This window comes from Brachyistius frenatus, unplaced genomic scaffold, assembly GCF_029030835.1.
Source record: "Brachyistius frenatus isolate BFR_SWC_R1_liver_20210118 unplaced genomic scaffold, ASM2903083v1 Contig_14, whole genome shotgun sequence".
Lineage (NCBI taxonomy): Eukaryota > Metazoa > Chordata > Actinopteri > Embiotocidae > Brachyistius > Brachyistius frenatus.
The window spans coordinates 107,712-250,554 of record NW_027210613.1 but is presented as its reverse complement, the minus strand read 5'-3'; the positions used below and the strand labels follow the sequence as shown (position 1 = coordinate 250,554).

Sequence of the window (142,843 nt, the reverse complement as noted above, 5' to 3'; positions counted from 1 at the left end):
GTGTTCTGGTGGTGCGTCTGAAAATCATTCCATAATTATGATATTATGCCTGAAAAATCACTATATATGGGGGAGTCTGGTTTCATTGGCAGATCTGGGGGGCAGTGAGGCTTCTGCTGTAGTTGTATGGGCATCCACTCCTTGCTCGTCCAAAAATGATCATTTCTGGCTCCTAAACGGTAGATGATGGGGTGATATCACAGATGGTTGACACTTGCCTCAGTCCAACATGACAGGACCAAGAAGTAGTGCTGCCCAGAGGGTGTATTATAACCTCCTGTAATTCACGTTTAACGTACTGCCCCCCATTACACCATCTAACAACATGTAGCCAATGATTAGAACCTGTTGGCAGGTGACCATTATCACCACAGTCCACTCCTGGAAAGAAACCACATGTGGCAACAAAGAAAAGAAGTGATAGCAATAAATGCAAAACCAGAGTTAACACTGGGACGGTTTTGGGTGGTTAAGGGAATAACATTTGATGCTGAACTCGCAATGCTTCTTCTGGAGTGGCAGTAACAAAGTTAAAAAATACACTTTAATTCATTGTATTTTCAGTATGTATTTGTAAGTTTTATTTATTATTCAAGATTTATTTGATATTTGCCAATTTTATCTCATTGAGCTGCTTTTATTTTGTGTGGATTCTACTTCCTGTTTTCTGGGCAATGTGCCACCACTGCGCATCACCTTTTGTTTACATCCTGGGTTTCCGTAGCTCCCTCGCTCACGTGTTTCCGCATTGCCGAGGTGAGTTGGATGAGAACTACAACTGGTGCTAATGTATTATTTTGAGTGTTAGTCGATTTATTTGAATTGTAAATCTTGGCGCATACGTTTCTCCACTAATAGAATCATCCAACTGAGCCTTTTTGGTGTTTTTCGTCCTTTTATATACGTTTTTGGAATTTTTTTTTTTTTTTTTTTATCCGAATCCGACTTGACACGCCCATTTTGAATGTGCAGCCCGTCTTACGTCACGACGTAACGTGAAGAGCTCCAAGTCTATTGCACATTTTTCTCAGTGCAAATCTTGTTTTGTTTTTTTGTACATTTAGGGCACTGCTGCGCAGGACAAACCAGGGGACAAAAGCTATATGTGTGTTTTTTTCTCCACTGAAGGTATGTTGGTTTTTATTTAGATGGTTGTTAGTCGTTCTTTTGTTGTTTGACAAAACTTCCATGCACCCTGGCTGTATATTTCCTTGGAGCATGTTGTGAGGAATGTTTTGAAATGTCCACATCATGTGATGTACATTTTGTGATGCCTTTACACACCGTTTAGGGCACTTATGTCCCGGATCAAACCCAGGAATTTACAAGAAGTTATATGTGTTTGTTTTTTTGTTTTTTTCTTCTGCAGGAACTAATAAACTGCATAAATCAGTCCGATGCCTCATCGTTGACGAAGACCCACGAACATGTTAAGTAAACAGCTGTTAATGCTCATGATGGCTAAGTCATGATAGCTTACAAAGGTAGGTAATTGTACAACAGTATTAACAGTGTCTACATGCTCAATGAGCTTGTCATTTAGCTCTAGCGTATTGACCTTATTTGGACCATTTGAAGTAAATATTTAGCGCAGCTAATGACAACACAAACAATAATATAAACAAAATCCTTGTTTCTAGGGCTAAGAAGACTTTTATCAGATCCAGGTCAAGAGGACTATTGTACCAAATGTCAAACAGTCAGTGTCATCCTTTGATATTTCTTTTAATATAACTCGGATCAGTCAGTCATGTCTGGGAGATTACGTCTCTCCGACTTGGTCTTTGTGAAACATTTACATGCGACAGGTTGAAGGTCTAGAAATTATTTGTAGGCACCATATACCATCCGTGAACTGATTATTCTCACTTTTGCCTAAATAAAAACATTATAAGTTATAAAAAGCGACTTGCTGCTGCAGCAGATTTCCTCCTCAGTAGCCACGCAATACAGTATGTAGGACAAAGCTGTCCGTGATCACAGTGGACCATTGCATTACATCTTATCATTTCCTCTGGAGCTGAAACTCAAACTGAGACTCATCAATAATGCACCTATGATCTCCCATTCAGAAGATCTCAATGGCAGATCAAGCTACTGTAGTATCTCCTCTCCGTTCTCCGCCTCGACTTCTCCCATGTACTTTCTTTAATGTCCATACATGTAAATTCACATCGCTGCTCGGCCACAATCTCCACACTAATGGCTTCAAATGTCCACGACCCTCATTTGGGGGTTTAGTTTTCAGCATAGATTTTCCCATTAGTCCAGTGCCTAAGATTCACTCTGTCTTTTTATTAAAAACCCACACAAATGGATGTCCCCATAATGAGTTTTTTTTTTCTTCTGTTGGCAATAAAATGTCAAGCTTTGTCTCTGGACAAAATGATATTCTTGACTATATTGGGTGAGAGATGCTCCTCTGTTCAGCTCTCTTACTCTCTAACTGAATTATTAAATACTCAGAATCTGGTTAAGTAGTGTACATTTTCCTAAAGGTCAGAAAGTTCATTAACTATGGGTTGCCATTGATTGTATCCTTGTGTATTTCCCTTCATGGTTTAGGTTTTCCACGCTGCGTATTGAGTGTGTACGAGTGCTGCAACCATTCTGTTACTATGAATATAAATTGTAAAATTAATTTTACTCCATTTAATATGATTTAAATACAGGTCAAATGAATTGTAAATATGCTTTTTAAAAAAAAAAAAAAAAATATATATATATATATAAAACATGTCACTTACACTCTGATGTCGGATGTTATTTCACAAAAATAAAGGTATCATCTTTCCCCGAGTCAGTTTAAACCAGGTTCCTGAGTCCAGTGCACTTTTGCAGGCTGCAGAACATTTCAATGTAAAGGCCACATGCTTTTTTTCCCCTCCTTGCTATATCTTTGAACAGAAAAATCCATAGCGACTATGACAGCCGCAGTATCTGTTTCACAACAGTCCGCTCATGTCAATCAGCATGATGCCGATAAAGATCTGTATTTTGATTGAACGTGTGCAAAACTACTCATACTTTACACACGCCACTTTGATGTCGACCCATTTGAAATCATATCAGATGCAGCGCGACCAAAGAACACCCCAATCAGCCGAGATGATTTCATAAAGAGGGCTCTTGGGTTTCAGCGTCATAAATAACTCATGGTAATCCCATATTTCTCTGACTTCTCTCATTTGAGCTGGAGATGGAAAGAGGGCAGTTGTGACAAACATTGTTAGCATGGCTGCCAAGCCATTCTGACCTGGCTCTATATGTCTTGGCTGCTCTGGTTTCGCTGCACAAGTAACTATGAGGTGATGTCCCAAGTGGCTCACATCTTTCCCCTTTTAAACCCATTAAATAAAACAAGTTCAGTTTTAAGGACAATTTAAATATAATTCTGCAAATTTATTTGACCTTTTTAAGTAGGTGAGGTAACATTTGATCCAGCAGGGAAAGCATGAACGTTGTACAATCTCTTTCATGCTGTCAGTACTGTTGGTGTTTTTGGCTGCCCGTTTTACGATGATCATAATGATAATAATGTGTGAGGGCGTGTGCATGTGAGCGTACACGTGCGAAAGATTTTTGAAATGGCTTGATTCATAAGTCATGGGCACCCCCGCTGAGACCTCTTCCTACACGTGCAATTTTCCAACGCAAAGCCACTCGCCAAGCAATAATTATGCTGAAGTTTTCAATTACACTCCTTCCATTTCATTAACAAAAAATGTTTGGCTATTGTATAATTAGATATATGAGCTTACCACCTACATTTAACATGGCCACTACACAGCAGCTTGATGGAAAACAGAGAGGGATTTTAGCATGTGTGCATTTACGGGGGTTCAGTAGTCTGCTATAAAGTAGGATCAGCGAGACTTTGTGCAGCAGTCTTCCCCTTCTTTTTTCCATCGTTTGATGGGGTCCTCTAATCTGCAAGACATACACAGACCTATAATTGAGTATCATGAAATGTTTGATGAAGTATGGGAGGTTTTGTTAACATGCAGCGCACACATGTACACTTACACATGTTATCAGTTGCCGGTGCCTATAATTAACATGCTAGAGAGTGTTACAGGATCAGACACACGCGTGCTGGTGAGAGATTATTAGTTACCGTAGCGACTGACTTTGAATTAAGATAGAAAAAAAAAAAAATCCAATATCATCCCGAATGCAAGTTTATTTTCCATTAAAGTATTCCGTGGACTGTTTTCCATTCAGGAACTTTAACTCCCCTCTCTGCCTTTGCAAAGTGCGACCCGTTGATGATATTATATAAAAAATTAAACTGTCCATCATCGTGGTTATCTCGCCATCTTAAGTGGCTGTACCCTGTTACCACACAGGCTTGAGTTTCAGGGCAATGCAATCCAATACAAGCCACAGAAACTCTCCTCAGTCCTGTCATTTTGTCTGTTCCCTTTCACATCCATCGCAACAGGTTTCCACCGAAGGCCAAGATTGTTCTCAGTCAGGAGGTATGTGTTGCTGCTCTACCTACATTAGCAGAAAACCGCAGCGCTTATTGTGAATGAATGTAACTTCTAATCTTGAACTGGATGTCTGGAGCAGGTATGTCAAAGGCTCGCCAGGGCATTATGGGCAGTTCAAACAGAATTGAGTATTTTACCAGTAAGATATAGTTCATTTGAGATGTGGCTGACCTCGTTGCTTGACACCAGTGCAGTGCTGATGGACAGTGACGCCTCTAGGTGTGTCTGTGATATCAAAAAGCTGCCTGAGACCATGCTGGAGACAAAAAAAAAAGAAAGAAAAGGAGGAGGGAAGAGCGATCTGATGACGCAGAGATAAAGTCAGCAGGGGACAGAGTTTTAATGAGGCTTGCCTCTCATTGGAGAGAAGGCTGAATGCTGTGTTTAGCTGAGGCTGTAAAGTGATCCCAGTCTGATATTCCCCGGCCCTGTGACAGAATTATTAAAAGCTCATCCTCTTAATGCAGCATCCACAGTGTCACCTTTCACAGGTCCTCAGAGACACTTGTCCAACAGGACTACGTTGAGTTTTTTTGTTTTTTTTCCACAGGTAAATTGGCATAGAAGAGACGAGCACCCAATCCAGTGTTAGCGACGGAGGCCGGCGACGGTAAATTGAACACTCGCGCCACAACTTGGAACACGACTTGCTCTCAGCCAAACTTAATGCTCTTTTCTATCTGTCAAAGTTAGACTTCAGTATTATGTATATGAGCCCTAATTCCCCGTCATTAGTGATACTAATTGCATCACAGTGGTCATCAGTTGCAAAAATGATCTCAGAGTGGTGTCCATTTTTAAGGCAATTTTGATACTAAATGGATTTTGCCTCTTTGTGCATAGGAGCAAGCCCCCTCAAGCCTGTACTAATTACATCCATAATCAAATGCGTTCTGTGCCTCCTTGTTAATGACATTGATCTTTAAGAATATCCAAGCCTATATTCTGTGAGATTATTGGATAAAGTGCAGGGCGAAGTCTGCGTGACCCCGGGAGGAAGCCGTCGTTGCAGACATAAGTGGGTATTAAATGGATATAATTGACAGTGACCCTTCCTGGCACTCTGCACTGCCGAAGCCCCTGGTCCACGGATCATACAGCAGAGGGGGATGAATTAGCACGGGTTAGGAATGGGAAAATTAAAATTAAGAAACAGGAGATGGATCACTGTTGAGCCTGTGGGTTTATCAGCTGATGTGAGTAGCGGTCAGACAAAATCCATCATTTAGAAACTTCTGTTCTTAATTTCACACCAAAAGTTTCCTCTGCTACTTCTACATGTTTAAAATGAATGCTCTTTCTCTTCCTTTATATTTGCATCAGCAACTACATCCGCATCCTTGGTGGGCATTGACTATGTTTGCTTATTGACCATTCAAAGGTCGCGACCTCACAGCCCTAATCCATTGTGATGATGTAGACAGATGATTTGGAGTGAGATGAATCTGCCCTCACAACATACATTATAATTTGAGTTTCCCGCTCCACAATACAAAAATACTCATCGAGCTTTCTAATTGTAGAGCCGAGCATTTCAGTTTCTATGACACTGGCCTCTCTTTACAAGTCTGTCTGGCAACCGCTCCGCCCCTGCACAGGTGGGTCCCATTGTGGCGTGTGTGTTTGGTTTTGTGCCGTACTGTTGGCATGATGAGGGTAATTGGAGTGTTGGTCTGGTGAATCAGTGCCAGCCTGGGTGGGCAGATTGCATATGATGATCATGTTCTGACCAGATGGCTCGCTGGCACAAGGGCTGAGACGAGCAGGATGTGCATATGTATGTTCATTTCTGTGTGTGTGTGCGTGCGTGCGTGCGTGCGTGTGCAAGGGAGCGTTAAGTGGGTGGAAATTGCAATTTATTGTGACTTGCCATTTAGATATGTGTTGGAACTTTGCATATGTACATGTGGGTACAATAATATACAAAAGCAGCTGGTTGGAAGAGATTTGTCCTTTAGTACCGTGTACGGTCGTGTAAAGACAATACAATTTTAATTTTGTCCCGAGTCTCAACACAATTCAGGATCAGTCGTGTACAGAAGGAAAACATGTGTTTGACTTGAAAATAAACTTTTGCAAACTTTTTTTTATTTTATTTTATTTTTTTTTACCTTTTACGGCTTGGTAATTTTCTATATTTTATGATTTATCGGCATATTAATGGCAGTTCAGGGGTCATTATCCTGGAGGTTTGTAAATAGCTTTTGTTGCTTTGTTATAACTTGTAAATGTATACTTTCTAATTCATATCCGTGAAGATCAGATACCCGCGATCACTTCCCATCAAAGTCTTTAAACACTCAGCCTTAGTGAGATATACTTACTATATAACTTGTATCTATACATGTTACTTTTGGTGAACAGTTGTCACTTAATTTGAGTCTTTTGGCAAATTGTTTTGTCACATTTTAGTAAATACATTTTTGTTTGTTTTGGTATAGTGTGTCAACAAAAATGTAAGTCATGTTAGTCTCGTGGAGTTTTAGTTTCATCCTTGTCATACATTTTTAATTTTTATGTCATCTAAACAGGCTACAGCTGTTATCAACTTTGTTGTCTACAGTTGTCATGGTTACAGGTGTCAAAAAGAGGCTGTTTAATTAGGCACACACATACGGTGTCCAGTAATACAACAGGCTGACAGACTTCTCATTTTCAAGGATTCATTTTATTCAGTTTTAGTCTCCGTCTTATTGTGAAAAACAAGTCATCAGTAAATGTTTTTCATCACAGTTATCATGGACCAAATGAACCCTTCTCTGGTAACACATTATTGGCAGCTGTTTTGATATTTTCCAGTTAATTGTTTGAGGCCTCCTTGTACGACTACAGGCATTTTACTCTTTGTCAACATGTATGAGTAAAACAAATTGAGCCAAGAAGATTATTATAATGTCATTTACACAATTTGGGACATCGATTATGCTGGAACATACCTACTCGTGCATGTTCTGTTCACTCATCGAGTAAAGTTACCGAAGCTACGAATGTTTCGTGAATCCATGTTGGAAAATGGAAAACTCACATGAACAAAACTCGCCAAAAATATGTTCATGATAAAAATAGGAAAATTCTTGCATTACCTATCGGGAGCTTTTGATCTGGGTAAAACAGTGGAAATGATGAAAAGATGCCTAAAATCCAGAAACACATGGCAGCACAGTGCAATTCTTTTCTTGCACATGTTCGGTATAATTTAGATTTCTCCCCTCTGCATCAAAACAGTGGACCACTAGCAGACCACATTGCGGTGGCCAGTCTCATGTTCTTGTCTAAAATCCAAGCCACTTGGAAATGTATTACTTTGGAAGATGACAAATGGCTCCAGCAAAGTTTTGCACATGCGGCCGGATAAAGTTTATCTTTAGGGCATGTGCAGCTGCCAACAGTGCTTCCAGAAAACTTTAATCTTTTCTCTCAGAGGCTCACTTCCTATTTCTGCACAGGGGACTTGATGGGAGGCAGACCGGGGGTGTTTTGACACCCGTCTGAGGAAACGATCGCAGTGAGTGGGCCTGCCGCTGCTGCTGCTGTAGCAGTACAGCCTGTCTACTGTGGTTCCCGCTGGCTGTTTCTCTGTAACTTAGCACCCCGGCTACTTAATTAGAGCTTTAAGTTAAGGGAAAAGAACACAGACGGAGAAGAGCGCTTTTCTCTCAGTCGGTCAGCCACAGAAAGGTGCTTTTATTGAGAATAATCCATCAGTGTGATCTGATGAGGTGATGATAAATGATTAACCCGAGGGGTAAATGATAAGCAGCTTATTAAATGCTCCTGATATGTGATCCACGTGCAGCTCAGATATTACAGAAGGTTGAGTCGCTCAGCCTCTCACATCCGTGGGGGCAAACATCATTAGAGTGATGCTGTACCGCTGCACACCAAACAAATAAATTAAAAAAGCACGGAGCAAAGCAAACTGGCAACAGTAAACACTATTGATGTGGCCGGCAGATTTCATTACAACACTCTGCTGTTTCAACTAATGACTAACTTCTTCAGCAAAATCTAACATTGTGAGAGCAGCAGAGGGAGCGAGAAAGGAGGGAGGGAGCTTTACTGGCGTTGCTGTCAGTAGGGGGCTCAGGCCAAGTGGGAAAACGTCAGCACTGTCAATGGGAAGGAGGGCTTGATGTTGCAATGATAGGCCTCTGTAATGGGCACTTTGAAAGAACAATCAGTGCCTTCTGTGAATCATATAGCCCGGCATGTAATTCATGTTTGCGTCTGTGAATTTGTGCCAGCGCATGAGAACAAAAACTATTTGTAGTCTGTAGAAACTGAGCTAAAGGTTACGCAGGTCCTTTTATGAGTCGCAGCATCGTTGTTTGTAGTCTGACTCATGGTAGATCGGGACCTTTTGTGACACTGTTGGTTCATTTTTTTGGCTTCTTTATAGAGTCTCTATTTTTATGCAAAGAATTTCCTGTTATGTGATTTTGTTGTTTTACTGTCAGATATGTTTTTGCAGGCCCACTCTGGGAAGTATCAGTTTCCAAAGCTGTTTATGTGTATTTACAGTATCATAATGTCATATTGGGAACATTTGGAGCCCGTTATGGTGGATGTTAAATTCAAGCACCACCTGTATGTCACTGCTCATGCATCAAATGCTTGCTTGGAAAGGTCTCTTACTGATGACATCATAGGTCAGCGGCAAAGCAGAATTGTAATCAGCAGGATGGAAGCCAGAGTAGATTTAACATCTTCTGAACAAGCGCTGGTCTGTACGGTGATTTTTGGCGTTGCGGCTGAACCGCGTTAGTACGACATTTATCACATGATGCACATTGACCCATAAAGCATTTTTAACATCGAATCACTGGAAAAAGGGGCAATTTTAAAACGGTAAATAGATTTTTCTGAAACCCCACAAAACCACTCTTTTTATGGTCAGAATTTGATCCAATAACATTTGGACAGTCTGGAAGAACCGAATGGTTCATTCACTGAATCCCATTTGTAAGAGTGGGGAATTTACTGGCCGATGGGAATCTTCCTCAAGCCTATGCTCTCCTTTTTTTTTTTTTAGGCCTAAATTTGCAGAGTCATGTGGAACATCCGGGTCTCTCATGGCGTAAGCTTGAAAAAGCCTTTTTGGTGTAAGCGCCACTGAGCAGGTTTTGTATTAATGAACGAGGTGCCATCTTATCATTTTGTTTCCAGTCCTTCTTTATACACCCACACATCCAAACTATGCAGCATGTTCGTATTTTCCTTTTGCCTGACGAGTGAACATTCAGTCATTCATTCTTGTAAAACCCACGTTTTCCGTCAAAATGGTTAAGTAGTAAACGGTTGCAGTTGTTTGCTAAAGGTAATGGAAAACAGTAGCTATACAGCTAAATTCAAGGATAAATGTTTTACATGCCCAGTCTGCCACTCCAAGTAGTAATTGTCATTTTACTACATACAGCCTTGAACCAACTGACCTGAACAATATCTTATTTGCATGAAAACATTGCTTTATTTAAGTAAAGTGACATCAGTTTAAAACAGTCTGCTTTTTTTTAACATGACATGTGGTATCCATGATGAGGTGCGATTAATCTGGCAGGGTAGTATGAAAACTGAGGCATACAATGTAAATGAAAGCAATTAATGATGCAATATCTGACAACAAATAAACAAAAGATGGAGGACCGCAATTAATAAATAGACGCTGTCTTTCTCTCCTGTCTCCGGTGTTTTTGGCCCCAAAGAACGAGTAAGATAGATCTCCGTTGCTTAAACCCCTGCTCCTCCTACAGGATTAAAAATTCATAAGATATATTGAATTGGTGTGGAAATCCCAAAATATATTCAATTTGATCAAGTGGGGATTAAAAGTGTCATTGTGCTTGTCAATAAGGGTTGGTGGCGACGGGGCAGTATCACATTGACTCCTGTGTATTAATACTCAGTGTCCTATTGGGCCATCAGCTGATTGTTTGGAATGTAAATGATGCTGCTGATGGCTCCAGTGACTGATGGCTTAAATTCCAATTAATCAATTGCTTCATCAGTTTCCCTAATTCAGATCAAATATCTCCTGAGTGCACACTCTTCTTTCAGTGGTATTAGAAGAAATAAATGCTCTGGAAGTAATTTTCATCAATCTCGTGTACATGCCAATATCCCTCACAAGCCCCGTCCAGGTTGAGGACTTAATGTCTTAAGTGTGTGTGTGTGTGTGTGTGTGTGTGTGTGTGTGTGTGTGTGTGTGTGTGTGTGTGTGTGTGTGTGTGTGTGTGTGTGTGTGTGTGTGTGTGTGTGTGTGTGTGTGTGTGTGTGTGAGAGAGAGTGAGTGTGTTGGAGAGGGATTTGCATATTCGGAAGGACTGTAAGGAATTAAAACAGGGATGTGTGTTTGTGTGAGCTTATTTACTTCATTCTATTTAACTTTATAGTGTGTTGCTGCCAAACCTGAGGACTAGACTAAACTTAAATAGATGCAATGTTTTTATTTTGTCAGCTGCATTTATTCTCCACTCATGCTGCCTACCATTCCAGCACTCCATACAGTTCTGACAAGTCATAAGATCCCACCTGTAAGGAAATCAACCAGCCGCACCAAATGAACCTGATGTCAGCTGACCTTTTGTGCGGTGGGCCTATACATATCGCTGCATCTCAAAACCCAAGCTGCCTCGGAAGGCCTCGCTGTACGATAAGCATGTCAATTAAATCAACTATTCATAAGTAGGCTGTAATAGGATATTGACTGACAGATTTAATAATTCAGTTTTGCTGAGGCTTAACCGGTATTAGTTTGTAGCTAATGGTCGCCTTTGTAAAAAATTCATTGAAGACAATGCTGGAGTGAGAAGATACACGTAATTATGCCTACTTCATTTACTTTAGCCCCCCCTCGCAGTTTGAAAGCAACTTCTAAAGAGTCCTTTACTGTTTAAGCATGCAGCAGCAAAGGTACTGTAATTTGATTTATGAATTTGATCCCACCCACCCCCTAATTTAATTCATCAATGTTTCAGAAGGAGCAATTATGCTTTGTGCTACAGCTCTTCAAAGCTCCATTATCCGGCCTGAATATCTTTGTCAGAGGGTGTGTAATGGTATTGCTAAATATTCCATAATGGCTAGACGGGGCCTTGTCCCTCACACCCATTATTAGTGTGTCCTTTTCCTCAAATTGAACTACGTTTTTTTGAATAATAGCTTTTGACAATAGCAGATAACAAGGACACAGCTAAAGTTTAAAAGGCTGAGCGCAGCAAAGCTCCAATCACAAACTTAGACGTGTATTTTTATGTTCTGATCTTTTGTTTCATGTTGTGAACAAATATGCCATTTACCAAACTAAAAGCCTCTGTTGATGTGTCCTCTGCCTGCTGGTGTATGGACTCGAGTGGGTGTGCATCCATTTCACATAGAGTTTTAATTTGAACATAGAGGAATAATGGCAACCAAAGTGTTTTTAATCTAATTAAAAATACATTCCTGCACATCAGTTCTTCGGGGCTAAATTAGAATATTTTTGCGGAGAATGGCTCCATTTATTCAGTCACTCATTTCCATTTATTTGTCTTAATTTCTTTTATTTGTCTCTTTGCTTCTCTGTTGTGACAAAACGGGGCTTAATGATGAGGAAAGATATTGTTCTGTTCTCACTACATAGTGTGAATTATCTGGGCACGAGCGGGTGGCCGACAAGAAGCAGCCATCAGACCTCCACCCAGCCCTCCCCCGCCCCAACCACCTCCACCACCCCTCGACAAATGCTCAGCGGTCGTGAACTACATTGATCTGGGGTATAATTCTCTATGAAAGTGATGGATGAGGGCAGCCATTGACAGAAAGGGTAAAGACCACTTTGAGATGTCCCCTGTGAATAAGTATGATGGAAAATAGATTGTTGAAGAAGATTTATGTTTGTTCTCCACTGTCACCAGAGAGAGCTACCCCCCCCCCACCCCCACCCTCCGTACCCAGCTTCGCTTTGACCAATCAAACATGTCATTGTGGTCAGATTAAACTCACTGGCTCTGTTCAGCTGCCAACTCACTGACAATTAGCTCATTCTCAAGACGCAGAAAGACGGAGGCAGGATTCTGTTTCACACGGGCCTGCCTTTTCTTTTATTACAGTTATGACAGGTGACGCAGTGGGATATCACGCTGAAGTTAAACTGCTTGTGGTCTCCATGTAGGAAAAAAAAAAAAAAACATTCAGAAGACACAAATTTGTAAATAAATTTTGCTCTGTCAATTTGCTTAAAATATCCTCAGATATCATCTTGCTTGAACAAGCAGAATTAAGGGACAGTATGAACATTACTGGGAGGGAGGCTAAACCTTATCTTCCACATTTAAGAAGGCCCCTCCCAAACTGCAGGACCCTTCAATCACTGTCTTAACCAGGAGTGGGAATTAAAGTCCGTTTACTTTAGTATCGCATTTTTTTTCCGCATTTTTGTTTTTTAATCAATATTTATTTTCACTGAGCTAGTGCAACAGAAGCTAGCAGCTAACTGTTATCCCAGGAACTCGCTGGTTAGCCTGTTGTTATCAGCGTGTGAACAAAGTGACATGGAGAGCTGTTAGTTTATTCAAATGGATGCATTTATTATAACAGTACTTTATTTAGATATTTCTTTATGTTGAACTGCTTTACTTGTGGAATTGGGAGCACTTAAAAATGGCAATATATATCAAATTGGCACCAAAATAGATGGCATTGGATTGAGGGACAAGCATATCGCACCAGCCCTACTTACAACTGCATATAATAATCCCAGTATTACTATAATAATATAACATTCACTCGCGGAACTAAAAAGAAAATAAGTAACAACTGGCTTCAAGAATTATTCTCACCATTTTCACAGGGTGCACAACCAACATACATGTTAGATGTGAGATTCCTGGTTTCCAAATTTACGGTATGACAAACACATGATGCATCATATTTACCAAATATTCAAGCTACACTGTTGGAAGGAAGACTAACTGAACAAGCTCTTTTTATACGTATCAGGAATTTGGGGGCAAGTACAACATGTAAAGAAAAAAAACTTTATTGGTCACAGTTTTGTTAAATGTGGAAGAACAGCAAATAAGGTGTAGTCATGTACTGGAAACTTAAACTGTTAACAGTCACATAAAACCTATTTATTATGTTACTAATGTGATATTTTGTGTACTATTAATCGCAGAGAGAGAATGTATAAATATAGCACAAGAAAAAGACCACTCCTTCACAAATCATTTTTATAAAGTCCCTAATGCTATTCTGATGTATAAGAGTAGTATTTATTTCAGATGTATTTGTTGCATATTTGTCTTACTTGTTTTCTATCGTACCCGGCCTGGGACCCAGTGCATCATTCTACACAAGTAAAAACTAACAAATGAAATTCGTACCATTTCCATTTGTATTTTCATACCAATTTCTAAACAGGTCAGGCTTCTTCAGTTTGTGTCCCCCTGCACATACTGCATTTCAGTGAGCTGAAAGGCATTCACCAGCTGAGCTTAGTGAATGTGTGTACAGTATGTCTAGCTCCTGTCCTGGCTCCTCTGTGGTGTAGTATTGTTCGGCTGCCAGCAGTGTAATCAGATAATACCACTGAGAGGTCAAAAGCACTGCAAGCTTTAGCTTCAGATTTCTGTCACCTTTTACAAAAACAACCAAAAGAGTCATTTCAAATAGTATCTGTGTCCCACTACAGGTACAAATCAGTGAACTTTGAAAACTGTTTTGTAACTTAGAAAAAAAGTTTTTCATTGCACGTTAAATACACAGTAACTTTTATGGTAATCTTGGAAGAAGAACACGGAAGAGCATGGCTGAGGGAAGCAAAGTCTTTTCATCAGCTGGTTGCTTCACCACTTTGGCCCAGTTTAACATATCACAACAACTGGATGAGTTGGATGGATGGTTGTCAGGAAATGAAGCTGACTGAATTCTGTGATCTCCCGCTTTCCTCGAGCACCACCAAGTTAAAGTTTTCACCACATCCTCTAAAAAACGTACGCAATGGTGCCGCTGACTTTTTTGGTATTACTAATATATGTTTGTCATTTTGAAATGTCTAAAAAAACTCAACTTTGGTGCATACATTCACATCTTTCCCAGGAAGAACTGTAATAACGTAGCTCTATGACCAAATACTTATGAACCTTAAGGCAGTCCCATCAACCTCATCTGTCCTTTTTTGTTTTTTTTGGTCATTTGTAATTACTGCTATACTACCGCACCAAATTGAGATGGTGAACAGGATAAACATTACCTGCTAAACGTGAGTTTTAGCATTTATCTCAAAGCTCCACTGTGTCAACATTAAGGCAGTTAAGTTTGCATCTTTGTTCCTATCAACCTTATGTCCAGAATAAAACTTTATTTTTCTCACCTCAAAAGAGCTTTTTCAAAATGGCCTTAGTCCACAGGGTTTATCTCAATATACAGCAAATCATGCAATGAATGTCATCCAAAAACAAATACAGAGTCAATACATATGGTGTCACTGTCAATTCCAGTTGTAATAAGAACAACACACTCACAGAGTTGTTTGTTGTAATGTACGTAACACTTGTTGTACATGTACTACACAGTGCCTAGATGGGAAATAAAGTATCCACTTGTATCAGATCTTGAACACCATGCATTATAAATAAAAGCATCAATGTGATATACACGGTTCATAACTGTAACTCATAACCTGTGTTGTAACTATGATCAAAAGCCTTGATATTGATATTATTTTGAGGAACCAGATGCACAAAGGCATTTATAATCAAAATGTAGCCGGGGGGTCGGAGGGAAGTCTAGCACAAGCATGATGTCCATGTTTAACCTTTTGGTGTCATGATCAGCGTCTTGTGTGGGCTCTGCCTGTAGCCCCTTCCCATGATGTTCTGCTGGTAGGGGTCCTCTCTTTGTGTAGCCTTTATTTACATGATCTGCTTATGAAAACATCACCTTTGGCTTCCCCAGGGGTTGAAAAAGGATAAAACTAGTATCAATTAGGCCGAGAAAAAAAGTCCCCCCCACAAACGATACATCCACAACTTGAGACCTCAGTGGGTCCCGCTTTCATCGGGTTGCCAGAGGGTAAGGAGGTCTCTGCTTTGTTTATGTTTGATTTGGCAGCCGTCGCCAAGCATCATTTGTTGTCAGCAGAATAAGGGGACAATAAAGAGCTTACCTTCCCCCCTTTTTTTAATTTTTCTCTTATACTCGTTTATGCAGTGAGTTTTCCTTCCTTTAGCACAGAATGAGAACTACAGCAATACCTTGAAAGATAACACATCAAATATATTGACAGAAAATTGACCCTGTCAAACACACACAACCAATTTCCATAATGCTTGACCTGTAATTACTGATGAGGTCAGAGAGAATGTTAAAAGGGCTGTGTATTTGGATGACCTAGCGCAGTCATTAAGTGTATTGCAAATTATAGTGTGAATAAGAATTTGTCTTTGATTTCTTCCTCAAATCATAATATTTGATCCGTTTAATAAGTGCCATAGTCACTTTGTCATAAATGTGGTGACAAGAGCCACTTAACATATTGCTTCTAAAATGTCTTAATGGCTGTGTCAAACTGACTCGTGCTGTTTTCCAACTTGTCATTGTTTAATCATTTCAATCCACGTGTGTTTTTGAATATTTATTTTTAGCAGTACACCATGTCTTTCGGGACAGAACGTCAACTTTGTATATCGCTGTATTTCTAACTCTTCAAGGAGCTATTTGAGATGTACAGTTTACATCATGTTAGGGCTGCGATAATGATTACTATTCATTTGAAGAACAAAATCAGTATGAACTGATGATTTTGAGTGCCAAGATTGTAAAAAAAAAAAAACAATATATTACTTATTGCGACTTATATCACCATATGAAGCTGTAATGCTGAGTGGGTTGGCAAACAATTGCAGAGACTAATAACTTTAGCTCCAATACTCCCTGTTCTTTTACCGCGGCTTTTGTTCTCCACCAGTTGCTGGCCTTGTCTATCATTTGGTACTGGGCAGTTATTGTAAAGTGGATTTATCAGGGTTAGTGTTAACCGTATTTGTTTTGTGCCATGCTACAGCTGCAAACCGGGTTGATGTTTTGTGATACTAATCTGCAACAGTAAAGTTGAGTGTTTTAAAACCAAAACAATGATCCAAAAGACACTAAAAATGATCTGTATTCACTCCTACAGGACAACTGTTTCACATTACACAAAGTACATCAATCCTTTGTTAAAATAAAGAAAAACACTGTTGATGATAAAAAAAAAATTTAAAAAAAAAGTGTAGCAACTCTTAAGCTGAATTCATTTTGAAGACACCTGCGAAAACCTGCCAGACCTTTTGAAGGGTGTAAAGCATGGTCTATGTTGAATTATAGTAAAGAAGGCACGCTGTTCACATACCATGCAGTAGGAATCTGACTTAAAGTTGTAATACACAGCATATATATACATATAAAGTTCAAGGCGTTGGGTTTTAAACAAATCTTTAGAATTAGATTTAGAACTAGAAGAAACATGTCGGCATGTAGTTCATCAGAGTGAATCACATCATCGTGATGGAGAACATCAGAAAAATAGCGATACACTTGTGGTGACCTGTCACCTGTTTGATTTCATGCTGCTAAGAGATGCGCAGGACAGTGAGGATGTCCTGGTGGTGAAACGAGTTGTCACACACACCCGTCAACTTATGCAAAGGTGTAACCTAAGCCTCCATAAGACAGCAGCACTGAAAAAAAGAACGAGTACCCTTATTCCAAAGGACTTCGCGAAGAGATGACACCGCCAAGATCTGTGCCGCAGAGTTTGTTGTCTTCCACAAGCACTTAATGTGATCAGAGAATTAAAATTTCAGCGAGTCATTTAATGATAGCCCCGGCCAAAGGGCCTGCGATGCCAAGCTAGAGTTTCCTGCGTTTCTGCACTCATATCTCTGGCATCCCGAGTCCTCTCATTTTGTTTCATGCTGAGTACATTACAGCCCTCCTGAATACCTCATCCGCTGCCTGTCCCTGTTTAACGTGATCAGATAGATTTATTATGGGCCATGAGGTCATTGGGGTTTTCTGTAATTGGAGCCCGGCTGAATTGTATTAACAGGTCCACAACACTGTAAAACAGACGCATTTTCATTTACTTACTTTTATTGAGACCCGGTTCATTTTATTTGTAATGAAACGTGTGCTGTGTTTGAGCGCAAATTGTAACGACATTTAAATAAGAAGCACAAATGTTGCCCTTGAACTGACAGGTTGGGGTTCATATCTCTTTTTATGTCTTTTTATTAATAGAGATGGGGAGAGCGCTCGGGGAATCTTGTAAATATGTAAATATAGACATTACAGGGACACATTTTTTTGAGGATATTTTAACAGCTTAAGGCCACGGATTAGCTGGCATCTCTCTTTTTTTTGTTCTTTGAAAATGTATCTGCTGTTCAAGTGAGCAAGGGGGCTTCTCAGTTACACTTGAATGAATGGAGCATATCAAAGTAGCAACACTTTGATGAGCTTTTTATGTATTTCCAGGGATTAGTGTTGAGAGTCTTGTAATGCTCATAACTAACAAAAAAATGGGATAATTTAGCAGTTTCACGCTCATTTATTTTTTTCCCCCTGCTTTGTAATCCTCTGCAGTCGGTCCGTGTGCTTTGGAAGTTGGCCAGTATGTTCGTATGAGATATCAATGTCAGCGGCACGTTTGGCATGCATGTCTGCATTTGTGTGTCAGAATTTCTCCACGTGTGTGTGTGTTTGTAAATTTGTGTCAGTGTGTATGGGCTGTAGATGCTTTGTCTCGTTAATGAGAGGCGTTCAGGGCCTCCACGGGGGCCTGTGGAAGATAATCTTCTCCTGTTTTGCTATGAAAGCTCTTCTGCACGTAACCGAAGAAACTCACTCAAATGGCGGAGGGCTCGGTTGAATAATTCAGCATTTACAATCAATTTTGGCCCCCACCTCATCTCGACACCTCCCTGGACCACAGGGCCTGCAGGCTCACCATGGGAATGTTGACAATTCCCCGTACAATGCATTCTCTGGCCCTGTGGCAACATGAGAGGCTGTGGGAGCATGGATATTAGTGTGAGTTTGCAACTTAGTATGTTGAATTATTAATTCCCTCAAATGCCGTTTTATTGCAGAGTGAGAACATGTCATTATTTCTTCCTCTCCAGGCTTCAACGAAATTTGAGGACTGGACATACAGTGCAGCAATGTTGTCAGGTGTAACTGGTAAAGCTATAGTGTAGATGCATGAGGGAATTTTTTTTTACTTTCAAGCCAATCTCTGCCAAATACATCTCTTTGTATTTCACAGGAAATTCCGTTTTTAAATCTGGTATCTGGTGAGACATTCTGGATGGATGAATGGAAACTGGGTGTGCTCCGAGCACAGCAGAGACTTCTGCCAGTTTAGCCTTATGCTAACTGGAATGGGGATCAAATATTTCCATTACGTGTCTCTTAGACTTTCTAAAAACAAATGGATCCAATTCTAATAGTGAAGTAAGTCATTTTGCAGGTTTTTTTGAAGCATTTTATTTAATTTATCAAGCAATTATTCACCATTTTACAGCTGTAAGAGTAGGAGGGGAGCAAGCTACAAAGGAGTCTACGACTTAAGCACATGTCAACAGGTAATTATTGTCACTGAAGACAAAAATTCCACACTGCAGGGGAAATGTTTTGACCGAAAGAAACATATAAAACTCGATATTTGCCTCATTGTTAATGAGCCTGTAAAGTTGGCTGTCATATAGTTCACTTATTTAGCTGACTTTGTCATTGGAGGGAAATGTGCAATTGTGGAAACTAACTATATTAACTCAAGTAACACACACACACACACACACACACACACACACACACACACACACACACACACACACACACACACACACACACACACACACACACACACACACACACACACACACACACACACACACACACACACACACACACACACACATGGAAGACGTACCAGTACATAAGTTGAATATTTACCTAACTTGATACTATTTTATGCACCTGCCTCACATTTCAGCGTTACATCCTGTACTTTTTACCACCACATATATTTTCCAACTATGCTACTAGTTACGTTTCGTTGTGTTGAACTCTGTATATTTTTCCAGCTTTTCTCTTAACTTTCCCTTTTTCTTATAGAGAGGTAAGTACATTACTTTGTGGGGTCATGAGCAAAGAAGGTTGAGAATATTGCTACATGTACTGAAACATACTGACTCTGTGGCTTCCTTTGTTGCCAAAAAAGGCCTAAAATTTTAGAATAGTCAATTATATAGTTTTACATATAGATATAGATACACTTATTCAACAGCCCATGTCCACTGCGTGCCGAGAGTGTATCGGTCTGGTAGGTGTCAGCTTTCCAGAGGTATGATTCGGCTGTGACGGGGGAGGTGCTGATGGCGGAGGTGGTGCAGCAGCTATATTCTCCTGTACAATAAGCTGCAGTATAATAGTCCTGTGGATTACTTCAATTGCAGGTGATAACAGACAGGCAGCGGAGCGGACAGGCCGATACAGGACACCCACTCCTGTGTGGGAAGCCGTATGAATTATTTCTTGTGTGCCTGCCGGACTGCCTATGGGGGCTGGGGGGCTGGTGATGGGTGGAGGGTGTCTGTGTGTGTGAGAGGGGTGGGGATGCAGTGCTATGACTCAGTTTGACTTTACAGGTACTTCAGAGACGGTGGAGGACAAAGCATAGCTAAGATCCCTTTAATGAGTCATATTGGTGACTTTACACTTCACAATGAATTATTAGATTTTTTTTTTTAATCAGGCAGTTTTATTAGTTTTTAAATCTGTTCTCTTTAATTATTTCTGATTTTTAAAAAAAAAGTTTTTATCTGAATTATTCCCATATTTTCATCTCCCGGTTTGATGTGGAGCCTGGCCACATCCACCACGTCACCAGCTGTCAATTGCCTGCTGGGAAGTGTTGTGTGTGTACGTGTGAGTGTCAGTCACAGATACCTTATCAAGCAGGAGGCCGCAGCGCCGCTCAGTGCAACGCAGTATGCAGGATTCTTTGTCAATGGTCGAATCATGGAGGAAGGTGATACCTGGTTTAAGCATGATTAAATTGACACCCCATAGAGTGTCTCAGATACGTTTTTGTGCTCTTGATACTGTGGCGGCAGCTTATTCAACGCTGTCTCGCGTTCAGTCTCACCTGTCATGCTGACATCATTGCATTGCAATTACAGTGAGTGAGAGGGAGAATGCATTAGAGCGGTGCTGTGGGAAGAGGATCGAGGCAATGTTATCTCTGTGTCTCAGCTTATTGCTGTCTCTCACCTCCTGCCCTTGAAGGAACATTAACATAAATAACACTCTTTATTTTCTTTTTTCCCCCCAACATTTTAATAATACTAATTATTTATTTTTCGTGTATTTTGCTCCTTGTTCCCTTAAAATCAAATCATAAATATGCCTGTTAATTATGATTTAAATACAAATAAAGACTGTCACATAATGAATGTACTCTAGTAGATGTATCTGATAGCTTTAGTGACTACTAACTTTGCAATTCATGTTATTATATAATAACCTAATACATTTGTACAGCGAGTTTAATCATATATTTATAAATATTCATATAGCTAATTGCACATCAACAGTAATTATTGCATAACCTATATCAGTATTTTTCCATCTATAAATTAATTGAAAACAAGATAATCACGATATAAAATAACTTATTTGATTTGTAAATATTTAACCATTTATAACCCATTTATGACATATATTACAGAAAATGACAGAAAAAGACAAACCGATCAAAAACAACAACAACAAAAAGAGCCAGTGATTAGGTTTGGGCAAGGATAAAGAACTATTAAACAATTGTAAAAAAATGTTTTGTTTTTTTTTTTTTTTTGGTATTAACTAATTACGCTTCACAATTCACACACGTGACTTCCGTTGTCCTCGTGCAGTTGCCACACATTGGTTTGCGGCATTTGCAGCAGGAGGTGTGTGTTTTTGTTTTGGGAGCAGCTTCTCCACACCTGGCACTGCCTCCGTTTTGGTGTCTGCTGTTTTCCTGTGGACCGTGTGCCAATAACTTGCATGCTGCCGTTTTCCCCTCCATGAACTCCTCTCAGGTCCTCTGCCAGTTGCTGCAGGAACTTTCTTCGGGCCATCTTGCTGTTGGTGCACTTCCGCATGGTTCCAACCGGGTCGGTCTTCTTGGTCTGTAAGGGGGTGGCCAGTCCCTTCCACCATGTCCCATCCTTTCCACAGCTGCCACCGGCTGAGATGGCCTTGAGGGAGGGCTGAAAATTTAAGTCGGCCCAACAGCAGGTGATTCGGGAAGGCCTATAATTATAATGATACAAACATGAATAATAATATCCTAATACTAATAACCATAGGACCCAATGCGTAGTAATTTGCCAGAACACAGCACAGTACAGGACAGCGGAGCTCACACAGGGAATCCCCTGTGAGCAAAAGTACATCTGGATCCACAGGCTTTTCTTTTCTCTTGAAACGGGCTCAGAATCACTCTCTGAAGAGGAACCATTTCCATCCACCCAGGAAAGTTCACTGTTAATATCCACCTCCGATAGATCCCCTGCATCAGAACCTTCGCTGTCCAGGTTCTGCAGCATCTCCAAAGCCACGGCAGCGGTCATGTTCCTCTTTCGTCTTCGGTTTGTTTCAGACATTTTATTCCTAATTGTATTTTCTGATTGTTTCCATTTAAAAAAAAACAAAAAAACATTCGTAGTTATTCTCAAGATAGCATACACTAAACAAATACCCAAGCACTTATTAGCAGTTATTACACATATCAATTTCAAAACGGTCAAAATGGCAGCTGTGGCTCATCTAGCAGAAAAGGAGATTCAATCTCTAGTGTATATACTTGGTAATATTATAGACTGTGTGAAGTAAAGTTCTAGAAAAGTGCACAAGATGCACAACTGCTACAACTGCTTTTTCCGCTACTTCATATCATACATTGAATCCTAGACAATGACCCAAATCAAGTCTACTTGTATTCATTTTTATGCTTTTTATCTATTTCTTGTGCTTTTTATCTGTTTCTTTTGCATTTTCTCTAACTTATTTTCTATATTTTTAAATGTTCCTTTATATCTGGTTTTATGTGAAACACTGCATGTAATTCTCTTACTATGAAGCACTTTGAGCTGCATTTCTTGTATGAAAGGTGCTATACAAACAAAGTTTGTTGTTATTATTATTATTATTATTATTATTATTATCATCATCTAGTGTTAAGTTATAGATCAGAATATTTCCAGTGGGGACACAAATATCTTATTCTACCTAAAAATCAATCACAGTTTTTAAGTGATTTCATCAACTATACACCTATTGTAGGCAAGGCGACCTTCCAATAAGTATTTGTCTTCATAGTCATCTGTGGACCTCCAGAAGACTAAAAGAGTTACTTCCTGAACATCTGCTCCCAAGATCAGAGCTCTCTGAGACTATTTTGGTGTTTGCAGTTGCTCAGAGGTTTGGAGTTCATGCTCCGTGGCATATTTATTATTTACACAATTCAGATACAGACAGTATTTATTTTCACTTTGCTCTTTTAATGTCCCACATTTCCATCTAGGCACACAGCTTGATGCCACTGGCTTGTTGGGGACTTTTCAAGGAACACCTGTAAAAGTTAGTTTAATGCAGATTATTACACATTTTGTAAAACAGTTGGGATAAGGGAGGGAGTTTTAGAACCAGATTAACAGTTTAGTATTAGTGTGTGTGTGTGTGTGGTGAGAGAGAGCGAGAGCAGTAGAGAGAGAAGAGTAGTCACAAAGAGGAGCTTTGTTTGTGGCCGTCTCTCTTGGCCACACGCAGGGCTTAGCAAGAGAGCATTTCCTGTACTGATTCATTCTCCTCTCCGTCACTTGTAAGTCACATCTCTGTTAACAAAAGAAATCAAATACGTCTGTGGCTGCATGCTCCCAGTATTTTTCACTGACATTCTCATGTTGCCAGATTAGTGTGGTATCCTTTTAAATCTCACCAGTTACTGTATTAATCACCACCAAAATCTTCCTGCACGTTTACTGAAAACTAGTCCAGTCATCAGGTAGTTAAACAAATGTCTCAAACTTTACAAACCACTCTTAGCCAATTGGAACAACAGTGACCGACATCTTGGCTGCATATACTGTATGTAGCATGGCTGACCAAACTGTTTCCTCTTAATCAGAGAGCTGAAGCGGTTTATGACGGCAGCCAAGAAGCAGGACGGGCAACGGTTTGGCATCAGGGCCAGTCTCACTTCGGGACCACACACCCCAATTTACATACATTTGAAGCACTTGACCGGGTTAGTCAAATCGGTAGTCACCAGCCCAGGCTTCAACAACAATATCAGGTTCTGCATATTCATTTATGTTCAGACCCTGGCTTGTAAAAGTCTTGTAAAACGATCCTGTTTTAAAATCTAGATTTTATATTTTCTTACATAGTATTCATCTCTACATAAAGCTGTTACCACACGTAACTTTTTCATCTTAAAAATACTGGTTTTGGAAGTTTGGGTACGGACTGAAGGAACGTGTGGTCGGCTTTTTTTTTTTTCACTTTTTACGGGAATTGGAAGGTGTTGGTACGTTGAATGTGGTAAGTGGGGGTGCCAACAGCAGCCCCAAAGCATCTTTTTGCCCCAGGGCCCCCTAGAAGCTTGTTTTACCAATGATGAGTGCTGCACTTTTAGAAAAATGTTGTTAAAATAATTCTGTGACATTCTCAGAAAGGCTGATCCTGAGACCCAGTCGTAGCTTATTTAATATAAAGTGGTAGTGAGTAAAGAAAGTATCAAAATACTCTATATAGACTATATCTCAGCAACGTCTTTGCCCTCCTTGGATCTTTAAAAATATAATTTTGACAAAGTTTGATGGGCTCTTCGGGGAAAGATCTTTTATTTTCATGAAACTAGACAGCTCTTTATGTGTTTGACAGAGTATATTACTACTTACAAATCCCCTGCTTGATGCAGTATTGGTGACTATGTTATAATGAGTGACTGCCAAGCAGTTTGATGGACACTGTGGGCAGAATATCCCAGCCCTGAAGCTCATTTCGAGGACATGTAAAAATGTGCTCATTTGCCGAGGCTGGAAGAGCAATAAAACATGCGGGCTGTTCCTTTCACCAGAGCCTGAGCTTGGCTCTGCTTCTGTGTTTGGGCCCAGCAGGCAGTGTGTCACAGCGACATCTCCGTGTGTGGCCTCCTTGTTTTGTCATCATTTCTTATGTGTTTAGGAATTGTCCGCTGCAATCTGACCGCAGCATGTCATCCAGCGAGTTGAATGCGGAGAAAGTACACTCGTGTCCTGGGTGCCGCCCCCACCCTGCTACTTTTGGCTGTAAACATATATAAACGCGCAAATACGAAGATGCACGTGTATGTAAACACACACAAATACACATATGCACTCTGGGTTACCGCTTCCTCGACTGATTCATGAATGCTATAAAGATATAATTGCTTTGGTTACATATGGAGGATCAGAAGTGCCACATGCAGAGAGTCGCCGTCTGCGTGCCACTGCTGCTGCCCTCTGTCGTCCTCAAGCAGTTGAGGGGAACACCTGAGCTGTTTTCCATATGATGCCAGCATCGGCGAGAGGTGGGGGGGTAGAAGAGAGCACCAGGACATGGGCGGCTGTCTTGCTAATGGGACACTTAGACGTCTGGGCTTATGTCATTCAGTCCCAGCGCGCTGCATCCAATCGCCCCCCTATCGCAGGGATCCAGCTCCGTGACGATCGATCTGCGGCTAGCCTCCTCCACCCCGGCGGTCGTGGCTCAGGCAACCGGAGCCGTCAGGGTCCTGAGGCGTCCCTCTCACCGTCTACCTCCCCCAACCCCGACACACATGCACACATACACACACGAACACACAGTACTGTCCCACTGCCCCTGCAACTCCTGGCCTGACCTTGATCTGCCTCTGGAGAACCCAGCCGGAGCACTTTGTAGTTGCATTCTGAATACACAGACAGAAGCATAACAACTCTCAAGAAAGCAGAGCGAGAAGAGGGACACATTAATGCCAAAGTCAGGCTGATACCTGGATTCACTCAGAAACGTGCAGGGTGGTGTATACTGCAACTAGTCATGTTATGTCACTACAGTAAAAGGTGGTCGGAGCCCTGACTGATGACCCTAACCCTCATCAAAGCATATAGAAAAGAAATGGAAAACTTAATGTACGACTCAGGTCGAAGATGACTTCAAGCGGCAAGAAAATGTAAAATTACTGGATTTATGGAATGTTTCTGTTCAGAAAAACACAAGGAGGAGGGTATCTCTGCGTCTTGAAATTTAATGCAACAACGAATATGTCTATAAAAAGGTAAAGGGACAGTAGGGAGGGAAGAGTAGGGGGAGTAGGGTAAGACGTGGGGAGTAGGGTAAGACGTGAGCAGTAGGAAGTCCATCTTCAACTTGACCAACTGCCTCAGCTGCTTCAAGTTCTCTGGTTCCAGAAGCTCTTCGGCTTCGGCTAACAGTCTCCTCAGCGTCCAGCTTCTGGGCCTTCTTCTCCCAACTCTTGGAGAGTTTTGAAGGCACCTCATTAGAAAGCTCCTTCTTTATGTTTTCCTCTTTCTGTTGGCGCTCCCTCCGGAAACTCTTTACTTTCTCAGCCAGCTTGTTTTCTGTTTCTTTGAGTTTCTCCTCAACAGCTTTACATGCCACTATGCTTTGTTTAACCTTCCTGCTGTACTCGGGTCTTTTGTTGCATCAAAATGGCTTTGAAAACGGGTCACGAAAGACCCGAGCGCAGCAGGAAGGTTAAAGGTCAGCCTCCACCTCCTTCAGCTGGACCAAGGTGTCACCATGCGCGTTCGTGCGTCTTTTGTCTTTTTTCAGTTTCCCTGCTGATCATTTTGTCTTTTTCTCTGAGGAGCTCCTCAAGCTGTCTTACTCTCGCCTGCCACCTCTTTTTAATATTCTCACACCTGCTGGACTCTGTTGATTCAGCAGCAGCAGCTCTCATCCTCTTCATTTCCAGTTTCTGAGCGTGCAGGCTCCGGTGAAGAGAGGTGATCTCTTCAAACCTCTTCGCCTTCAAAACAGAGATATGGTGGTGAAGAGAGATGATCTTCTCTCCTCTGATCTCAATCTCCTTGTTTGCCTTCTTGAGGTCAGCCTTTAGCTTTGTGTTCTGCTGTCCAGTGACAGACAGCTGTGTCTGCATAGCTTTATGTTCTTAGAAAAGCTGCAGTCTGTCTTTGTTCCAAAAAGCTTGAAGCTTTTCTTCTATGTCTTTCATCTTTGCCTCCATCTGGCTCCTCATGTCTTCCATCCATGAGAGCAAGAGACTCACGATCCTTTGCACTACCGACACAGCAACCCCATAAAACTCAGATTAACCCATTTGCATCATAATGTTAGAGTGGATACAACCAAAAATAAGACGGGATCTGCTGCTATCACAATTTCATTTCCAAGAATGGATATTAAAAAGAAAAAAAAATCCCCCCAAAGATGTAGGCTACATACAGTGCATACAAGTTCGTGGCTGCAGGCGCCATTGATTCCCAACCCAGGATCATGCCAAAGCATGAAACGGAACGTAACTTCGGTTTAGGCACAGAGTTAGATTTACAAAAATATATTTGTTTAGGTTAAAGTAACTAATTTGAAGTAGGTAACTTTACATACATCCTGTAAACTACTTGGGAGACACAGTTACAGGCATTGCGTTTTAGAGACAGGTAGAAGACACATCCTTATTATAAAGTGCTGAAGGTGATTAAATCATCCATCTGTGGCCAGTCATCTTTCCTGACTCATACCTCCTTGTGTTGCACGGATCTCTTGGCCCTTTTGTTAACAATGTGCTGTGAGGAGGGTGGGGGCCTATAAGCTTATGAGTGGCCCTTTACCTCTTCCCATCATTGTCATCTAATATTGATGCTGTGTCTTCTTCGCTAAGCTCCAGTAATGAGAGGGCTGATTTGAGATCAGGACGCTGATAGAGATGATAATCTACATATGGTCTCTCATGAAAATGGAAAAGGGCCCTCTTGAAATAATCCAGCATGTCTGGCTGAATAAAACCTTTGGCATAAACGGTCATGAGGCAGATATCTCAAATGTGACGGGAAAAGCGAGGCGGCTCCTCAATACGACACAGACGCAGGAGTGGAAAATACGGACATAAAAGAAATTAAATTCTCATGAATTAAAAACTAGAGCATCAGAGCAGACTAATTTCACTATTATTTGGAATACTTACCAGTAACAAAATAGATCTGTCTAAATATTTATCATACGAAATTTGAACCCTGTTATGTTTCCGCTTCACTGTCTCTTTCCCTTTTCTCTCCCTTGCGCACACAAACACAGACAGCACTCACAAAACACACTTTAAAACACAGGATGTGAATCTTCTGATGCTCCACAAACCGAAGTTTGTTTTTGTCTACGCGCAATACCGAAAGAAACCCATATTCAAGAGAAACGTTTGCAGTCACGCCATGGCTATGACAACGTTGTTTAGAAGAATCAAAACAGGCAGAGAAAGCGTACTGCGTGGCGGGAGGCGGCTTCTTTGCAGTTTGCTTGTATTCTAATATCTCCTTTATGCAAAGCTTTACTGACACACTGTGTGTGGTCCACTTGGGTCCGGTCTGCCGAGCGGATGGCCACGGTGGCCGCGTTGTTGTCTTTTTGACTTCATTTTTCAACAGTGGCCAGTGTTGCTTATAATACAACCAGATTATGAAAACATGTTGGAGTCGCGACATGCACTGACAAATTCAAACATCAACAAGGAGATATGACAAGAAGGGGCACCCGAAGCACTCTGCCAATGCTCATGTAAACACTGTTAGTAAATGCATCGAAGGTTATTGTGACATTATTTGTCTATATTTCATCATTCTATTTTCAGGTTTGTTCTATAAACAGCTGCAATTCCAGGGAGTGAACGAAGGTGGGAGTTTTCCAGGTTATTCTAGTCTCTTCATGTTCCTGCAAAGGACATCAGTAGCTGCAGACAGCTTTATCAATTGAACAACTGAGTTTGGCGTAGGGCGTTTTCACACCAGAAAGTCCAGATCAAAGTTGGAGCAAAGATTCATGCTTTCCACATTGCAACTGTGCACTAAAAAAACTTTGAATAACATACTCTATGGGCTGCGTCTCCCTATATTTAGCATTGATTGGTTTGTAGACAGCGTGTATCTGACGTCAGCGTGTTGTCAAATTGGCCAGTTGCATTTTCTGTTCGAATTTTGAAAAATGGGTGAACCGATTCATTTCATTGCCACGACATAATGATTATCATGGCATTACTACCAGCACTTTTTTTTTCCTCGCAGAAAATGCGTTTTAAGTTTTGACCTTTTTATGTGTTGACTTTTGATTTCTTTGTTGGACCAGATTACAGTTTATTATCTCCGTCTCTAGCCATGTGCTACCACAGCTCCGTTTTACTTCTCAGGTTCTTTTTCTTCTGTTATTGTTTAATGGGTGACAACAGCCTGCCTTAACTTAACGTTCAAACCACCACTGTTTTCAAACTGCAAACTCACTGAATAATGGTTCAGATCGCTCCGAACTGACACCCGTTCTTTTGGTTGGACAACATTTTGTGTCCTTCGGTCTGGGCCGTGGTCTGAGGGAGCACCGTTTACACCTGATATTTTGGTTCAGACCAAACAAGGTAGATGGGATCTAACCCCCTTACTAATCGAATAAATTTACTCTTTAACGAAGTGAATTACTGTTCTCCATTTCAGGATGTATCATAGTGTCTTGATTTTGAATGATACATTTCTAAATAAAAGTGATCAAGTTCATTTATATCCACCTGTTGAGTCCTCCATCACAGCTAATGTGGTCTCTCTGCACACACTTTGAATACTTTGCAATCCCGATGTCTTCACTCCGCACACAAACAGCTGGAGCATCCCTCTGATGGAACAATTTGGGCCTCTGCCCTGCCCATGACCACCTCTCTGGAGAAATATCACACTGTTGCGGGTGCTAATCATGTTGAGCGGTTTAGTCTTTCATAAACAAAGTGTAAAAATTAGGCCACACTAACAATCCAGTAATTCAGTAGCGGTCAGCGGACGTTGCTGCTATTCCATTTCAGGGTGGATTATGAATGCGTGGTGCAAAGCCGTTGCCCTCTTAATGATGGCCCTGTGATATTACAGCTGCTCACAATTAGCCAGGACTCCCCCCGGCCGTCAGAGCTCCCCTGCGTAAATAAACGGTGGGACCGGGGAGGCTGAGCACAGTAAGCGCTGAAACAACACGGCTGATTTGGACATCTGGTGCGGTAATAGAAATGTCTCTTCCACACTTTGACGTAATGAATAGGGATCAGAGTCCTGGTTTAAAGGCGACGTGTACAGATGATGGAAACGCAGCGTGCTTCATACATCACTGTTTATTCCCATGCAGAGCTTGTAGAGGGGAGGGCTAATCCAGGTCAGAGAGGGGGACAGACAGAGATGTAAAAAGCTGTTTGGCTTCATTAAACAGCTGAATGTATGTCTGTTACAGGAGTTGGACAACATAGCAGAAACATCATCCAACAAGGGAGTACATTTTAGGCAAAACCACAGCAAAAAAGGAAATAATGGGCAAATTTCTTACCCATATGAGGACTCTGAAATATAGTTTCTAAGGATGAAAATAAATGCTCCCGTAAAAACAATCGCAAAAACAGCGACATATTTCACACATTATTCCGAATAATTTCCTGTTCAAGCTTTTTCCTGTTTTCCCAAACAGCACATCCTTAGTTTATGACAGTCTTAAGTTTGATCTAAATCATCCTCTCAGACCTGACAGCAAAGCTCTTGGAAAGCTGCAGAGGACATTACGACACTGGTACTACTCATGACAAGTAAACCGATCTCCATGTGTAGAGTCAGTGGAGTGCCTCTTTAAGCAACTAACATGGTTACAAAGACGCCAGAATGTTGGTCACTTGGTGTGCACTGGTCTGAACAGAAGCAAAATCCTCTAAGTTCTCAGTTTACAGTTTCTATCTCTGAGTGTTCAGCATGGAAGTGGATTTGTAATGTAATGTACTGGTCTTCATCAGGTCTGATGAGTGCTCCTCTGCATCATAATGGCTGTATAATGACAGAGGAGTGTAAGTCCATTCTACAGGACCAAGAGCACCCTAGGGTGCAACCAGTGCTCCCTCATGATGTACCCATTTGCCTAGATGATTATGCCCTCAGTGTACTGCGGCCTACACTGCAATATAATTCAGTTGTGGTAGTTATACTGATGTTTGCCTCTGTGCTGCTTTAAGTTTGAATCAAAATATTCAATGTGATTTTTCAAAATTCGTATTTTCTAGTACATGAGTGTATTTATTCATATGCATTGCAAGTTAAAAAAATACAACAACAAAAAAAAACATGTCCAGTGGTTATAAGGGTATAAATAGGTTATGTGTAAGGAGTGTATGGTAAGTAAATATTTACAGCTGTTTAATGTCTGTGGTTCCTAATGGGTCACCAACGCCTGTAAAACATCCGTCAGTCCACAATACGAGTGTCAATGTCATAGTTTGCCTTGTCTAGGTATGAAAAGTACATACATGTATGACCGGCCTGTTCTCATTCCCAAGGGGACAAATGCTACCCTTTTTTTTCGGTGCTCTTCAGCGTTGGTCCTGTGACAATCTGTGTCGGAGGAAGAAGTCCTGTGATGAAGTGCATAGAGCGAGAAAGGTCTTGTAGTGAGGAGGTCAGGGTGGTTGGACAGCTCAAATGCAGGACTGTCACCTTGGAGACCAGTGTTCAAATCCATGAGAAAGTGAAAAGTCCATGTGGATTTCTTTGACCCAAACCATTTCCCCAACACTAACAGAATAGTTTGGTGTCCGAACCAACCCAAATTGCGACATTTAAAGCTGGCACCAGACTACACAAATTCAGCCTGATTTTGACACAATTTACTCATTGCTGACACATTTCCAGTGTCGTGCCCCAACATGAATGTCGGGAGCAACAAACAGACCTTTTAGTGTGACATAAATTAGGAACAGCGATGTGGCATAGAATACTACGTGACAACCTGATGAAAAGTCTAGCATGTCTGAATTTTTTTGTTTTTACCTGCCTAGTTCCCAACACGTGTTGCTTCATGACGATCAATAGGATGACAGATTGTATCACTCATAGTGCCTTTTTAGCCATTTTCGACAACTTTTTGACCATCCTCTATGACGACACAGGAACTCACGCATCAATGTAAATGATGATTGGTCCGGGTTATTCTTGTAGTGTTGCCAGTCAACCGACAAAGACACGGCGAGAATTTATGGCACTTTGATTGCCTAAACTGCCATAGTTACCATCATGAAAGACAAATATATTGTGTGGTCTAATCCCGGCATAACCCAAACTATGATCTCTAAGGCACTTTAATTTTCAGGTGAGGCCGTATCCTCTAAAGGACTAATGGGTGTATTAAATGATTTGGCGTGATACCAGGTGACTTTTGTACTATGATTTCTCTCAGAAACCTTAATAAAATTACTATCAAATGTTGAAAAAAAATATCATCCATTTTACTCACTAGATAGATTGCCAAGATCATACAACCTTTATTTTTTACTTGTGTCTTGCATTTTTCTCATGAGTTTTCTCAGATTACGCTGACCCACACCCGGGTCAGTGGAGCCAGAGCTGTTAGCCAAAGCCTCTCTCCTTCAGTCTGGTGATCAGTAATCAATCTGCTTTGATACATAGTTTTGTAACCTTGACTTTCAAGATAAAGTTGCACCTATCCATTGGAAAAGGTCAGGAGCAGATGTTAATTAACCAAGAGGGAAATGAACTAATGGGGGTTTTCGAGTGGCATTTAACGAGACACCTAATCCCACGGAAAGAACAGTCACAGTATCACATTTTTAATTCGGTGTACAGTTCCAATGCACGCTGATGGCAGACATACAGGTGTTAGACATTTATAGTCACACGTATTATGCAGATTATTATTATTGTATTTACTCTGTAGTGTATACCCACGGATTGCATGGGATAGAACATAATTCTCAGCTTGTTCCCACCTGTGAGACGACAGTGGATTATATGTTGATCATTAGTGCCTCCTGCTGTGCCTCCTGACCAGTTTGACTGACTGACAGAAAGTGAAGGTGTGAGAAATGGTTTGGTTGGTAAAACCTGTTGACACTGAGTAATGCTCAGCCAGTGTCCTGTTTTGTGTTATTTCTCTTTTAAACGGACCCCCCTAAAAAGTAGAATATAACATATAAACCTGCATTTTGTGTAATATTCAATCATTAATCTTGACTGTTTGACACACCAAAGCTTGAGTTTGTCTTATAAAGTGATGATTCCTTCATGATCTTTACCTCTGTAAATCGTCCTCTGGGTTGTATGCGTCCCAGCTCAAAGATACAAAATGCTTCAGTTCATATTTATGGAAAATTAGAGGGAACCTGGTTGGTAGAGGAAGTCCTGGAGAGCAAACACACAAACTCCACACAGAAATCCATCCTGTTATCTTTGACTTCAAGACAATATGAGCAGCTGTTAATGTTCCTTACACTGACTTCCACCCTCCCACTGACTTCAAGCAGCGATTGCTACTTTGTGTGGTTTTGATCACATGTCTGCCTGAGTGGCCATGACTGTCGTTGTATAATGCTTTTGCAGGTATGTTTGTATATGTGCGCATTTACCCCTAGAAAAAAGTTTACACACCGTGTGCACAGGCTTTGAGAGCTAACGTGGCATGCAGGGCCCATGTCCTCAACAGGAAGCTGGCACTTTTACAACAGCAAACGCTCCCTGTGCATTGAGTGCGATGTGCATCATGCTGATCCGAGCACCACCTGTAGGTTTGAATTCTTTTGACTCCTCGCAGCTTCAAAAGGAGGCTCCTGTTTCATAGCTTTATCCTGCCACACGGGGACCATGCTCCCACTCACACTGTGTCCCTAATGTGTCCTTACTTTCTCCTTTCTCCACCTTTATCTCGGTCTTTTCTCCCCTCCTCCTTGTTCCCTCCCTTCCCCCTGTGGCTCTACATGCGTGACCCTTGTATCGCCATCTGGTCCACATTCGGGACTGCCACTGTCATCTGCTGATAATTACTGTCACCTGCACATTGCGCAGTGCGATAAACACTTGGCGTCACCAGCGGCGAGCTGCAGCACCGCAACGCTTGTTTAGGTTGCCTCGGAGCTGGTGGGAGAGAGAGCTGGCAAGAAAAAGACACCCAGGTGACACGCATGGGCTTAATTGCAGTATGATGTGCCTTTTTGCAAAACTCCAACATCACCATTTGATAAAGAGTGTACCTGTATAGGATCCAGGCCAACCATATCTAACAAGACTCCTTACTTCCTGTTTGTCATCATCACCACAACTCTCAGGTCAAAGCACAGAGGGTTTCCCAAACGCATGTTTATTCATCTAAATCACTGACCTTTGCATGCACAGGAAATCCATCTGTGCTGATATACAGTATCTCAGTGATAAATACTTCCCTTCAAATATTTATAATAGAATCAGGAAACCACAAGAACATAATAGTTTAAATTAGACCCATCAAATGCAAGAGGCTTGGAAGAGAACATTTTCATTTTTGAAGTTCAGGATAGTCTTTTCACACGCTGCGGTGGGTAAACAAGAAAAAAAGGAAAACCCCTCGGGAGTCAAGGGTTGCAATCATAATGATTTAATGATGGGCTTATCCTCGCTGCAGTACAGTGTAAATCCTCCCAGCCAGAGAATATAACTTTGTCCCCTCTAGTGGTTTATCTTCTGGGGCTTCAGTCACTTAGTCTGCCGGTGACACTGACAATGATTTGACCCTTGCATGGAAGTCGAACCCTCGACCGCTAAAAACACAGTTTGGAAACAAAACAAGTATGTTCTGTGTTTGAACTAAAAGTGCAGACTCCCTGTTAATTAAAACAAAATCTGAGTTTAAATACATTGTTTAAATTGTCATTTTGTCAATGTTGTAGTTTTGCTAAGGAAAGGTATTTTATTGTTTGACAGGTCTCCAGTTTTGAATTACAATTCATTTTAAGTGCCTATTGTGTGCTCTATCTGTGAGATTGTACACAATTCATTACACCATTTTGCAGTGTCATATAGATGCCATAAAGATTGGAACGCTTTCTTTTAGCTGAAATGAAAACTCATGGGAGTTTGTGGACTTTTTGCAGGGCTGTTGGAGTATAGACCATCTGTTTTCAGAAGAATTTCAACATTCATGTTTTTTCTTAAAGTCAAATTGAAATTTAGATTTTTATTTTTTTCCCCCACCTTTTCTGCATGATGTTGTAAATATTGCATTCTTTCTAATTTTAAGATGGAATTGTTTTTGGTCATTTTTAAAAACGTTGCCTGAGCTTCAGGGTGGGTTTTGTCTCGGCTGCAGTTGATTTGCATCTGAGGGTTGATGTTGCTAGGGTGTTTTGAACGCTTTACAGCATTGAACTTTTGTTCTATTAAGGTCATATTTTACTCGGAAATAATTTTGATCAGGTAAAAGATACCCCAAATTCCATGATTGTAGCTTCTCAAATGTGACAATTTACTGCTTTTTATAACAATTACTTTACAATTTTGAGGTTTAGGCAGTTGGTTCAACAGAAAAAGCATTGGGATGATGTCAGTTTGGTCTCTGGACAACTGTCTGAATTTTTACAAACCAAACCATTAATTGAGAAAATAATCAGCAGATTGATCCATTTGGAAAACACATATTTAGAAATTAGCTTCACTGACTATGGCAGTAAAAGGCACCAACAATATTGATCTAAAAATAAAATATATTGCTAGTCCATCAGTTCCTGCCTTTAAAATGGTTTCTGATTCTGATTACTTTTTGTATTTTGAGTACATTTGCCTGGTCATGTATACACATTTGTATTGTAAATGCAGGAATTGTACGTGCAGATCTGTATTTTTACTCTGTGGTGTTCATACTTTTACTTGAGTAAAGGGGCCATGACTTTTTGTTCGTGTTGCTTCAATCAGCAGGTCCCACACACTCAATGCTGTGTGTATACTTGTGTATTTTGTTGTTGTTGTGTTTTTTTATTTTATTTTTTTATTATGGGACAAAAAGGAGCTTGCTAGCATTAGCTGTCTCTTTTTCATAGATCCAGTTGCGGTGACTGCAAATAACCAGACGATGAAATTTCACTGTAACAGGTAGTCCATCTAATGACTCTTTGCATTACCCTGTGTCAAGAAACCTGTGTGTATAATTACCCATATGTTGTAATGTTTCATCATATTTCTTGGACCTTATATCTGTTAGAGCACTGGGCACATATCAACCAGCCCACTGTCATACATGTATGCCCTTTCCTTGACAATTGACTAGCAGGGACAAAATGTCCCTGATTGGAGTTCCTAAACTGTCCCCAGTGGCCTGAGAGCAGCTGATAATTGTGAGCGGGATAGATGTGTATATCAAATAGTTTACAAAATGAAGCCAGCTGTGTTTCCCTTGCATACTGTGGCTTCCTGACACGCACCATTAAACCTTATTAGCTACTTCCTTTAACTGAGATCCTCCTCACCCCATCTTCCACCCCTCATATTAACGTTTTTCTGTTCCTCCAACTGGAAATTATTTGCTTTATTGTAGAGTGTCAACCTCTAGCTGTAGTTTTCTGACACAACATAATTGGCACTTTAGAATATAATCATGGACGAGAGCTGTGTGATTGTGGTCTTTTATGCGCAGATTTCAGCAGATTGCTGATCACTTCGTTCTCCCGTCGCCCCCTCGGTTTCGCTGTATATGCGACTCATCCCTGATTCCTCCGTCAGTCTGGGAACCGTCTCCCAGAGGTCCTCTCTTCATCGCGCCGCTCACAAGCCATTAGCTTTGAAATGACTCATAAAGAATCAATTGAAAATGAGCACAATAGGACGTGAATATCGGAGGGGACGCTGTATGGCTCGTGAACAGATGTCGGCATACACGCAGCATGTCGGACACATTATTGCTTCATGCTAACATTACCGGTGCAGCCAAATGGGAGAGATAAGTGCAGTGATGTTTAGATATGACAATAATTTCTTGGAATGCAAGAGGAGGAAAAAACAAGCTGAAATGACTCCAAATTCATGTACAGGTTGGCGGTTGAGCTCTGCTGGTGGGAGCATGCGGTCTTCAGTCATAAATCAGGCCATGCAGAAAAGTGGATGACATAATATTTGCTGGGGGTTACCATATGAAACTCAGCAGTGGAGATGATGTATTGCTGGAGGTTGAGAATGTTGATGTAACCCAAAGTTGTTGAAGTAATTACTTCTTGTACCTGGGTGGTCCCAATGAGAATAGAGCGCATGTGTGTGTATATGTGTGTGTGTGTGTGTGTGTGTGTGTGTGTGTGTGTGTGTGTGTGTGTGTGTGTGTGTGTGTGTGTGTGTGTGTGTGTGTGTGTGTGTGTGTGTGTGTGTGTGTGTGTGTGTGTGTGTGTGTTGGTGGGTGAAGGGTTGGTGTCGGCCTTTTGAAATTGATAGCTTCCTACATGGACAGATATAGCAACGGCAAAAATGGAGCAGTTGATAATATAAAATTAGAGCAGTTAACCCCTGCAGCGCTGGCTGGATTGATGGAAGGCTCTTACAATGGGGCCCTTATACAGAGCAGGAAGTTGCTCTGATAATTGTGAGGATCTGGGGTGAAAAGTGACAACACACCAACTGATTAAATTTATACTTTTTCAAGTGCAATTAAGTGCAATGTCTGGTGGACTGAAGAGCCATATTTCAGCCTTTATTTAGTCCTTCCAGGAAATTGTGACCTTATGATCGTATTAATTAATGCTGATTTAAGCAATCTCCTCAATATTTGTGGGAGCTTGCAACATGGCAAATTCCTCCAATTTCACCACAATAAAAGTTCTAAATAGTGTCAGGTGAAGGTATTACGGCACAAAACAAGTCTCTGAACAAAACTACGCACTAAAATATATTTTTTATAGGCAGCAAGACTCTCCGACCTCTCATCTCATCATCAAAACAAACTACATGTCCAGTTGACCGGAAACAACAGAAAAACCATTGAAGGGATTTATTTATCATCAGAATTAGGCTACCAATCGTTGTACCTTTTTTTTTTTTTTTTTTTTTTTTTTTTTATAGAGAAGAGTTTTATAGACCCTCAGTTGGAGGAGATTGGATTGTATTATGTGTTGAAGTAATATTATTCAAAAAGCATTCAAAGTATTTATTTTTACACAAGATGTAGCCGATATATTCCATACTAGTCTAGACTAGATGGTCTGTTTTGTAAAGGTATGTCACTTTCATGAGTCAGATATTGTTATTATAAGTGATTACATGTGACTCTCTTTATTGAGTACGAGTTAAAAAAAAAAAAGACACGCAATTTAACGTGCAGCCTGCCAATATTGAGGCTCAGAGACAGATATTTCTTCTCTCTTTGTCTTAGAGGAGCACCACATGTCCTTGAAGCGTTGCAAAGTGTGATTTGTAAATGAGATAGTCGAGTATTACGGACCCTTGGTATTTCTCTTGGCGCCCTGCGATCAATTAAAGGACGACAATAATAAATGTATACATTTAGAGGGATTTCGCTGTGGTGACAAATGATTTTACCCTTGAGCTATTGACATTGTCTGGGAATAAGCTGTCTCTGTCCCTGTTGTGTATTCTATCTGAGGGTCCCTTCCTCTGCTCGGGGAGTCTGAGGACATGGCAGACACATATTCATCATTAACATGTGAGCCTGGATGCACACAGGCACACACACACACACACACACACACACACACACACACACACACACACACACACACACACACACACACACACACACACACACACACACACACACACACACACACACACACACACACACACACACATATATTTTGCATGCAAGCATCCTCTGCTTAACGGGTATAAAGTCTCAGCCTCATCGTAGCCTCACAGGTCAAAAGAAAACTTCGATTTAATCATTGTTCGAACTTCTAATGGGATTTGGAAAGAAATATTTGTGCGGTTCTGTTGCTCACTGATACCATCTTGAGATCGAGGTAATTGGATCCGCTGTAGTCAAATGAATGATGGTTGTGAGCTCTCTTATTAAGTGGGATGAGAAAATTGAAGACTCAATGTGGTTACATGTTCTTTGTTGTGTAGGTGACATTTTCTTTCCTCATTAAATTCACAACTCCCTTTCCAAATGTTTGTTCCATTCCTCTTTCTCCATGGCGAGCAGATTAACTCTTGAGTGCTCCATCTCACCCGCTTCTCCCACTTCTTTTTTTTTTATCTGACATAAAAATTGGAAAATATATCTTCTAATCCCCTTTTGATTTTATTCATGGCTTTGATATGTTACCTAGTTCATATGATTGATTGGTTGAGGGGGTGATGGAATCGTAGTAATAGAAGTCATTAAGATGGTGGGGATCTAATATTACCAATCTGCTAGCCCCTGAAAGATCCATCAATGGGTGAGATATTTTCTCTCGGAGAGTGGGGGTGACACATTTAACATATTTCAATAACGTAATTTTCATGTGGGGCAGGTCAGGCTGCGAGTACAAAGGGCAATAGTGTTGGAGTGTGTGAGTTGAATCGGGGCGTATGCTAAGCAAATCAATAAAACATTAAAGGCAGCATGCAGAGAGCAGCCCATTTGGTACCTGTCTGCCAAGGGCAATGGTTTAGCCACTCAGAAAAGAGAGAAGGATTGGAGTTGCTGGGCTTGAGGAATGCTCTGGCAATAACATAATTGGAAGGTAGTTGCCTTATGACTGCAAATTGGGTTTTTGCGCTTCATCAATAGGCATTTTGACAAGCAGCGTCCATCACGGCGCGTCTCACTCTCGCCACGCCGAGCAGAGAAAGAAGTGTCTCAATAATTACATTAAATCTCTCCCTCTCACCCACCCCCAGCAACCTTCCTTATTGTTGAACAAGAAAAGCAATATGGTATAATTAGGTTTGATTGGGATGGTGGTGGTGGTAGAAGGGGAGAGGGGGAGGGTGGGGGTGGGGGTGGGGGGGTTGGATACGTTTCCGGTGAGATTTGTAGATGAGTGAAGTTACCATGGCAACGTGCATCTGTATCCACCAGTGCGTAAAGCATAAAGCAAGGCACGTGGGCACGTAAGACAACACATAACATCTGTTAACTGAGAGCATACCAGGCGTATTGATACTGACCCGCTGTGACAGATGAACTAATGGTGCCTAAATGCAGATGTCTACCAGTTATAGATAACCGCTTGGAAGGAGTACGTACAGTGCTTCACCGAAGAGTTCCTTGGTAAAAATGAGGCACCACATAGGTTGGCATTTGTTGAGTTTAACCATCTCCAAGGCAGGCTGATGAGCTAAATACTGGCTGGTATTTTAGGTTTATAAAACGTTCTTTTAGATTATTTTTTGTTTTGTTTTGCAATATTTGTAAACTTAAAAGTGATCGGATGTGGGCTTGAAACACCGTGAGGGTTCTCAGTATATTGATCATGTAATAAATTATAACGGTTGTGTTTTCCATCAATGAAGTATAACAAAAAACGAAATATGCAATTCAATTTTAAGTATTTTAATTGCACTTGTCCGTAAATGCGTTAAGAAGTCCTTTACTGAGTGTTTCGTCTTGCCTGTAGTCTTCCTGGAAGAGATTGTAGAGCACAAACAACCTCCACCAAGAAGGCGGTCCTCATACAGTGCATGTGTGTTTCCTGATGACCCCCTGCACGGTGTCATGTCAAAGTGTGTAAATACAATAGTCCACCAGAGAATACCATATCAGCGTCACATTTTGCAGCGCCCAGGCATGAAAAGTACACACACGGGTTGAAGAGGGAGGTCATGTGACTGTGTGATGATGTCAGATTAGGGAGGGGGTCAGCGATGGTTAGATGGAAAGCAAAAGTCAACGTGGAATTATTTTAAGTAACATAAGTAAGTTACGTGCAGAACGTAATGTATTTAGCTTTCATAATCTACATTAATTTAGGTGATGTACGTAACATTTCTTACGTAGAATTACTTATTTTCTTTTCCTCACCCTAACCGAGTAGTTATGGTGGCTAAACCTCACCAAATTGCGACTATGTCACATTTAACGAAAAAAAACATGATCTTTTCCTAAACCTAACCACATTTTATTTTTTATTTTTTTTTTTTTGGTGCCTAAATCTAAGGCACCACATTTTTCATGCCTGGGTGAGGCAAACCGAGACACTGACAATGTATTGTCTAGTGGACTGACTGGTGTATTACCCACTTTGGCATGATATTGGGTTGCTGAGGGATAAAAATATCAGTATTTTCTGTTTTTAAAATGTATTGCTATGAACACACAGTGATAATCGATGGCCTCTCTGATGAGCTTATAACTAAAATTGACTCCGCTGCTCTCTCATTTGGATTTTTACAGTTGAACAATAAGGAAACATTGCTTGGATTTTAGTAAATCAAACAGACACTGTAAAAGCGAAGGGAACACTTTTTAAAAAATGTACTACCATGTAAAGCTGTAATGTAAAGTCTGGTTTCCGCTGTCTGTGTCGGCTCAACGCTACACCACTCTGCTTTCGGTACAAGGAACTGTTTTGTTTACCATTGAAGATAGTAGTACCCCTTCAATGCGCTGTCATTATTATGGCAAATACATATGCGGAGGATCTTTTAAGGCGTAAAAGTTTCCAATCACAAGTTAAAAATTCCTTTTAATCATCATTTCTTCCTGAGGTGGTGAAGCATTAAGACAGAGATAGTAGGATCAGGAAATACTAAAATACATCTTCAGGTCATACTGTCAGGATTACAACAAGGACTGTGTAACAAATCAACCATACACAAAGAAATCAAAATTGTACAGTACGGACCAGAATACACTGCAGTTTTTAATATACATTCTGTAGCAGTGGCTAGAAAAAAACAAAAACCTGTTGCTCCACTGTTATCATCATTATTGCTCTCTGCCCCCACATGTGAAGCCCACCAACGCATTAACACAGCAGGGTGAGGACGAGTGGGATCATCAAAGTAAATTATAATACAGCAAGATGTAACCGACCCCTGCACTGCACATCACAAATAGATGATGCAGTGTGGCAGGATGGACTTTTTTTTTTTATAACCTCCTTCGGTAGATTTCACTACTGAATCCTTTAAAAAATAATCCCGTTAAAGAGCCAATATCTGGACAGCATGTGCTCGGCTCACACAGAAGCATTAAAGAATAGAAATGACCTCTCAAGTATTTCACAAGCTTCAGCTGCTGTGTGAGGTGGAGGACAGAGAACTGTATTAGCCAGCGTTTCAACTTTACTGGCCACAGGGTGGTTTAATGTAGAAGGTGCAGGACTAATACGAGGATAGATGGAGCTCTGAAAACATGGATTTCTTGTTAATGGATTTGTCACTTAATAATTGTGGAGAGGGGGGAAAAAAAGCTCAGGTTTAATTCAGATGTATCCACATATTGTCTGGAGTGCTGCGAACCCTATCGTCTTTGTGTCTGCTTCCTATAAACACAGATCTGGACAAATAAAACAACAGGAAGTGTATGACAGACCAGCTCTGTTTGGTGTACGGTTTGATGTGTCATCACATTCGGTTTATGGATGTTTCTGCCCTTGTTTTTGTTTTGAAATTGTGTAAACTTAGTTTTTGCCAGAGATGTACACAGATAAGTGGATGTTTGGATTGCTGCTTGTTTAGTCATCCCAGCATCTGTTATTGCAGTCATAATGACAGGCAATAACTGCAAATATCATTTTCATGAAGGGGGCTACACAGACAGGAATATTTGAGATGGTAGCGTGCGATGTTGGACGGTGACGTTAGTTGACATTGGACCTAAAAGTGGGATCATTTGCTCTTAAATGCTTAAAACGCTCTAAAAATAAATGTAACTAAATAACACATACAACTCTCTCCTCTTCATCATGCACCATCCCTGCTCAGGTTTCATAAAATCTAGCTCGGTTGCCATGTTTGATTCTCCTGTGCGGGAATTGCCAGAAAAAAAAAAAACAATTATCCTGCTATTTTGGAGGCATATTTCTTTAAAATTGGATAGTCCGGGGATCTGTAATAAACCTAAGTGCTGGAATGAAGAAAAAGCTCCTTTTAAAGGCGTCCACCTTGGGGAGCGTGCCACTGGAAATCCTCTGGCTCTTTTTAATACATCAAAGCCGCAAATTAATCCTGAATACAACACATGTACAGGCAGGTAAATGAAGACAAAGCCACAGTGGACCGAGGCTACATGCCTCTTATTACAGGCCCTTGATAAACTCCACCTCAAGCCTTACAAATGGCTTATCGGGAGGTGTGGGATAAACTTATTCTTAATAACCCTGTCAATTTAGAGGGGACGTGTAAGCAAGAGAAAAATGGAGGTAAGAGCACAAAGACAGTGTCTACACAAACTGATGGTGGAGTTGTACTGTAACTTCCCAAACTAAGTAACATATACATTTTATATGCAGAACAAAATTGCCTAAAAGGTGGATTACACTAAATTTGTCATAGTTTAAGTGGTTGAAACAGGAAAAGGGGAAGAGGGCACTTCCAGGACCATAAATGTAACTGGTTTCAATCATTTTCCGCTAAATAATACGAATAAACTGTGATAAATCCTCATTATTCGTGACTAAACTCTGACTCACTGCTGGGACACAGAAAGGAGAAACATAAAGTGTTGTGGAAGATTATGGTTTGTGGCAATGACTCAGGAGCGGCTGACGCGAAGCTCCAGGACGTCAGAATTGTCAAACGGCTCCTAATTGCAGTTATTATTCAGTTTTAATTGTTGCATGATGAGCATCAGTGGTTAGTTCTCTAATTAGGGATGAGCAACCCACATTTTAAGTTACAACAAACAAAGAAAGGACTTCAGATTTATTGTCTTATTGACAACTCTGTACCGTATAAAAGATGCATGTAAATTAATTTACATTTTAGAAAAAGAAAATGCATGACTGCAGTGACGTGTATAAACAGCTGCAGCTTCAAGAAACAATGTTTAAGCAACCACAATTTTAGAATACTAGTATGTTTCATCCGACATACAATGTGACATAATTCACATAATTACACAGTGAAATTGTCTTTGAGGTCATAGAGGTCATCAAGCTTCCACAATGCAATGGCAGCTGGAGATTTTAAGAAGCTCCTCTTGTTCAAGGTTTTGTTTTATTTCTTCCACTGCTGAACAATTTGTCACCAGGCTAATCCAATGCAGCAGCTTCACTCTGTCTCTCTTTCTGCTTCCACCATATATATACTAGTAAGACATGAAAACTTAATCCAACTCAAACCTAAAGATTTGTGCAAAAAAAAAACATCCTGTACCCGACCAGTTGTCTGAACGCACCCGTAGCCATTATTGACAACTTCTTGACGTTCCTCCCCGACAACACAGGAACTCACTCATTAATGTGAACAACGATTGGTCCAGGTTATGCATGTCGTGTGGCCAGTCTCTACACAAAGACATGGCAAGGATTTATGGCACTGTGATTGCCTACTGTGAGATAGTTATCATCGCAAAAGACAGTTATATCGTGTAGTCCCAAACCATTATATTTTGCTAAACCTAACAACGTGGTTTTCGGTGCCTAAACCTTTGTACAAGACTCCAATAGACACGTTGTGTGTATCTCAGAGATGCCCACGGTCTGTGAAAACATGGCGATATTTGATGTTCTGGGAGGAGAAGAGGTTGGCTTAACATTCAAAGGTCCAACTATTATCCTTCTCTGCCACTAGGGGATGAAATCTAGGAAATTTGTCTCAATACTCACCCGCCTTTGGGCACAATTCAGAAGTTTTTGCCAAGCGGCAACCAGCAGCGAAGTCACCCACTGGTTTGTGAACGGCCATAAAGAAGGCTCAAGTTCGGAAATTGGCCGGTGCCACCTTGCTAGTTCAGAATCATTTGGAGTCTGTATTGACCATATTTGGGCGAGTGGGGAATCAGTGGTGAAATTATATTGACAGAAATTTATGAGACTAGTTGAATGGAAGTTATGGAGCCGGAGGCTTATTGGAGTCGGCACTTGGTGGTATTGCAGCTTAAGGCACTTTCACATCTACCTCATTTTTCAGACCCAGAAACTACTTCCACTTTTATATAGTCTATGGTTTTTGCCATAAGCAGATTTGTGCAAAAAGCAGATGAAATAAGCAGGCACAATCCTCAGCAGAGTGAGTAGTATGTCTGGTGTTACTGTGAGACATTATGTATAGAACGACTCATGAAATAAGACACAGAAGTGGACATTTCTTGTCATTACATGCTGGTATTTGCATGTTTGCTGGTGGTACTGATATGAAATCAGATGAAAAATCGATGCCTATATAGTTCACAAATTCCCCGTAGTGTCAGGATTATAATGTAAACCTTATATAATAATACCTTTAATGACACAATGGTATTTTTTAAGAACAACTAAACAAGTAGGTTGACAAGCGTGATGTGACCTCAGAAAAGGTTTGGATCAGCCAGAAGAGACATATTTAATAGGTGTTTATATACATTCATATAGTAGCAGATTACTTGCAAATGTGATTTTACTGTAACAGAATTCCATACAAATATTTTGAAGTTTAATCATATGAACCTCATTTTACAGGTTTAAACAGAGTGTGTGATGTCCAGGGTTCTTTAATGGAGCATTTTATGAGCCAATATTTCTCCACCTTTACAACTGAGGTGACATATTTGATCCCCTGCAGGGCTAGAAGACAGTACAACCCCCAGAGATGACTTCCTTTCGATAGTGAACACTGAAAGCTTCCTGTCACTTAGTGCAGTTTGACAGCATCATTGCGACGACCATTGATCTGTTTGCTTGACTCTGCATTATTAAGATGACAATTGTGTGCTCTGTGTGTGTACGTGTGTGCGTGCGTGTGTGCGTGTGCGCGTGTGTGCGTGCGTGTGCGCGTGCGTGTGTGTGTGTGTGTGTGTGTGTGTGTGTGTGTGTGTGTGTGTGTGTGTGTGTGTGTGTGTGTGTGTGTGTGTGTGTGTGTGTGTGTGTGTGTGTGTGTCCCAACTGTAATGCATGTCTCAGATCCATTATAACCCGATTAGATTCCCCTCTCCTGGAAGCGCCGCTCTGTGACAGAGAGCATAATCTTTAATGGAATTTGTGTGAAATTAAATTATACGAGCATCAATAAACATAACATAATTCAGAAGAGTAAATAGGTTTAATTTATTGGCTGGGCAGGCGTAATGGCACCGGTGTGTATAGAATGAAGATGTCAGGAAGACAGGTTGGAAACAGCCGGGGTGAAAGGGGTTGACAAATGCATCATCGGTTGCATTCTGCATGCGAGCTTGTGTGACACTTTAAGTGAGAAAAATAAATGTTAACGATGAGGCATAGTGGGGTCTTCGCTGTTCTGACTATTTGGCATGTGTGTGTGTGTGTGTGTGTGTGTGTGTGTGTGTGTGTGTGTGTGTGTGTGTGTGTGTGTGTGTGTGTGTGTGTGTGTGTGTGTGTGTGTGTGTGTGTGTGTGTGTGTGTGTGTGTGTGTGTTCAATATTCTCAGACAGGAATTTGGAACAGCAGGAAACTGGCAGATTCTTCATTCACATGAGTGGGTAAAGAAAGTTCAACCTTTTATTAGAGAGGACTGTAATTTAATGGGCAGGGTGCGCACATGGACCGAGAGAGCCAAGCAAGAGATGAAGACAGAGGGTGGCGAGGGAGGGGGGGTGTATGTGTGTGTGTGTGTGTGTGTGTGTGTGTGTGTGTGTGTGTGTGTGTGTGTGTGTGTGTGTGTGTGTGTGTGTGTGTGTGTGTGTGTGTGTGTGTGTGTGTGTGTGTGTGTGTGTGTGTGTGTGTGTCTGTGTGTGTGTGAGAGAGAGAGAGAGAGAGAGAGAGAGGAAGACAAAGATTAGATTGAAAGACAGATGAAAAGATAGCAAGAAAGCAATGGAGATGGAGAGGGAGTCAGATGGAAAAAAAAAAGGGGTGGGGGGCTCAAGAGGCTGGGCTGAAAACACATTGAGGGATGCGGTGAGAAAGAAAGACTTGAAGTGTGTGTGTTTGCTTTGAAAGAAAGATTTGACGGAGTGGCTCGGCAGCTGTAACAGTCAAGTGTTTGATTGCACGGGTGGGAATCGTGTGAGGTTGTCATTTTGCATCTTAACCTTTTTTTTTTTCTGTGGAGCTTTTCTTTTTTTGGGTGGGAGGTTAATAATCAAAAATGATCTGCTTCAGTAGAGCAGATAAATAGTGTCAAACACAGCTGGGACAGAGAGGGGCTGACTGGCCACCACAGAGCTAAATTGATGGTTGTAGCTGCAGAGGAGACGAGGAAAAAGCCCCCTCGCTCTACTGTATGACATGAATAGCTTCTAGGTGTCGCATTTTTTTTTTCTGCTCTGTCGTTTTCGTGATGAGCCGCAGTCAGAAGCCAGGCGGCACAGATGTAACGTGTGTCGGCTGAGATGTGGGAGCGCGCAGCGGCTCGACCGACACGGCGCCTTTACAACGGCCTTTCAATTTACAATCTGAGAGGTTGACAATTTTATTCATTATTTTTTTCCCTCCTTTCAGTCAGGTTGTGTGTATTTAAGAAATGCTCATGTTGACTCTGCGTGAGGGATTATGTCATAGTCGGACATACACATACACACTCGCACACAAACAATGAGACAGAAAAAGGCCCAAGCTGTTGAAGACATATGTCATTGTCACTTTTTTTTTTTTTTACCCTCCTCCCTGAAGGCCTAACTGTTTTTGAAAGATAGACTGTCCACAAAAGCCTCTTCTTCTTTATCCCATAAATCTGTTTGTGTGGCGGATAAAAGGAGATGGACTGAGAGGAAAAGAAAAGCAACTCAGTTTACTTTATCATCTTTCACTCGCCCAGCGCGGCCTCCCCTCGCTGCCCCTCGCTCCCGCAGCAGATTTGCGGCCATAATCGAGGATAATTTACAGTATAATCTTGTTTGTTCCTTTCTTAAATGGAGCGATAACATCTCTCCGGATCATGAGTGGAACGGCAGCAGGGGGTGGGGCGGAGGAGGACTACTAAAGGGTGGAGGGTTGAGGGAGCGGGGGAGGGGAGGGGGGGGGGGTCACAGGGCAAGGTGGGAAAGGATAGAGGCTGTTGCACTTCTTTTCTTTATGTGAAAATCCTATAGCACTAGCATTTATGACCATCTGCCTGGCTGCTTCCTCTCCAGAATTTACTAACCCCTTCACACACACGCACACACACACACACACACACACACACACACACACACACACACACACACACACACACACACACACACACACACACACACACACACACACACACACACACACACACACACAACCATGCTATCTGCAGAAAGGATAGTAATAAATATCAGCAATATAAGAGGTCAGCAAAGGTCGATCGGCAAGGCAGATCCCCTGTCATAATTTGTTTAAGGACCTGCATCCCATAGCTGTTTGGAGGACTGTCGACGTTGCATGTGAGAGGGTCGAATTCAAACAGTTCATTATTCAGCGACGCGAAAAGGGCTTTTGTTTAGATCAGTCACAGCCGTAAGAGCTCCCAGTGACACCGCCATATAAACCGGGTTTAAACATCCTTCCAGGGAGCCCCATGTTTGTGATGATTGGTGATGTTTATCTTATTAAATACACTGACAATCTATAGTGAAGGGTAAAGCCCATAAAGCTGGTTTAGTCCAACTTTTGACTTATTGCGTACTTCAGTGTAAAAACTACAAGTGGTAAATTGAAAAGAAAACAGTGAAATAAAATAAAAAAAATATTAAGGGTTTTACAAGTCATGGATTATCTGCAATATGATTTATATTTTTGATCTTTATCTTTATTTCACTGTCTCAATGTGTATCCAAGTCAAAGGAGACTGAAAAGGTGAGAGCTGCAGCCATCGTTTTTTCTTTTACATTTAACCTTCTCAAAAAGTAGAATTAACAATAGATATAGATATATATATGTATATATATATATATATAGATCTACAAATATATATATATATATATATATATATATATAAACATATACAGAAACATATACAGAAACTAAAATAAAGTACGTTATATCAAGAGGATGTTGGTACACATGCAACATGAAGTGTATACACATACACAAGTCTGAATTTGGTGATTTTGAAAAATGTCTCCGTGTTTGAAGATAAATACATTAATGCCTTATCAGAAAAATTACATTAAGGAGATTCACAATTTTCGAAGGATCGCAACAAAGTCGGACAGTGTCAAAGTTACAGTCATGGTCAGCAGATATGCACCTAAATAAGCACCTAAAGTAAAGTGTTTTCTCAGGTCACAACTACTGACACATTATTTAGAAAGTGGGAGAATGCTAAGATTCAATTAGGCCTTATTTCAGCCTGGTGTCACGCTAATGTGTTTAAAACACTCATCAGTCCACCAGAGGATAAAGTAGCAGTGTAATGTGTTTCCTTGACTATAGACGTGAAATGTACACGTGTATAACCAGGGTCAAAGAAGGAGGTCTTGTGAAGAAGTACAAGTAAAGAAGAGGTTGGAGGTGGTTGGATGGAACAAACATATTTGTTAGAGTCTGTGAGAAAGCTGAAGTGAGTGTCCATTTATTTTAAGTAACGTATGTTGTACTCACTAATGTATGTACGCTAAGTAACTTCTGTTACTTATGTTTACCTTCTGTAAAATTACTTATTTTAACCTAAATTATAATCTTTTACTGCACGTAACCATTTTTTTCTTCTTTTTTTTTTACCCTAAACGTAACCAAATAACCAGGATCTTTTTCCAAAACTTAACCACATTATTTTTGGTGGTCAAACCTTCCTTTTCTCTCCAAGGTGAGGCCAAGCGTGACACTGACTCAATATCCTCTAGAGGACTGTATTAGACACTTAAGTGTCATACTGGGTTGTTTATTCTGCTATTTGTAATTTCAAAGTGATGACAACTTTCCTCATGTTTGTGGTTTCACTGATATCAAAGCTATCATCTTATTTTACTTTTTCTTTGAGCGGTGGGAGCGGTAGTGAAACTGTGTATTTGCATTGGTTGCTTCCTCCTAAGGAGTAATGTGAGGTCTCCCTGAACACTGCACACTTCTTAAAGCCTGCTGTTTAAGCTCCTGCTCCTGAGAGGAGAGGGCAGCTCTGTGCATGCAGAGATCCCTCATCAGCAGTGCTATAGAAATGTACTCCTTGTTAATTATTTAAAAGGCTGCGCAGCCTCAGGAGCCCCACCGATAAAGCCGATCAGAGATGAGGGGCTGTTTGCTCACTGTCAGGGTGGAGAGCCGATAAAGAAGACCCCGGCCTCGTGTCCGCCGCTGCGGACTCCTTCCCAGACAAACCTCTCCCATGTTCAGGGTGTGGCTGATGGATGGGCCTGCATTTCCCAGGCCTGGGAAATTGCCACCCCCTCCCTTCCTAAACACACACCCACCCCCCACCCCCCTCCTTTCCCCACTGCACCCTCGCAACCCCCCCTCCCCACTCTCTCCACAGCTTGGACAGGTGATACAAGGTATATTTATTTATTTCCTTTAATACTCTTCTTTATCTCCTTCATTGTTAGTAGGCCTATGAGATTGATCAATATTTAATTTTCTGGGAGAAGGAGTGGGGAGGAATCGGGGCTCGTAATGACACTCAGGAAATCGTCCTCCACATATTGGCTTCATTCTCTCATCCTCTCCCTTTTCCTCATCCTTCCCTCATCGCTTGTCTCATCCCGCTCTCTTCTATCTCCCCGACATCTTCTCCTTCACACCCCCTTCCAGTTACTCTGTTAACCACTGTTTCTCCATGCTGAACAAAGGTGTCCGTTAGCTCCGCTCACCCCGGCGATAAAATAAAGGCTGAGGTTAACCTTTAATGTAATGAAGGATCTTAAAGGGAGTCGCCGTGCCCCCTTGGAGGGTGGCCTTGCTATGAACAGGGCCCTTTGGTGACCTTTGACCCTATATGGTCATTGCCCAGTGCTTGGATATGCCCTTTAATGACTGAGCAGACCAATCAATGGATCATTTTTCACTTTGGAGACTGGGAGATCTACCTCTAAGTCATAAGCAGACATTGAGAGCAGGATGGGAAGGAGGCCTAAATAACGGCAAGATTGCCCGTTATTGTAATTTTCTAGCCTTCCTTTCTAGCTGGTAGGAGTCTCAGAAGATGCTGACACTTTGATGCTAAACCCTGAAGTTGAAAACACACCTGTCAAAATAAAGGATGAACAGTGACAGAGCCGAAACACTGCGGTTCCAAAATGAGAAATCGGAGGCCCGGTCCTGCCAATAAAGCCTTGAGACACAACTGCTTAGTCAGGTTCAACTAATCATGTCTTCTCGTCAATGTATTTGAAACGACCGAATTGTCGTCAATATGGCTCATCCATTATTGTCTTGACCCCGGAGCCCTCTTTAATTAACCCGCACATTTGATTTAAAACTGACAAAAACGGAAGTCTTTTCTCGTTTTTCTTTGACAAACAGAAGTTACACACTGGAAAGATTAGACAGCCAAAATCCATGCTTTGTGTTAAATGGTTTTCCATGTTTTGATACAAATCAGAGTCTAAGCTCACATTAGGCATCAAAGGGGTGAACACGTGTTGCTGTGAAGAAGGGCATTTTTTTTTCCTTTCAGATGCCATTTTACAGAGGAATGTTAAACGGCTCTTTGTGGGAAAAAACAAACAAACACTCACAGTAAAAAAAAAGAAAAGATGAAGCATCCCCGTTCTCCTTGCATTATCACTGCTACAGTACAGTAGATGATCATGAAAGGGTACTGATAGTTTTGACTGCAGGCCATTGAGGCTCTCTCTAGATAGAGGGCAATGCCACTGCAGCACTCATTATGCCCCCTTTTCCCTTTGCCCCCGCTCAGTAATCGCCACCAGAAGGGAGCAAGGAATTTCTCTGCACATGCTGGCGGTTTCTGGCTCGTTACAACCTCTGCTTCCCATTGAGCACAAAGGAATTTAAATTTTAATACACAGAGAGGAGAAAGTACTCTCACAAACTTGTTCCTGTCTCAGTATGACTGGTTCTCTTTGAAATACCCCCCTTAAACGTGATAAAATGTTATCGGAGGAGAAAAAAGGAGGGAACTGTTCTTTCCTAGGTCTCTCACTCTCAGTGTAAATGGCAGCAGCCAGTTTTAGCTCTGTCTATCTGTGATCCACATAGCTGACTAATAGTGTTGTGCAGCATGTGGTCTCTGGGGCTTCAGGCCAGGTGTTGGTGTTAATGCAGGAGCCCTCACAACACCTGTTAGGGGCAGCTTCAGCATCCGCACAGACGTCTGCTCGGGTTGTCCTGCTTAACCAACCCGACTTACCCTCACTGAGAAATTTAGAAAGCAGTCCAAATCAAGCTATATTGTTAGTTGCCTTTTTTGTTCAATATAATGAAAACGTAATGAGATTCAGTCACTTTCTTTTGGCAACATGAGTGGACTATTACATTTTTGTTTAGCTACTCACTAATTTCAGAGGAACAGTAGTATGAGGCAAGTATTGTTCTTCTTTATCAGAGAGCCTCACTTCCATCGTTTGGACATTTGCATCCTCATTCCTACACAAAAATAGGTAATTTGTCATTGCCTTCCAACGTGATCCAAATATGTGTTTTCTGATCTAGCACCTCATTCACCTCAACAGAAATTATTATATATATAAAGTAGCTCAGGTATTAGTGCCTTCTCACCCTAGACTGTAAATACAAATGGACCTAGTCTCCTTGTCTAAAAAGTAAACTTAATGCCATAAAGAGCAATACCACTGAGGCCCACTAGGGGCTGGCTCCAAAAAAACTGTGGCTCCGAAAGACTCCCATTCAAAAAGTGTCAACTTCTCTCATGAAATGCAAAGACAATCCATTTTTTTCAACAAGTCAATGTGATGTCATTCTCTAAATTCACTCTTTCTGATCAGTTTTCTGGTGGTTCTTCTGAAAATAATTCCATAATCAATATCCCATAATATCAGGCCTTAGTTAGAAGTATGTTGAGAGACGTGTCTGGTTTAACTGACGGAACCGGACAGAAGGATCACCAGAACACTGTCAGGAGTGAATTTGGATTATAATTTATCTAATTTGGGGGGAAGGAGGATGACTTTGTATTTAATGAGAAAAGATGATACCTTTTGAATGGGAGTCCAGCCCCTATTGGCCGTCAATAGTATTGCACTTTTAGGAATTTCCACATTGGCTTCTCTTTGCATTTGTCACGTTGATTAGTTGCCCGAATAAGAGGGGGGGGGGGAAAGAAAACACCAAAAGAAACTTGAAATTTACTAGAATTCAAATATAGCAAGAAAGTCCCTGGTTAAAGTGATGGAGGGTAATGAATTATAACTCTTGTCCCAAGTGTTTTTGTTCTGTTTCTGCCGGTGGTTTTGGAATTAAGTAATTACATTGCAGTTGATATTTCAAGTAATACTCCATTATTTTGATATTTTGCCAGCTAGTTCGTGATCTTACTGGGGAAAAAAAGGCTTGATGGAGTAGACAGACAGGTTCTATCCATCCATCCTTCCATATGTCATAATGTGAAGGTCTTTAGGATTTGGAGTTGTTGAAAAGCGTCTGACAGAGCTGGAGTGATGCATAAAATTAAAGTAATGAGTAATATAACACTTTACTTTTAGCTGTAAATAATAAAGTAAATAATTTCTCAATAATTATTATGCAATAAATAACTGATTTCTAAGATACTTTGTATAAGTCAACAAACAATAAAGGTACCTGTGCTGTTATCAGTAAAGGCAGTTTGTGAAGAGAAAGAAAGAAGTAAATACGAATGAAAAACCAAAACAAACATCAAACACTGAATTGTTGATGGAGTGCCACGTCTGACCGCTGTCCCTGCTGTTCCTCTGGCATTAATCCAATACCTCAACATATTCTCTTGTTTTGGAGTGTCCCTTAGTTTGGTGAGACCCTACACAAAGAGTGAAAAACTGAGGCCACTGTAGACACCATCAGAAGATAGCAGAGTAAAGTTTAGAAATGGGACATCACTGTGCCTTAACTAATGGACAGTGACAAAGTGAAGAGTCAAAAGTGAGGGCAAATGACAGAAATTCGACACAGTTTAAAACACATCCGACTCACCACCGACCCCTGCATGGAGGAAGAATTTCCCGTCTGGAAAAACGACATTAAATCATATTCTCTGCTTGACAACTTGCCCTTTGCATCTTCTCTCAGAGACCCTCAGCAGCCACCACACACAGCTTTACGAGACGTTATGACCTCCTAAACAGTGGCACTTTAAAGTATTCCCCTCCTGCTCACTGTTCCACAGAGGCCAAGTTCTTGCGAGGGATTATCAAAGTTAACAGGATTTTAATGGGTCCGGAGAGACCGGTAAAGACCCTACCAGGGCCAGGTAGTGCCGTTCTCCTGCTGCCCCTCTCGCTCCTTAATGCAGTCGGGCTGCACATCCAAGCAGCAGCTAAATAATAAACAGATGGCCAATACCAAATATAGCCAGGCCCAGTTCGAACTACAAAGGGACCCCAAAATGAAATGATAGGGTATTACAGGGGAGATACAATTTGCAGGTCAAAATGTAATGGTAACCCTTCACTGTGCAAATTGAAAATTAACCTTTGGTGGTACTGAATCATTCACAGCTGATGCTGCATGTGCACGGCAAGCGTTTTTTGGCTGCGGTGGAAACAGTTGTTGGGACGTGGGAGGGAGATCAGTGGTGATGAAGATCATATTTATGACTCTGTTTTTCTTTCTCTCATTTGTTTCTCAGGAACGAGATGGAGCTCTAAGAGGGCAGAGCGTGTACTGTCCTGTTTTTTTTTTTTACTTTTTATCTCCATCGCATATCATAAAAAAATAACTTAAAAAAAAAGTCTGTTTTGTGGCCCGCTGGTCATAAATCAAGCTCTTCTGTGTAAATTCATGAGGTACGAGCGCTCTCCCTTTCCAGATGATTCCGTCTGCAAAACAAAATACCACTCATTTTTCATAGAATTATGAAATCCAAAAACAAATGACTCAAGGTCCAGTGTGTTTTTCCCTCCTGGATTAATGCATTTATACAAATAGGTTGGCCTCTTTTCACTGTTCCTGGGGCATTAATCCATGCCCTAAACCCCCTCTGCAAGAAAAGGCTTATGATGCTAACCTTGTCATATTCAGCAGCTGTCAGCGAAATGGCCACTGTACCGGGCCAAGCAAGTAAAGTGGCCTATTCATTATCCTAATCTCATTAGTTAAGATCTGTTAAGTAGAGACTGGTTTTAATGCATGCTTTTCCCTTTTAATTATTGACCATAAATACATTGGAGTGCATTAGGGTCCTGGGGCGAAGAGCAGAGCGGCTACTAATAGATTAGGGGACAAGCACATTATCTAAATGTACATATCTAGCTAATCATGCATCAGCAGCAGCCATGTGAGCAGCGGGACATCAATTGCAGTTTGACATTTGACCCCCTCGGCTGTGGCCTCTCTGAGGTCCGGTCTCATAAAGGTCCGTCCGAAAAACAGGAAGAGAAGGAAGAGTGACGTCATGATTGCAGGAACGCGGCCCCCGCTCTGCTCCCCATGATGATTAAGACTGTCGTGTTATTTCTGAATGCTAACAGATTATTTCTAAATTGCTCCATGCTTAATCATGTTACAGATTAAATCATTTGGGGATTAGGTTTGAATACATGAATAAGCGCTGTACTGTGCTGTATGTCAGCCTGCGTGGCAGTGATCTCATGTTGAGGAGACTCAGGAGAGAAAAGGAGGAGGAAGAGGAGGTGGAGGGGACGAAGGAGGACTACCTCTGTTCTCTCTCCTTCTCTTTGTCACTTTTGCTTTCCGTCAGTCTTGAACGAACATTTTTCTCACACACACACACACACACACACACACACACACACACACACACACACACACACACACACACACACACACACACACACACACACACACACACACACACACACACACACACTCACTCAGTCAGGCTCATTCTCTCAGTGAGGAGTGTGCCGGTCGCCACACAGAGGAGCTCTTATACAGCTGTGAGAGCCTATTGTGTAAAACAAGTACGAGGGCACGCTCCTCAGAAGTATCATCCCAGCTGAGGATCATCATTGCCTTGTCTGTGTGTGTGTCTGTGTGTGTGTCTGTGTGTGTGTGTCTGTGTGTGTGTGTCTGTGCGCGCGTGTTCTTTAAGCACATGGAGTTATGTTCACTGTCCTTTGGCCTTAATGTTAAAGGTCCTATAACAAGTTATTAGTTTTGTATCAGATCAACTGTGGGTCAGGACGAGCGTGATGCACTCTGATTATATTTTACACATAACTTGATTTTATTTGACAAGCAACTGATTGGTTTAATTGACCTATAAGGTCATTAAAATAGTGGATCCTGATTGGACAAAAACATCTGATGAAATCCAGCTGTGATGCGTTCACTGGTAGATATTCTGAAATAAAAGTATTTATTACATAACCTATATTAGCTTTAAATTTAGAAATGCAAAAATAAACGAAATCCTCATCAATCAGCTTTTACTGTATGTAGAATTCAAAATGTTAAATACATTTGTAATAGTATAAAAATGACAATTCAAGAAAATTAAGAACCAAAAGAAAAAGAAAAGCATGACCGCATCGTATTTATTGCTTTTGTACCCTCTCAGTGCATAAAAGCTGTATAAAGCATTGAATAAACCTAATAAATATGCAGAGTAATAAAAAGATGTGTATGAAAATGCTAAACCCCTCACTTTCACCTTCACCCTTTAATTTACTCATGTTTGTTTAATTTTTTATGATCCTATAATATTCCATCTGATGAAAGGTTAACATCCAACCTATTCTGTCCATACTCGTATATGTTAGTGCAGCATGTGGCTACAGAGCAGCTGTTGAACTCCACAGCACAGTCATCCCCTCACTCCACGTCCAGTCACAGACGCACAGAATAAGGACTATTGTCTCGTCCAGCAAATATCCATAACAGCATACAGTGTGATTGTGTGTAAAAGAAGAGCTTCAGTGTTGCTTCGCCTTCACGACTTCTAGCAGTCACCAGAGGAGTAAAGCACAAGTGTAATGTAATGTCTCTCTCTGGTCTTTACATTCAGATTCATCCTCTTTCTGTGGTGTATTTGCAACGCTGTCCGCAGCAACAAAGTCATTTTCTCATATTTAATTGAGTCAAAAACACAAACAAAAATATTTCCCCATAAGGCAAACAGCACCGTTACGCCTCGGCAGTCTTTTCCCAGCACACTTCCTGTTTGCGCGCATTTAATAAGCTGCTAAAAGGATTATGAGTTTTCAGCATCACTGTACATCGAGATCTCTGCTTGAAATAACACACTGCGCACACAAACGTCTCATTTGTCTCCTTTTCTCACGTGAAATACAGGTGATTCCCTTTGATCCATTTAATTACTGCATGTATGACAACACGTGTGTGCAGCAGGCGTGTTTGTATAACTCCCATCCGACCACTGCTTCGTCATTGTCAGCCTGCTCCATACGTTACAGTCTAATTCAGCTGAGGCAATTATTGCGGGGCTAACATGTATGGATGGATGTCTGGGAGCAGCAGGTCATAACAGTCATATTGTATCGGCCATATTAGCGAGTCAATAGGACCCAGGGCAGGTTGATTTAATAACACTGTTATATATTAGGTTGATTAGACTGCTTTCCCTGGAGTAAGTACAGACTATATGTCATAATTATAAGAAGGGTGCAAATGATGAACAGTTCAGAGTAATATCCCTCTGTGGTTCGTCATTGTTAATCATTGTGGTTAATGATTGTGTGTTGATGTGAATTCATGCTGTGCCTGCGGTGTTGATTTTATTGGGCTTTGACAAACTGTAAAGAGAAAATGAAAAATGGCATCAGATCTGAACATTGTAATAGAAAAACATTTAATTTCACATTAGTTTTTTTCTCATTATGAGAAAATAAAAGCAGAAAATCTGTGTTGTGACAGTATATACAGACGTGCATAAATGACACCCCGGAGCTGACATATTCATATCTCCTGAAAGCATGCTGGGTAAAAAAAAAAAAAAAAAAAAAACGGGAATAATTTGCTTTCTGTTATGTTCAGAGACATAATGAACGACTCCAATCAAAGCAAACTCGACATTTAGTCGTTGTCTTAAAACAAGTAAATAAATAAATGAATAAGGTGTTGTCTTTGTTTTAAATTAAGGATTACACCCCAAACTAGCACCTATCACAACGCAAAAATAATTAATTTGGAAATGTTATTTAGACATAATTTACATATAAATGTGTTTTGTATGAAAATAAAGAAATAATACAAATACACCATGGTGAGAAATGACACCCTCAAGACTACTATTTATAATTAAAATGTTAAACGTGCTGATTATATTCAAGAACAATTTCTTCTTGACCTTTCTTCGTTCTGAGTGTTTGGGCCTCGGCGGAAAATTCACCTTTTCTGTTGTCACCAATATTGTCGTGTTATGTTACAACACCTGGTAATGTTGCTAATAATGTATTATGAGGGACATTATAACTGGTTAATATAATAGTCAGAGGTGCAAAGTACATTTCTAACTTTAAACTTCTACCCCCACTGCATTTTAGAGGGAACTATTAGACATTTTACTACATTTATTTTATTTACATAAAATTGGAGATCATCAGGAGCACTTTGTTTTGAATGTAACCAAAACCAATCAGTAATTGTTATTCATTATTTTATGGACTGGAAAAGGCAATAACATTTCCATTCAGAGTTGTTTTTCTCATCCATCCAAAAATGCACTTTATAGTTTCTATTATATATTGGCACTGACTAAAAATCTAGTAAACAAGCTTATTACTAATAATAATCTTAAAACTGAGATGTGATTTCCTTTTAGTTTAGAGAGTCTGATTCAAGATTTGTTTAATATTAATATCATTATCAACCCTCTTTGGCGGTAGGTTTTGTTTCATTTTGTTAATTTAAAAATAAAAAAAGAGCCAAAGGAAATCTTCAGTGAAGACATAAAAATGAAACATTACATTTTGTATTACCTTGTCATTTGCAAACTGCCTTCATCATTTCAAGTAATAGTTTAAAAAAAAAAAAAAAGAATTTATTGATCCCTAAGTTTATTTTATGATAATAGCACACAATAATTGACGCAGGTGCATAAGATTAAAAATCAGCAACAACTGAAATTAGGCTCATATTATGCTAATGAAATAGGACATTTAGATAGTACTTTAGTTATGAGGCTGATACTTCTTCATTTCTACTAAAGTACACAATTTTAAGGCAGGACTACATACATTATACATTAAAGAATCTGAGTACCTTTTTATTTTATTTTATTTATTTATTTTTTTATATTTATATAAATTAATTAATTATATAACATAATTAATAATATAATAATTATATAATATAATATTATATAATAATATAATATTATATAATAATATAATATAGTTAATAATATATATATTATTTATTATTTTTTTTATAGAGCATGAAATGTCAACAAATGTAGAATAACTGAAAAGCACACAAGACATGTTGTTATTTTATCTGCCTAGAAATAAGGTGTGTGTTTCTTATATATATTTTTTTTTCTGTCGTTGGAAAATTGTGACCAACTATTCCTCTATATTCTATAAATCTCTTCTACAGAAATTAAAACAGATTAAAGCCCAATCATGGAGCTTCAAGCTCCAAAAAACATTGTTACACACTGTATACCGTGTTAAACCATGAGTGTATAAATGCAGCTCCAACTTAATTTCCCTGGGTTACATGTGGAGTTAATGTGCCAACAACATCCCATTGTTGCCTCCAGAGTAAGCAGTGCCATGCCTTTTCCACACGGTGGCAGCAGACGTGTGCATTTTGCATGTGTCCCCATACTGTACAGCTGTGTGTGTGTGTGTGTGTGTGTGTGTGTGTGTGTGTGTGTGTGTGTGTGTGTGTGTGTGTGTGTGTGTGTGTGTGTGTGTGTGTGTGTGTGTGTGTGTGTGTGCTATCACATGTTTGACAGCACTGATCTGACCCGTGCTAATGAACGCCGCCGCCGTGGCTGACACAGACTGACACCAGGACAAGAAAAACACCCTCTTCTCTCCAACGCCTCCATCTCTGAGCCCGTAAATAGCCCCCACGTAGCTCGCTGCATGTTTATTAGTCATGTATCAGATCAGCAGCTGATGGACACGAATGCTCATTACCAGTTAGTGTTGCTTCACAAGAGACCAATCAGGCGCCCTGTGAGGGTCGTCACTCGGAGGCAAACCGGCCTGACAGTAGCAGAAGTTGAGCTTGAACAGGAAATGTTGCACATTATATTCAACTGAATGAAAAGGCAGCTTGTGATTAGATGAGTATTCATGCAGCCTGATTCTGCTAACAGTGCAGAAAGGTCCCACGAGAGTTTCCACTACTAATATTCTGGTCTGTGTCCTTTCTTTCACCTCTCCAGGTATTTTCTCACTGGCTTCAGTTACCTTACATCTGCATAAGTAACACACGTCTTTTTTTTCTTTTTTTTTTTTTGAATGGGGTGTTATGTGATATTTTGGCACTTGTGCAGTGTGACACAAGCAGGCCAGAGAGGCAGACCTGCTACTCCTCTCTCTCTCTCTCTCTCTCTCTCTCTCTCTCTCTCTCTCTCTCTCTCTCTCTCCATGCATGACATCACCTTGTATGCTTTTAATTAAAACACAGCAAATAGCATTGTGGGAAATATGAGCAAAATATTTGAATTTCAATCACTATCACATTTCCACTTATTTCACACACACTGCATCTGTGGAATGTGCCAAACGGCTGCGTATCCAGTGATTGGATCAGTCACTGAGCATTAGGCCTGCGAGTGGAGCAGGAAGGACAGGAGAGGACTGGGGGACGGGGGGTTTGACAGGGACTGAAGAAATGCAGTTGAGTCTGTCTGAGGTAGCAGGTGTCTTTTATGAGAGGATTCAGTTTGCAGCGATAGTGACATTTTGACTTGATTCACTTTTGGAGCCTCTAATGCTTGTGTGTTTGCACCAGCTGTAGTAGACAAGCAGATTTGAAAACTAACCTGGGAATACTTCTCCTTTTATGCAACAAACTTTTCCAAGGCAAATCTCAAAGTGATCTTCTTTTTATGGTCAACTGTTAAAAAAAACAAAAACAAAAAAACATGCTCTAATACTTCTATGATGATTTGCTCATTTGCATCTCCTTTTGTGGTTGTTTTTATTATTCCTGGAGGCACTTAAAGGAATAAAAAAAAAATACGATTATGTTCTATGATATACTGTTTAGTCTTAATGTTTTGTCGTTATTTTGTGCACAAAATACAATGCATGGAGTAAAATGATGGTGCAATATAGTAAGAGCCCAGCAGATGGCAGCAGCAACACACAAACCAGCATCACCACACAGTCCAACTTTTGAGGGGGAAAAAAATAAGTGCTCTGCAGTTACCTGCAACCAGTCATCTCTTCTATTCTGTACCAACCTGGCTGCATTATCTCAACCTTGTATAAGTCTTACTTCAATTTAGTTAAATATCCACTCAGTGAGTTGCACACACTATAAATGTGTAAGATCCTCTTTCAAGTTATTAGTCCACTGCGAACTTGGAGATTCTAAGATTCTGATGGCGTGCGAAATGATGTGTACAAAAGCAAATTCAGCATTTAAACTTTAATCTGGAACCTTCACTATCCTGAAACAGTCTGATCACAAAGAGGATAACTCTTCTGGCGCTATAGGCAAGTTTACACCAGTCTCACCTTTTGCCAGATTCATAACATATAATTTCATGAGGGGAGCAGTTCACCATCACGTGTGCTGTATTTTTAAAGTGACTCAAACAGTTGGCAAAGCGAGCTGCTTACACACTGTAAAAAGGCCTTTGATATGACAGAAATAATCCGTCTGTAATTAAGAGCTGATCTTCAAAGTTAGACTCGGATCTATTCTGTAATCCTAAAAACTGAATAGTCCCATCAATTTGTTCCTCCCAGGTAGTCTTCAGCTGTGATTCATTATCACTTAGCCCACATTCTACCTCTCTATCATTGTTGGTGGGCTGACATCCAAACAAAATATATACTCTGGGTGCTGGACGTCAAGAGTTTTCGGAAGAAAGTCAGTAGTGACCAAAGTCTGTGTAAACTCAACCCGTCTGCAGTTATTTTGGCTTTCCGTACAGTAACTTTGTTATTCAGGGACAGAAAAGTCGAGACATTCACGTGAATAAAATATTGTGGTTTGGTTTGAAGAGAGTTTCCCTGCTGACTGGAAATGCAACAGAGATTCAGAGAAACTTCAAAGCTTCTTCATCAACAAGTTTGATTTGATCAGAGCTACTTTTTAATCCTGTATGTGCTTCTTTTTTCTTTTTTTTCTTTTTTTACCATTCTTCTTCTTTCTTTTTAACATTCAAATTCAGAGTTTGTGCTTAAAAAAAAAACTAACTTTAAGAAATCTGAGGCCCTGATTTTTTCTGTTTCATCAGACTGATAGAGCTTTTATCTTTCACTACAGATATATCAAATTACAAACTTTGAGTTAACTTCTCAGCTCTGTCTACAACTCTGTGCTAATGTTATTCCTTTCATTGCATCACAATGTCTTCAAATTGCACAAACTACAAACAAATGCAAATACCCTTGTCTTTTGTTATAAAGATATTCAATTACATTATTCTGAGTACAAATGTACCCCACAACTTTGTCCAATTTATACTATGCTATAGTTCTGTCTAGCTGGAGTAACTAGTTTTGTACAACTTTTAAAGTGCAGTGGTCATGTTTCGTTTACACTGATGGTTCCCAAAGGAACTCTCACGTCCAACATGGGACTTCAGGCGCTGCATCCCTCTGAAACCACCTCATGGAACCATGACTGAAGTATAATAACATATTTGCTCCATGAGTTTTGTAACCGCAAGTCTGCTCTGGTACCTAATGTGAAGCAAGGACACAGCTCTGGTTCTTGTGATGATATGTAAATACTTCCAGGAGCTAATTTTCCACCTCAAGGGTCTGTGGAGCTCCGTAAAAACCCACAAGTGAGTGCACACGCAGACACAGTACTAATGTGTTCCGACGGGAGACCGACCACTGGAGGGTCTCCTCAACTCATGGCCTGGCACGGCTTTCTGGGAAGTGCGGGAAGCTGAGACACTGAGTCACTCTAGACAATGGGTCAGGGTGGTTTCAGATGGTTGGAAGAGAATTATGTCAGATCTCAGCCGGGGCGAGCAGGGATTCCCTCTGACAAGACCTGAGCTTTATTTTCTTACGAGGCAAAGGGAGGGGGGGTGATGATGTGTGAAATGATATTGTCCAGGTGTATTTACACATGCAGCCACAATTGCAAGAGAAGAGAAAGCCATTATATTTGGCAACGACCCTTTCTTGACATGTGTGCACAGGTGTCTGTAGCTCACACCCATTTCCTCGTACGTACATTTCCTCGAACACGTGTGCATTTCTTAGCATGCTTGTGTGTTTTTCCTTGGCAGAGTGGCAGCTCCTGATTTGCTTTTACTGGAGGATGATTATGAGTCCAGACGGTTTCCCAGAAGCCGGAGCAGCGTACGGAGATAGTGGTGCGGTTGTGACACATGCGAGCCACTGAGTAACACTGCCTCCTGCTGCCAGAGCTGGCAAACTAACAAGCCATGAAGTTATGCAGGATTTCACAATCTTATGTCTTTGACTGGTAGGAATGCGTCAGAATCCCAAAACCCATCATGCATCTAATCAGCGAGGTATTATTTCACCATATGTTCTGGTAAATATGATACTGTAAAGAAGACCGATAAATCCACTGCACCACATGGGCAGGAAAAATACAAATAGTTCTATGATTCCTCTTCATAAACTGTAAGTCCCAGGGCATCAAATACTGTAGTTTGACAACCTGGGTTGAAGAAGGAGGTCATGTGACAGTGCAGAAAGAGTGACAAAGTCAGGATTAAGAAGAGGTTGGGGGTGGTTGGGTGAACCCAACACAGGGCTTTCCACCAGGAGACTGATGTTCAAGTGATTGACTGTATATATAAGTGGATGTAGCGTTCGAGTTTGAAAAATAAGGCTGATGCGGAAGTGCCTTAAGCTGCAATCAACGAGTGCCACTAAGGGTTGTTTCCAAAATGCCTCCGGCTCCATAGATTCCTATTCAACTGCTAAATCAATAAAGTTTTTACACGACTTATTTTGGATTTGCTAGCTAAAGTCATTCGCCGGTATCGCCGGATTTCCAATCCCATCGAGTCAGATCCACTGCTCGCTCCTGCCGAGCTCGTCCAATGGTTACTTCAAGCACCTAAGCTCCCGGTAACTAGCAAGATGGCGCCGGTCAAAATCCAAACTCGAGGCTTCATAACGGCCGTTCACAAACTAATGGGTGACGTCGCTTTTGGTTGCTGCTTGGTTCAAGTCCGTGAAAAAGAAAAAGCCATTGTGTTACTTAAAGTATGAAATATTACTTGCGTAAAATTACTTCCCCAAACAATAATCTTTTCCTAATCAAGTAGTTTTTGTGCATACGCTTGCAAAACTGCAACCACGTCATATTAACCCAAACCGTGTGGGTTTTGGTGAATATCTTAAGCATCTTTTTGCGGATCTCTGAGACGTGGGCGAGCCGTGGCAAACAAACGGGTTGTATATCCCTACTAATGCTTTGGATGAATTAAACAAACCCTCAAGCTGTATAATAAACGATCTTGTATGTACATACAAACGCTTCAGCTGCAGCCATGCCCTCTTAGAAAACACCACAATATGGATACCTGCATTTGATCACAACTTCTGGAGGTCGTGTCAACAAAAAGAAACACCCAACACTAGGCAGGTAGCACACGATCACGCCCGGTCCATTAACAAGTCAGTCCAGTCAGAGCTAGTCCTACATTTACTAACTTGCATACACATTCTGAATGCATGAAAATGTGCAACTGTGCAGACGTGGTATCAATGTTTTATCAATTACACAACATCCACAGTCGCAGTATGGTAGACATCAGGCTCCTGATTTATTTCAGACACTATTCAGTGTTTACTTGCTGGAAAAGAACTGGACTTCATGAATCATCACATTTAGAGTCATTTCTCTGCGAGAAAATATGACAATGTTTTAACTGAAAATGCTGATTTGTACTGTGGGCAGCAAATATGACTGTGGCATTGGCAGGCACAACTAACCTAAAAAATGAATCCCAGATCCCAACAGTCACTGAATATGAAATGGTAATTTGTAAATTGAGACTATTACTTACTGAAATTGTGCTTTTATAATAAACCATGCAAGTTATCAGCTGGAACAGCAGCCAGTTTTCCTACTTGACTATGTTTCCTGGAGAGGGATCCCTCTACACGATTATACTATTTGGTTTCAGTGGAGAGGGTCCAAACTGCAGCATCAGGGTATTCCTCCTGATTGGGATCACTGTCTGAGGTCAGGAACACCACTGTAGGATTCGAGTGAAAAACATACCAGCAGATTAGGTTTCCAGAAACTGGGGAGACGTTTCAGGCTGCAGGGTGGAAGGGAATGACTTCAGATGGATCCACAGCAGGGCAGCACGCTCTCTCCCGGAGGAGCGGCACCTTATTAGGTGTGGATTCATCTAAACAGTATTTTAATGGTATGAAATCGACTATCACAGAAGAAAAACTGTTTCTCCTCTTCCGTTGATGTGTGTGTGTATATATATTTCAGTTTCGTGCGATTCAGCCACACGTGAGTCATTCTGACCTGATGAGTTTTTCATCCGGACACGCACATTCTAATTTGGCTTGTGCGTCTGTGTCATGCACATTTAACACATGCTGGTTACGTGTGTGTGTGTGTGTGTGTGTGTGTGTGTGCGTGTGTGTGTGTGTGCGTGTGCGTATGCGTGTGTGTGTGTGTGGTTGCTGTTAGACCTTGTAAAGAGCTTAAAAAGCAGAACACAGCCCGATGTAAACCTGACATCTACCAGCTCTGTCAGGTGAGAGATGTGAAGGTCAGGCCGTGGCCTCAGAGGAGTCATCCAACACTTGAACGTCACACAATGTGGATTATTCCATTCTTGCCCCAGTCGTATCAGAGCCAGATGGGGGTGAATCAAAGGAGGTGGCTGACTAATAACACAATGTGAATCACAACAGGGCTTTTGCGTTGTGCAGCTTACAGCCACAGGCACAAATGCACAAAGTATGTGACCGTAATAAATAAATATGATTGCTAAATTAGTTGTTTTTTTTAAGCATTTTGACTTCTTAGTCAAGTCAAATATTTGCTAATATTAATTGTTGTTACAAAAGCAGCCTCCTGAAGCCAACTCAGCAATTTCTAAACAAGATACGAGGTTCGATCAAAAAGTTCTGAGACTGTGCCTAAAACAACCAAAGTCTATACCTGATTTAAATCTGGCCGCTATCTCTTTTAAAATAGTCCCTTTGACACATCGATGCCAGTGCTCCTTTCATACTCTAAACTCTCCCTGGAAGCCCTGTTCGGGAAACGCGTCAACCCCAATCTGCTATTTGCGCTGGATCTCCTCCACAATGTCAAAAACAGTGGCCCAAAGGCCACTGGGAGGTGTGGGAGGTGCTCTTGGACAGCGTCTCGGGCAGCGACGGTCAAAACACCTCTTTCACAGCTCAGTTTCCCTGCCGTAGGCTTGTTCGAGTTTGACAGATAAATGTGGGCCCTGGGTTCAAGTTTCAGGTCCATGGTGAAATTGTGAATGTGCGTGTAACTGGTACACAAAATCATGTGAAACACAGGTGATGATGTTGATCAAACAACCAAACTTGGAATACTTACAACTTCCTGCTGCTCCATTCGTGCACTCCAATAGGAACGGTGTCGGAGCTCTTTGATCGCAGCCTGTATTTACATATATCAAATATGGACAAATGAAATTAGAATGACAAACACAAAAGTACAGATGGAGAAATGTCAGGTCTTATTTATTTATCTATTGTTAGAAAGACTAATTAATGAAAGGCTCCATTAGCGATTGCACTGATTTACACAAGCCAATGAAATATTGGCTAGCTCAGAGAAGATGTCAGGACTTTGTGTCTGGGTTTATCAGATTTGCACATAAGAGGTGAGTTCTGTGGCTGATGAGAGTAAACTAAAACAGCGGTCCCAAAACAGTGAGCTAAAAGATGATAAATTGCCTCATAAAGCAGGTAGACGACAGAGTTAGGTGATCCTTTTCCATAGCTTTGTCACCAAAAGTGACAACATTTGCATTACACATAGTAATGCGCACTATTTTTGATTTAAAAATATTGATTACTGCAGCTTTAAAACTAAGTATGGCAGTTATACAGAGTTACATAAAGCCACAGTAAAGTACCAAAAAGCAACTATGAATATGAACCAAAAGTAATTACTCCAAATTTTGTAATCCAAATTAGATTTTTCAGATTCATTTTAACATACTTTGAATAACTTTGACTTTGTGTATTGCTGTAATTTCCACAGTATTTTAAGGTTAAGGAGGTGGATAAATCAATTTAGTGGAACGGGGCAATACTTTCAATGCCAACATTAAAACTGTGAAGCATTAAACCCATATGCTGAACTTGTAACCCTCTAACCCCCCAAGTCACACTAATAAAAAGACCAAAAAGTTCCCCCCCAACTGGACAGCTGCCATGGTTTCCAAGTAACTCACAAACAGCAGGAAACAGAACGGGAGATCCCATCACTGGGGCCGTGAAGAAGGAAAGGCTTTGGCTAGAGACAGGAAAAGGAGAGAGAAAAGAGGAAGAAGACGGGTTGGTCGTTCAGTTGACCCCCCTCCACATAAATGTCCAGCAGGGGTTATTTTTCTGGACTCCTCCGAATGACTGCCAGACGATCTTACACCGGAGTGTGACTTGCTGCAGCACTGTAAGCCAGGATCTAGTTATTTTTAATCTTTTTATGACATGTCAATACCAACACCAAGGGCAGGTCACATAATCACTTTAACAGCAGTGGAAGTGACCTGCTTCAAGCGTTCTCTGGTCTGTACATGAAAGGCTTTATAGATCCCATCTCTTCATTTGCATTGAAGGACACCAACTTGAAGTTAAATATTTCTCTTGTCAATCAGCTGTTTTTGTTTCCATGAGTGGCATACTTACATTTGTCATTTAAAACTTGAATTCACAAACCTTTGTAATAGACTAAAATGCAGTTATTTCTTCACTTGTTTCCATTTTACAAGAAAATAAACCGAGAACTGAGAAAATTCACGAGTGAGCATTTACAGCTGCACAACATGACAAAGCTCAGTAGAGTATAAGCTTCCACCAGAGACTAATAATTAAGCCAGTTTGCTTTTATTTTCACAATCAACATAAAACAGAGTAGTTCCAGTGGGTTGGTTGTTGTTGTTTGGTCCATTGGCCGAGCGGGGAAAAAGGTCACAAAAATCAATAGGTTTCCTCATGGTGAGAGCGAGAAAGCACACAGCAAATATTGTGTGTTTTTATTAGCAAAGACTCAGGAGATGTGGAGTTATTTGAAAATGTAAAGGTTAGCTTGATTTGGGGCCAGTAATGCAAAGGTCGTGGGGTCACCACAGCTGACTTTTTTCTTTTTTTCTGGTGATTTTCATGCCAATCAGCCCATTAATGACAGCTAGTTTGAATTATTGAGATTACAGAGAAACAAATAACAGACCATAGACTGTACATCACAGTGGATGTAGCCTCCGGGTCAGAAAAGTGAAGCCAATGCAGAAGTGCCTTAAAGTGTAATACCACTGAGGGCCACGAGGGGTTGGTACCAAAAAACTCAGACTTAAATAGACTCCCGTTCAAAAAGCACCAACTTCTCTCGTTAAATATTTAGTCAATCTTCTTTTTCACAAGCCATTAGGTGCCATTAGCTAAATTTCTTCCTTCTGATCAATGTTTCGATGACGTCGCGGTGGGCTGCCACTTGTAACAGACAGGTGGAACTCAGTGTGTTGATGGAAATAATAACAATGAAACATTGAAGAGCCTTAGAGGGGAGTATGATTTAGTGCAACACTAATTATGGGAGATGTTACTGGTTATTCGAGAGCATTTCCTCAAACAGTTATACCCTCCTCTTTTCATGTGCCCACATTTTTAAAGGAATAGTTCAACAACTTGTGAGATATACCCTTCCACTTGGCCCCATTCACCTCCTTGCCAATAGTTAGATGAGAAGATCGAGCCAACCCAAACTACTCATCTAAAAGTGAATAAACTTATTTCCCAAAATGAATTTGGGTGACTTCTGTTTTCTAATCACATTTCTGTCCATTTAGTGTTTCATAAGTATCATCCCAAACGGGGTAAGAACAATAACAATTAGCGTCTTCATCAGCAGGGGGGAATGTTTGATCCTCACTTGCAAATGAAACATCATGCAGCTTTGAGTTCAGTAAATTATGCATACAAAATTGACAATCAACATGTAAAAAGGAAAAAACAATGACTGCAGTAGAATGCTTATCGATCAATGACCTTTTATTCAACAACATACACATTTGCAAAGCAGTAATTTTCTTTGTTAATTCTAAATATGTATGCAATTACAGTTGTATATGTGCCCTGAAGCCCTTCTGTCCTGCCATCTTCTACTTAAATCAAACAGCAATGGAAACAATGACTGCCTGTGACAAATCATCTCAGTATTTAGTCGACAGGATGATTCAAAACGCACGGAGATTGAGCTCCGATTTGTGAGCGACCCTGTCGCATAACCAGGACTCTGGCTGTGCTGGACTATATAAATGTGTTTTAATGTATAGCAGCCAAGCTGAAGAGCCCTGCAGTAAAAACGCTCTTGGCATATATGCTTGGGTTTAAATCACTGTAATGGACCTGGATGTGACAGTCATAGGCTAGAAAAATGAAACCATCCGCCCTCATAATCCCATAACCATTACTGGGATTGCAACAAAACTGAATGGATGCACATTTTGGTAGAGGACAAAAAAAAACAAAAAAACAACAGTGCTTACGTCATACTGTTTTGTTTGAAACTGACATTATGGCCCTCCTCAGGTGTCTTGCCTGAGTAATTATTTGTGTTAGAAGTGATGTAGGAAAATTGTCTCATAGGTCATGTGCCTTTGACCTATAGAAATTGTTATTGGCCACAGGTTTTGAATTAGCTACACATGTGGGTAAGATACAGTACCCATGGTGGAGCTCTTATCACAACTCACACCGTCAGCAAAAGCAGTCGAAGAGAAAACAGCACTGACAAAGTGCAGTAATAGATCATTAGTTAGAAAAACACTGTTCAGATGCTTCAACCCTGTGGAGCTGTATTTAATCTAGACAATAACAAACAGTGGAGAACATTATCACACTTTAATGATTATGCTTTCCCTTGGAGTTACTGTTGGCTGAGTGTTTTTTTCTACTTTAAATATACTATTTTTCTCTATATTTCACTAAATTCAGCCAGGCATCACATCAAGGCGTGTAACACACCCATCAGTCCACTTGAGTGATATTGTCACATTTTGCCTCACTTTGGCGTGAAATGTACACTCATGTATGACCAGAACAAAAAAGTAATGTGACAAAGTATAAAGTCGGAGTACAGAGCTAGGTCAGACCAAGTGGCAACCAACCGTGACGTCACCCACTGGTTTGTGAGTGGCTGTTCTGAAGAGTTTGATTGAAATGTATTGATTTCATGAGTAAAATTGAATGGGAGTCTGTGGAGCCAGAGCCAGTTTGAAGCCAGCCCCTAGCGGCCATCGGTAGTATTGCACCTTAAGGCACTTCGGCACTGGCCTCATTTGTCAGCCCGGTAAGCTACGTCTACTTTTATGTAAAGTCCATGGTCGTGGGGTGGTTGGATAAATCAAACCCAGGACTTTCATCCAGGAGACCCGGGGTTTGGTTGGTGAGAAAGTACCGGAGATTCCTTTTAAGTAAATTCCTCACGTAACTTATTTAACTGATTAACTGATGTAACATCCGACTGCATCTGCGGTAACTTGTGCAACGTATGTAAAGTTACTAATGCAAAATGACTTATTTTAACCCAAACCATATAGTTATTTTCCTAAACCTAACCACATGCAAAACTCAGGCCACCTTACTTTTACCATTTTAGACGAGGCATAGCATGACACTGACACGACGGGTGTGTTACAAACTTTGGCATGATAATGGGTATCTGGTCTCTTACATCTGGTCTCTTGAAGTGACATTAACTGCACGGTTGCAGGATATGCAGAACAAAGTGTGTAGCAATAGTATGAAGTGGTTTATTAATCTCACTTATCACAACAAAGCAACAATGGTGCCCAGAGACATGTTCATAAAGATATCCATCTCCTGTATAGCAGGTAAAGAATGGTGACAAAGCACCGGCTTCACGCTGTTCCTTCCTGATTTTCCAACCACACAGAAACTTAGTCAATGGCCGTGTGACAATGACAGCCCTCCTTCTTTGGTTTACAAGCCAGACATGAATGCTACTTCCTGTTCATAAGAGGAATCTCTGAAAAAAGCCAGGAGCTAAACATACAGTGGTGCCCAGACATGCCTAAGATAGCTCCAAGCAGTTCTCTATTGTGAGCACAGAAGTATGCACCTCCATGCATCTGTATACTAACAGAGGAAAAGGAGAAGTGGGGAAGCGTGTACAGCCCGTGCGCGCGTGTACACTCACGCCAAAGTACGGAACTGAACTCAGCCATTCACAACTTGCCTTCATTAACCGCAGACTTCTTCATTTAACAGCATCACCACTCGCATCAGACAAAAAAAACAAAAAAAATCACAAGAGGTGACTAGTAACCACGTCTGTGGCTGCGGTAGCTGCCACTTATGCTGAAGGGTTAAACACGGATGAGTAATAAACTTGTATCAACAGAGTGCACACAAATTTGTGTTTACGGCTATTAAAAGCAGCCTGATTCAAGTTATGGCTCACAGAAAAACTTAGAAAATAGATAATAATAGTGTAGGGAACTCAAGATGCCAGTGTGCACATTTCCCCGGATATGTCAAACATGAATTATACGTTGTAAAAGGAGAGGATTAGCTGTGCAGCTTAAGGGAAGTGCTTGGGTTTGCAGCCTTGATTTTTATGTAACACAAAGATTCACTCGGCGTGAGCTGCACTTCTCCGGGTTTACACGTCTTGTTAGTGTCCATGGTCTTATTAATATCTGCCTAAAGCGCCCTGTTTTTGCAAATGGTAGCGTTCCTGAAGTCTAGACAAACAAATATGACAGGACTGATCCCCGAGCTTGGAAAGCCTCAGATGTGATTATTTATACCTGTCAAGTTTTGGTTTGTCTTTTACGTGTAAATCTGTTATGGAGAGTTCTAAGAAACACACACTGACCATTCCAGGATGGAGCCGGACTCCTGGGCCAAACCACTGGTTTTAAGTGCACCACTCATGCTGCAAAACCTACTCTTGTCATTTATTGTGTCATCAGCTATGTTGGCAGAGATTTCCTGTCCCTTTACAGTGATGCACCGCACTGAAGCGATGCACAGCCGAACAGCAAGAGCACAGGAGGAGAAGCATAAGAAACCAAGTTGGAGCTCCGCATCGGACACTCCTGGTCTGGGTTTTGGCACATGATGATGCATGAGTGGATCACAAATACCCTTACTTTAGGGAATAACAAATTATAGGAAAAGAGCAAAACAAAATAGTAACAGCTCAATTTGTGCAAATGAAAAAGCAGCATGTCTCGGTTTACAAGGACACGAGAAATTACCATTTTCTGTGAAACACACGAGCAAGGAGCAGGCCACTCGTAAATCTGAGCCCAAGACGTCCTGTGTCTCTAATGCTCTCCGCAGACATGTTGTGGCTGCTCAGTGCGTGCAATGTCACAGGGCCAGATGTAGTAACACTATAAATTATAATCTTACATTTCCAGAACAGATGTTAAGTCCTTCCAGTCTCTTCAAAACAACCTGTTTAGAATTCAGCTTTGCTGACGATGTGTGGCAAATCATAATATTTAACCAAGAAAGACACAAAGACAAACTTTATCATCAGTGCAGTCAGTATCACATCGAAGTATGTAATACACCTGCCAGTCTGCTAGAGGATATTGTGTCAGTGTCACGTTTTGCCTCGCCTACCTGTGTAAAGTAAGGTGCCTTAGGTTTAGGCAGCAAAAACATCATGGTTTTGGTTCAGGAAAAGAAAGTGGTTTGGGGCAATGCAAGTCATTTTACGGAAATAACGTCATGTACAGTACGTCTAAGCGGCAACCAACAGTGATGTCAACCACTGGTTTGTGAACGTCTGGTTTGTGAACATCCGATCTGGGGACGCGATTTCGGATTTTGTCTGTCTTGTGAATTTGGAGCAGTTTGGAGCAAGAAGTGACCATATTTGGACGCGCTTCCTCGCAGATTCAACACCTGTCTCTCAGGTGAAAGTCCTGCATCCATCCCATCCAGCATACCCCGTATCGTCTCTGTATGGACTTCATCACTCTGTAATTCATCGTATGACTTCCCTCTTCAAACGGGCCAACCAGACCATCACCAAAGTGCCCCTTTGTGGCACTGCCAATTGCTTTGCATTGCACTCATCCTGGGAATGAGAACGAGATGACCGTACGAGATGAGTATCTTCCTGTTGGGTGTATCACATACTTTGGTGTGATAAGAGGGTGGAAAATGGCATGACACCAATGCATGAGAGAATTCCAATGTGACACATTTTATGCACCAATTAAAGCTTTATAGGCACATTTGTTAGGTGGCAGCACGAAGAGACAACATTTTGACAGCCAGCAAGCTTATTAAGTTTCTCCCGTGACAAATCTGAATTAGAACTTCTCAGTGTGGATATTTTTTTTTACATAAAAGTCTAGGCATAGTTCAACTGTTTGGGGGATTTGAACATGAACCTGACTCTCACTGCTAAGTAATACACAGCCATTACTTATTAAAAAAGGTAAAGTTACTTAAGCATAGTTACTTCACTACCTTCTGAGAATCATTAGACCAGCAGGTTCTCACAACAGGGCATATCTTTTTAAATGATTTATAGACTGCTTAATGACCTGATGGCTATAATGTCTGTCACTGTAGATGGTCTGAAGTGCTCTGACTATTGTTGACAGACTGTAGCTAATGGTTCTTTATTCAGTATCACAGAATCCATCAAGATAAGCCTTCAGACTGCCACTGAACTGTGCCCCACCACAGGGTTTTAAGGTTGTTCAACAACTAGTGCAGCCCCGTCGCGCTGACAGTGCCAATCAGTTGTGTGGCTACTTTTTTCCTACCGCTGGTTTGTATCATAATTCATCTCCCGAAGTATGTGATTCTGCTTTTTCATCTTTGAGCTCACACATGCACATCGGCCAAGCCGCAGCTGACGCCAGAGAGCTACTGTAGGCAAAGAAAACACAGCGTACTATTACTTTCCCCCGTGCAGTCTGCTTACGCCTGCCCCACAGCCTGCCTGCCCCCAAAAGGCTGTCTGCTTCTGATTATGTGTGATCATCTCCAAGCTTGCCAGCTACATTTCAGACTCACGGGAGTCTGTTTTTTTTCTTAAAATCTGGACGCCGTTCAAAAGAAATTACATCGTAGCTTGTCTAAGGCATTGTTAATTGCGCTCATGGCAGCTACCAGCACTCCAGTTCCACTTGTTATACGGGATTTTTCTATTTGTCATTATCATTTCCATGCTATTTGTGACCCATATAATGGAGACTCTATTTTCAGGGCTTTGCACATGCCAAAAGATATGCATTCAACAGATACATTTTTACCCCCCATTAGATTCTCTCACCTTTTAAAAGCCTCTGCGGGTATGTAAGGACACACATCTTTACAATTTCTTAATTTATCTGTGTAAGCTTACAGTGTCCATTACACTGTCAGTTGCTTACGTGTTCCTATTATGGAAATCACTGCAGTTGGCACTCAAAGATTTATATCATTTCTTCTGCTCAACCATATTTAAATGTAAATGCAAGGTATATTTACATTCCCCAACATTTTAATCATGTATATATTCAGATAGCAACACCTATTTGTATCTTTCTGTATCAGTCTTGACCCCACAATACAATAAAATCATATAATAGGAACTATTACTGTGAGGAATGGCAGTATAGTGCAATTAAGAAAACAAGTAGACTAGTGAACCTCAGTATTTTCCTCAAACAGAAGCAAAGCACAAGGCATTGCCGCAGATTCATTGGGGACCGAGTTGATGCAAAGTAGTGGAAAGCAGAGATGAAGACCACGGAGCGTCTGTGCTGTCTGTGGTTCAGGATGGTTGTTTTGGGCGAAACTGTGAAACTATATTTCCCTCAAACACAAGGAAAACCAATTTGGAAACGATATGTGATCGCGTTTGAGTTCTGATTGTAAACGTGGGGATCGGGTGAATGTTTGAATAACGTTAATGATCTTATAATAACATGATTGCAGATGTTAACGGGGAAGGTCTTTATAGTCATATCAGTAAATGTACTGCAACACACGATACTTTGTTGTTTCTGCAGGATACCTCCATCCACCCTTCCACTTAAACTCCCCAAAACTCTTCCAGGGGGAAATCAGACTGCATTCAGGGTCTTCTATGAAAAACATGGAGAAACATTAGCTTCATTGCGTTCTCATCATCTACAGAATATATAACTCTTGAATTATGCTACATTTACATGTCGGAAAAACTAAGGGCCTGTTGTGATAAATAATACATAAACATATCATTTCATTCAAAGACATCAGTTTCAATGTAAACATGTAAGCTATTAAGTAAAATGTAAACATCTAAGATTCCATAACAACAAACAAAAGCTCCCATAAGTACAAAAAGAGAAGCTTGTGCTGATTGTTTTGTTGACTATTTACACTATAATGTGATGGATCACTTGTTGACATCAGTTTACTATAGTCTGTCATTCTCTGTCAGTCTCTTACTTTCTCTCCTACCTCACTTTCTCTTTCTCTCTCTCTCTCTCTCTCTCTCTCTCTCTCTCACACACACACACACACACACACACACACACACACACACACACACACACACACACACACACACACACACACACACACACACACACACACACTTCCCACCTCCTCCGATGGGATCCCATGCTGGAAGACATCATCAGGCGGTCCAGGAGGTTGCAAAAGCCGCTCGCGTCATCCTCAGATGGGCGGCGCACTGACAGGAGGACGGAGGGTGTTTTCCAGCTTTAAAAGCACCGGAGCCGGCCCCTCTGACAAACCGCGCTGCGTCATCGACCTGGGGAGACTCTTTAAGGTCTTCATTGAGCCGAGGAGAGCCAAACTCACCTCAACTACGGTCCCCTCAGCAGCCGTACCTGCTCCGGTCTCCTTCTCCATTCCCACATTTACTCCTGTTCCAACTGGTGCGCGCTGTCCTCCGCGCCGTGTTTCAGAGTTGCTTTTCTTTGCGAATCATGCTTTTATTTAACGGTGTATGAAGTGAATCAGTTGTGTTGTGAATTGTCATCGGTGAAAGCGTTGCTTATCAGACTCGCAGCCGGACAAAGTTGCGCATCGCTTGTTGAATGCAGGATACCTTCTGCCAGAGCGTCAATTTCAAGTTCAGCTTTGGAGCAACAGCTGGTAAGGAGCGGGGACTCCAGCTTCGCACCGCCGAGATGAAGTCTGCAGAAGAAGGTAAAATACATGTACTTTTTTTTTTTATTCTAACTTCTAACAGGCGCTTATAACCTATTGCCCGTCTTCGCTCTTCTTCCTCTTGGTTTTAACGTGTTTTGACGCCAGGTGCTGCATGCAAATAGACGGGAACCTTGTGCACTACTGGTCTGGGTCAAGCGTTTTGTGAGCTTTTATTTGGGTACACCAGAAAACTTTTCATGTAGGCTACTGCAATGTAACCCTAGAGACAAATAAAGATCCTTATTTGTGCACTTAGATATATTATTACAAGTTATAACCATTAACTTCAAGGAAACGTCTTTTATGTGGAGTGACTTGTATTTTTTTTATTTTTAAATGTCACCAATTAAATGCCACATAATATTTTTGCTTGATCATTGGACAATAATTAAATTAGCTCAGGGATGTATAGTGAGAGGCATGCACTCATTTTACATCTACACCATTAAGGTTCTCCAGCTGACTTTGCAGGTGCTTCTCATCATATGCAGTGAAAGATAACAGAGTTACACTGCTGCTCTCACCTGCACTATCACTTTTTAAAATCATTATTCATTATTGATTCCCCTGGTGCAGTGGGAGGTCAGGGGTCAGGGACCAGCTGAGGAGCAGCCTTCAGGAGCTGCTAAATATTATTTTCTTTAGAGTTCGCTGTGGAGGATGATTCAGCTTCAGTTTGCCACTAAAAGCAAAGTCTAACTTTGAAGCTCTTTGATTCAAGATTTATGGTGGCAAAATCAGATTTGGTCCATCAGAAGTCATTGATAGTAGGTTCTGTCTCAGCTCACTCTGCTGATGTCACTGTCTTTTTGTGGATTTAGGAAATTTAATTTTGTCTTTGAGGTTTCAGACGGATGGTGGCAAGCTGTATTCATTTCAGTCCCTCTGTACTAAGCCTTATAATTGGTTGCAGACGTGTGTGTGTGTGTGTGTGTGTGTGTGTGTGTGTGTGTGTGTGTGTGTGTGTGTGTGTGTGTGTGTGTGTGTGTGTGTGTGTGTGTGTGTGTGTGTGTGTGTGTGTGTGTGTGTGTGTTGTTTGTGCAAGAGAGCTGTGATCTGTGCATTCAGGGACGCTTGCTTGACAAGGAGACATACTTAACCACACACAGCTTCAGCAGTATGCCTTACTGTCACACACACACACACACACACACACACACACACACACACACACACACACACACACACACACACACACACACACACACACACACACACACACACACCCTGCTGGTGTTTTGCCATGGAGCCCATAGTCAGCCATGTGCGATAAGTGGCCCCAGGATTCTTAGTTCCAGAGGCTGCAGATGACTTTTTTGGGCGACCACCTATCTCTCACTGAGGTCCCGTCAGTCTGAGCCCGGACCAGACCGCAAACCCTGTGGATAAACCCATCCATTCTTTAGTCACGCTGGTTGGCTTGTGGGGAGAGAGTGTTTTGATCACGATAGCATAATTGAGAAAAATTGTGGAGGACAGACAGCACGCTATAATCTGTGTCATAGTCATTGTTTTCTAATTAACTCTGCTTACACCACATTTTGAACGCACTGCAAACAATTGCAGAGGCTTGGCCTTGTGTTGAAGATTGATTCTTTTTTTTTTTACTTTCATTCGTGTCACCCTGTGAGTTCTCATCTAATATCATTTTGTTAGCTCAGCAGACGTGACACGTGTGACCTGGAAAAGCCAAGTTTCAAGATCATGCAGCACACATAAGTGAAAGCCTCAGTGTGTTTGAGTGGGTGTTAGAAAAAGTGAATTATGTTGCGGCGCAGTGCACTGATCACACACATTCAAAAGGAAAAAAAAACAACAACAAACAGTTGAAACTCTAAGCAAAGTCAGTCAGGCCTGAAGTAAGGAGGTGTGTCCCAAAGAGTGGAGTGGGCAGGAGATTTGCATCTGTTCAAACCAGAGGAGAAAAGCAGAAGGCTGAGCTGAAGGCATTACTGGTTGTTGTGTGGAAACAGTTTATAATTCTCAAAGATGAGTTTTCAGCAGGAAGAGCAAGAGTTTGATTTCAGATATATGTTTGAGTACAGCCAAGGTGTCCAGAAAGACCCTGAGAGAGGTGGGTACGAGGGTTTCTTATGTTTATTCTGCCATCAGAAGGAAAATGATGCAGGTGAGTGTGTTTCTCTGTGAAATAGGCTGTAAAAAAAATCTCATATTAATCATTCTGATAACCCACTTTTTTTTTTTTAGAAAACTATACTTTCTTAAATCTCTGTCTAATGAATAATGTGTTTCACAGTTTTCAAAAAGAAAGAGTGTATTTCAGATTGCATTTACTATACAATTATGCCTGAATAATTCCAACTGGTATATCAAACATTTCTGCGTCACATCGCATATCCACCTCTGAAAATAGCTCGCCCACCCACGTACAATTTGTGTGTGACAGATTTGTCATTTCATGTGATGCACAACATTGTGATTGACAAATATAGCGTTGAGGGGAATGCCCTGTGCTGGGTTTCAGACTGAATGGTATTCTTCCTGTGACCCCTTTTACCCTCATTGACATTATCAATAAAAAAAGGCAGGGGTGAGGTTTACAACTGTTGACACAGCAGCCAGCATCCACTCACTGAGGAGACGTACCTGCCAGGCTGTATGACTGAGTCTGCATGTCATTGCACTTGTCTGTCTTTGATTTCCTTGTGTGCTTGCTTGTGCCTGCCCTTTGTTTGTGTGTGTGTGTGTGTGTGTGTGTGTGTGTGTGTGTGTGTGTGTGTGTGTGTGTGTGTGTGTGTGTGTGTGTGTGTGTGTGTGTGTGTGTGTGTGTGTGTGTGTGTGTGTGTGTGTGTGTGTGTGTGTGTGTGTGTGTGTGTGTGTGTGTGTGTATCGGCGCATCTGTGTGTAACGCTGCAGCAAACTCTCCTTGACTTAATCACGAGCTCAGAGCGATGCGAGAGTGCTGTCAGTTTTCCACAGGGGAGGGCCTAATTCACTCAGTGAGTGATGCAATCAATCAAATAAAGCATCCATCAGCGCTGCTGGAGGAATTCCTGTAGAGTACATATGACAGCAGGGTGTGCCAAATAGAGCCTTAGATGAACTGATCAAACAAACAGAGTGGCTGTGCAACTTGCAACTACACAGCAACCGCATACAGTAACTGCTCTGAGATGATTGCTAAGCTTCTCCAGATGTTTGTACGTATGGGGGGTAGTCGGTCTCTGCAATACGTACTGGTAGGATTTGTGTAGAGGTATTGTTCTTAATCACAGTTAATTACCACCATAATGTACTATTTCCGAGCACTTATAGTTCGACATATTGAAAGTCTACTTCTTTTTTTTTCAGATGCATACTGCTACACACCAAATGTCAGCCTGTCTATTCCACTGGGTATGGGCAACCCCTGTCTGGCCAGTCAGTACCACACCTTACAGTCCAGCCCAGTCATCTCCGTTTCTTCCTGCCACCAGACAGGCTACAGCCTCCAAAATGACAACCATGCAGCGTCAGGCTATTACCTCCCCCACGGCTTGAGACCCAACGGGGCTCCGGCCCTGGAGAGCCCTCGTATCGAGATCACGGCCTACAGCCAGTACCCGGAGGACGAGGTAGAAGAGAGCAGCAGTGAGGACCACATCATCAAACGGGGAGTTAACTCCATCGTCACGCTGACACTGCCCAACGCAGACGGCTACCGCGACCCCAGCTGCCTCAGCCCCGCCAGTAGCATTTCCTCCCGCAGCTGTAACTCCGAAGCGTCATCCTACGAGTCTGGCTTCTACAACTATGACAACTCCCCACAGAACTCCCCTTGGCAGTCTCCCTGCGTTTCTCCCCGTGGGTCGTCCTCGCTCCTGTCATGTCCGCATGCCGTCGGCCCTGCAGGATCCCCTCACCATTCCCCCTCCACCTCACCTCAGATAGGAGCAGTGGCAGAAGAAGGCTGGCCAGCGCAACCTCGCGGCTCCAGGCCAAACTCCCCTTCATGCAGCGGAGGCGGCGGAGGCAACGGCGGCAGCATGGGGAAGAGAAAGTACAGCTTCAATGGCACCTCCTACCGCCAGACATCATGCTCACCCAACCAGTCGCCCATCCCCTCTCCGCATGGTTCCCCCAGGGTCAGTGTAACAGATGAGAACTGGCTCCCCAACACCAACCAGTACACCAACTCCGCCATTGTGGCAGCCATCAACGCCCTGACCACAGACGGAGTGGTAGACATTGGGGAGGGAATACCAATCAAGACGCGGAAGACAATGCTGGATCACTCCTCCTCCATGGGTCTGAAGGTGGAGCCCGGCGGCGAGGAGCTGGGTCCTGATGGAGAGCTCTGCCATGAGGACTACGCCTCCCGCCTAGCTCTGAAGAAGGAGAACTACTGCGGCGGCTTCCTGGATGTTCCCCAACATCCGTACTCCTGGTCCAAACCCAAGCCTTACCTCAGGTAGGTCGACCTGCTCCGTCTTCCAGTGTCATCCTTTATCAACATTTACCATGTGTATCCACATTATGAAACACCCAGCTATCGTGCTTAAAAATTGCCTTGACAAGACAAAGACACACGTGTTTTACTTATTTAGATTTACAGTTTCTATCATTAAGTCTAAGGACCATTATTTTACAGACAGTGCAATTCATCCAATAGCATCCCTATGTTGTTGTTGTCTTTTTGTCTCCACATTTTGTGTTGTTATTTATTGCAATGACAAGATTGTTTTCATTTTTAATCTTCAAAGGCCATATCAAAAGGCAGAAATCCAAAGTTGCATGCTCTTCACTTCCAAAAGAGCTCTCTTTGAAGATCAAAACTATTTCATAAATCATATTTCACAGGGAGGAGTTGTCCAGCATGTGCCACTGTTGCTATAACAACCCACACACAAACATAAAAATGCATAGACACGCACGAACGCACACAAATACACTCATGCACTCAACAATGTCATTGATTTTTGTCTTTTAAGCAAGGTAAGCTTTTTTTTTTGATTCCCTTTGTTTCCTTCGTGGTTTTTTTCTTTTTTTTTTTCCAAGCCAATAACACACTTTCCTGTCGGAAATCAAGTGTTTGATTAAGATAGTGAGCAACAGGAAGTAACGGTGACAGGCCTGGCTGAAGGGGAAGCAGCCTGCGGGTTAATCAGCCTGCTCGCTGCGTTGCTCTGTCGCGCCGTCGGCCCATCTTTCTCTGTGTAGCTAATGTGATGTCATGCACTGACGGGGTAGATAAAGCCCTCCGGGGGGAAATCGGTTCGTTTTGGGTCAACAAACAGCCCGCGAGCTCCACAAAGATGCCAGAGATTGGTTTCAGTCGAGCCACCCTTCAGGTCAGGGATTTGCGTTTACCAGGCATCCGGCACAGACAAATATTGTCTTGCGCGTGTTTGTTTTGGTTTAGATATCTCCACGGTGTTCACATGGGAAGCTCCGACTCGCCATCTCGAGAACAATGATGTTGAGGGAGGCCAGCTGTAGCTCTGACAAAGAGATATCATGCTCCAACGCAGGGCGTACTGCTGACCTTATTCCACTACATATACAATAACTCCATTGTCTAAACACTGGTGCTACTTTATAATTTTTTAGTTATCAATTTGAAATGGATAATAGTTGGATAAAAAAAGACAGCCTTATTGCCAGTTAGAGAGATTTGTTTTTGTGCCCCAGAAATGTCTTTCCTCCCACTGTCACTTTCATAACTCCCCATGTCTGTTTCCACCTGTCACACCATAAGGCAAAACACACCGCTTTCTAACCATGGCACATTTGTCTCTCGTTTATTTTTCACAAAAAGAAGGGCGACTAATTATTACCCAGGCCAAAGGAATTACACACGCCAGGGGATGACTTCAATTGATTAAATTATGGCCCATGATGAAATGGAGGAAGATCAAGCCAGTTGGATTACAGTAAAGTGTCCCAATTCAAGGGTAATTTAAAGCAAGTTTACAAAGTTTTGATTCTGACTTCCTTGACAGCGATGGGACCACTGATCCCTGGGGAAAAAAATGCAACCTCACCATTACTATTTTGGCAAATTAAATGAAAACTAAAATAGAGAAAACAGAAAGACAGTGATTCTCCATGTGTCCTTATGGTTCTATTTCAAGTAAACTGGAATTGTAAAACACAGCACCTGCTGTTTTAATACAAGGAATAACCACACACTGTTTAGCACAGAAAGTTAACATCTTTGGACCAGATAAATGGTAAAACTTTCACTAAATAACGATTAATGTGTCGTATCACTGCAGCCCATCTCTGCCAGCACTCGACTGGCAGCTTCCGTCGTGCTCCGGCCCATACAACCTACAGATTGAGGTGCAGCCAAAGTCCCACCACAGGGCTCACTACGAGACGGAGGGCAGCCGAGGAGCCGTGAAAGCGTTGTCTGGAGGACACCCTGTGGTGCAGGTAAGTCACCACTTTATGTTCAGAGGGAAAATATTTTTTGATTGAATCGGATCTTGCCGACTCACTGGGACCTTTTTTTTTTAAATACCAGAGACCAAGTTAGCTTTGTGTGTTTAAACTGTGTACAAATTTGCTGTCATTACAGCAGAAGTGGCAACAAGTGCACGCTGATTAACGTCAGCTTCTCTGTCCAACAACAGCCGAGTGACATGGACGTTTGGCTGGTGCTGACTTTATGACAGCATGAAGTCACAGAGCAAAGTCACAGCAGCCATGACATACTGTAACTTTCATGAGTCTGGACTTTGATGTTCTCTTGCTACTTGTTTTTTCTTCATTTCAGTAACGAAATATTAAAATCAGTTTGGATGATCAGTTTAAATCTCAATGATAGTTTAAGTTTAAGATTTCTGTCGAAACCATGCACACGTTATCTGATAGATCTGTTTCTGCTTTTTTATTGAGAAATAGGATTACCACATACTAGATGTACCAAAAGATCAGATTTAAGCAGTCAGTCTCCATCTATTAAGGTTTAAATCTGAAATATTAGAAACCATTGTAGGAGGTGTGATCAAAATGTTCAGAGAATGTTCCTGCTGCACAGTGAAGAGTACAGAGCAGGGGGAAGCAATAAGTGTTTGAAGTTACATCACTTGATCAACATCAGCACTTGTGTTACACATTGTTTTGTGTTCATCTGGACAGTTTCATTTGCAATTTAAACATGAAGCAGAAACTTGAGCAGCACATCAAATTTTTTGTAAAATTTTGGGGAAGAGAAAGTAATCGGAGGGACCAAATCTGTTGAGTAGGAAGGGTGGACACTGTTTTTTTTCAGGCACAAAATTGGCACATTTTCAACCTACCATGAGTGGGCAAACCAAAGTGCCATTGTGCCACTGTTCACATAGTGAAACACTGCAAATGTCAAAGAAAACCCACCTTGTTGAACTCCTGACTTGATGTACCATTTTCGGTTTTGAACAGTAACTTTCTGCCCCTCCTGAAACAGGAACGCCACTCAAAACACCTCACCTGGCTCACTGCTTCATTGCTGTAGGCTTTCTGAAGCATTTCACAGGTCTCAGTTGCCGATTTATTGACTTTGACTCAATATGTGCGCTGTCGGCTCAAATCCATGGTGAAATCACAAATGCACATGTACAAGTGTGGTCAAAAAACACCGAATAACGCAGGTGCTGATGTTGCTCAGTAACTTTGAAAACTTACTTCCACCTGCTCCATGTCCATTATTGTGCTCATTAAAAGTAACTACATTGTACGGGTCACTCATTTTAAACTGACATGATATTCAATGGGCCAATGCATTATCATTGCAGGTTTAGTTAGCTGGCTTTTAAAAAAAATGTTTGTAACTTTTGACTGCAGCAGTCCTGTATTTCCACTGTTCAAGCTACAGTAGGTGTTTCAGTATGCGCTTGTATACAGTGTTATTAATGTTCCCTGTAACTAAGAGTCAATTTACTGTTGTAAAAGGTCACCCTGACCAGCAGCAGTGCACGCTGACTCAATTAGTATAGAGGAGGACCATCGCCTCTCACTATTGTACTTGGCGAACATTTAAAGAGCACACGTCATTCTCACCAGCAGCACAGCACAGACCTCCTTTATGTGCTGCGCTGTCATCCCACTGTGCTGACATCTCCGTTTACACAAGGTGGGGATTTAGTGGCCTGTGTATGCCCTGAAGAGTGACGCTAAATTTGCCTTTAATGCACTTCATCCAAACTAAAACTGGATTTATCCTGGTAGTTGTCGGGGCATCTGTGGCTAATAGCTTTGTAAAAGAATGAATATTTTACATGGCAGATGCTCTATTTTTCATGCAGCCAAAGCAAACCCTGCACCGTGAAATACTTTTTTTTTTTATTTTTTTTTTTTTACACAGTACAGTTTAAGGTTGGTGGTCATTCCTTGTCACACACTTAGCATTGGACGTTGTTAGTGCTGCAGCTGTTTTGTAAATAGATGTTGTCAGCACATCCTGGTCTGCTCAATGTCAAATGCACTTGACAGCTGTTGGCCAATGTGGTGTTATAAACATTCCTGTCAGCCCTTCAGGTTTTCTCTGTAAATACAGGTAATTATCCCCCTTCATTACAAACCTTTGTATATCAAACATGCGGGTGAATCGTCGGTTTACCCACAGACCCTCTCATGCTACAGCAATACGCTGACCAGACTGAGCCTGCGGCGCCCAGCAGTGGCAGGTGAAACACGTTTTTTTTTAGTTAACGCCCCTGTCTAACTCTGTCGGGGCCAGAGTAAGAAGTCACCAGTTTGTCTTTGCATACAAACTGTTGTCCAGATTATTTGATTATTTCATGCTTCGCAGGCACTAAATTATTGTCTACTTTGTGAGTCTTACTGCGTATCCCGATCAGTTTTAGTGAGCAGTAGCCACGGAGAAAATATGACGACAGCTGTTTTACCGTTACACCTCCTTGCATGCTTGCATAGCTCACATTTTACTCTTACTTCTTGGTGAGGAGTGATTTATGCCTCTTATTTTGCATGTGCAGTCAATTGGGACACCTCGAGCGTTTCATAACAGTGGAAAACACTGCCAGCATGGCAGCTGGCAGAAAGATAAATCTATAAGGATTAGGCAACCATGTGTACATGCTAGAGGGTAAAATGTAGAAGAAGGAGATGCAGTGTGTCTGCAGGGAGTTTTTGCAGAGTTTTAAGTACAGAATCTTTCATGAACCTGACTTTCTTACTCTTTATCACACTCTTTGTCTTTGTTGTGGTGTTGTGTGAGATTGTGTTGTTGTAATCTTGGAGGATAGGGCATGCTGTAGTCCCCAGTGCCCTGTGGTAATGAGTGGCAGGCAGTGGATGGGTGAGGTGCAGTCAAGGAGAATGAGTCAATAATGACATGGGGGCACGGGTGTAGGAAGCAGCTAAGAAAGTGTGTGTGTGTGTGTGTGTGTGTGTGTGTGTGTGTGTGTGTGTGTGTGTGTGTGTGTGTGTGTGTGTGTGTGTGTGTGTGTGTGTGTGTGTGTGTGTGTTTGCTGCTTAACAGTAGTGTGTAGAGGGAAAGAGAGAGAAGGGGCAGAGGGAGTCACCAGGCAGCTGGGGCTTGGCTTTGCTGCCCCTGGAGATGCTCTGTATCCTGCTGATTAAGACCTGAGTAGCCCTGAGGTTGGCTGAGCGTGGGGGTGGATAGGAGTCAGAATCCCAGCACCCATCGGACGTCACCTCCCCTTTTCCGTACACCGGTGCCTCCCTCTGTCCCTGGGGGGCCCGAGGATGTCGCTCCATGTGAAACGTTCATCCTTCAACCATCTCCCAAACCCACACCAGGAGGCCTCCCTCGGTTGAAGCCCAGTCATCTAAGCCTCCAATGTGTTTTTATCTCACGGGTGATCAGACACACAACGCCATGAGTGATGGTGACATTTGTGTTGGAAAGCAACACTGGGTGAAAAAACAGCCAGATGAAAAACATGTCAGGATACAGTGTTTCTTTAGACTACGATATACTCTGGAGAGACGGCAACTGACAGATAGTCAAACCAAAATGATCAGGTACTCATTTGCTGTTGTTGTCTTGTTATTCCTTAACAGACGTGTTTTTTTAGCCAGGAAAGTTTAGCACCTATAAAATGTGACATCATCCTAAACTGCAGCTAATCTACGAGACCACATTCAGTGCTGCCAAACACACAGGATGGAGAGAATGTGGGATGGGTGAACGCATGGAGGACGGAGTGTCTTTACTCCGGCCGCACACCGATGAAAACCTCGAGATTATGGGTTACCTCGACTCATTACCCTTCTGCTGGTTGCACCCGTCTCTCAGCGCTTCCCGTTCCGAATCTCGGCCATTTATTCTGCACTGCGTCCTTCCCTCCCTTCCTCCGAAGCCATTGGTTCACTTTGTGACCCCCGTGGCTGCTTTTCCACTTTATTTACTGCAGCAGACCACAACGCCATTAAGGGGATCAAGGGCACCCTATCGGCTCCTCTCACACTGTTCCAGACGCTCCCCTCTCTCACCACAGCTATGCCAAATGTCTAGAAGATGATTTTGGAAGCAGGAAAAACCAACAACCTGGTCTACCTTTGCTCGTAGTACCGCCACAACAATGATTGATGGGTTTTTCCAAAGGAGAACATTGGGGGAAAAAAAGTGGAATTGTGCCGGATTATTTGCATTGAGAATATAGTGACCGAGGACGTGACCTTGCTCTGATCTAAAATATGGGTTCAGTTGAACACAGACATCCGCCAGGCCTCTTGGTAACAGCAGACAACAACACCTGTAGTGTATTAAACCCACTGCACAGCTCGCAGTGCAGTCCTGCTTATGGCTAGTTCATATAGGATAATCACTGGCCTATAGGGCTTCCCCCCCCCTCACACATACACACACTCTCTCATTAAGTCTAAAGCAGCAACAGACATGGTGTAATTTCAGCAGGATGTGACCATCATCCCTATTAACGTGTGCGTGGCTTAATACCCATCTCCCTTCCTCTGCAACTGTATGTAATGCACATCAAATTTGCAGTATGTTTCCGCCACGACGACATAAAAGACCTCGGCAAACATGTGCTCAGTTATTCACGTGTGCGGTTTCACCTTGGGATCCGGCGCTCGCTGGCTGCGTAATGTCTCGGAGAAAAACCCTGATCTACAGCACCCTATACTGGAGCTGCTAATTGCTCATTAAATCTACTGCCGCCTCTTGTTTGATATTCAAAAGGGCTCGGCGTACCCTGAAGTAATGTTAGGGCTTAGTCAGGGCTATTATTCGTTGCCCAAAGGGGTATTCATGCCACTCGCAAATTGTGGTTCTCCAACTGTGGGGCTTCCCTTACACTGGTATTGGGCTACCACTAATTACCAGTTAATAACAAGTGGAAAAAGTGGAGCGAGATGTGCATCGTTTTCACTGGTCTGAGGTGATAACCAGACAGCCCACAGATTTATGAGGCAAGACACCAATGGGTAGTCTTGCTTTTGGGGGAGCACAGCAGTCATCCGTACATCATCTTACTCAAATTCTCTGTAGGTTTGGATAATATTTCATATGGCAGGCTGCGCTGGTGACAAAGCCATTCCTTTTATATGGAATTTGGACCATCACTGGTCTAGACATGGGCTTGTGTTTGAAACTATGCCCTCAATGACATAACACCAGCACACTCAATTCAACAAAAACTTAAAGGCTGTTTGGTTGCTTATAAAAGGAGCTGCTTTTGCAGCCATGGAAACGCAGCACATTAAAAGATTGCATATGTTGCCTTATGCATTCAATATGAGGCGCTGGAGACATCGGCAGGGCAGAGGGGTGATCGAGTAAAGTCTGGAAGGAGAGACAACTTGGATGAGTGTACATTTAATTGGGTACAGCAAAGGCTGGCTGTGTGAGTGTGTCAGCACTTGACAGAGAGGGGAGCGTGATAATGGGAAAAAGCCTGAGTCTGCTGTTGTATTTCAGTCTGCCCCCCACCCTCCCCCACCCCCACCCCACCCTCCCTCTGCTGCTTCCAGTCGTCTTCTCCTTCTCTTCTCCCCCAATTCTCTGCGCCACGTGGACTTCTACGAGTCTTGACATTTCTCCAGGCAGTGATGAAATCACTGCAGAGGGATAGAAGGCAGCACACTGCAGGTCTGTGGAGTGTATTCACACTCAATTTCTAGCCAGGTCAGACGCATCTAATTTACCACCAAGTCATTATTAAACGTTAGCCAGTCAGGCCAGGTGCAGGCAGCATTGAGGCTGTCATCATTACTGAAGAAACTCAAGGATGAAATGTCTTATGAAAACAACGCTGTTTAATACATAGATTTAGGTGTTAGAAAAACACCCTCTATCATTATTTTTTTTATCATAACAGATTATCAATGCGTGAAGCAAATAGGAAAATTAAGAAAACCAGCATTTGGGGGGGCTGTATCCCAGGGCTGAAACTTTCTGCACTTTGATAAATCTGAAATGGTCCAAAGGCGAATGAGAAACGAACGGTGGAAAGGGAACAAGTTTCACTCTTCTCTCCCTTTTTAGCTCACCCCATCACAACTGACCCAGACAATGCAGCTGCCTACAATTACACAATTAATGCATCAGCTGCCATATCCGCAATGTTTCACTTGAGCCTCAGCTATCAGAAATGATTCGTGCAACAGTGGCTTGCGGTGGGAGGTGTAAATGGATCGAGCTGAGCACAGTGGCAGAAGTTGGCACCCAGAAACAGCTGCAAATCAAGCCTCGCTTTAAAGCCGGTTTAGATTATCTCAGAATAAATATACAGTGCGTGTGCCAGAGAGGCTGCAGTTACAGCAAGAGAAGCTCATCTGGTCAAAATTAGCGTCTCTCTGGTCCAGCCTCTCAGGCGGCATCAGATACAAATACAAAGTTGAGGTCACAGGTGTGTGTGTGTGGGAGCGTCAGCCTCCCACTTGAAGTTTACAGCACTATCGCGACTCCCCCGCATCTTATTCCCTTTTTGAGAATAAAAATGAAGAAGTAAGTTTTGTACTTGTGGTGCGCAGTTGAGTGAGCATCACAGGAGTTTAGCAGAAGCGAAGGGGGACTGTAGGGAGAGGGTCAGAGGAGCACATATGGTAAAGGAATTGAGGGAGGTCGCCCAGGGGGGACTAGACCGCCTACTTTTGCTGCTGGGAAGACCAGCGTCACCATGAGGACTACCTGACCTCATTAATCACTTCCTCTCCTCCATGAGGTCACGACGGTTTTGAGGAAGACGCCACTGTCATCTTGCGCTACCACAGGACGAGTGAAGATATAAGCACCCCCCCACCCTCCTCCTGCCTCTCTTGTGGGCCTCCTTACAGCCACGTGGCGGCTGAGGTAATGTTTGGAGGTCACCGAGAGAAACCCAACGAAGTCTACCGAAGCATAAGTGACAGACGACACGGCTTTGGAGCGCGACTGCCTGCTCTTTATTAAATCATGAGGCAACGTCATCTAATTTAACGCTCCGGTGTTTCAGATTTGTACCTCATGCTCCACCATAGGCCTCCCGCGAGTCAATGCGCCAGTAACTGGTAGCATGTGCGGCTATGGATAATTACTTCTGGTGACACCATAAGTAAAATATAACAAGGGGAGCAGGGTCTGCCGGTGAGATCACTGCGTAGATGAAGTGGTCCCTCGGGATGCCAAGACTTCAAGAAGCTCCTGACCTCGGCCTAACTCACTGATGACTAGCATGTGTGACTAGCTCGCAGGTCAAGACAGCTGCTAGAGACACTATGGGGAGCTGAAGAGAAAAATATGATGGTTGGAACTGGAGATGAATGACAGCCTTAGCTTTACCACTCCCGTTGCACTCCCTTGATATCGGAATAAAAAAAACGAAACCAGATAACCACTGGTGCTTAGATTATTGAGGCATATGGATATATGCTCTGCTCCAATGACTGCTCGTATCCTATTTTTATTCAAGATAATTAATTCTGAAAATTGTATGGCTGGGAAGGAAAGGATCACATCCTCCACCTTGTCCCAAATCCAAAAGATCTGTCGTCATGTATAGACTACTAGAGGCATTTCATCTTTGTGTTCATCATCAGACCAGACAGCTTTAATACAGTATCCAGACCAATTTGTTCTCAAACCAAAGGCATTAGGTGTCTAAGACACTGTAGCACTAATTTCCACAGACTTCCAATGACATAGCTCTAAAGTCTTCCACCAACCTTGCTCTTCCTCACACCCTATCCCTGCCTGCCCTCTCAAAGGTAATTATAAACTCATTAATCCGATTATGTCATAGGTTACATGTGCCTTTTGATATATGACTCAGTCTGTTAGATAAACATCGGGGGTCTTTTATTCCGTTTGACGTTACCACCGTTTTCACTCAGACAGAGCTCAAAGAAAATTGGTCTGAAGCAAAGCGCTGGTGTGCGCCGGGGTAATTGGACCAATTTGTGGGATTTTTCACATGGCCATGGCTTGGTGAGCCCTGGTCTTGAGAAACTGATCCCTCGCAGTAAATGTCACATGTGGTCAAGTAGCCACCTGGGTGGATCTACGGAGGTCCAAGCAATGAGAAGTTAGTCCTCTCGGTTTTCTACGTACCAGATGGATTCTGCAGCTTCCTGACGGTTTTTAGGTTTGGAGAGATTTCTAAGCCCGCACCAACATCCGCCCTCACAACCATATGTCCCCTTTGCAGTGCAAAACGAAAGTATATCCTGGGAGGTCTATGGTGTTAACACTTTCTTCCACCAGAAATCACTTGGTTGGCGAATTATTTTGGTCTGAAATCACTCGCAAAGTATCAGTTGTCCTTCACCACACTTTGGAATTTAAACCCCTGTCTGTGTGCTCATATTTTTGAGCCATTAAACACTTGGTTAGATCATCAAATCATGTTACTTTAGACACTGTCGGGGACGCTGAATGTAAATTGGCAGCCACAGTTTATATTTCAAGCGCACTTGACCCCAAAGTTGACAGCACTTTTCAAACTATGGAGTTTTTCTTCCCTTTTTTATAAAGATTTGATCTTTTTATTAGTTGAGCGGCAGCAGCTAATGGAGGCCTGCTAGAGGAAGTGGTAGTTGTTTGAAGTGGTGGTTCTGATACAGGAGTCTCTTTCATCACAGTGGGACACAGTCTCAGAGTTTTAATGGAAATCATAATGCATGTTCATAACTGCCCAAAGGCAAAGGGGCTGGATCTCATCTGCATGCCGCGCGCTCTGTGAAGTTTTTTGGTGTTGTTACCTATCGCATTTAGGTGTTGGGTTTTAACCCCTGTACCTGTGTAGAAAAATGTACTTGACATTTATCTTCGACTGCAAAAAGTGGAAAATTGGCACAACCATTACCGTATCATGTTTAAATCACAGCTTGAGACAGACCTGTGATGAATGCCCATGATTCTTGATTTTTCTGTCACGTTACACTGAGTCACTGTCGACTGTTTGCTTCTCTGCAGGCAGTTTTTTTTAATAGCAGATGAGATGGGAAGCAAGCCTCGCCGTCAGTGTCCATGTCTCTGTACACAAGAGATCCCTACCCCAGACACAGACTTTTTTCTTCGCCCTCTTCTAAAGGAATGAAGAACTAGTTCACGAAAGAACCACTGAAAGACTTTCCAACCTAACTAAAAAACAAACAATGAAAACGGGCCTATTTTCACAGCCCCTTTATTGTGTCAGAGCTAAAAGTAAAGATCCCTTTAACTATCAGTAGTTGATGTGCATTAAATCTCTATTTCCTAAATGAGGGGTAGCCTGAGATGGGTGGGGGGTCTTAAAACCTGATGTTGCTTCTCACCTGGGTCCCTTTGTTCTCCCGCCAGCTTTATGGCTACATGGAAAGTGAGCCGCTCACCCTGCAGCTGTTCATCGGGACCGCAGACGACCGCCTCCTGCGACCACATGCCTTCTACCAGGTCCACCGCATCACCGGCAAAACCGTCTCCACCGCCAGCCATGAAGTCATGCAATCCAACACCAAAGTTCTGGAGATCCCTCTGCTGCCTGAAAATAACATGAGAGCAATGTGAGTGCTCTCAGACCACCACAAGATTGTACTATCCATCTTTCCACCTTTCTCTTTCCACATTTTTATCCAGGAACTCTTACTTTAAAACATACACACACAGAGAAACACCCTCTGTTCTCTCTTTCTACACCTTCCTCTCTGCTTTAGCTCCACAAACAGAATGCCTGATGATAGGTTATATGCAGCACACACTTCTGTAGGCCTTCATAACTTAGATCTGTACTTTCATCCCAAGAGATTTTCTACCAAGGTAAAGTAAGTAATCACCACATAGACTTGTGACTTCAATCTGACCAATGACTTGCAGTTGTGAGGTATACATTTTTCCTCGAGCCAAATTTCCGTCCCATGGTCCACCGGTAAAATGTGGTCTTATTCCATTAGACTTGGACAATATATGCCAGTAAGACGAATGTATTAAAACCTCCATTCTGAACCAATAGGTTTGGTGAAAATGATACTGCATCCCAAAAGCATGATCCTGATTTTGGGGCAGTTGCTCACAGCCCTGTAGTGGTCCCCAAAGCCAAGAAAAACTTTATTCTCATACAGAACAGAACTGGTAACTGTGGTACCCATTTAGCAATAACAAAACAGTGTCAATCAATTAGTATGAAAATAAGTAAACTAAACCAAACTTACATTTAACATTATTTATAAATGATGTTATGTAAACATTTTTTTTAAAGTATTTAGTCAAGCTGAAACAAAGGTGTTCATTCATAGCAGACATTTTGAGTCGCCATTGTAGAAAAACAACAGGTGCTACTAATAACATTAACGACAGTTCTGTTCTATTTAATTATTCCAGTAAGCCGTGACCAGCCAGCATGCACAATTCCTGAAACCAAAACAGCTCAATGGAGTTCGGCCATCACTGAATTGATTATACGCACCTCTGTTTTATGTTTAATGTGATGTCAAAATCGGCATTGTCAACTGGTAGACAACAGAGGCAGTCTGCAGCGCTGTGATCGCATAGAAACGTCTAGATGTGGTTGTGAAGTAAAAAAAAAAAAAAAACTAGCACAGTAAGTTGTCCTGCAAGACAAAGCTCATGTTAGGTAGCTAGTACTTCGTTTACCACAGATCTAGGTGGCTAACGAGCTAATTTTATTTTTCTGCCAGTTAGGGTTTTGCAGTCTGCTCATTAGGAGCTAATAAACATCCAACATGCCACATAATACAATCATAAACATATATGAATTGAATCTCTGAAAAGGAAAGTTCGGTCAGAAACAGAGAGAAGTACTCTCTTAAAAATAATCCTGGTTAACCTTTAGAGACATTAGCATCCGTCTGCTAGGCTGAGGCATCAGACTTGGCCTCTCTTCGTCCCTCCAGACCAGCAGTAATCCAAGTGGCTGTGCTGTGCAGCGTATCCAGGCAGTAGCTCCTGTCCTGGGGCTCCCTTCAAGGCAGAGGCAGCACTGAATTTATTGGACTGGGGCCCAGATCTCCATGTTATGGATAAAACCACTGTATCTGAGCTTTGGTTACAAAAGGTCATTACCGTCTTACTGCACCACATGATGATCTTTCACCATTTCAAGTTGAACATTTTTTCATAAAAATAATTGGTAATGCATCTTTAATTTTTAGAACATAACATTTGTTTAAACGTTGGGGATTATGAAGCTATTTATGGGACATAAGAGTTTCCTGACTGGACAGTGGCCTTCTTTGGTTGGGCATGAATGATTTTAACATTCGTACAATATCATTTCCAGCAGGGCTGCAGCATCTTTTATTTTGTAGCTTACACATTTAAGGGCACCACTCACCCATTTGACTTAATATGTCCCTTACGTTTTGATTTAAAAAAAAAATATTCAAATGGAAGTGTTTTTTCCTCATTGTCGTCATGCTAAAAGCAGAGGAGTGAAAGTCCCCTCTTTTTGATCTCAACAGATTATATAAAAGATTTTAACTGTCTGTTTCCACTGAGCTGTTAAACAGTCGCCTTGATAACGCTGCATCCATCTCTCTGCTCTCGTGCCAGCAGTCATTTGCTCGCTGTGTGGGATGCAGAGAGAGCTGTAGTCAAACTTTCAGAGAGCTTCAATCTGTCTTTCTTTCCTCTTCTCAGGAAATATGCACATAAGGCAGCTTCATTTAAAGTTAATTTTATCTAAAACTACAGTCTAATCAACAAGGTAACATTTAGAACAAGTTGTTGACAGTTATCACTACACAAGTGTTTTTAACTCACATACTGAGCATACTTAACTTCAATGCTGGCAGCAAACACGATCACTAATGTGCCATTTAAATTCAACTTTAACTTGATTGGATATGCTGTAGGCCATAAAAGGTGACTTTAAACTACTCCACTACGTCTATCATCTTCTGTTTGGTTAAAGGCTGATAAGGAGTGGGTAGTCAGCATGACTGTTTATGTTATTTTATTTCTTTATTTGAATTGTGAAAACCAAAAGTCAAGGGAAAAATGGATCGGTATAAAACCTGACATTTACCATGTTCCAGGAATAGTTCCCAAAAAGCTACCATGTAAAATAACTGAAATGCCAAACCATATCCCATTTGTATTCCCTCACTTTTTTACCAGCCACACTAGTTTTATTTAAATTCATGAAAGGCCATGCCTGCAAATGAATGCCTTTTTTCCACTAAGAAAGGGGAAACTTTACTCTTTTACCTCCCAAATTGTAAAATGAAATAAATATAGACAGACAGCTTAGAAAAGGCTCTATTGACACACGTGGCAGTGATTAACAGTGTTTTAAGCCACAATGTATGAAGTGAATGTGTGAAAGAACAGGATGGGCTTGATGTACTCTGATAGCGAAGTGACTTACTGATGGACCCTTGTGTGGAACTGTTAAGCCACGGTGTGCTCAGGCCAGAGGGTTTCTCCAGAGGACCGTTAATTCTTGGACCACTGTGACCTTTTAAAACCGTGATGTCAAGTCAATAATGTCCAACTTTGTCTTTGATGACATGCTGGATTAATAATGACACACTCATGCTCCAGTGAACTTCCAGTGCATGATCTGTAACACCGGTGGGGACTTCACTGCAGGTCCTAATGCACAGCGGCTCTGCTCAGTGTCTCGGTTTAAACAGAGAAAGTCAAGAAATCAAACAGGCTCCCATTTCAAACCTTATCCTGATTTTGCGTAAAGGATACACTGTAGAAAATTCCCTGTGTAATTACAGAGTGTGTTATAAAAGGGAAAGCATAAATTGATGCCTTGTTGAAACTGTTGCTCCGTAAAAGCAAACAGGTTTGCCCTGAAACAAACAACAATAAACTTAACCTTTCCATTATCTTGTATATGTAACGTCATCTTAGAAGTTTAAGATTACATTTCCTCCTTCCTGTCTCCGCCCTAGAATTGATTGTGCAGGAATCCTGAAGCTGCGTAATTCCGACATTGAGCTTCGCAAAGGGGAAACAGACATCGGACGTAAGAACACACGTGTGAGGCTGGTGTTTCGTGTGCACATCAACCAGCCCAACGGTCGGACGGTGTCCCTCCAGGCTTCCTCCAACCCTATCGAATGCTGTAAGTCTTAGACACACACACACACACACACACACACACACACACACACACACACACACACACACACACACACACACACACACACACACACACACACACACACACACACAGAAAGAAAAAAAATCACAAAATCTGGCATGCTTTTTTTCTTGGCTTTCCACTTAAGCAAAAGGTGGCATCTATTGTTGTAATCCAATAAACGGAGCTGCTATTTTACTACCTGCTGGAGCAAATTCAATGCCTCTGCACCCAGTAAGCTTTATGTGATCAAAGGAATTTGCCAAGGCAATGGATGCATTGTACATGATGCCAAACACACGTGTTATCTATCTCAAATTCACATTTTATGACTGAATGCACACGTTATTGTGGTAAGACTACCCCATTAGCACAGGTTCCACAAAGGTCATTTGCCAGCCCTGGTTTTGGCACGGTTGAATGGGCCCATTGAAAGAAACCTCTGTTTCTTTGTCATTCATTTGTGTATATAGGTGTGATGTTATTTGCACCCAAGGCAGCCAGTTAAAGTTAGATGGTGAGACAGAGCTGGGCATTATAGTTTATGGTCCAAAATAAAGTGGTGGATGTTAATCTGTGTTGGTTCATTTGAAATGGTTCATCATTAGTCAAGATTATTTAGTGAGAATTAGAGTTCCTATGAAATACTTTAATACCTAAAATTAACAGATGAAATAAATCTGTCAGTATACATTTTACTGTATGTCTCTGGCTATGAATCTGGTCACCATATTCCAGAGGTTAAAAGTGACTAGCTTGCCTCATTTCATAGAAAGCAGAGACAGGTGGTTGGCCGAAGGCTGCTAGACGGAAAATAATGAACGAAGGTCTGACCATGAAAATGTTGTTTTGATCAATTGTGCACTTATTTTCAATGTCATTTAAAGAGCAGCTGTTGGCTGAAAACTTCTTAGCTAGGGGTCATGAAATCATCATAATAAAGTTGATAAGCCTGTTTCCCTAACCAAGAACTGCTGTTCTACTGGCCGCGAGCTGGGCTTGTGCTTCTTAGCAGGCGGCGTGATTATGTGGACATTCTGTATTGAAATCCATGTCTTTGTTTCTACTTCATTAGCTCAGCGCTCAGCTCAGGAGCTTCCCTTGGTGGAGAAGCAAAGCGTGGACAGTTACCCAGCCACCGGAGGCAAAATGATGCTTCTCAGCGGTCTCAACTTCCTCCCTGAGTCCAAGGTGGTGTTCGTGGAGAAGGCCCAAGGTGAGCTGCAGACCTCCACACTGTGTTTACTGCCCTTCAATTTCCTTTCCTAATATCTCTTTCTAATGTCTCTCTCCTCTCTCTTCCTCAGTTGCGTTCTCTCTGTCTCTCCTCCCGTCAAAATAGACCAAGACTTGCCAGCGAGCCACATGTGGTGTGCATTAAGCCACTATATTTTTAACCAAAGCATATTTACATTTGCTGAAGTTTCCATTGCCTGTTCACTGGTGCTCGCCACAAGTTAAGGAATGAATCACAACCAGAGCATGTGCAACGTCGCTTTCTCTCACTTTCCTCCTCTCCCTCGCTGTCCCTCCTTCCCTCCCTGACTCTCCTGCTTCTGACAGTTAACCCTCTCACTCACTCACTTTCACTAGCTCTCTCTTCCACCATTTCTACCGGACGTTCACGCTGCCTGTCATCGGCATGGTTAATAAGAGGCTATAACTTAATTTGTTCTGATTTTTTTTAGCCGTGTGTTTCCTCCCTGTGTGGGTGGAAGCAACGGTGAAAAAACCTCTGATCAAGTTCACAGATTGACTGATTATTGTGATCATTTCCTCGATTGCACCCACTAAATCAGAGCAAAGGTCGAGCACAGTCGGACCGTCGAAGTCTATTCAAACACGATGTGGCTGCTGATGAGCAGCAAGTAAGGAAAGACGAGGGAGGAAAATAAAGACTGTTACACATATCTGACGATAGTATCTGCCAATAGATTAATAATGTTTCAAATTCCTGGTGTTGTTGGTGGTCAAACTGCTGTTACACTTAAAAATACTCACCTCTTTTTTTCCCCTTCCCAGACCCTGATTCTTAAAAAAAACATAAACACAAAAGATAACCGTAAGAACTGAATCCAACTTCCATGGGCTGAGTGCAACTGGATTATAAGACAAAAAGTAAAAAAAAAAATAGAGCAACTTCCCAATCAGACCGTCAGACCTTTTTTGTCCACAACAACATTTATGGATGCTTTCACACCTTCACTGTTAAGTTCGGTCTCAACCAAAATAGCAGGAATGAAAGGTGCCTCAGACCAAAGGATCAAACATGGTCCATCAAAAAAGAGGTGCTCTCGGTTCGGATCAAAATTAATCTTTTTATTTTCATTTCATTTGCAGTGTGAAAACAGTTTCTGGATGGTTCAGACTTTCGGAAGAAATTGAGAAGAAAAATGTTTTAAATTGTGGTCACTATTTATCTGTAATTTGGTTCGACAAAGCGATCAAAACTCAGTTGGAAAAAGGCATAGAAATGCCAAAACTTATGACCTATTATAATTTTAGAGAAGAAAATAAGTGATCGCAACAAAAGGAATTATTCATTTTTCTCAATTCAAACCAAGAAGGGCACCAGTTAAATTGACAACAAGCCAGCATGGATGCAAGCCTTCTACAAACAAATCAATGTTAAGTATAGTGACGCAAGTATGTCATACTAAGTGCATTACTGCATTCACAAAAGTGAAACATAACAAACTGGATCAAATGTAACAAAAACCTGAACCTTGGTTTGGACTTCCAGGTGTAAAAACACCCTAGAAATTACTGACTAAAACATTTATTCTACCATATACTGCTGGAGAAATCAGAATAAATTACAATTAAATAGTCAATCTTACTTCTATTTGAAACAATGTTAACTAATTTAAACACATGTAAATTCACCAACTATTTTAATTTTGATCACCAGGGTTGCATCAAATCAAATCATGGAAAATGTAATTAAGTCATCGTAATATGTGCAGTCGAAAAGACAATGGGATATTTCACATCTCCCCACTCACATTTGAATTGGTTACTGGCAACCATTTAATTTTTGGATGCACCGAAAGTCCTCTGATAATGAATCAAAAGAATCTTGATCAGAAAGTAACAACAGTTTAGAAAACTCCTTCACGTTTGAATCATGTATCACGGGTTCAAAAAAGATCAAAAAACGGAATCACTTTGGCAGGAGAATATATTGTTACTCTTCTCTACTTTGATGTCTCCGTACCTCGCCTCACCCTGTTTGAACGGTCTACTGTGAAGCACATTAGGGGTTAAGGATGCAGCAGCGAGGGGGAGGCAGGATGAACTTGGTGATACGGGGTGTCCCTCCTCCTGGTTTCACTTAGTCATGGAGGGGGATCCCCTGGAGAGGAAAGCCCATACATACACAACACCTTTGCCTCTCCACCCCCTGATATCTCAGACTCCTGACCCCTGCTCAGTTGTATTTCCCTCCCTTCGCCCACTCTTCCTACCTTAATCCTCTGTTTCCTCCTTTCTCTCTATTTTTCACTCCCTGATCCTCATCGTTTTTCTTACCTCTATCCTCGATACCCGCTAAAGACATTAGTCGGCGTGGAGCTCTGCACTAGCGGGATCCCCACACTCGGGCCTGCCATTGACATTTCAGTGGTTTGTTTTCCGTCTCTGTGGTGTCGAGAAGGAGAGAGAGGAAGATCGAAAGAGAGGCTGTCCGTCTGCTACTTAGTCTGCTTTCATGTAAACTTTAATGACCCACCACTTCCAGGGTCTCCTAAGTCAAAAAACCCATTACGGACACACACACACACACACACACACACACACACACACACACACACACACACACACACACACACACACACACACACACACACACACACACACACACACACACACACACACACACACACACACTCTAAACACACATGCACGCACAGGAACGTACACATCACTCACTAATGGCAACTATGTATGAGCGAGTATGAGTGTGGAAAAGTACTTATGTCCCAAATATACTGCAAACTATTGTCTTTTGGCATTTTAATCAGAGAACCCTGCTGTTTCATGATGGTCCTCAGTCTAAAGATTTCTCTGATTGTTGATTTAGAAGGACCAAACTGGGATGAAGAAAAAAAAGAAACCAATAAAATGATAATTATATTACAGATTTATTCTATAACTTTGGTTTTATTTTCCTCTGGAAAAGTTCATGACTAAACGCACCCATGAAATACAGAGCATCGCACCGCAATAATTACTAGTCGCAGACATGTGCTTACACACACAGTAGGACACACATGCGCACGAACAGCCGAGCTCTTTGTACAGCACAACACCAATCACTGCATTTGCCACAGTGGTGACAGCCATTACTGCCGCTGCCATCAAAGGTCAGGACGGCTGCTCACTTTCCAAAATTGACTCTAATAAACACCTTCCAGAAAATTCCACAAATCCTAAAGAGCAACAGACGGGTTTTTTTTAGACTCCCCATCCAACCCGTGTGAATAATTATTTACAGCTGAAATCATCCGAGTTGAGTCAGGGGAAGATCACACACAGCACAAAGGCCTATTAGCGCAAATGAGACAGCTATAAATCATAAATACATGCACTTCTCGAACTGTTTCCATTTGCACTATATTTCTTTTCACAGATGTTGCTGCTTTTAGAGCAAACATATGTGTATGGCTGTATTTGATTTGTCTGCTGTGAAACCAACAAAATTAGATATCAATTCATTACCGAGCTCTTAAATAATGTATGTTGTCAACATTTGAGAGAATTTCCCATTAAAAAAGTCCTGTTAAAATTGAGAACACAGACAAAGATATGTGTTAAAAAAAAATGTCCCCTTGGGGATTAATAAAGTAACTACCTAACAGACACACAAAAACATGCGCTAGTCCTTGACTGGAGTCTGTGACACTATCCTAAAAGTGAGGAAATAATGACGCAAAACATCAAGTAACATGAATCGTAGATCAGTGAAAATTATATTTACAATTTCAAGGCCAAAAGTAAATAATAAACCTGTTTACATATAAAATGTGACATTTTTTACAAGGTCATATTTGTGTTGTTAAATAAGGTTGACTTTATAAGATAATACAGTAGTGTGCTGAAATATAATACAAATGAAGGGCAGTCGCTTCAGTCTGTGAGGGACAATTAATAAATCTATTTTTAGGAACATAGGCAAATAGAAGACATGCATGTGTTTATCTTAACCTGCCGTAATGTTAAATCATACTTTCACTGTGTTTATCTACTTCCAGCTCCCCCCTTCTCCCGGTGTTGTTTTGATTGTCTGTCTATCCCCCCCGAGACGTCCCCCAGTATCAAATGAGCAGAGCTCGTCGCTGTAGCCACAGCGGGAAACCTTAATGCGCCTTGAAAAATAATTACTTCTACTTTTTAAATGCCACGTCCATCCCCACTGCTCCACTTCATCACCCTCAGGATAACTGATGCAAACTCTGTGCATCCACTGCGTGTGTGTGTTTGTTGTTGTGTGTGTACCCACTGTGGCTGCTAGCCCGCGGGCCTGTTTGCGTTGTTCAGTAGGAAGTGTTTTCAGTGAGTCATCCACAAAGGATTCCCTGTAGAGGGGTGAAACGGAAAAGACAAGACCCTCAAATTATAGACGGAGAGATGAGGAAGAGGAGAGGAAGACTTTCTTAGAAATTCTGCTTGTGGCCTTGTGAGAAATCTGAGCATAGAAATTGTCGTACATTCTGACCTAATGTTGACTCTGGTTTAATGAATGAAAGCTAAGTGTAGAATCAATTTTCACTCATCCCCAAAAAAGGTTTGATTTATTTCATGTGACTTTCATAGAACACAATTTATTCCATCATTGGATTAATCAACATCCTCGTGCTTTTTTAGACCACACATAGTAGAGAGAGCAAGCCAATCAGTCTGTAGCGAGATAATGATAGACTGAAGAAACCCTGATTCCATATTTTTGTTTCTGTTGCAGTCTCAGCATTCTTTCAACAGTAATTATTCAGACGAGTATCTAAAGTGAAGAATGTCCTCATGGCAGAGCCGCAATGAGGGCAAACTTTCCATCTTCTTTTGTATTGTTGTGCTCGGTTCAATTTGTCTGGTATTTTCATTCTGTCTATGTGTTTTCTGTCAGTTTTTTGGTTTGCCCAAACCGCTCCTTTGGCACGGGAGTAGGAAGACATACCTGTCGCACCTATTGCAGTGTGTGTTCTGGCTTGCCCTGCTTTCCGTCCATGGAATGAGTGCTGGAGGCAGGGAAAGAGAGAGAGAGAGAGAGAGAGAGAGAGCTGGGGAAAGCCTACACTCTGACTCAGAGGGGAGGTAAGGGAATTCCCTGGTGAGCTGGATAGTTTTTACATCTGGTCAGATTGGAGCGTTGCCTGGAGCTCAGCATCACCACACAGCCTGGTCTGCAGTGGGGAGAGGGCTGCAGAGAGACTTCAGAGCTATAGTATCATCTGTAACATCAGGACAGTATAGTCCACTACAACACTCCGAGGCTATTGTTCTTGTCGTGTGAAGACTCCTCAGCTGAAATGTTTGGATATTCTTACCTTCCTGGTTTGCGGAGGCACGGCCTTACAGACGATGATCTGACCTGTTAGAGTTCATTCACAGACTGTTTACACTCTGTTGAACGCTTCTACCTCGGGCAAGTCTAAACACCAGACAGACTGGTCGATGTGTTGTACTTCTAGCAGTTTGTCTAGACTGTCCTCTGCCTTTAGGCGAGGATAACCTTGATCATGTTGGTTCATGGTTTTGGCACTGTGGCAGGATAAGGTCGACCTCCACCCTTGCTTCAGGCTAGATATTTGAGAAATTATGGTCTCATTAGAGTGGCACACTGTAATATTTCCAAATCAATCATGATTTATAACTGCTATAGGAGATTAACCACTCATCCTCCTATGCTCAAATGAAGGCATTGCACACCTAAAGTCGTGCCTGTTATTAGAAAAGGAAGGGTCAACAGGGCAAATAGAAGAGCGAACCATAACACACAGTACTGGTAGAGGTGACATCAGTTCGGCTGTATATTCAAACCTACAGTATCAGATTCAGTTACAGTGTAAAGCAACTGAAAGCCTCTCACTCTTCAACTTTCTGATTCTTTAGAATGTGAATTGTTCTAATGGTTTAGTGATTGAGTGGGCAGTCCACCATTTTGGATGCAAATTGTGTAAGAAAGCAAGACATATGCTCCTACTAAGAAATCCGTTAGACCTTGTTCAGTCTGCCAGCCCAAATACATTTTGTCCATATCAAAATGTATCCCGATTGATTTTTAAAAGTCTGAACACTAAAAAAAAACCACGTGAAATAAGTTTCTGCAAACCAGATCCAAAACACATTTGGAGATTGTTTGTAAAGCAATTCCAATCGAATTTCGACAGATGCGTCTCAGCGCACTCCGGTGGCTCAGAACCGTTTTCTTGCGTCCCTCTTAACACGACACACAGTGACAACGTCATTTTCAGAGTGACAGAGTGAGCAGAATCTATGCTACCGCTAGCAGAGTGCTATCAGAGAATGGAGATGTTGGCGCTATGAAAGACATTGAGAACAACAGTCCGTGGACAGATGCCGAAGTACATTTTCTGCTGGCACTTCGCTTCCACATTGGAAAGCCGCGACACCAGCGCAGCTATGCATACGTTGTTACCACAGCAACCCATGCAAATACATTGGTGATGTCTGGGCAAACCAAATCCGATCTGCTCACTTGCAAATAACAGTGCGGACCGTCTGTCCTAAAGATCTGATTTGAGAAACAATTCTGATTTGCCTGCAGTCTGAACAAAGCCTTAGATCGTACCAGGAAGATGTCTAGATTGTCCTGCAGCGTCCACCTTCTCTTCAGACTCGTGTCTGAACACGTCATAGCCAGATATACCTTTCATATCAGTGAGAGACGATTGCCCTTTCTGGGGCAGGTCTGAAATTGTTTTGCCTCCTATATGATAAGAGCGATATACCCTGGTGAAATGTGGCTCAATGTGTCCCATTTAGCTTTAAGCTTTTAAAAAGATACCCCCAAAAAGTCTGTACCTGCACTCCTCTTCACCATATGTTCAGTTTGAGAGTTTGTAAGTTCAAGTCTTGCACTGACCCTGGCAACACGCCACTGACAGCAACCGGTTTTAATGTGTTCCTTGTGAACGCGAGGCATTCTAAAAATATTATAATGTACAAGTGTGGAGGATCCTCCGGCCATTATCCTGAGTCTTTAGATCCTCTTCAGACTCAATGCCACACAGCTGGACTTGTGATAAAAGGATGAAATTTCACTCTACTGACCGTCATCCCCCTCAGCCTGCGCCTCCGCAGGTCAAGTCGGCTCACGCTTTCCCTGTTATACACAAAGAATAACTCACTTCCTGACCATAAACCCATCATAAATCTGCTGCCAAGTCATCATTTATACGGAAGCCTCTCGATCCGAAGCAGACCCACATTTTTCCAATTTCACCAGGTTTCAGATTGGCAGCAGCCAGGTGCTTGAGAGGGGAAAGCAGCTGTACCTTCAGGATCAGTCCTGGTGGGAATCCCTTTGGCCTCTCGGCTCTATTGCTCCTCATTGGACAACAAGGTTATTGCTGTGAAAATGTGTGTTAAATTACTTAATCATTTGCATTCAAGGTAGCAGCAGCAGAGGGGTAATAAAACGGAAAATAAAGTTGACGTGTAAACAGGAAAGAGAGAAAAATACTCCTGAAAAATCATCTCTGGAAAACAGACTGTTCCAAAATATGTCTGGTTTGTTTCACAGGACAACCTCTACAATTAAGAATATGAATCATATTTTCCATTATGAAAAATACTGCAGTGAACTTTCTCTGGTCAGTGGAAGCTGCTGTGCACTACACAACGCTTTTTAGGAGGAATAATCATCTCTGGCTGTCAGTGTAAAACAAGAAAGAGCCAAAGCCTTTAAGTTCATTGTGAGGTCAAATATATCACTTAGTCAGCTATGTGGAGCTCCAGATTTGGAAAGTAGAAATAAAACCCAAGAAAAATTATTGCCTAAAAATTAGAGCTGCTGCATGAAACAGTCGTTTGCCATTTGAGGAGGTGGAGCTTCAAGTCTCTACATATTATTATTAACTGTAGCCAATGAAAATATTATAAACAAGGGGATTTGTTTAATTTTTGAGTACGAGATTTACTATAACAGCAACACTTGCCAGGTTTGTCACCAGGCACACAACATTTTGTGTTGTCAAGAAGTGAAAGAGGCCATGACTCGGAGAAGCCTCACCCTCCATGCGGTCTCATTGCCTGATGAATAAGTGCGTTGTCCTGCTCGTCTGGTGTTTGTGGATCTCATTTGCTCAAGTGAGTCATGTAGAGCAACAGACAGACTGTCGGTTTACCTTTGAGCAGAAAGCCTAAAAATAAATGCGTGCTTGTATTTGTCGGTGTGCCTGCACGTGTCCATTCATCCGTGTTTAACGGTGATGGGATTTTACCAAGACTTCTCCAGATACAGCTCCTATATGACGCCTATTGTTTTCTGCTTCCCTCTCTTATAATTCAAGTTGAAGGCTAAAACAAAAGTAAAGGATACTGTGGCTTGCGTGTGTGCATGTGCGTGCGTTACGCGTGGGCGGAGGTGGAGGAGGTGTTGTCGGGAACAGAAGCGTTTTGCAGATGTTGCAGGGAAGAAGGAGCGAGCGGAAAGTTCTGTGGTTATCAGTCGTACGGTGCTCTCTGACATTCAGAGGTATGCCACAGGTGGCCGCGTCCCAGTTCGATTTTACATTTAGTTTTACTGAGTCGGAGTGAAAGGTTTGCTGGAACAAAGTGTTTTAGAGGTCTAAAAGGTGAGAGAAAAAGATCAAGAGGACGCTAGAGAGAAACAGAGGAGGAAAAGTTAGAAAAACATGGTGGAGGTTGGGGTTGATGTGTAGTCTAAGGTTCCCCTCTTGGAGTGTCTCCCAGAGCGGAGGTGGGTGAGATTCCCTCTTGGTTCCCCGAGACGTAACATGAGGAACGCTCATCCCTGTCTGTCTCTGTCTCTCTCCTTTTCTCTGACCTTCTCTCTGTCTGTGCTCCCTCTAATTGCCCTTCCATACTCTTTTCAACTCCGCAGCTTTACGTGTGCCTCGTTCTTTTGTTGCATCTCAATCGCCTGCCATGTGCACAGGATCATAGCCGTGGTCGTTAGAGGCATATCCCTGCTACTATTCCCCAGCCGTCCACTTCATCTCCATCACGGCGAGGCACATTTCTCCATATGCAACTCTTATTTCCCCCAGTTCAGATAGAAAGCCCTTATCTGATCGCCGCACCGTCTGTTTTTCTCCTCCCCTCTGTTTTAATACGACCATTTTGGGAAGATATATCTACTGATGTTCACTCTGAATAATAAAGCTGACCACCCGCCCCCACCACCACATCTCACAAATAATAAGCCAACCGTGACTGGAATCCTTTTTTCTTTCACTCACCGCATGATGTGAAAAACATTGTACTTGGGGAGAAAAAAACTAAATAAGGGTTTTACATCTGCCAGAGCTGCAGGACTTCTGCTCTTTGGAAACTGACTGATTATCTTATCTGGTGGCTTCCTCTCTTGAAGCCTGTTTCAGCAGCAGCTTTACCACTGTGTTCGTACTGTAAGCTGCTGCTCACACCCACTAAAATATAGTAGCCGTGCCACAGTGCCCATGCCATTGGCTCACATGGTGTGCCACTGACACAAAGGCTGTTCTGTGTCACTTCTATTTCAGACAGCCGTAATGACTCATCGGTTCTGAAGAAAAAAAAGGGAAAAAAACGGCACTGTGGTCGGTGCTGATTGCCCTAACAGAGCCCAGAGCGTCTGTTCGCAAAGGTGTGGCATGAAATCACAGAGAAAACGCAAAGAATGCGAGCTGAGCTTCTACAGGCTCACCAACAGCTGCAGTAGCTCACAGGCCCTTTTATTGTGCTGCAGCGAGGGAAGCCTCTTTGAAAAGAATGAAAGCTGACACTAGAAATAAGGAAGAAAAAGGTCCAACATGTGTGCATTGTGTAAGAGAGTATTCAGCCCCTGTTGAAGATCAGATTCAAAAGAGGCCTTTTCAGAGACTTAGAAAAGCAGCATATTCTCGCATTTTAGATGTTGGAACCGGCAAATACTTTCCATTTTTCTTTGATAAAAAACACCTAATTCTTTATCTATCAGTACGGTGCCCTTTTCATTATGCGGTGCCCTTTTCATTATGCGTTATGGTGGGGGTGGGGGTGGCAGCACAGCTGACAAGAACACTGGTCAAAAAAGTTGTCTCAGTCCTTGGACTCACTGGGGATAGTGGTGGAGGGATGAATACGGAGCAAGGTACTGGCCATAATGGACAATACCATCCACCCTCTCCACAACATCCTGGCAGCTAACTATCTAACTAAATGCTCAAACCCTCTTCCACCGCTACTGTCTTCTTCTTTGCTGATAGAGTGTCACCCGTAGGTTGTAGCCCCTCCACCTTCTGCATGGAGCTGCAGTTCATGCTGAACCACACTAAATATTGTATTTTACTTTGTTAACAGATGGCCATCATCTGTGGGAGACAGAAGCCAAAGTTGACAAGGACTCTGTCAAATCTGTAAGTGCGCCTCACCTCCATGGCTTATTTGAAACGATCCTGCCGTCCTCAGCCTCATCCTCCCTTGAGACTTTCTCCTTTCCTCTCTCTGTCTCCTCCTCATCTGTCCCCTGTAATGATGTAACCTTTGCTCAGGTGTTACAAATTGCAACATAGACAATGATGATTAGCCGATGCAATCCTGAACGGAATTTTCACCAAAATGTCTTTACCCTCGTGGAAGTAAACACACGGCTGTCGTATTTATTTTTGCATTTAATGCGCAGAAACCCACGAGTGGGTTACAAAATGGAAGCATAAACATACACACACACACACACACACACGCACGCACGCACGCACGCACGCACGCACGCACGCACGCACGCACACACACACACACACACACACACACACACACACACACACACACACACACACACACACACACGCGCGCACGCACGCACAGCACACCCCTCTGAGCATAGCCAGACGTTTAGTTCACAGTGAAGTGTTGTGGTGTGGTGAGCTGGGCTTAAACACCTCGTCTGTGCCGGGATCTTGCAGCCAAGAGTGGATCACACCCCAGCTTTTACCTGCTGCTTTTCATGAGGGCCGTAATGAGAAAATAAACCAGGGTGCTCGTTTTACTGACGTTCAGTCACACATTCAGATTGTGTTAATATAAAACTGAGCTAAAAAAAAAAAAAAAAATCGTCAGCAGAGGGAATGAAGCAAATGTTGTTGTACGTGTCACAGAAAGCTGCCTGTGCTCTGGAGTTAATTAAGATTTTGTTAGTGCTGCTTTTAGTGTGCAGACTCAAGCACAGGGTCTGTGCAAACCTGCTCCCCTGTGCATGATGACAGTATGTTTTGAATTGCCGATGCCTTTCATCAGCAGTGACCCATCCTCCCCCTCTTTTTTTGTAAACTAACGGAGGCCATTCACACTGGAGCCCAAAATAAACACTGTGCATCTAAATGCTGCAACTTCAGGATGTTTTTCTTCCTGCTGTCGCTGTTTTTTTTCACTCAGGTAAATGACCTGGTTGCATCAGGAGGGTAAATATGGACTCTGGTGTTTTAATTGCTCTTTAGGGCTGGCTGATGTGCTGTGGCTGGAGTCCCACATACTGGAAAATTAGCGGGTGTGCAAGGCTCGGCCGGGAGTGCTGGTATGGGGAGGCGGCGTTGATAAAAGACAAACACTACAGTGTGTTTATATGTAGATCTAACAAACACGTATAGGGAAGGACATCGAGAGAACTGGCCTTACTCTTATGTCAGTTGCAACCAGACCACTTTAAAGTGCTCCAGTCTGCCTGCCTGACTGTGTTTTTATTGCCGTCTAGAGTGTGCTAATTTTCGTTGGTTGGGATGGAGAGGGGAAAGCCATGAGCATGGACACACTTAACACACTCAATCAGCCACCTGCATGTTTTCTTTGTCATCATCTGGAGGGCAGACTGGGGCTGAGCTCACCTCAACAAGGACACACACACACACACACACACACACACACACACACACACACACACACACACACACACACACACACACACACACCCTCCATACACAGCGATGACCCACCACAAAAACCTGCTTCCTGTCAAAGCTCCCCATTCTGTCCTGTTTAGACCTACATGAGGGTGACAGCTATCCCAGGAATTGGATACAAACACAGAGACAAATTTCTCCCTGTTCCCTTCAGAAATAAAGTCCGTCCAGACTTGCCGTGGGTCTTGCGGGTGGGCTGGGGGTGGGGGGTGGTACAGGCGAGCCTTCCCATAGGAAGGCGCGGCTGTGCAAACAAATAAGCGGGCTACCTTTCGTCTCTGCTGCTGTATGGGGAAACAGCTAAAGCCCTGGGGTTTTCCTCAGAGACAAACATGGGCACTGGACCAACCTCATGGGCTCTACTGCTGCATCTGCACCGTCCATACGAGCTCATTTAGACCAGTCTCCTGGTCCAGCCTCTTGGAAACAGTATCCTAACGGCAGGCCAGCTGCAAAATAAACAGAAATGTTGATTAACCTCGTAAACCCCCACAGGGTCTCAGTCATTATAAACTCACACTGTGCAGCCAATCTTTCAAATACACTGAAGTTCATTATATAAATTTCAGTACACTTTGGGCTGAATCTGAGAAAGACTTATAAGATATCCTGAAGGATTTTGTAAACCTTGTCGAATAAATGCTAATTAAGTGGAAATAAAAGGAGTAACTTGGTCGTTAAAGGGTTAATTTGTTGCAGAAAGTCTATGACATGAAATCAAATACAACAAAATGACTTATCTGGTGAAGGTGAAACATCTTTTTTGTGTCTCATTTGTGTTTCAGAGTACTGTTATTGTGGAGATCCCACCGTACAGGAACCAGAGGATATCCAGCCCGGTGCCGGTGAACTTCTACGTCTGCAACGGCAAGAGGAAGAGGAGCCAATACCAGCGCTTCACCTACCTGCCTCCAAACGGTAATCATCATCGCCACCCTTTTTAATTCCCAGTGACACACATGCTTTGCACAAGCTGCAGTCATCATTTTGAGTATTTCTTTAAGTCTTGACATCCATCTACTGTAGTTTACTTCAGCCATCAACGTGTCATGTGAAATCCGTGGCTGGTTTTTTTGTTGTTTTTTTTACTTTACGCTTGGCAACACTTGGCTGCAGCCCGTGAGTGAGAGCAGAAGATGGGAGGTGTGTTTATTCTGTAGTGAAAGCGCGTTCCCCAGCCATGAGGTGTACCCGCTGAGTGACAGAGCCTCCAAGCGCTGTTGATGCGGAGAAGTCAATCTCCAGGCGACCTGACTTTCACACCCCGCCTCGCACAATGCCCCCCTGGTTCACCACCTATGATCTGACAAATACGCATGCACACACACACACACACACACACACACACACACACACACACACACACACACACACACACACACACACACACACACACACACACACACACACACACACACACACACACACACACACACACAAACATCTCATCAGCCAGTGCTTTGCAGTGCAGTGCTCATTCATGTAGCAACCTGAAAGCCCAGGAATACCTCTCTGCGTGTTTATCATGTGCCCCTGGCCTCAGTGTTTATGGATGGCCTTCACATTGGAATTTAAAGAATGTATTGGTGCGAGTTGAGAGTTCAGCCTCCGAAGTACATCATGAGTTATTTACTTTTCACAGTAGGCACAGGTGAAATATCAGCTTTGGTATCAGCTTCCAGCATCCCGCTAGAATAATGTTATTTCATTTCGTATGTATCCAGATGCAGTTGAATAAGCATGTTAGCTTTTCTTTCAGCAAAACAACTCTCCTCATTCAAGGTGCACTGAAGCACTTTAGAGTTTCTGAAGACACTGAACAACTAATCTGGCTGTAAAGACAATAGTAGCTGGAGGCAGGTTTAGTGATGCCACTGCCAGAGAATAGTCTGGCTGCACCCATATATCATTCTGTTATAGGGGGAAAAAAATGCTCAGGCTTGTTTGTATTTTTAATAAACCAGTTACAATTATCTTGGCTAGCGCTACGCCCAGAATGCAGCCATAGTGGTCTTGCAAAATAGGCTTGTTTTGGTGGAACATTTAAAAGTAGGGAGCCTTGACTGTCACATAAAAGTGGACGTAGCGTCCAGGTCTGAAAAGTGAGGCCAATGCAGCAATGCATTAAACTGAAATTGCACCGATTGCCGCTCTGGGCTGGCTCCAAAATAGCCACTGGCTCCATAGACTCCCATTCAACTTCTGTCATGAAATACAAAGTCAATACGTTATTTTTTACACAAGTCATGCTGGTGTCCATTCGCTAAAATCACCCCTTCTTATTAGTTTGCTGTTGGTCTAACTGAAAATAATCCTATAATTAATTGGATATTAGGCTTCAAAAAGTGGTATGTTGTGGGGCGTGTCTGTTTGATTGACAGGTCTGTGGTGCAGTCAGGTTTCTGCTATAACTGGGCGGGTATACTGTCTTTGGGTTGTCAGTCAGATCCACCGCTCGCTCCTCCCCAGCTCGTCGTAATATGGTCACTTCTGGCTCCAAAATAGCAAGACCCCGACGGCCGAAATGTCTCAAGGCTTCAGAACGGTAGCTCACAAACCAACGGATGATGTCACAGTTGGGGGAGGTGAGTCCTAGCATTAAAATGGCTAAATCACTGCAAAAGGCTGAAAAGAACCTAGCAGGTCTGCCTTTGTGAATACTTTCATTTTCAGCGTGTAGGTTGCTGCCTGGAGGTTGTTATTGTTGTAGTTTCCTGTTGCGATGGGGATTTCGATAAAGGTAGGAGGAGAATGTCAACTGACATAGTCGGCCAATGGCAAACTTTATACTAACATCTACATCGGGTGAGCCAGGCTAGTGATGCTCCAACGCCCTCATTGTCTCAGCTGGTTTAAGGATTCCAACCACCAACCGTGCATTTGCAACACCTGCCTTCCCTTCATAATAACTGGTGAAATCCATTAGGATCCAAACAATGGGATCTTGTTTTCATTGATCAGACCTTAATGGGTCTAATGCTTCTGGGATTGCATGCGTTGTGTTTTAAATCTACAAGTGTTAATCAGATGTGACATTTAGATTATCAGCAGATGTATTTACGACCACAGGAGACAGGCGATCGGGATTTTGGATGAGGCTCTGAGAACGAGTCGAGCACAGCCCTATTTGGAGATGCCTGGTGATGTGATAAACAGGTGCATTGTGGCTAAATGGACCGATGTAGGAGAGACAAACTGTGGCCAAATATACCCTTCCCATTTAGTATTCTGTACTTCCACATAAAAAGAGACACAGAAAGATATGTAGCGGCTTCTCATCCTCCGCTGTGCATCTCTAAGTCATTTCCCTAAGCATAAACACAGCTCTCATTAAAAGATGACTTGTTGTGTTCTCTCTGTTGCTGCCAAGTGAACCACAAGTACAGTGTGGACCACACAGGCAGCGCCCATGTCTTGTCACAGCAGCATAATTAACTCATACGTTTTACAGCCAACGAGAGCATGAATCACACGTTATCGAGTTCTATTTTTAATATTTAGCACTCTTTTGCAGGCACATTTTAAAAAATAATATATTTCTGAAAAGAAATATTCAGCATTTCAATCAGAGAGTTGAGTATTAAAACTGCTGGATAACAGCCGAAGGAGGAAAATGTTCCATGTGAAACGACAACATTTGCAAATTTTTGTACCACTGAAACAAGCCAGAGAGATTTGATTTATCATGACACAGTTTTAGGGCCATTGTTTTATTAGACAAACTTATCAATGATCTGGCAAAATGTTTTCTTCTTTTCATTTCTTATCCATGATGCGAGCCTGCATGGAGACAAATGATTGCTTGTTGCTTTAAAAGAAGACTGTATAGAGGTTATAATTAGCATAAACAGAAATCCTCGTCAAGCTGTTTGCTTTTGAAGGTTTCAGTGTGTGTGTGTCAACGGGTGGCCAGGTACTCGGGGTTGGTTGGGGGAAGACACACACACACACACACACACACACACACACACACACACACACACACACACACACACACACACACACACACACACACACACACACACACACATACTGTTGTCAACACTTTTCTTGCTCATTCGTATGAAAAGACTCTTCCGGCCCGACGTCCCACTTCAAGCACAGTTGTGGTCGCTGACGTTGTTTAGAGAGAACATTTCTTTCACACTCTGGTGTCTGCTCACCTATAAAAAGGCAAAACCAACCCTTAAAATAGACTGACTTGTTTGAAACAGCAGAAGGAGGAAGCAAACACTCTCTGGGACACAGATGCTAGTGAAAACCACCTTTATTTTCCATTCAGGTCATGTGACCACCTTGTTATTCTTTGACGCTAACGCAAATGTGGCTGTGCATCGACGCCTGCAGTTAAGGAACCAAACACATCGGAAGAAAAGTTTCACTACTCTGCATGCACTCCTAAATAAATCAAGACATGTTATTTCAGTATTATTAAATGTAAGCAGATTTGATCTGTTCTCAGTCTCGCCCAGACTCCTGTGTGAATTATAACATATTATTATCAGATGTCATGTGTCGCGGAAACGCAGTTGTTCTCACTCATTGGAGCTAACAGACAAAAATCAGCTTCAGTGATTTTAGCAGAGAGCTGCTGTTGTCCTGTTGAAACATACTCATGCCTGGTGAAGGAAAAACAGGATTTGAAATGTGTCATTAGCACTGTACACTTACAGGATGTCAGAGTGTGCATGAACAAAGCAATACCTCACTCAAAATTCCGGGAATAAAAAAAACTTCAGGTTAAGTTTCACAGAATCCTTTACTGTGTTTGGCTGCAGCTCAGATGGTTGAGCGGGTTGCCCACTAGTCTTAAAATGGGCGGTCCAATCCTCAGTTTCTCCTGTCTACATGGCGAAGTGTCCTTACGCATGACACAGAAACCAAGATTGCTTCTGATAGTAGACAAGCACCTAACATGGGAAGCAAATTGTAAAGTGCTTTTAGACTTTAGAGCACGAAGGTTGAAAAATCTCTATAAGTACAGACAGCAACATAAGGGTTTGTTTTTTTAGAATTTAAAAAGTAAAAAAAAAATAAAAAAAGAAAGTTAAATACAGAAGTACCCAATAGTTAAGTCAACATTTTGGAGCTGAAAATGAGGGGGATCTGCCTTCAGCCAGTGAATGAAGAGGATATTGTCTGATACCATCAGCAGCATTCGTGGTCCAAGCCTAAAGTGCTTGTCTTTGATGCTGAGATGGACATCCAGCACGACTGTCGTTGTCTGGCTCTCAGAATGAGCCTCGCTTTTCCGAGCTCCCTTCCAATCATTCTTGCGTGAGTAGAGACGTGACGTGTTGCTCCTCAAATAAGAAACAGTTTTCACCAACCACATTAAACAACAAATGCCGCAAAAGAAAAAGTGCTGGCAATGACCGAAGCTCGGGCGAAGAACTTCTCGGAACCCCTTTATTTTTACAGGCCGTTTGGAGATTCCTCTGTAATATCAAGTTCTATTCTTAACGGGTGCTCGCTCCCCCCGTCTCATTGGTTTGTGGTCGGTGAGCAGGGAGAGCTAGAAACATGTTCTGTGACACATACAGGAAAAGTTAATGAACCACACATTGTTCTTTTTCTTTTTCTTTTTTTTTTGTAAATATTTGCATAGTAATGTTTTTCCCAAAAAATGGACAATGACTGAAGTGTTTCTGTCATGTGGGCAGCTTTCAGACTCACCTACGTACGGTACACATATGCTGGTCGACCAGATTGCCTACACAGTGGGACATGGCACCAGGTACCTTTGAGTTAATGAACTACCACCTGCTCCATGTTAAATGTCACTTCAGATTTGTGCCGTTAGAATAAGATGACTTCAGCATGACTGATTCATTCAAAGTAGCATAATAATGTCATATCGTATCATTGGAAATGAGAATCAGAACCTTTTGCATCCCAAAATATATCTTTCCAGATAGCCACAAGCACACAAGGATCTCTTTTAGAAGATCATTTACAAATCTACATAAGTCCTTTTGCTTGCCCTTTGGAATAAAACACACAGACACACATCTATGTCTGTATTCCCTTCACAGGAAACAAGTGCTCAGTAAAATACCTAGATCATGCCTGATCAGTCTAATATGAGCAGACAGATGGGGAAACTGCCAGAAACGGAGAGAAAACCATGTGCGGAGCATCAACCGTCTGTGGGCCGTAACCCACAGGTTGGGAGGAAATAGAAGCCAGCTGAATTCGGGACTCGCCTGGTGAATCTGTTTTCTCAGCTCACATCCAAAGTGGAAAGAGAGACACAGATGGATCGAGCTGGAGGGGGGGACCTCTGTTTATATCTGAGGCCGAGGAAGAGGAATATCAGAAAGAAAAAAGTGTTTGTAACTTTAAAGAAAGTCCATTAGTGCAAAGTGATTTTATTTCTTGTTTTGCTTGTTTTGCTTGCATCGTCAGAAAGCAGACAGAAAATAATGTTAACAAGTTACTGTTGATGGGTACCTTTAGGCTGCTTTAAACCAAACTCCTCTTTGAAAATACAGCAGCAGCCCCGTCTGATTCCCCAAAATTGACTTCCCATGTTGGGATACAGTCACATGCAGGGAATCTGAAGAAAATACTAAAATACAAGTACCTCAAATTTGCAGTTGAGTACTTATTTACTTTCACTACTGAAAAAAATATTCAGTAATGTTTCTACTGCAAGAAAACCTTCCATCCACGTAGAGTATATACGTTTTCAGAATCCATTAAGCTTGATGATAATTGAATGTTCTGTATTTATTCAATGTGACTTGGAAAAACACTTTACTAGGCTAAAGGCCAAAATGTGTTTCAACTCCCAAATAACAATGCACTTTCTGAATCGAAGTGAAAATGATCGTATTTTTATGACATTTCCACATGACAGTTCTGACATCATCCCCCCCGGCTGCTTGGCACTCTGCTCTCCATTGACACCGATGAAATAGGCAGAAAGAGGATCAACACAGTCGCTGAGTTAAGTGACCGTGGATGTAGTGTGACCATGTGACTCACTTGCTACTCCTCAGGCTGTGGAGAGGAGGCCTGTGTGCATCACGGGACTCGCCTTACGATGCTCCCCCAGACGCAGAGCCCCGGTCCCTGGGCTCTGACAGCAGACAGGGCTGACGTAAATGCGCTCCCTGCTGTGTTGTCACCACACCGCAGCTCGGCACCCCCGAGGCCACAGGCGCGATTCATGTCTTTTCAGATCCAACTCTCCATAAGAAAAATAAAAAACAGTAAAAAAACAGTCTTTCCTATGACAGCTTCAACTTCTGCTATCGCTCAAAGCTCCTGTTGTGTTCAGATTCAAACACACACTTTTAGACAGACACCTTATTCATATTGACAACCGCACGCCTTTCAGTAAATGTCACTTGGAGAAAGTTTAGCCAAAACCTCTTAATGGTTGGCATCAAACACTCACCACACCCATTAACACATTTTAACAATGTGCAGAAATAGAAACAGTGCGTCCATTGTGACTCACAGGCCTTTGCTATGCATCTGGGTATCTTAACACCGGCCTACTACTTGTGTGCTGGCACAGTCCGTGTATATGTACTTGTATAATAACTCAGCAGTGAGCTTGTTAACGTGGATCCCGCTCCATATTTCTGCTCGTGAAGGCTCCAAGTTGAGATTGAAAATCTCAATTAATAGAAAACCTTTCTTGACGGCGAAGCGGCAGCATGTAATACCTGTCAGTCAGAGCTAATCAGGAAACAACGCAGACAGTCTGCACTGGATTAGAAATTAGGAGGCAGGATGATCAAGTGGGGTCACTGCACTCTGCTGCATTAGCTCAGGTCTGAAACTCCTGAAACCACAGGCACAGCTCTGCAGCCTCTTAAGGAGCTCAGGCAGCCTAATCAAAATCCAATCATCTCCCTTTTTTTCACCCCCTTCCTCTATCTTTTGGTCCTGAGAGAAACAATTACTTGCGGAGTGTGGAGGAAACCTAGGGGTCCTGGGCTCCTCCAGCAGCAACAGCAGCAGCAGTCCAGTGCTTTAAAGTACTTTTATTGGATATCAGCGCTGGAAAGAGAGTCCAAAGAAAATAGGTCTTATTCATTATTAGAGCCAGCTGCGGCTTTCCACACTGATGACTCATCCATTTTTCTTTCCCCCCCTATTCTTTTTTTTCTTTTTCTTTTTTTCTTTCTTGGTGTGGTAAAGATGGGTGGTGGTGGTAGTGGGGGGGGGGGGAGGGGAGGGGTTCTCTGTTAGAGGACTCGGCCAAGTTGACACAGAGCCCACATTCACTGGTTGTTGTTTGTTTGGATTACGGAGGGTAGTGCAGCCACAATAGTGCCTACTCACTCCTTTACTCAGCCTCACTGCGCCACGTGGACTCCCTGCACGTTTTTTAACGACTCCACCTTTTTTTCTTTTCTACTTTTTCCCCCCCCTCAGTGCCGATAATAAAGACAGAACCCAGTGATGAGTATGATTCTCTGGGAAGTGTGGGGCTGTCCATGCACTCAGAGCCCTACTACAGCCAGCCCAGGCTCACTACCATCATGCCTGTGGCCGATCCTGACGTCTGCCTGGTCAGTGGCTACGCTCCCTGCCCGCCTTGCCATGCCGCCATGCCGTCGTCGTCCCCCAGCTCCAGCCCCACCCTGCACGACCTGTCCCCCGTGGCATACAGCAAGTGCCTCCCCAACAGTCCCACCCATGCGGCGCCGCCAGGTCCGGTGGTGTCCCCCATTCATGAGACCCCCGGTCGCCCTAACCTCGCCCACCCGCCGTCACCAGACCACACTTCCCCGCTCGGGATGCTCCACTCCCAGGGCAGCCCCAACCACCTCAACAGCCCAGGTTACCACCCTATGTATGCCAACAGCAGCCCCTCGTCCTCGCCGGTGTCCCACCCGTCCACTCCTGGCGGGCCCGCGGAGAGCCCTTTCGTCCCGGCCTACAGCCCCATTCAGGCGCAGGCAGCAGCCAGTTCGGCCCCAGCAGGAGGGAGCTCACCCAGCCTGCTGTCCGAGGACGCCAGCCCCCCTTCGATGGCCATCACCGTCAAACAGGAGCCCCAGGAGCTGGACCAGATGTACCTAGATGATGGTGAGTTCCCACAAACAAGGTGTACACGTATACAAGTTTTCATTTGATGATCATTTTTAGTTTTTCGAGATGAAAGTCCCTCTTAATGAGCTCACTGTCCCTGCCAGGAAAGGCTGTTTACGTAGCACATCACATTTATTTAACACCTTTAGCTTATCTGCCAGCCCTCACACATAGCCGCGCCCAGCAGCACCTCTCAGTGTTTCCTGATGAAATTCTGGCAGCAGATTTGCGTCACATTTGTTTAATTTTAGACCCTGCGGCTTTATTTGCTTTTGGTTTAACGGGGCGGCGTGGCTCATGTTGTCAGAGTGGCTGCTTTTATACTTTCAAATGGTAAATTGCCTTGATGGGATTTTTGAAACAATCTGTCAAAACATCAGAGCACCGAGGTCAGCTGGGGAGCAGCAGAACAAAAACAGTGGCACACGCGGAGCCAACCAAACTGTTGACACAACGGCTAATGAAGGAAGCAAAACAATGGGTAGGGGTTTCCTGCACCGGACCGCTATTTCCCCTCACAACGTTTCAGGGAGGGATGCTGGGAGGCAGGAGGCAGAGGGCTTTGTTTTCCCGTCTTCTCCCCACGGAGTCGACACCATGCGGCTGTCGTCATCAGGGGAGACTGTGGGGTCACTGGTCTCCCTCCGGCAATGAAACCAGTCACACCCAAGGGACCATATGGTCGGGTTTATTGCCTCCTGCGTCCACCTCGCGTTCTGTCTCTCAGGTCAGCAACCTGTTATCTGTGTTCGCAGAGGCTCCACTTGTTGTTATGATATAGAACACATCACTGGCATCGTGCCCGCTTGAAATGCTAAAAATCCCCCTCCATCCTAGTAGAGGTGGGGGACACTCTCAGGAATATCACCCTTCCTGTGCACCTTTTGTTCTATATACCGATGTAGTGTGTGTGTGTGTGTGTGTGTGTGTGTGTGTGTGTGTGTGTGTGTGTGTGTGTGTGTGTGTGTGTGTGTGTGTGTGTGTGTGTGTGTGTGCGCGCGTGCTCATGCACGAGTATTCGCACTTCACTCAACAGCTCTGGGAGCAGACGGGTGATAGGCATGAGGGGACCAGGGGAGTTTTCCTGTGGAACTGTAATTGAGTTGAAATGCGGTTGTCAGCATATCTGTCAGTCTTGATGAGTCCCATTAGTCCTCACCTCATAAACACACAATACAGACACGGGGGTGTGGTTTGTGTGTGTGTGTGTGTGTGTGTGTGTGTGTGTGTGTGTGTGTGTGTGTGTGTGTGTGTGTGTGTGTGTGTGTGTGTGTGTGTGTGTGTGTGTGTGGTGGTGGTGGTGGTGGTTTGGGGGAGGGAGGTCTATCTGTTATCAGCTCTATAAACTGATTTCAAACTTTTTTCTCTTCTCGTTCCTTTTTTTTAATTTGTCTTTTCCCATTTTCTCGAGCTCACAGCTACGCTGGATTTGCATTTCAAATCCTCTCTCACTCTGTAACTGCACAGAAGCTCTAATTCAAGCATTAATTGAATTAGGTGAAACTATAGCTTTATTCTTTGAAATAAGGAAGACAGAGGTGCTTTTACACCAACGGTATGCACTGATACGTTCACGTAAAATCATGTAACCTTGTTTCTGTTCGCCACCACTCCATCCACTGTCACTTTACCGAGCTCCATCTTCCTCCAACCCGGTGGCCAAATGTATTCAGCCAGTGATTACAGTTGCATTAGGGACGCGCAGAAATGTGTATTGATTTCCGTAGGACAGCGAGGCAGTCCCTTGAAACCGTCAGCGTGCTGACGGTTTGCATCACCTACCGTCTGTGCGCGCCTCTGTGGTGAGCTCCTGGAGTCCTGGTAAGTGTGCGGTGGTAACAGCATCCTGCAAAGGCATCTGCTGCTCCCCGGTCCGGCCCTATCCCAAACCCCTTCAAATGAGCCCTAAGCTAAAGTAAATAAGATCGGAAGGCGGCTCAAAGGGCGTCCTGCTCCCCATCCGCAAGCATTACCGCCGCATGTTAGCGAGCTCGGCGCTCCATTAGAGAAGGAAGAGAAGCAGATGACCTCACCTCGGCAGCAGTGATTTAACGCTAGCCGCGCAGAGCAGCGTTTCCTCCCCAGCAATCGGGGAGCCGGTGATTTGGAGTCTGCGGGAGCACAGTTGATCTTCCCCAAGAGTGGTGCACCTCCCACGCTCGAACGCTGAGGCCTCCGGCTCTCATCAGCCAGAGGAAATGTGTCTCTCCGGCGCGGCCCGGATTTTTAGACAGCCCCTGAGAAATCACTCAACTTATCCACGGTGAGCTACTGTACCGCGAGGAGCTGGGTTAGTACGGAGGGAGTCTGAGATGTCAACCCCCCTGACTGCCGTACACAGTCTCCACTGGAAACTGCTAAACTTTTCCCTCCGCCGTGATAGAAGCTTACTAACTACAGTGCGAGGCGTGAGGCGGTAATTCTGGGATCTACACCGAGGTTTTATGGGAGGAATCCAGTTGGCAGTCAGATCACCGTTGAAGCACCCATTTTCACTCAGCGGCACATTGGCTTTCAGCTGCCACAGCCTCGCCCGTAGCTGGAGGCTCGGCCACAGATCAACATGGTTTTAGGTAAAGGAGTTAAGAAAAGCATGAAACACCCGCTGCTCGAAGACTGCGCCTCGTTGCATTGTTGACTAACTGTCGTAAACAACTCATGGTGGGGCTCACATAAAACCCACGTTTTCAGACATTTCGCACTTACTCACACCCCACTATCTGTATTTTACAAGGCGCACGACTGCTAGAAAAATGGCAGTCAAATGACATCAGGGTATATAACAGGAGAATTTTCTCGTTTGCCTCGTTAGCCGTGCCAATTAAGCCTAAAAAAAGAAACGCCAAGATGACGGCATGTTTTGTCATACGTCTGAAGGAGCGTGTCTGGTGACATCATACCCCCTTCTTGTCTCAAATAATCCCCGACACATATGTCCACCTATGCGCACACACACACACACACACACACACACACACACACACACACACACACACACACACACACACACACACACACACACACACACACACACACACACACACACAGAAATACACTTTTAATCTTAGGCTTTTTTTTTAGACAGTTTTGGAAAAGGCAGCCCACATCACACACTGCAAACCCTCCACTTTGAACCTGTTCCTGGTGTTTATAGGTATTTTGCTCTGTGTGTGTGTGTGTGTGTGTGTGTGTGTGTGTGTGTGTGTGTGTGTGTGTGTGTGTGTGTGTGTGTGTGTGTGTGTGTGTGTGTGTGTGTGTGTGTGTGTGTGTAGAGCAGGAGCAGTGTGTGCTGGCTGGGCCCGACATTCGGCCCTGCGAGGCTGCTGCCGTGTGTCCTGTCTCATTAGCTGCCGCTGTGACGGGTGATATCATGAAACGTAGCTGAATGCGGCGCACAACGCAGGAACTCGTGCTAATCAGAGAGCCAGATTTCTCCCAGCTGCCTCTGCAGGGAAACAGAGGGCCCTTATTCCCCCAAACATAACAAAAACACAGAGTGCAACGTGGCCTCCGTCGATTTCTGACATTTGACATATGTGCTCTGATTGCCTCGTGTTTGCAGGGGAGCTTTTCCTTGTGATTGTTTCCTCCTCAATTCAGGGTTGGTGCATTTGAAACTCTATTAGGGCTTGTTTTCTCAAACCGAAAACAGAGATGTTGTCGATTCTCCCTTTCCCCCCCCTCCATCCTTCCCTCCAGCATCAAAAAAAAAAAAAATAAAGGCCTCCTAACCTTCCTGAGGATCTCCGTCCACCACCGACGCTTCTGAAGGCAACTTGAGGTATTCCTCATGGAAACTTTTACACATCTTGGCGAGTTGCCCAGACCCCAGGACTCCGCAAAACCCCTAATGATGATTGAGAGCGCGTCCGCACCGTGCTGAAAACATGCTGAGTCGCTCACATCGGAGTGTGCCGCAAGGCTGGATTGGACGGAGGGGGAGCAGAAGACTGAGAGGATTTAGTGGGGGGGAAGGGTGTTCATTAAAGTGGAGGTTGAAGTGTCTAATGGGACTCACTAAAGAAAGGCTGCTCCTGTATGTTTAGACAGTACGTTTGTGTGTGCGTGTTTGTCTCTATTAGTCGATGGAGTCGGCTCCGTGCGGAAGCACCGTGAGCGACAGCGTGGGCTTTCACAGCGCTTCACCTCTCACCCCTCTGGCCTTTTGGGAGCAGGTCAAGCTCCAGCTAATAGTATGCAGAAAGAAAGGCTGTCTTGTGGTTAAGTGCAATGCCTAGAACACCGTCTCCTGCTACACATAGGGATATTGACGGTTACAAGAAAAAGCGTTATGGCTTTTTTATTATTTATGACCACAAAGAGGATGTGGATATTTTACTATTGTTGTTATTGCTGCCTTCTCATATTAGGGATCCCGTTTTCCTGGCAGCTCCTGACATGGTGAGGTACGAGCTAAAGTTTGGGCTTTGCTGGAGAAGTTTTATAGTCATGGGGAAAATGAATAGGAGAGTGCACTCGTGGATTGGCCTTTGGGTCATTGACCGTATATGCTAAGGAGCACCAACTGCACTTCTGGGATCAGCAATAGACTTGATTAAAATTTATTCTCATTAAGATTAAAAACCATTAACCTTTACTGTGTGAATTGAGCAGCTTTGGCTCTTATTGCCCATTATCAGATACTACAGACCCCACTAAGCACTATAAAGGTGTGTGTGTGCTCTGTAGTAAACATGATCTGCTTGTGGTAGAAGTTGTATTAACTGATCAATTCACTTATACATTTTAAGTGAAACACATCAACTTTTTAGTCTTTTTACAGACTTGTTAACCGCACTGGAAAAGAGGATCTGTGGTCAAATAAAAGTCCTCACACCCTGTGGCAGCACACAGTTGGAGACATGAAGTAATTCTCATAAAGTTAGATAACAGCGTGGTTAAACACACTGTTCGTTTGTAATATAAAGTATGGAAGTACAGTAATGGAACCCAGCAGAAGAGGAATACCTTTGCAGTTGAGTGAAAGTCCTCTGGATCACCTTCTCGCCCTCTGTTTCCTCTTACATCTCTTTTATCTCCATCCCATTGGCTCAACATAAGAGCCTTCAGATTCCTAGTTGGGACCAGATTCTTCTTTTTTTTGCACAACACGTTATAAAACCAACTCAATTGTAGACACTATTGTCCCAGATTGCTCGCAGTTTAGCAAATAATTGGATCTAAGTGGTTACATACGACAGTGGCAACAGGGTCACCGTATTCATCTCTTTTCTTTTTAGTTTGTGTTTTATTATTATTAGTTGTGATGAGATGAGATGAATCTGTAAGACATCAGTCCATTTGTTACGGCAGCAGGTTGGCTCTTTTGTGCGCGTGTGCACCCCGAACCTTTGGCAGCGGACCCAGAGGATCTGGTCTGGTTTCAGTCGCTCCGTCATAATATCCACAGTCACTGAGAAGGAATGTGTCTGCTGAAGAACTGCAGCTAAATTATCTAAACAAATTGGATTTCTTCTGTGTCTGCGATCTGCACACGGACACATTTAGATGAGAGATTCGAGTTTTTTCTTTTGCCAAATGTCAGAAATGTGCGGCACAGAAATGATTTGTGTCTACTTTCTGTGTGAACTGACACACTGTGTTTGCTTTCTATGGAAGGCAATTACCTGGCATCAACAGCACAATTAACTTCAGTGAAGTGTACAATCAAATCTAGCAGAGCAAAGCCACAAGGCACAGCAGATGCTTCACTGTCCAGGCACATTCGAGTCTATTCATTAGAGCTATATTCCTTCACTTCATCATACGTCATGTGTTTCTTGTAGTTTCTCCTGACGCAGCCGTTTAGAGGGCTCGGTTTGTGTGGCGAACATTCTGAGGTTTGAGAAACACGCGTTGAAAAGCCGCCGAGCCGCACGGATCACAGCGGGTCAGGATTCAGACAGGGCCTGTGGCTTGGCTGGGACCTTCCTGTGTATATCTGTGATCATGGAGCTGCCACCTCATGCCAGACACCCTCATTACTGAATCATAATATGACAAATGTCAGTGTGGTCTACTGCTCTGACAGGATGATCACTGAATGAGTCTCCTTTTCCTCAGAAGGTCGTTATCGTGCGTTGAAGAAGTTGGAGAAGGCTGCGTTTAAGATGTGATTTCATTCTCATCTAAGTCCTTGTCTCTGGACTTTCTGACTTGTATTATCTGATTTTGAAGGCTGTATTGCTCAGTGGGCGAAATGTCATCGTTTCATGTGCAGAACTCAAATGCCTTCGGTGATTTCAGTTGCTTCATTTGGTTTGTTTGTGACTAAAAGAACTCACTGCTCTCCCCCTAAAACACTGTTCCCCTTTGGACATGGCTGATCGTACTGTGAGCACCACAAATGCTGCACAGTCACAGAAACCATAAATTTGTTTTGAATCCTGGATATTTCCTCCTGGCTTTAAAAAAAAAATATGAGCACATGGAAAAGTCATACAGTCCAGGCGCACGCTAAACACCCAACGAGCACTGAATCTGATTTGCTAAAAGACTACGTTAGCTTCTTCCAAAAGGAAGGACAGAGGTCACGATCAGCCTCTGTTCAGCAGCCCCGGAGCTTATAGTGTGTTTTGCTCAGGGACACATAAACAGTCACAAACAGTTGAATGTGCTTCAAAGAGGGGATCGTCCATATGAATACAGTGACCACAGCAAGCTGCTCACTAGTTGGACATAAATACCTGCGGCATCAGTAAACAGGAGCAGGTCTCCATCGCAGACCGAGAAATAACAGATCTGCATCTGAAATCCGTTACCTCAGTGAAATAGTATCCTGTAGCGACGGATGTCAACAGAGAAGTGTGGTCCAGGCTGGTGGGATGGGGAAAGCCGTTGAGTTTTGCAACTGTTGGCAGAGTTCGCCGTCTCCTTCCATGCACAAATACCTCTGATAGAAGAGGGAAGGAGAGGTCATCATAAAGGGAAAACGAGTGGAGGAGGTGGAGGAGGGTGTCAGGACAGAAAGAAGAAGAGTGAAATATAGATGCAGATGTAAAATTTGAAAGAGTGAGAGTAGAATCTGTCACAAAAAAATAAATTAAAAAAAATGCACATGTCCATTTATTTTAGCACTGACTAGTCATTCTAAACACAAGCAGGTCAACATAAAATACAGATATTATGCCATTAATAGTCAATTTCTTTTTCAAAATCTACATTTAATTCACTTGTTAGAGATTTTTTTTTTTTTTTTTAAGCTGCTGTCTTACTGTGAAATGGAGGGACAGCCACAAGTCATGGTTTGTATTTCATGGTTTGGAGATTTTGGGGTCAGGAGATTCTCATCGTGTCCTCACATACAGGAATATTCAGCGAGCATGAAAAGAAGCAGGTCAGCCATAGAAATAAAAGAGACACAGAAAGACGTGGAGAAAGAGGGGAAAATCTGAGGTGGAAGAAAGTAGCATGCAATCTTGGTGATTTTTCCCTGGGAGCTTCTCCCACTGCCCCTGTTCTTCACACACACACACACACACACACACACACACACACACACACACACACACACACACACACACACACACACACACACACACACACACACACACACACACACACACACACACACACACACACACTCTCTCTACGTGCTATTTCACAGCTAAGGCTGTTAAAACCAAAACACTAAAAGTCAAAGAAAGAAAAATACGGGCCGAGTTAAAGATCACATTTTCTTCCTGTCCCTTCGGCGGCCGCTCACAGCGCAGAGACTGAACGAGCAGCGGGTGAATGGGTTTACTTCAGGGCAGGGAATGATCATAACCACTGAACTGTAAGTGTCCTACTGTTGACATGAAACCCATGGCAGTCATGAAGCCCAACCGGTCCCCCGACTCTCTGATTGTACTCGGCTGAGCCCAGTTGCGCTTTAAAACAACATGCTAAGCCTCGCTCTGTAAGGCTTTTTCATAATGGGAGAGATTAAATGATGAAAGTCCGCACTGCCGCTACGCAAACATCAAAATTAAGTTCTGTGGCTCAAGAAAGGCCAATGTGTTCTTAAAGTATCTGCCGTGTTTAGGACGGAAATATCCCAGATTTCACATGTTTATGTCTCATGAGTCAGTGGGTGCTCAAGCCCAAAACCCACAGACCTTATTTAGTGTAGAATAAATAAAACAGGTTGTTGTTGTTAAGGAACTTAAATGTAGTTATAAAGAGATGCATGGACGTTTTATGTGTTTATTAATGTAGGCTACTAAGACAAACTCCCCCAAAGAGAGAATGACTGATAATGTGACATATTTATTATAATTCTGTAAATGACATATTGATTTTCACATACATCTGACCATCCTCTTGATGAAGGCCATGAAGTTCAGCTACAAGGAAATCTAGCAAGTGGACCATGAGTTAATAACATTTTGATATAGTGATTATTTATATGACTTCATATGTCTTTTCATAATATTTTACAGGTTATTAATCAGAACAATGTTTTTTTTATTTTTGTAATAGTTATTCATAGCTTATAAATGACCAAAAAGCATTGTTCAATTATTAATTAAATATTATTGAAGTCATCATCTACAGCACTTCATAAAGGGGTTTTTTTTTTAATAGAAATTGAAGTCGTTATGCCCTGAAAGTGAGAACTTACTGTTCTCTTAGACTCCTCAAATCTATTGGACGAGAAGACCAACTAATTCTGTCTGCTTGTGCAGTAAATCAGCCGTGTCGAATCTACAGAGTGCTGGAAGTCGGGAAAGCTCCGCGCCCAAACACTGCGAACCAAAATGTCACGTACATTTTAATAAAATCCGTCAGATTTACTGCACGACGGAGTGAAATAGCAGGCTCTTGTATCTGCTAAGGTATTCAAGTGGCAGGTTCCCTCCCTCGGCCACGGCAACTGTTAAATCTGTAAGATTTGAAACAGCACGAACAGAAGCAGGCGAGAACGGGACTCTGTGATTTACAGGTGGCAGAAAACATCTCTGTCTCACTTACTATCTCTGGAAGAGTAGCTCTGTTTTCACCTTGCACTTGGAGACAGTCGGGGTTTCTTGACAACTATACAGACTCCAGATGGAAGTAAGTTTGTCTATGAAAATCAAAGCGAAGTCTGGGGGTGTTGGAAGAAGAGATAAGTGCATGTCTTGCCAAGATTGCATCTCTCCAGCTTCCAGAGTGAATGTGTCCATGATGTGCCCTGAAGAGACCTCCTCCTCTGTGTCCTTGAATCCCTGCAGGTGTTGAGGCTTTAAAGTTGTAGGGCGGCTCTCGGGGTCAGCAGACAGTGTTAATCAGATCACGCTCAGCTTCAGTACGGAGTCAGATCGCCAGCGGGGATGTTGGAAGAGAGAGGCCGTGTTCTTGAGCACATATTTTATTACCTTTAGTATACTAATCTGTGCTTTTTCTGTGACTCTGAGGATGAAGCTGGATCAGTGGAAACGTTAGTTTCAACAGAGCATGTGAACCAAAGCTATAAAATAACCAATAAGACACTGAGGCTGCATGTTTTTAGCGCTGGTGTCCTGTTTGCTGTAGTTCTTATTTATTTGGAAAAAGCAGACGGTGCTTTCTGAATCACATACTTTTTTTTCTTTTTACATTCGGGACGTACTGCAGCTGCCCTCACAAAGTATTTACTGTTGCATGTAGTATGCATACAATGAGGACATACTACTTTGGCCGTGAACTTTGACCCTTCTGGTCATAGCCGTCGCGATCAGAAGTGCAACATTTGAAGTAAAACAAAAAGGATGCGATTTGGAACGAGTACTCTCCTCCTCTTCCTCCTTCATCTTCTTCTCCTCCTTTTCTTCTTCTTCTTCTTCTTCTTCTTCTTCTTCTTCTTCTTCTTCTTCTTCTTCTTCTTCTTCTTCCTTTTGTGAACATTAGCGCCACCAACTGTCTCGGCGGCTCAGTCTGTTTGACTTATCTTCTGCTGCACAGAGGATTGTGGATAATCACAGCTAGAGTAGCATGCTGGCCTGCATACTGCAAAATATGACTTGATATAGTCGGACATCCTGGTACCTTTCACATACTGTGTATCGGGACATTGTGATTCTGTTTCTGGCATGCGGGGCAGAACGGTAGAATGGATATTGGAATGCACAGAGAGTCTAAAGGACACACGAGGCCCCTACAGGCCTGTTTTTAGTCACAAACAACCAAACTAAACCAGTTTTGTTTGAAACAACAACAAATGAGCAGTTTTGGCGTTGCACACACACACACACACACACACACACACACACACACACACACACACACACACACACACACACACACACACACACACACACACACACACACACACACACACAAGCAGACATGCACACTGAACAACAGGAAGGGGCCTTTCTGAGCCATGTATCTGTGATGGATAGCGAGTAATAAAGCTTACTGAGGTAAGCCTTTTTGGACACGGAGAACATCGTTTGTCTATATATAAATAAAAGACAACAATTGTGATATCCCACATTTTGTCTGACAGGCAACATGTGATTTAAAGAAACGCTCTACAAATGCAGTAGTAAATTGTGTTGTATGCAGGTGCACAGCCAAAATCGCTCCGAAATGGCTACAACCTACTGGAGTGTGATCGTTTCAATATGCTCATTTTTTTTAAACGTTTTTTTAAAACCAGTGAAATCTTTAGCCATCTGCGTCAGCCGCCGCAGCAGCATACGTTTCTAATTCAGAATCAATCACGGTGAGTTTATCAGATGGCTGAGATATTTTACCATAAACTCTACGGTAATGAGCCATGCAAAGAGTTTTAATCTGTCTCCTTTCATATCTCATTTGCTGAGACGTGTGTTTTGCTCATTTTGCTGCATTTTTTTTAAGGCTTTGGTGTTTGCTTTATGCGTTTACGCTTCACTAGTTTGTGAAACGGAGCTTTTGATTTCACAAACTCTTGAGTCATCCGTACGCACAGAAGCTCTTTAGCTTCTTACTTTTATGTTTTTCTTTTGAAAAAAACCCACTTTGATTGTTGAGTTCTGCTGTGCTATTCTTCCACTGCAGCTAAAGGCGTACAACTTAAAGCCGTCAAGCTGAGCTGCGAAATCAAAATAAGTGAAAGCACCATTTTTGTGCAAAGCATTCAAGCATCTGCTTGGCGCTTGGTGACATCATCTGTCAATCAAACAGGGTGGGTAGTACATAACATTCATTTCTTTTCTTTTTTTATGGGCATCTCCCATCGTTTTTTTGTCAGAGGGTCCTGTATTTTCCTCACGCATTGCATTGTGGAAATTTTTTCTGAAAACGTTTAAGCACTGGTCTCCATTTTTAAGTATTCTATATTATTGAATACATTTCTTATGTTTCCACTGTTACAGACTGTTTACTGTAAATTTAAACCCCTTTTACAATATATTTTTATGATGTGTTATTGTTAACGATGCAGTCTGTAACGACTGCACACCAAATTCAGAGAAGTCAGTGATAAGGGCACTGGAGAGCAGCTCCAACCATGTAAACACCCTCTCCCCCCCCCCCCCTCCCCCCTCATCCTCCCTGGAGACGGACCTCGAGTGAGCACACCCGCGGCCCTCGGGTCCCCGGGAGGAAATGGGAGGAGGAGGAGGAGGAGGAGGAGAGGGAAGCGGCAGGCTCACAAAGAGAGACAGAGTGAGGTGAGATAGGGAGAGGCAGAGCACACCAAGCAAGATCAAAGACAAACGTTCTGCACTGCCGCGGCCAAAGTAAGCATTTCAGTAAAAGTTGTTGTCTTTAGATTTCTAATTTGGGACACTGCTGTTTTATTGTCCTCCAGCCTTTCTAGTACATTTGGCTGTGCTTAAGTGATTAGAATCAGGGCCGGGCAGACACCTAAATCCTCCTGGGTCGGGTCATTCGGTTCGGTAATATGTCCGATTCATCTGAGCACAGAGAGCCGTGAACCATGTCCTCTGAAAGGTGAGGCACATCAGAGGCTCGCAGGTGGAGATTAGAGCCCAGCTCCACTTTGTCTCTCCGCGTGAGGCTCGGGGAGTATGTCATCGTTATTTCTCACGGCTCTCTACTCCAACTGAGCCAGGAGTCTAAAAACGGCAGCAGACATATCGATTGTAAATCTGTTCGGTGACATCAGAGCACATTTTGTTTACACTCTGTACTTTATTTCTTCTTTTCTCTTCATCCCGACAAAAGATGGATTGTCTCACCTTTCTCTTGGCATCCCTGCACTGCCTCCTTAAGAGATAAATCAAGTGTAAAATTTTAGTACCGTACTTTATTGCCTCTGTCCCACTTTTCTTCATCTTCCTCATATTTTTCTTCTTCCTCTTTCTCTGCTTCTTCTTTTTTTTTTTTTCATCCATTATATCTCAAATTATTCTTCCCTGCCATGACTTTACACTGAAATCAGGACTTTAATGGTGTCATTGCTCACTTCAGCAATGTTGGTAGATGATTGGCTGCTGCCAATAAAGCAACAGTGTCACCTCCAGCTGCTGCAGGCGTTTGTAAAACCTCCGTTCTCGGGATAAACTCTGAAACAAACTCAGTTGCCCCGTCTCTTCTTCTTTCTTTTCTTTTTTCTCTCCAGCTCCTCTGTCAGTCGTGGAGGCTGAGTGGTTCCACATGGGGAAGCCTGGGGCTTCACACATCAGCTTAGCTGTGGGGATGAAATATACTGTCTGTACATATCATCACATCATTAGGCCCAAAGGGATCCCTGCGATGGATTAGAAGCTGTCTACCTGCGAGGCTCGGATGAATTTATGAGCACTTCATCACGATGAAGCACGAGTGGAATACTTTGTCTCTTTCCATTTGTGTTTATCTGTGGGAATAAGGATTGCTTCCCTCTTCGTTTCACTCATTCTCCTTCACTTACTCTATCTCGACTCCTCTGTCTGTGTCATGTGTGTATGCGTGTGTCCTGACCTTTGACCCCCTCCCTATTTTTGACACGGCTTGTTATGAGCACAAGATAAGTGGCGTTGTCCGAGCCTCTCCGTCCAGCCGTGTGTGTGTGGGAGGCAACAAATTGTCCATTAAGTGTTTCTGCTGAGGCCGAGAGAAGATTTGATATAGTGGGGAAACAAAAGTAATATGTAGCAGGAAATTCAATTGTCTCTCTGCAGCAAGTTTGAGCATTAGTTTGGCTTCCCCACCAAATCAATTTCACGTGAAATCACAAGTTCAGATGAGGTTTAGCTGCCTCGGAGCCAGTCCCCTTTTACCCTATCTGAGCTCCTGCACAGATTCGATGCCAGTGTTTGTCAGTGTTTACATAAAAGGACTTCTATGACTCAGATGAACTTCCTCGCTGAGAGTCCGAGCGCCACAATAGAAGGAAGCTACCTCGTCTTTCTCACAGAGCTGATGTGGTACTACAGGAGGTACAAGCAAGCATAGGAAACAACCCCCCTTTGCAACAGTGTAAAGGTCCGTGATCCCAACACAGCTGCAGTTAATACATGTTGTGAAAGTAAGAGGAGTTCAGGAAGGTGCCCTCCACTCCTCCAGTATCAAGAGGCTCCAAGTGAGAACAGAAGTCGCTGGCAGGAAGCTGCCGTTACAACCTTGAGTTCAGAGGTCGTGTTTTGGGTAGTCAGCTGAGGGAAGGTGAAGTCACTCTCTTTGCCAGTCAGGCCCCGATCTGACTGCGGGGGATTGTGTTACGACAGCAGGAACCTCCAGGAGGCTCTCAGGCCTCGAGGCTCTGCATTTCTCCAGACCACAGGGCATCCTCTGTTCTCTGAGGACGCCCGGCTGTTATCGAACCCCAGTGTGCAGCGCTCTCCTCTAACAATGCTAACTAAATCCCCAGTGCAGGTCAGGTTCACGCTGAACTCTCAGAGAAGCCAAATGAAATCATAACGCCCGTGCTCGGATTACTGGATAACAAGAAGGCCGAATCGTAGCACCATAACTTCTTTGTTCTGATATCAGAGTCAGAGAAAGCATATAGTTTGTATATGAAGTACTCATTGTTAACACAACAGTGAAATTGAAGTTTTTGCTACTTTCAGAGACTCTTTTACTTTTATATACTGTTATTTGTATACAAATCACATATAAGCACACATTTCTATACATTTGTATAGTTATATATGTATCGAAAAGTATGTTAAAAGTAGAGTGAAATTGTTAACATAGTTTTAATGGTCAGATGTAGGACTCTTTGTTGTCATATGTCAACTTATGAATGACATCATCCTGATCAGGACTAACTTAAAAAGCGTGAATAAGCTCTAATAATAAGCTTCCATTTATGTCTCTTGGATGATCGATTCTTCGTATAAGGCATTACAGACCAGACCTGTTGCTGTTTTCTGTTTGCTAATGGCACAGCACTCAGCAGCAGGCAGACACAGAAAACAGAGCTAGAAGAAGAGTAAATGTTGCATATACATTTGCCAGGTGGCCAGAAACACAACTCCAAATGCTGCTCAATGTGTAAATGTACAGTTGTTTACTGCAAGCTCAACTTTAAGGGCGTTGTGTTCACAGTTTGTTTCGGCTGCTGTTTAAACGATTTCTAGAGATCATAGGCTCATAATCAATTTATTTAGTTTGGGTATTCTTGCAAACAGTTGCAGCAACTTTTCTGCCTCTTAAGTCCTACCGTCACTCGTGCTGCTCGCCTTCTTATTCTCCTTTTTACTTGAATGAAAGGTAAATTGCAGACCTCCTGTGCACTGTGCACAGTCTTCCACTACTCTACTATTTACCTCTCGACCGATCAAGACAGAAGCTAGACGACGTGTTGCTGTGGTAACTTTCCATAGTTGTAAACTCCTCACTCCTAGTATTATAAACAACCTTCCAGTGATAAGTCTTGTCCGATTCATGTAGTTACTACTCAAACTCAAACTTCCTGAATTGCATTAATCGTCTCACCAGTACCTGGTGCAACATGCTCCTTGTGAGGGCTATTTTTGTTCCGACTGCTCCTGCTGGTCAGAAAGTGTCACATGACGATCCGCTTGTTTCCCACCAACATCATGTGGTTTCTAAAAGCTACAATCACCTGCATGTACATGTTTGTGTCACACTTGCAGGATGTCTCCTGGAGGTAGCTGACTCCCCCTCCTCACAGGTTGAAGCCAATCATCTCCCATCACAGCGAGGTTAATTTAGCGAGGTCAACATTTATACAGCCAGCAGTCACACCCAGTGGAGATGGGGGGTTTTGCAATGACACACTTTCCCTGCCAAGGAACACTGGTCGGCCCCTCACAAAGGAGCCGAATTGTCCGTTGAAGTGTTCGGCTTGGCTGGCATTCGCAGTAAAGCAGTCATATTTCTGTGTCACTCTCACACCTGCCTGAAATAGATCTCCCAGCCGCCCAGCCTCAAGTATGAGTCCTGACAGGTCCGGACCGCTGTTTACTGATCGCACTGGCAGTGCAGCTAATAAAGGATGTCACTCTGTTTGACAAAGACTAGCAGCGTACGTACTGTTTTCTTTTTCTTTTTTTTTCAGCAGGGGAATATTTGGAGCTCAGTTTTCCGCTGTTTTTGTTTATTCATGAGAGGGTATCCTCCCAGTTACAGCTTTCCATTATTAACCTGGGAAACTGAAAAAAGAAAAACAACAAAACAAGTTTCCAGTGCTTGTTGAGAGGGATGCCGGGTCACTTTACTTCATTATTGTGCAACATTAAATACATTTTTATTTTTTACAAGAGCAAATAGAGATCATGAAAGTGGAAAATAACCCTCTGGTATGTTTTTTCAAACATTATATGTATCTTTACAAGGCCTAGTTTACTGTGGAGATCTTGCACCGTACCTCTGCCCGGACACTTTTTTGCAAAGGGCTGAATTTTTGCAGCCAAATTCCACTCAGAACAAAATGTTCCCCCGCATGTCTGACTGACTTCCCCGCTTTGCTGCAAATTTGTGGTTATCGTGTCACTTCACGGAAGGTGAAACAGACTCAAAAATGCAGAGATGTCATGCAAAAGTTTGTCTTAAAAGGAGAAATAGAAAAGTTTGCATCGATAGAGCTGTGACACCTGATTTTGGTTCATTATTCAGCATTTAGGAAAAAAGTACATCTGAAATATTGGACTGCATACAAAAATTCATCAAGTAAACAAAATGGGTTTTTTTTTTTAGTAGTTTTTTTTAGCTGTTACATACGGTGTACAATTACTATATGATCATATGTGTGTTTATCTGTCACTCATTCAGGTTCTTTAAAATTGTCTTCATTTCCCAGAAGTTGTTGTTACTAAATAGTGACATGAAGCAGTTATAAATAGCCTCCTGGTGTTGTCTTGTGGTGTGGCCCACATCCTGTTTCTAGAATTCTCACGTTGCTGACAGAGTACTTATATGAAAACACAATAAGGGCCATTGATTTACCTTTTCTTCTCTCTCTATCACTTGTTTCTTCAGAATGGAACATCACTGGGCATGCCAACGGAAAATATTAGTTGATAGAGCAAAATAACACCACAGTGGGTGGAGGAGACGTCATATTGTCTTTTACGGTGACTGAAAAGAAGAAAGGAAGCCAGAGCTTTCAATCTGAGAAAAACAAAGGGTACATTTGTGGCTTCTTGCAGCCAAGCTGTTGGGTTTTCCCATCTCTTCTTCAGAATTACCTGGAGCTGTTTGCTCACCTCGGCTGACAGAGGCGAGCAGCGACATTAAAGTTTCATCATTTTAATTATTACACATGCTCACACTTCCTTTATGCCCTGCGATGGCAGAACTAAAAATAACCTCAGCATGTAAATGCCTGTTTAGCCCGGAGCGGAACAGGGTTGAAAACAGCCAGCAGTGTTGGCACAGGTCGGATTTTTCCAATGGGAGTTCCTCCTGTTGAGGGAGGTGAGTCCCAACCAAACCCTGTGTGTGTGTGTGTGTGTGTGTGTGTGTGTGTGTGTGTGTGTGTGTGTGTGTGTGTGTGTGTGTGTGTGTGTGTGTGTGTGTGTGTGTGTGTGTGTGTGTGTGTGTGTGTGTGTGAAAGGTGAGGTGAGTGTTTGACTGCCTACAGAAAGCAAGGCATGCTATTATAGGTGTGTGGCCTACTTCTTTTAAACCTGTTACACATTATTTACGGACATCATTTTGGTCTCCAGTCTTGGTAACATGTGTCCATATTTTTTTGGTGTTTCTGCACTACGTTTCCCATGAATCAGTTCATCTGTTCCACTGTGGAAAAGTGTAATTCTTTTTTCTTTTTTTTTCTTTTTTTTGGTGTGTGCATCTTTCCATGTTTCGTCAGCACATGAGCCAATCAATATATCATTGTACCAGTTGAGTAAATGGAAGGATCCAAATTGTTTTCTCTTCTCTCAGTGTTGTTTTCATCTGGATGCCTTGCCATTCACCAAACAGTATCTAGTGATAACAAACTGCAGGCCTGCTTTGAACCTCAGAGTGGGTGGACTTCCTGTCTCGCTCCGCTGGTTGGTTTTCACCAGACTCTTTCTGTCTCTGTCTCCATCAGCTCTGCGTTATCAAGCAGAGCTCTGCGACTATGAAGCTTCTTGTTTGTGTCGAGCCTCAGGTCTCGGGGTGCTCGCCATCTTCTCAGTCACTTCCCTCTGTTTTGCCAAAGAACACAGAGCAGATAAAGGCAGGGGACAGATCTCTGTCTGCACTGGTGTGGGAAAAGCGCGGGCACAGGAACCAGTGCAGGAAAGACAGGACAAGGACTTTGAAACAGAGATGTGTGTATGGAGCCGATATGAGTTAGTAATGACACTGTTATGTTTGGATTGCAGTGACACATAGCCAGTAATTCTCAGCTTGACCACATCTATGCCAAGTATTCAGTGTGGTATTTCTGTGTAAATTCACGTGCAGTCATGAGAAAAATCAATTTGATGCGATATTACCAAATTAAATAATAAAGAAGAATATAATAGAATAAAAACTTGTTTTACAGTAGAAACATAAGGTACACCGGTTAACTGGATTCTTTGTATGGTCAGTGATCATGGCCGGATTAAACTGCGAGTTGGGTAAAAAGGATTTTCTGGGCCCCTGGAAACCCTAAAACGCCCCCCGCCCCCATTTAAAAAGTATCTCTATGCAACTTGTACAATGTGTTTATTTACAATTTAGTCCTAGCTGTGTAAATTAGACTTAACACAATATTTAGAAATATACAAATTCAAGCATAAAACTGAAATGATAAAGACCTTTAAAACTAGAAATAAACACAACAAGGATCTTCCAAGATCAGGCAGTAAAACAAGGCCCACTGGGGGTGGGGGTGGGGGGGGGGGGCTCTTATCAGATCATTTGTTGTGTTCTTTGTTGTGCATGTAAAAACAGAAATAAATTAAAGCGATTTCATGAGTGGGGGGTGAGAGACTGATTTAAAAAAAAAAAAAAAAATTTTTTCATTGGGTGGCACCATGATGCAGTGGTTGTCACCTCACAGCAAAAAGGTTCTGGGTTCAAACCCGCTGGTCGGCTAGAACTTTTTGTGTGCAGTTTGCATTTTCTATCTGTGCTTTCGGAGGTTTCCTCTTGCTTAGTTAGTTTAACCTAACAGGCATGTGTCTGGTTGTTTTTTTTTTTTTAATTGCGCTTTTCATTGTGTCGCCATGGTGATCTGTAAAATCGATAATTTCTTTTTTAGGATTACGTAGCAAATTATGTTGCAGTTGTTTTTTTTTTTTTCCTGTTTCAAGAAGAATGTCATCACCAAAGTTGTGTTTTCTGTAGACGTTTTCTCCAACTTACTCTCACAACCAGACACATGCCTGTTAGGTTAAATGATGATTGTAAGTTGCACTTAGGTGTGAACATGAGCGGGAGTGTTCTGGCTCTCTGGCCTGTGATGGACTGGCTACTTGTCCTTTCCCTAAAGTCAGACCCTCAATAAATAAGTCACATCCCAGAAATCATGAATCCTACACTTCCCATAATGCAGCCTGATAACATCCCTCTTTGTCCTCCACTCCTCCACTTCTTTCAAACTTCACATCATGGTTATATTTTCAAGCGTCAGAAAGATCCCATCACAGCCACATTATACAACTGTTGTAACAGACTGAGTGTTAATAACAAAGACAAGTAAAGTGATCCTTCAGTGATCTAAATTGTTCATCACTGTGGCTCCTTAATAATGATCTGCTCTTTCTCTTGTGTTTCCACAGTTAACGAGATCATCAGGAATGACCTCTCCAGCATTTCTGTTCACACTCATGCATAGACATCTAGAAGTCTTCTGCAGCACACACACACACACACACACACACACACACACACACACACACACACACACACACACACACACACACACACACACACACACACACACACACACACACACACACACACACCACACACTCCTACAGCAGCATCAACAAAACGAGGACAAAAAAAAACGCTTGAGGTCCAGATAATGAAGAATAAAGTTTTGACCAGGATCTCCCACCAGACCACCGCTGCCATCAGCTCCTCAAAGACTCGCTGCAGACTCACAACGACAATCACTGGCAAGCTCCATTTCAATAAACAGGTGAATGTTATATTAACAAAATAAAAAGGGAAGTGATATCAGGAGCAAAGTACACGACTACACTTGCCTTAATCCACAGCAGATGTTCTTTAGTGGACCAAGCAGCTCGATGAGACTGAATTACTCTCCTCTCTTTAACAAATGACAATCTTCATTTCGAGTGTGATCTGTATGTTAATGCACGGACAGGCTAATGGGACAATAAGTGTCAGGCTTCATCACTATGGTTCATTTGTTTGTGCAGTCAGTCCGCAGCAACAGAATCGGTGCCTTACAGCAGTGATATGGACAAACAGCAGCAGTCACACAAATGCAAACGGTTCACTGTAACCCAAAAGTGGAAGTTTTTATATGACCTTTTTGTATCATTTCAATGATTTGTTTACAGGGAAACAGAATAAATAAATAAAAAAAAGGCTGGAAAATATGTATGGAGTATGTGAATAGATTAGACTTGTATTTTTCTTGCTTTCTTATTATTATTATTATTATTATTATTATTATTATTATTATCTTTGTTCATTTATACTGAATGTTATGTATGATATTCTTTTGTATAAACATGTATTTGAAAATATGTATGCCTTATGCTTATATCATGCAGTTTAGCTTTCTGTTTGTCTTCTCCTGATATGATTTTCTTCCATTTCTGCTTCCCTGCTTTATGCTTTTTCACCTTAGTGCCTATTTTTTATGACCCCGTTCCCGGTCTTCCAGTCCTCCACCCAGACCGTGACATAATGAAGCAAAGACAATCAGAGAAAATATATCATACATATCCTGTGACTACAGTTCCTGGTTTGCAGGGGTTTCTAAAGGCAGATATGAGAGATTTTGTTTCTCCCCAGCTATGAGATAGTTGAACAATGGTATGCTTACCTGCTGAATTTAAATGAGAATACTCTTGGACAATATGTATTTGTCTGTTACTTCTTGCACTGCAGGTTTGCATGTAAATAGGCACAGGGATAATCAATGTACGCCAGTTTTACTCGTCATCTGGGTGATTTCACCGAGGCAGGACTGTTACTTCCACCTGGCAATAATTGATCTGAGTAAACCAAAGGATTTTTATCTTTGGTGAAATTATTGCCCAAGTTTCCTTTTTCTCTCGGAGACTTTAGCCTCGAGTGCTTTCCCCCGTCCCGAAAAAAAAACAAAAAACATTATGCACTTTACTGTAGGAACATAGCAGATTTTCTCGCCTCCAGACCAAATATTGTAGACTGATTTCCACTGTAGTGTCACAAACATCAGCTCTTCCTTCACTCAGCTGCAGTCTTTTCCATGTTATGTGTCTTTTGGAGCATGCACACAGTTAAAAATGTTGGGGATCATTTAGCTGATAGTAGCTTCCACAATAGCTTCCTCATCCATTTTTAGACATATATTATAATAGCATGACTAAAACTGTATGAATAAGGTTTCTATTTTGTGCCTTACTCTCTTTCCTGGCTACAACAATTGTCGCAACTCTGTAATGCTTTTTCTGTGTAGGCACAAGGTGAAACATATTTCTCTTTAATATGAAATATTTATGAAAAATTAAATGTGTTTTAAGTGCATTTAATGTGTTCTCAAAAATGAATTAATAAATGGCATAACATTGACCATAAATACAAGTCCTGGTGTTTACATTCGAGCAAACACACTTTGTCAGTGTTTTTGGATTTGTTTTTATAAGTAAAGATGTATTGTAATTTGACACTATATATTGTCAAGTAGCTACATGAACTTTTTGGTTTAATCTGAGATTGTCTCTGAATCTATGAAAGTCAAACATGTATGTGAAAGATCTGACTTCTTGTTTTAGTTCCAAGTAAAACATGTACAACACTTTCTTTATTGCAAAAAAGTAATTCATTTAATTTCACATTACATATTTAAAGTAACATTAAACATGAAAAAAGGAGTGTCTTTACTTTTAGAAACTATTTATATGTATCTGAAATGATACATTATAAATCACAGATATTGAATCAGTTGGACAATGCACAGTGCTTTCTAACATTGATTTTTGAATGTGTTTCAAAACAAAAATTGAATCATAAAAAGTTATTTTTGCCACCCACACTGTATAAAATGAAATAAGCTGCTGATATGCCATCTACGAGCTAAAGCCTGTGTGTTTTCCGGTGAGTATTGTTAGTGGTGATTAGTTATGAGTGTAACATCTCCTCTCCATGGGAGCTGTGCCAAGCTCCTGTGTACCACCTGCCAGTCCTCCAGACTTTTTCCATTCAGCAAAGTTATGAAGAGCCCATCCCCATAGTGACAGAAGGCAGGCCGAGGTGGTGCTCCCCTGTTTGACTGTGGTTAGCCCAAAATAGCCTCACTATTTACAGATGCAGTCACGCCCCTTTTTCCTGGCACCCTGTCCTTCTTACCTTAGTCTCTTAGTGTCCCCTTTGACACAGTGGGGAAGTGGGGAGAAGACGCCTGCTCACGGCTTCAGCTGCCAAAGCAGCAGTCAAGAAGAGAAGCTATCTAAAGCAGTGAAAATTGATCAACATTTGTTGAAAGATTTTTCTATGCTCAGATGTACAGAACCTGCAAAACCTTTTAAAAATATTTTGTGAAATGTATTGTGTAATTTTTACAATCTCTCAGTGTAAGAATGAAACACTGAACTCTGCATGCTTCAACAAAGACTGCTCCAAAGGTTTATGTTTTTGAACACATACCGATCAGTCACAACATTTAAACCACTCTCCATGAGAAGCATTAATACAAAAGCCCAATGATAAATATTTACTTCAAAAGTTTTTTTTATTATTATTATTATTATTTTAATGGTCATTTTGTAGATTTAAATTTGTAGCACAGATTTTTTTTTTTTTTTTTTAACCCAATTAATTTAAATGGGAGGGGCAAAATATTAGGAACACCTCTCGGTATTACCCCAAATCTGTCGAACCACCATCCTAAATAACACTTAAAAAGGAGTACATATGACACGTTGGGGTTTTAGAGGATTGTGTGCTGCACTATCTCTTTCACTGCAAGATAAAGAATATGTAATGTGTTAAGTAGTGAGCTTCACAAGAGCTGGTAGGTGTTTTGTTTATGTGTGTGTGTGTGTGTGTGTGTGTGTGTGTGTGTGTGTGTGTGTGTGTGTGTGTGTGTGTGTGTGTGTGTGTGTGTGTGTGTGTGTGTGTGTGTGTGTGTGTGTGTGTGTGTGTGTGTACTTGTTCAACTATCTTTGAGAGGACCTGTTTTCATTTTAGGCAATTGGAATGAGGACATTTTGACAAAGTGAGGACATTTTGACTGATCCTCATTTCCTCACACCCTTCAAAAGGCTGTTTAGGGGTTGAGACTTGGTTTTAGGGTGAAGTTTAAAATTAGGTTTAGGTTAAGGGTTGGGGTTAGGCATTCAATTGTGATGGTTAAGATTGGGGACTGGGGAATGCCTTAAGTCAATTAATGTCCTCACAAAGATAGCTGTACAAACGTGTGTGTGTGTGTGTGTGTGTGTGTGTGTGTGTGTGTGTGTGTGTGTGTGTGTGTGTGTGTGTGTGTGTGTGTGTGTGTGTGTGTGTGTGTGTGTGTGTGTGTGTGTGTGTGTGTGTGTGTGTGTGTTTGTGTTTTGTTGTCTTTACTAAATGAAACAGGCCAGATGTTCTCCCTTGAGTCCAGGCTTTACGCTAACATAAGCTCAGCTAAGCAAAGCTAACCTTCTTCTGACCATAGCTTCATATTTAACTGAGAAATATGAGTGGCATTGATCTTCTCACCTTAGTCTCGGAAAGAAAGTGGATTGAAAAACTTGAATGATGCAGTATTCACACTGCTTTAGGTTAGAGTTTTGTCATATGGTTAAAATAACAATCACTTTATTAATAATACTAATACATTATATTTGTATAGTGTTTCTCGTGGTACTTAAAGACACTTTACAGAGTTGAAATGATCAAAGAAAATTGCACAATACAAATATAAATTATAATTAATTTAAAAGTCATTAATCGTATACATGATCACACACTGAAAGTAAGAAAGCACTTATATCTTTGCCAGGAAATCTCTTTCACTCTACTTCTTATTTGATATCGAGGAACATTTTCATAAAATGAGTTATACCAGCTTTTATTTTTTGTCATCAGAAGTTTGGAGGCAGCTAAATGGCTTCCTTATCTTTAGATATTTAATCTGATCTCATGACTTCTTGGTGATTTGCAAAATACGTGTTTCTGACCTGAACTCCAAACAAACGGCTGTTTCTCTGTATATTCAGTGCATTTGTTTATGCGATGACATTCAAAGATCAGTGTTTCCCATGATCCAGCAGTATTTTGCACACAGTTGTCTCATGGACGCAGGAGCTGCGTCTGAACTCGGCTGAAGACTCCTCCGATCGCCTGACCAAATATCAAATGGCATGATCGACTGCTGACTGACAGGCTGACTTGCCGACAGACAGTCCGAATGAGTCCTCGGCAGAAAACTCACACACTCGGTTCGATGTCGACCGTTTCCCCAGAGTGAAGACGACAGCAGAGACGAGCCAAAAGCCAATTCCCGATCATAATGATCGCAGCGCGTGCCTTCATCTCCCCGAGGTCCACATGTACACACCACCTGGCAGAGGGCACGACTTAGAAGTTTCATTGTACAGATTTACAGTGTCTTTACGGCCTCACTTCCTCCCCTATTGTATTCCCACAGAGCCCTTGATTTGCCTTTTATAAAGCAAGTGCACATAGGCACAGTGCTGGAGCTCCTGCCCTCATCTCTCATCAGCCATCTGCAGGCAGTAAATCCTCAATATACCTCTGTTATGAAGGGCATGTTGAGAGAGCCATGGGGGTGGCTTTAAGAGATGCTTTAAGAGATAATTGTTTGACCATGCTGAGGGATGTTCGATAGCTTTGCCCCATAAGCCAGCCCTGCATTTAATGTCTTTGGGTTCCTTTGAATCAACTTTTGTGATTCTTTTATCCTTCCGAAACATATGTCAGGGGACAATAAACAGACCTTCTGATCAGTTATCTTTAGAAATATAAGGAGAGAAGATGAGGACCATGTGTGTTTACACATGTCTTTCTAATCTGTTTGGGGTGAGGCTGTCAGGCTCCACAGGTGTACAACCCAGCCTTTTTACAGGGCCGTTTCACGTGGTACAGAATCAGCAGATGACATGGTCACATCGTTGCAGACCTACAGACAAATCACCGTTTTAAAAGACACTTTAAGAGATGCTCCGAACAGGCAACCAGATGGGGCCTGGAAAATCTTGTGCCGCCTTTTATTCACCATCTGCAATCATTCAGCTTGATTCGCTCTTTCTTTTGTGATGCGTGAAATGTTGTGGAAGGATTTATAAAATTTAGCGGCAGGACAGATGTTTCAGCTTAAGAAATGTGAAAAGTGAGAATTATCTTAAAGTGTCTGTTTATATGATCGCAACACGTGAGTTCTCTATTTTCCTCATCAAAGTCACAGCATTGAAAAGCACTCTGAGAGCTCTATTTCTTCATGGAAAGAAGAACAAAAAAACAAAAAAACTCTGACACATCCAAAGCAATCATTCCCCCATTGTTTGCTGTAAATATGTCGGTACATATGCAGAATGTTTATGTTGAAGTACACTGTAGCGAGCATTAGGGATGCTCTTAATGGGCTACAGTAAAAGCCCTTGCTAGTCCCGAGTTCAGGCAGGTGCAGACTCTTACAGTAGATAAA

At 42.2% G+C, this 142,843-nt stretch overlaps 1 protein-coding gene across 1 annotated transcript; it reads left to right on the top strand.

The window, feature by feature from the left end:
- Positions 1 to 75,730: 75,730 nt before the first annotated feature.
- Positions 75,731 to 138,856, top strand: LOC138617775 (nuclear factor of activated T-cells, cytoplasmic 1-like). Its single transcript, XM_069693034.1, has 10 exons — positions 75,731 to 76,124; positions 79,440 to 80,538; positions 82,346 to 82,505; positions 91,822 to 92,024; positions 95,385 to 95,557; positions 96,651 to 96,791; positions 107,099 to 107,154; positions 109,476 to 109,608; positions 117,085 to 117,741; positions 136,794 to 138,856. The coding sequence occupies exons 1-10, from the start codon at positions 76,013 to 76,015 to the stop codon at positions 136,847 to 136,849; spliced, it is 2,790 nt and encodes a 929-aa protein (XP_069549135.1). The 5' UTR covers positions 75,731 to 76,012; the 3' UTR covers positions 136,850 to 138,856.
- Positions 138,857 to 142,843: the final 3,987 nt, after the last annotated feature.

Bases quoted from the DNA above. Each gene is read 5' to 3' on its own strand.
- LOC138617775 (XM_069693034.1), top strand. From the start codon at position 76,013: ATGCAGGATACCTTCTGCCAGAGCGTCAATTTCAAGTTCAGCTTTGGA. The intron at 92,025-95,384 runs GTGAGTGCTCTC...TCTCCGCCCTAG, and splicing joins GAAAATAACATGAGAGCAAT to AATTGATTGTGCAGGAATCC. The intron at 109,609-117,084 runs GTAATCATCATC...CCCCCCCCTCAG, and splicing joins CACCTACCTGCCTCCAAACG to TGCCGATAATAAAGACAGAA.